The sequence below is a fragment of the Coregonus clupeaformis genome, chromosome 24 (genome assembly GCF_020615455.1).
Source record: "Coregonus clupeaformis isolate EN_2021a chromosome 24, ASM2061545v1, whole genome shotgun sequence".
Lineage (NCBI taxonomy): Eukaryota > Metazoa > Chordata > Actinopteri > Salmoniformes > Salmonidae > Coregonus > Coregonus clupeaformis.
The window spans coordinates 32,569,951-32,714,129 of NC_059215.1; the positions used below are offsets into that span (position 1 = coordinate 32,569,951).

A 144,179-nucleotide genomic window follows, 5' to 3' on the forward strand; every position below is an offset into this window, starting at 1 on the left:
TTTACTGATTATAAGGATTTCATTATTGTTTATTATTGTCAATGATTTTGTTGACAGAACCCATTGTATTATATTATTGTATTATATTATTATATCAACTATTAAAACATATAGAAATGATGTTGTTTATCTTTTTCATTCTTCAGGAATGTTTAGCATGGCTATAAATGATAGAGAAGTTGACTAAAGCACAAAAAGACCTGGCAACTAGGCATGACAAAGAAACATGCGGTGTCCATGTTTCTTGTGACATGTAGATGTTTTGTTGTTGGTGAAGTTATGGTTTTATTGTGCCTACCTAGACATTTATTCCTGTAACTACACGTGAAGCTGCAAGAAAATCATATTTAAATGTATTTCAAACCATTTTGAAATGTTTACCCTGATGTCACACACTGGCCCCCATATTTATAGAAATACCCTTATCAACTAGGTAATTATTAGAATCAGGTGCGCTTGATTAGGCTTGATTAGGGTTGGAGTGAAAACCTACAGGACGGTAGCTCTCCAGGAACAGGGTTGGAGTGAAAACCTACAGGACGGTAGCTCTCCAGGAACAGGGTTGGAGTGAAAACCTACAGGACGGTAGCTCTCCAGGAACAGGGTTGGAGTGAAAACCTACAGGACGGTAGCTCTCCAGGAACAGGGTTGGAGTGAAAACCTACAGGACGGTAGCTCTCCAGGAACAGGGTTGGAGTGAAAACCTACAGGACGGTAGCTCTCCAGGAACAGGGTTGGAGAACCCTGCTTTATATTATCTCACATTCACTCTGCTTACTATGGTATCTTGCTACTTTCTGAGCAACACAAAGGGGAAGGCTGGATCGAGGCTATGCTTTTACCTATTCCGCTACCTAGCAATCCATTTATTAATACTTTTAAAAATGCTGATTACCAAAATAAGATGCATCATATTTTTTTTTAAGACCTTGTATTTTGAAGACGAGTGGTGCTTACAAAGGTTCTCTCTTTTGAGTGAAGACATTGACAGTCCGGTTCAGATTGACATATATACAATTGGTACGAAATTCACCCCCAACCGACCACACAGTCCCCTCCCAGCCTCCCCATTCCCCCCAAGTGACACGTTATTCAAAAAAAGAAAAGGTGAAGCTGGTCACATGCACAACGTCATCTTCCCTGTACGTATTCGCCACCTTCTCAAAGGAGTCTGTTTGAAAAAACACGCACACACAGACTGAAGTACATTGCTCTTCCCTCAGCTCCATCTTAACCGACGGGCAGATAGACGGAGTCCGAGGTTCTGTCTTTAGTCTTCTTCCTCCAGTCAGCTCCCACAATGGAGAGCCTCCGGGATTCACTGCCACACACCCAAACATCACCGTCTGTCCACCTCCCTTCGACGAAGTCCAGGGGCACGCTGGAGGAATTGAGGACACCCTGCAGACAAAGGACTGCGCTCTGGAAGAATAGCCTCCGAGCTCCGGCAGTTTCTAACCGCCGCCGACGCAGCAACCGAAAGTTCTAGGCTCAGCATTATTTCTTCACAGAAGAAACTCCCCTTCGTATTCACGGCCTGTGGAACCTACAGAAGGAGAGGGAGGGGAAAGAGTGTGGGGGGGGGGGCGGGTGAGCGCAGAAGGTGCCTTTGTAATCACTCCAGTTATGATTACAGCTATTCATCAATCTCGGGCTATTTTTAGCACAGCTTTGTGTGCCAGGGGAGTGGGGCTGCTGTCTTCCTAAGTCACTCTTACAAATTGACTGGAGGACCTTCGTTTATCGCACATGCTTACTTGGGACAGACAACATGTCATTTCTCTTGCCGATATCAGGCCCCCGGGAAGGTAAGCAAGGACTCCCCTCCTCCCCCTTTTAAGCACGCACATCTATCTTTAGCTCTGGGGAGCTAAAGATAGAGGCAGCCGCAGCGGAGAATAGAAGCAAACACACCCACTTACCTCGTGAGGTGCTTGCTCGAGGTATGCACCTCCATCTCAGTGCTTTTGAATTCGTTCAACTCCTTTCGGATAGCCGCCTGTGGAGGTAGAAAACGAGCGTTAGACTACAGAGCATCCTTAAGCGGAGGCGGACATCGCACATCGACCCACGAAAATTGTCACATAGCTCGAGAGAGAGTGGTAAACAAAACAAAGACGACAAGGTCTTAGCCACAAGGACATGGTCTGAGATATGGAGTGAGAAATAAAGCAGGCTGAAGCTAGCTAGCTAGAAAACAGTGAGATATGCTGGTGCTATGGAGGTGGCAGCCAGGACAACAGTATGTTTTCACAGTTCCAGAACTCAATACTTTTAGGCCTTTAATAAATAGGCCCTATGTCACAATAACTTACATCACAACATGCTCTGATAAGGGTATGTGCCAGTCACTTTAAGTGGTGAATTTTGTGTGGACTGTGAAATAGAAGAGATGCTGCAGGAGAGATCCTTGCTTTTGACACAGATGACACTCTTCCACACACACACACACACACCTTGTCGGCTGCAGAGAGCCTGGTCCAGGGCTTGTCTGCTCTTCGGTCGTAATCCTGAGCTTTGGCCACCTCTACATAGTCGCTGAAACGGATGAGAATCTTTCGGTCCCGTAGCTCGTCAACTGTGGGCCGCTGATTGAGCTGAAATACACAATGGGAACGGAGAGGCATTGGTATGAATGAGTACAGTCATTTGACAGGCATTGTGTTTGGTTGAATAAGGATTACATTAGCTGGCCATGTTTGGCTTTTTCCTGTATTCATGCGTGGTTTTGCATTGAAATGCTGCTCCCAGAAAAGTAACGATTTTGCCATACAAGGTCTTTTAGGACAAATGTGCATATTTATATGTTCTTATCCAAATATTTATCTAGTGCACAGCATGAGACTAACAAAAAATATACAATCAGAACAAGTACTAGTCAGAAGAAATCCGATGTCAGCAGGTTACATTATGGTAATGTTGTATTATTACACTAATAATAATAATAATAATAATAATAATAAGTAATTAATGAGTAAAATAATGGTGCAACATACCTTTCTGTTGAGCCGCTGTTTGATCTCCCTCCTCTCTTCTTGTTCTGTCTGGTCATTTCTCTCTGTAAACCAAGGAGAAGAAAATAATGAGTGATATGACAAAGACACCACTTGATTATTTGGCAAACACATTTCCCAATAATGATGCCACTTGTTTCCGTCACGGTTTTCCCTCTAATCCACATAACAGTGATGTCACTGTTTGACCCTAAACCTTATCTACTGGTGAACGAGTGTCCCACTGTGTTCAACTCTGTGACTGTAGAGACACCGATTAGGCTTCAGACATTACGAATGAAGTATAATCCATGGGGATATATTTTAAAGTTTAAAACATAATTCCTTACAGGATTGTAAATCTTGTTCCACTGAGGGTCAGATCCAAATTCCCAAAGAACTCTAAATTAAATTGCTTATGTAAGAGAAACACAACGCTGTAGCCTACCCAAAATAATATGTGCTGTTGCTCAGTATTCTAAACACATTTCTCAACCCATTTGACTGAGTAGCCTAATAAAATGGCCTGACTCCTGAGAATGCCATTCCCAACATCACCAACATTTTCGCCAACATCAAGTCAGGTTATGTATGTTGAAAGACAATGTGCGCTCATCTGTTCTGCTCGTCTCCTGAATTTTACATGAGTGAATGTATTTATCATAATACATTTATGTAGGCCTTTTGTCTACCTTGGTAGATTCATTCAGAAATTGCGCATACATTTCACATAGCTTAATGAAAAAATTGATATAAAAAGAGCAGATATTAAAATAGAAATACCGTTTTACAACTCACGTTTTAGGATATTCCGACTCTCCAACTCTTCCACATTTGGTCTCTGGCTGAGTCTCCTGCGAAAAAACACCAGAACCACATTCTGAACCATGTTCGATTCAAGCTTCGTCAACATCCAAGAAGTAGACTTTTAAACCAAGTCCGCCGGATCAATTCTTCTCAATGTAGTTGTTCTATTGGGGAACTCCCCGTCTTTCCATCTCGTGTCTAAACCCCGACTATGATGCTTTGGTAGAGGCACTCCCCACATCTGGAATACCCACAGACGTGCGATTTCTTGTATTTTCCGGTATACTACTGTTGAGCTCTGGATGCCTTATCCTATTGTCTCAAATCTTGAAATAAAAGAGAGACTAGAAACAAACACTAGCTCTACGGTCATCTGCTGTTGCCTGTGCAGCTACTCGCTTCACTGTCATCCCTTGCAGTCTACGCGACACACACACGCAGCACCCCTTTTGAACTGGGTCGTGATGTGCTACTCAGGAGAGCCTGCCTCCTTTTCTGACTGCATGCATAATTTGTTGTCGGGAGGAGGTGCATACGAGATTCCCACTCACGGTATCCCCCATCGCTATTCAGACAATAAAATGTATCATGTTCACAAAGCTGCTTCTTTTGTTCAATTCAAATGTTTTTTTGTTTTTTTACCTACAGTAAAATAGGTTACAATTACCCTTTATTTACTATCTTCACTCACCTATCAAAATGTAGTTCTGATATTGGTAGCTACACATCTACATCTCAAACTGGTAATAAAACAATCAGATTTTTATTTATTTTTTTATTTAATAATGATTGCATATTAATAAGATCATACAGAGTCATACAATACAAAATAATGACTAATTCATGTTTGCTTATACCTCACTATCAAAGCTTCAAACAATCCACATAAACCAAATGGCGCTGACTTTGGAGTCACCTGTGCCTGGGAACATTTCAAAGACTTTAATATCAATAATAGATAGGGGTCAGCTCCACACAGCATGCGGCAAACCCACCGCCCAAAAGATGAAGGTATCAAGACAGAGGGCACCACACAACCTCACAGCACGCCTTGCCCCAGACCACCTTCAAACCTTCAAACCTTTAAAAGTCCAACGCTCTGAGTCAGGTCAAACCCCCTGAAGCCACAAGCGTTGACCTCGCCACTTGCTGCTCTCTCCCTCTGAAAAGATGATGAAGGTGCTGGAACACTAACATTTATAAGCAAAGTATGCTAATGGTAAATGCAAATAATGCAATGCAAATATACAGAGTAATCATACTTGTATTCAAGAAAATGACAAAACGTGTTTAATAGGATCATTACAAGACGATTAAATGTAGGTTATGAAACCTACAGGCTACATTATTGAGTTTTGGTTATGAGGTAGGCTAAGTCAGTTGTGCATGTATACATTTATAGGCCTACTGCATTAATACATTTATAAGAATCAATAGGTATATCAATAATTTCAATGACATTTAAAACAGCAGGAAATCTTAGACTTGCGACTAGTAATACTGCAGAATAATTCATTAATTAGATATTCAGAGAAAATTGTCCGATAGATTAATTTTCCACTGAAAAATAATATTAGCCCATGTTATTTGTGTATTTTCAGAGATCAAGCTCAGAATGCACAAATTACAAAGTGCCTATGTTTAACATCTAGGGCTACTATTCTTCAATAAATTGTATTGTAGCCTACATAAATTTATGTAAAGTTGTGTCACGGATACACAATCCTGTGTCATATCTGCCCACTTCATATCAAGCTTGTTTTGTCTAAGACATTTATTTGTGAACATGTCAGTCTACTTTCCAATCACCAAAAAAGGAACTTCACAACACAAGAGCCACCAACTATATCCCACATCTGCCACTCCAGTGCGAGTGAATGAGAAAGGCATTCCAACAGATGTGGTTGCATAACATCTTCAACAGATGAAATGGAGAATCACTCTCAAAGCCAGAATGGACGCTATACCACCATGATATTGACCTGGTCGATGGGTTGCTTAGCAACAAGTTTCTCGTGGAAATGTACTACAATGGATTCTTCCTGGGGAACCGTTACTACAGTACACCTCAGCAACCCACCAGTGGGTATTATGTTGCAGTGTAAGCCTGCCTAATCATAGCTGTGTGTATGTGTAGATTAAAACATGTACTTTTCTTGGCAACAAATAATATCTTAACTTGGGGGATTTGCAAAGGTAAATTCAAGAGACTGAGGGCTCATAAAAATATTAATGTTTTGATGTTTCCTACCCTATATTATATGGGCCTATATTGACCGAAGGACAGCTGTCTAAAATACAGTACAGTTTAGAAAGTCTACTTTTCTTGAACATAGAACATGGGATGAATATGCAGTATATGCTGCAGGTGTATAAGGTAGCCTACCCACTGTCCTACAATAGGCTCATTTTTGTCAGCACAAGAGTTTACAAACACTGTGGCCTGGATTCAATTGGGAGTTTTTCACAGCAGTTCGCAGAGATCGCATGGTAAATGCTGTGCATGTCGGCTTAAGCCTAAATTACCTTTAACTCGGGCCTACTACACAGCCACCAATGTGCCCTTTAAAAGGTTCCCACAAAGTCAAAATTGGGGCTATACCGTAAAAGTTCATTAAGACAAAAATGTGCTTTTCTTAATTTAAGGTTAGGGTTAGGCATAAGGTTAGCAGTGTGGTTAGGCTTAAGGTTAGTTTTAAAATCAGATTTTAAGAAGATAAATTGTAGAAATAGGTGGGGTTTATGACTTTGTGGCTGTGTTAACTAGTGACGACCCCTTTTAAAGGCATTTTTCCCCAAACACTCGCAGAGATCGCATTCATGGTAAATGCTGTGCTCAAGCGTAAATTACCATTAAAGGTCTGTAGTGCGCTGCTCTTTAACCCGCTTGGATTGAATCCCTAGTAGTATAACATACAGCCTATAAAATAATACTAGGAAAGTCAACCTTGAGTAGGCGGTTGCAGCAGGCATTAGCTCTCTTTTATCCTTCAACCACAAATTGGCGGCCAAGAGAAGGCAGCCAGACTGCAGTGAGCAGTAACAATAACCCAGCTCTCCGCAAAACACATCTCTTGCTGGCCCGGAGTCTGGTCAAGCGTGTAACGCTCTCGCTTCTGGAAATATATAGGCCTGATTCCCCTGCAGTGGGGATCCCAGTACTATCCCAGCATGAACTCTACACATTTCTGCTCCCTCTATTCTGTCTCCCTGCTTCTCTCCTATCCTGTAATGAAAATAGGAATACGTTTGGAATTCCACTCTCCTTCAAAATAAAAAACATCTCCTGCATTCTGGCCTACTGTATATCGCCCTTCCCCCACCATTTCTCTTCAACAACACACATTTTGCAGAAGAGTGGGCGAGAGAGAGGAGTGCACCCGGATGCATTATTCAATAGTCTCTGAGCTAAGAATAGCCCCGTTGTAGTGCAGCCGCAGCAGAAGTGGCTGGCAGAGAGCACTAAAGATAGAAAGGTTATTTCACACTGTGATAACGGACAGACAAAGTGTCATTATCCCAGTGATAAGCTAGGACAGCATCTTTTTTTTCTGCCCCCAACGCAACACGACTGGCAGTTTCTCTCATCTGGAGAGAGGCTCAGAAAAATAGTAAATTAAATCTAAGCTAGGAGCCGTCTAGGGAGATCTGAGCCGGGAGTGATGGACTATTTTGCCTTTCAGTAAGGGTACTCTGGGGAAATATGCTTTACTCCTCCGCTAAGATTCCCTCTTCTCCGCCATCTTCAGGGCTAAATATAGTTGGGCTTTCCCTTCTCTAAAAAAGTGCAGCGTCACAAAATATGGAGCATACACGGCAAACTGGCACATACAGTTCATTCGGAAAGTATTCAGACACCTTGACTTTTTCCACATTTTGTTACGTTACAGCCTTCTCCTAAAATTGATTAAAAAAAAATCCCTCAATCTACACACAATACCCCATAGTGACAAAGCAAAAACAGGTTTAGAAATGTTTGCAAATGTATTAAAAATACAAAAACGGAAATAACACATTTACATAAGTATTCAGACCCTTTACTCAGTACTTTGTTGAAGCACCTTTGGCAGCGATTACAGGCTCAAGTATTCTTGGGTATGACGCTACAAGCTTGGCACACATGTATTTGGGGAGTTTCTCCCATTCTTCTCTGCAGTCTCAAGCTCCGTCAGGGTGACCATTGGGTTCTTGGTCACCTCCCTGACCAAGGCCCTTCTCTACCCACTGCACTGAGGCTAGGAAACACTGTCACCACCGATAAATCTACGATAATCGAGAATTTCAATAAGCATTTTGCTACTGCTGGCCATGCTTTCCACCTGGCTACCCCTACCCCGGCCACCAGCTCTGCACCCTCCACTGCAACTTGCCCATGCCCCCCCCCCGCTTCTCCTTCACCCAAATTCAGATAGCTGATGTCCTGAAAGAGCTGCAAAATCTGGACCCATACAAATCAGCTGGCCTAGACAATCTGGACCCTTTCTTTCTAAAATTAGCCGCCGAAATTGTCGCAACCGCTATTACTAGCCTGTTCAACCTCTCTTTTGTATCGTCTGAGATCCCGAGAGATTGGAAAGCTGCCGCGGTCATCCCCCTCTTCAAAGGGGGTGACACTCTAGATCCAAACTGTTACATACCTATATCCATCCTACCCTGCCTTTCGAAAGTATTTGAAAGCCAATTTAACAAACAGATCACCGACCATTTCGAATCCCACCGTACCTTCTCCGCTATGCAATCTGGTTTCCGAGCTGGTCATGGGTGCACCGCAGCCACGCTCAAGGTCCTAAACGATATAATAACCGCGATCGATAAAAGACAGTACTGTGCAGCCGTCTTTGTTGACCTGGCCAAGGCTTTTGACTCTGTCGATCACCGCATTCTTATTGGCAGACTAAATAGCCTTGGTTTCTCAAATGACTGCCTCGCCTGGTTCACCAACTACTTCTCAGATAGAGTTCAATGTGTCAAATCGGAGGGCCTGTTGTCTGGACCTCTGGCAGTCTCTATGGGGGTGCCACAGGGTTCAATTCTCGGGCCGACTCTATTCTCTGTGTATATCAATGATGTCGCTCTTGCTGCTGGTGACTCTCAGATCCACCTCTATGCAGACGACACCATTTTGTATACATCTGGCCCTTCATTGGACACTGTGTTAACAAACCTCCAAACGAGCTTCAATGTCATACAACACTCCTTCCGTGGCCTCCAACTGCTCTTAAACGCTAGTAAAACTAAATGCATGTTCTTCAATCAAACGTTGCTTGCACCCGCCTGCCCGACTAGAATCACTACTCTCGGCGGGTCTGACTTAGAATATGTGGACAACTACAAATACCTAGGTGTCTGGTTAGACCGTAAACTCTCCTTCCAGACTCACATTAAGCATCTCCAATCCAAAGTAAAATCTAGAATTGGCTTCCTATTTCGCAACAAAGCCTCCTTCACTCATGCTGCTAAACATGCCCTCGTAAAACGGACTATCCTACCGATCCTTGACTTCGCCGATGTCATTTACAAAATAGCTTCCAACACTCTACTCAGCAAATTGGATGTAGTCTATCACAGTGCCATCCATTTTGTCACCAAAGCCCCATATACTACCCACCATTGTGACCTGTACGCTCTTGTTGGCTGGCCCTCACTATATATTCGTCGCCAAACCCACTGGCTCCAGGTCATCTATAAATCACTTCTAGGCAAATCCCTGCCTTTTCTTAGCTCATTGGTCACCATAGCAACACCCACCCGTAGTATGCGTTCCCAGCAGGTATATCTCACTGGTCATCCCCAAAGCAAACACCTCCTTTGGCCGCCATTCCTCTGCTGCAAATGACTGGAACGAACTGCAAAAATCTCTGAAGCTGGAGACACTTATCTCCCTCACTATCTTTAAGCATCAGTTGTCAGAGCAGCTTACCGATCACTGCAACTGTACACAGCCCATCTGTAATTAGCCCACCCAACTACCTCATCCCCATATTCTTATTTACATTGTTATTTATTTTGCTCATTTGCACCCCAGTGTCTCTATTTGCACATCATCTTCTGCACATCTATCACTCTAGTGTTAATACCAAATTGTAATTATGGCCTATTTATTGCCTTACCTCCATAACTTACTACATTTGCACACACTGTATATAGATTTTCTATTGTGTTATTGACTGTACGTTTTGTTTATTCCATATGTAACTCTGTGTTGTTGTTGTTTTTAATCACACTGCTTTGCTTTATCTTGGCCAGGTCGCAGTTGTAAATGAGAACTTGTTCTCAACTGGCTTACCTGGTTAAATAAAGGTGAAATTAAAAACCAATCTCCCCCGATTGCTCAGTTTGGCCGGGCGGCCAGCTCTGTGAAGAGTCTTGGTGGTTCCAAGCTTCTTCCATTTAAGAATGGAGGCCACTGTGTTCTTGGGGACCTTCAAATACTGCAGAAATGTTTTGGTACCCTTCCCCAGATCTGTGCCTCGACACACTTCTGTCTCGGAGCTCTACGGACAATTCCTTTGACCTCATGGCTTGGTTTTTGCTCTGACATGCACTGTCAACTGTGGGACCTTATATAGACTGGTGTGTGCCTTTCCAAATCATGTCCAATCAATTGATTTTACCACAGGTGGACTTCAATCAAGTTGTAAGGATGATCAATGGAAACAGGATGCACCTGAGCTCAATGTCGAGTCTCATAGCAAAGGGTCTGAATACTTACAGTGAGGGAAAAAGTATTTGATCCCCTGCTGATTTTGTACGTTTGCCCACTGACAAAGAAATTATCAGTCTATAATTTTAATGGTAGGTTTATTTGAACAGTGAGAGACAGAATAACAACAAAATAATCCAGAAAAACGCATGTCCAAAATGTTATAAATTGATTTGCATTTTAATGAGGGAAATAAGTATTTTACCCCCTCTCAGTCAGACAGATCTCTGACTCCCAAGTGTATTTTATACAGGTAACGAGCTGAGATTAGGAGCACACTCTCAGCTTGTTACCTGTATAAAAGACACCTGTCCACAGAAGCAATCAATCAATCAGATTCCAAACTCTCCACCATGGCCAAGACCAAAGAGCTCTCCAAGGATGTCAGGGACAAGATTGTAGACCTACACAAGGCTGGAATGGGCTACAAGACCATCGCCAAGCAGCTTGGTGAGAAGGTGACAACAGTTGGTGCGATTATTCGCAAATGGAAGAAACACAAAATAACTGTCAATCTCCCTCGGCCTGGGGCTCCATGCAAGATCTCACCTCGTTGAGTTGCAATGATCATGAGAACGGTGAGGAATAAGCCCAGAACTGCACGGGAGGATCTTGTCAATGATCTCAAGGCAGCTGGGACCATAGTCACCAATAAAACAATTGGTAACACACTACGCCGTGAAGGACTGAAATCCTGCAGCGCCCGAAAGGTCCCCCTGCTCAAGAAAGCACATATACAGGGCCGTCTGAAGTTTACAAATGAACATCTGAATGATTCAGAGGAGAACTGGGTGAAAGTGTTGTGGTCAGATAAGACCAAAATCGAGCTCTTTGGCATCAACTCAACTCGCCGTGTTTGGAGGAGGAGGAATGCTGCCTATGACCCCAAGAACACCATCCCCACCGTCAAACATGGAGGTGGAAACATTATGCTTTGGGGGTGTTTTTCTGCTAAGTGGACAGGACAACTTCACCGCATCAAAGGGACGATGGACGGGGCCATGTACCGTCAAATCTTGGGTGAGAACCTCCTTCCCTCAGCCAGGGCATTGAAAATGGGTCGTGGATGGGTATTCCAGCATGACAATGACCCAAAACACACGGCCAAGGCAACAAAGGAGTGGCTCAAGAAGAGGCACATTAAGGTCCTGGAGTGGCCTAGCCAGTCTCCAGACCTTAATCCCATAGAAAATCTGTGGAGGGAGCTGAAGGTTCGAGTTGCCAAACGTCAGGCTCAAAACCTTAATGGCTTGGAGAAGATCTGCAAAGAGGAGTGGGACAAAATCCCTCCTGAGATGTGTGCAAACCTGGTGGCCAACTATAAGAAACGTCTGACCTCTGTGATTGCCAACAAGGGTTTTGCCACCAAGTACTAAGTCATGTTTTGCAAAGTGGTCAAATACTTATTTCCCTCATTAAAATGCAAATCAATTTATAAAAATTTTTACATGCGTTTTTCTGGATTTTGTTGTTGTTATTCTGTCTCTCACTGTTCAAATAAACCTACCATTAAAATTATAGACTGATCATATCTTTGTCAGTGGGCAAACGTACAAAATCAGCAGGGGATCAAATACTTTTTTCCCTCACTGTATGTAAATAAGGTATTTGAGTTTTTTGTTTTCGCTTTGTAATTATGGGTTATTGTGTGTAGATAGATTTTTTATTTAATAAATGTTAGAATAAAACTGTAGTGTAACAAAATATGGCTAAAGGTATATATATATATATATATATATATATATATATATATATATATATATATAGCGGCACCATGTAAAGAAGGAATGAGCAGCTCAAATAAATGTCTACTCTAGTGTGGGAATCAAAATGTTTACAAGTCTCAATATTTACAGTGGACCTTTTCATATGTGGTCTCTGTTTTGTCTGGAGGTAACTGTGACTAGACGATGGGAGCACAAATGACAGTATACTGAGATAAGAGTCCCTACAGCCGGTCCCAAATCACTCCCTACTGCTACCCCTTGGTCCTAACCCGTCAATGTTTGCTGATCTGAAGGGTCTGGATAGGTAAGAGCAATGTAGTGGCGCTTCCATCATATCGCTTCCACTGTACAGATCTGCAAATCTCCGATCTGTAGGCCTTAGATCAGAGGGCCTAGGGGAAGATGTAGGGAACAAATTGGGACCGACTGCTTGGGTGGTGCCCTATGCTCCTGTGAGTTCTCTTCCACAGCGCTCACCCAGGTCTCTATGTCGTGGTCCTGGAGGCCCACTGTGTGTGCAGGTTTTAGTTTCAACCAGCAATCAATTCATAAACCATGCTTAATTCAACGGTCAAAACTCAGACATTTAGGGGGAGAAATGTTAGAGGTATAGTGCTCCCCTTGAAATAAACTACCGGTCAAAAGTTTTAGAACACCTAATCATTCAAGGGTTTTTCTTTATTTTTTACTATTTTCTACATTGTAGAATAATAGTGAAGACATCAAAACTATGAAATAACACATATGGAATCATGTAGTAACCAAAAAAGTGTTCAACAAATCAAAATATATTTTATATTTGAGATTCTTCAAATAGCCACCCTTGCCTTGATGACAGTTTTGCACACTCTTGGCATTCTCTCAACCAGCTCCATGAGGTAGTCACCTGGAATGCATTTCAATTAACAGGTGTGCCTTCTTAAAAGTTAATTTGTGGGATTTCTTTCCTTCTTAATGTGTTTGAGCCAATCACTTGTGTCTTGACAAGGTAGGGGGAGTATTACATTTACATTAACGTCATTTAGCAGACGCTCTTATCCAGAGCGACTTACAAATTGGTGCATTCAACTTATGATAGCCAGTGGGACAACCATAGTAAATAGGTTAGAAGGATTACCTATTTACTATTCCAGGTATACAGAAGATAGCCCTATTTGGTAAAAGACTAAGTCCATACTATGGCAAGAACAGCTCAAATAAGCAAAGAAAAACGACAGTCCATCATTACTTTGAATGTTTCTTCAAGTGGAGTCGCAAAGTCAATACTTTGTAGAGCCACCTTTTGCAGCAATTACAGCTGCAAGTCTCTTGGGGTATGTCTCTATACGCTTGGCACATCTAGCCACTGGGATTTTTGCCCATTCTTCAAGGCAAAACTGCTCCAGCTCCTTCAAGTTGGATGGGTTCCACTGGTGTACAGCAATCTTTAAGTCATACCACAGATTCTCAATTGGATTGAGGTCTGGGCTTTGACTAGGCCATTCCAAGACATTTAAATGTTTCCCCTTAAACCACTTGAGTGTTGCTTTAGCGGTATGCTTAGGGTCATTGTCCTGCTGGAAGGTGAACCTCTGTCTCAGTCTCAAATCTCTGGAAGACTGAAACAGGTTTCCCTCAAGAATTTCCCTGTATTTAGCGCCATCCATCATTCCTTCAATTCTGACCAGTTTCCCAGTCCCTGCCGATGAAAAACATCTTCACTGTGGGGACAGTGTTCTCGGGGTGATGAGAGGTGTTGGGTTTGCGCCAGACATAGCATTTTCGTTGATGGCAAAAAGCTCTATTTTAGTCTAATCTGACCAGAGTACCTTCTTCCATATGTTTGGGGAGTCTCCCATATGGCTTTTGACGAACACCAAACGTGTTTGCTTAATTTTTTCTTTAAGCAATGGCTTTTTTCTGGCCACTCTTACGTAAAGCCCAGCTCTGTGGAGTGTACGGCTTAAAGTGGTCCAATGGACAGATACTACAATCTCCGCTGTGGAGCTTTGCAGCTCCTTCAGGGTTATCTTTGGTCTCTTTGTTGCCTTTCTGATTAACGCCCTGGTCCGTGAGTTTTGGTGGGCGGCCCTCTCTTGGCAGGTTTGTTGTGGTGCCATATTCTTTCCATTTTTTAATAATGGATTTAAATGGTGCTCCGTGGGATGTTAAAAGTTTCTGATATTTTTTCTTAACCCAACCCTGATCTGTACTTCTCCACAACTTTGTCCCTGACCTGTTTGGAGAGCTCCTTGGTCTTCATGGTGCCGCTTGCTTGGTGGTGCCCCTTGCTTAGTGGTGTTGCAGACTCTGGGGCCTTTCAGAACAGGTGTATATATACTGAGATCATGTGACACTTAGTTAAATAAACTGTGTGCAATCTAATTATGTGACTTCTGAAGGTAATTGGTTGCACCAGATCTTATTTAGGGGCTTAATAGCAAAGCAGGTGAATACATATGCACGCACCACTTTTCCATTATTTATTTTTTAGAATTTTTTGAAACAAGTTATTTTTTTCATTTCACTTCACCAATTTGGACTATTTTGTGTATGTCCATTACATGAAATCCAACTAAAAATCTATTTAAATTACAGGTAATGCAACAAAATAGGAAAAACGCCAAGGGGGATGAATACTTTTGCAAGGCACTGTAAATATTTCACAGAGTTCAAGTAACAGACACATCTCAACATCAACTGTTCAGAGGAGACTGTGAATCAGGCCTTCATGGTCGAATTGCTGCAAAAAAAATGTCCACTACTAAAGGACACCAATAAGAAGAAGAGACTTGCTTGGGCCAAAAAACACGAGCAATGGACATTAGACTGGTGGAAATGTGTCCTTTGGTCTGGAGTCCAAATTTGAGATTTTTGGTTCCAACCGCAGTGTCTTTGTGAGACGCGGTGTTGGTGAACGGATGATCTCCGCATGTGTAGTAAATTATAATGTTTGTTTTTGCATCTGTGCTCTTTTGTGTGACAAGCCTACAATGGCGACCTCAATGCGACCTTCCCCAGACAGCTCCACATCTCACTCCCATGCTAGAGGAACTTTGTATTCACAGAGCACACTGCCTTACCCTGGCGCTCTTACGCAAGCCTCTTACGAGTCATGCTGCCATTGCTGCTCTGATGTGGCCTTTTACATAAGGTGTTTGTTTGCAGCTGGTGGTGAATAAATCCTCTTGTTGTCCTGTGACAATATTACACTTTGAGGATCCTGTTAGTTTGAGCGGAACTAAAAATAGCCTGAGGTCAATTGTTTTTCTGTGAGTCTCTGACTGTTAAATCGCTTTCTCGAAGGTGAGTAGCACTCGACAGTTATTACAGGGCGCATTTGTAAAATAGATCTAGGTCTCAATGTTTCCCCTGTTAAAATAAAGGTTAAAAAAAATATACATACGTGGCTGGTTACGTAACACAGTGGTGTACCCCAGCTTGACACATTGGTGTGAAGGAATAGTCCTGAAATGCCTTCACATTCTGCATTCACACCGAACTGTTATGGTTTTCCGCTAATATGAAACAGTACAGTACAAGAACATTCTCTAAATATTGGTTTAGAGAAGCGTTTTGTTCCATTACTATTCTGGAAGTCTCGTGTCCATATGCTAATTCTACAGTGCCCCCCCCCCCCTGGCCTGTACATAGCGAAGACGGTTACTGGAGGTTGTGTTCAAAATCATATTTTTTTTGTGTGTTTATTTATTTTTTGTTCTTTTTTTTGTACCCCTTTTTCTCCCCAATTTCATGGTATCCAATTGGTAGTTACAGTCTTGTCCCATCGCTGCAACTCCCGTACGGACTCGGGAGAGGCGAAGGTCGAGAGCCGTGCGTCCTCCGAAACACAACCCAACCGAGCCGCACTGCTTCTTGACACAATGCCCGCTTAACCCGGAAGCCAGCCGCACCAATGTGCCGGAGGAAACGCTGTACACCTGGCGACCGTGTCAGCGTGCACTGCGCCCGGCCCGCCACAGGAGTCGCTGGTGCGTGATGGGACAAGAACATCCCTGCCGGCCAAACCGTCCCCTAACTTGGACGACGCTGGGCCAACTGTGCGCCACCCCATGGGTCTCCCGGTTGCGGCCGGCTGTGACAGAGCCTGGACTCGAACCAGGGTTGTGTTCAAATTCTTATAACTTCCTGTGAGGGAACGTCTTTTGTGAAATGGCATGTACAGTACACCAACAAAAAGGATTCAATAGAAAAATGGAAATGCACTATTCCTGATTTCTTATCTAACCCTCCAGTAGAATTCTTGGAATAAAAAATAGTTTTTGCTCTTGAGAAGGAATCTGTCTATTTTAACATCACAGTGCACCACACTCTACTTGTATAACCCACGTCAACAATGAAGTTTAAAGTTTGCAGGATTTTACTCCAATTGGCCATGAAACCACTCAGTGTAATTACTCATCTCGCTCCCTCAACAAGGGATTGGTTTGGTCAAAACTTTTATTAGGTCAATCAGCAGGTTTAGCACTTGGCTGCTGTAAAATCCCACCAACACAATAGAGCGACTATTTAGGATTGGCCAAATCCAAACGTTGATTCCAAAGAATGTACAAAACAATGCCAGATTAACCGGGCGACGCATATCAAGTCAATGCAAGCCAAGAGGATAATCCTTTTAGATCAGATTGTCTTTCTCACCTCCACTCTAAACCCCCCACCTACTCCATTCAACATTACATTACCACTACCATTAAGCTTACAGTTTCATCCTCTCTTGTCACTGCTCAGACTCTCTTCTCTTGTGGACATTCACAGATTTCTATCAGTATTTACTGTATTTCCGTTTACATTTCATACACAATCAATATCAATAATGTGGTCTTATGTCCCAATAGAGCCTTCAGGTTCATGTCGTCCATCCAGACCCGAGTTAAAGTACTATTTGAAATCATTTCAAGTACCTTCTGTGCTTAATGGATCAGTAGAATAGTACTATTTGAAATAATTTCAAATACTTTATTTGTGCTAAATGGACCAGTAGAATAGTTCTGAAACTACAAACCCTTCCCATCTGGCAGGTATTTGAAAGATTTCAAATAGTATTTGAACCCAGGTCTGCTTCCATCCACTATAGGGTAGGAAATATGTTGAAAAGGAAGAGGTGTCCTTGCAGTAGGCCTACTGGATGTGATCTAGATGGGCTTTTTATCAATTCCCCATTTCACTATTCCTTGAATCCAATCTTCTTGCCTTATTCCCAACCATATTGGAGAAGAAGGTCCAAGGTCCCTTTCCTTGGACCTTCTTCTCCAACGCCTTTTGAGAAGGAGGCGAGGAGAGAGGATGCGAGGAATTAAGGAAAGATTAATTGAGAAAGGTGTGGGTGAAAATGACACTACTTACTTGGTGAGTTTCATCTCGATCTGCTGGCGTATTTCCTGACGTTCCTGTTCAGTCCGCGCTGGGAAGATATTCCGGTCTTCAAGCTCCTCTTTGCTGGGTCGATTCCGAAGCTTCACCACCAACAGCTCCTTCCTTAGCCTGCGAGGTAGTGTACCTGCACACACACACACACACAGGACGTCAGCGATCACTTCGAGATTGCTCTCACAGGGCAGAAACCTAACATAAAATGTCCACATTCAACTCAAACCTCGTAAATCACGTGCAGGTCTCAAGTTTAGAAGAGTCCATAATGGCCAAAAACAAAACAAACATTTTAAATGTGTAATGTCTTAAAATTGCTGTAAACGCCGTAAAACCAGCTCAACCCATCGTCTGTTTTGTTCCCCCCAATGTTGAGCCCAGGAGTTAGAATGTTTGAAAATGAATGGCTATTTTCGATTTGTTATATATCGCTTGGGAATTAGTTTAATAAGGGGGATATCATTAATATCTGTTGTTTCCTTTAAGAAAGGACCCACCAGAGATGACGGAGTCATTCCAGTCGTCCTGATCGTGGGGGAGGCCTGAGGCGTCGGAGAAGCACTGGTCCAGCCGCATGTTCTCCTTGTTCTCCTCCGCCTCCTTCTTCCTGTCCGCTTGGTGGAGCCAGTCGATAACGCCACCGCTCGCCGCCGACTGATTCTCCGAGCTGGAGGAGCGAGAGATCCGCCCATCAGAGCGCCGCCACGGGGTCGAGCCCGGCTCAGCAGGCCCATGCACTCTGAGGGAACACGGGAGGGAGGAGGGAGCATGGGGGTTAACAGGACAAGAGGGGGTTGATGGATGGGTGAGCATGGCGGTGCAGGTCCATTTGAAAGGTAACATACAGGTAGGCGTTAACATGGAGACAGTGGGTAAGCATTTAGGTGAATATACCATAGGAGTGAACACTGGATTCTTCAATGGGGGAGTGAACATGCAACATGGTGGATGTAAACTGACATCGGCTATAAAACCAATGAGGGATTAAATAATGCTTTACTTAAAAACCTGCAGGTATAATGCATTATGATCCAGTTATAATGCATTGTAAGACTTGTCATGAGCATGCATACATAGAGAGATATATAATAAGCCTTATTATAAGACATTATAAAGGCTCATACTTGCTTATAACAAGTTATAAAGCCTTATACCTACAGGATTTAAGTTACCGAACATGAGAGACAACATGAACTCCCCGTCACATAATGGTGAGATTATGTGTCTGTTTGCAGTGAATGAGCTGTGCTGCTCACCTTTCCTGCCGGTTCACCTTTGAGGCGAAGGCTCGTTGTAGCTCCTCCATGATACAGCTAGGGGGCATGGGAGGGTGCATAATATTGGCGAGGTGAGGAGACCCTGAGGGGTTGGAAAGGGGCCCTCGCAGGGCCACCATCGGGGCCAGGCTCTCGGGAGCCCTAGGCGGCTCTTTAGGCAGGAAAGAGTTGGCCAAGTGTGAGGGCACAGGGGATGGGTCTGAGAGGCAGAGAAAGACAAAGAGATATTAGTTGTCAGGTAACATAGTGGTGGGTGTGTGTGTGTGTGTGTGGTCCATATTGCAATCCTCTTTGTGTATGGATATGTGGTCCTTTAATATGTTGTGTATGTACGAGATGTGAGCTAGCTAGCTGTTTGCACTAGTAGTAATACAGTGGGGAAAAAAAGTATTTAGTCAGCCACCAATTGTGCAAGTTCTCCCACTTAAAAAGATGAGAGAGGCCTGTAATTTTCATCATAGGTACACGTCAACTAAGACAGACAAATTGAGGAAAAAAAATCCAGAAAATCACATTGTAGGATTTTTAATGAATTTATTATCAAATGATGGTGGAAAATAAGTATTTGGTCACCTACAAACAAGCAAGATTTCTGGCTCTCACAGACCTGTAACTTCTTCTTTAAGAGGCTCCTCTGTCCTCCACTCGTTACCTGTATTAATGGCACCTGTTTGAACTTGTTATCAGTATAAAAGACACCTGTCCACAACCTCAAACAGTCACACTCCAAACTCCACTATGGCCAAGACCAAAGAGCTGTCAAAGGACACCAGAAACAAAATTGTAGACCTGCACCAGGCTGGGAAGACTGAATCTGCAATAGGTAAGCAGCTTGGTTTGAAGAAATCAACTGTGGGAGCAATTATTAGGAAATGGAAGACATACAAGACCACTGATAATCTCCCTCGATCTGGGGCTCCACGCAAGATCTCACCCCGTGGGGTCAAAATGATCACAAGAACGGTGAGCAAAAATCCCAGAACCACACGGGGGGACCTAGTGAATGACCTGCAGAGAGCTGGGACCAAAGTAACAAAGCCTACCATCAGTAACACACTACGCCGCCAGGGACTCAAATCCTGCAGTGCCAGACGTGTCCCCCTGCTTAAGCCAGTACATGTCCAGGCCCGTCTGAAGTTTGCTAGAGTGCATTTGGATGATCCAGAAGAGGATTGGGAGAATGTCATATGGTCAGATGAAACCAAAATAGAACTTTTTGGTAAAAACTCAACTCGTCGTGTTTGGAGGACAAAGAATGCTGAGTTGCATCCAAATAACACCATACCTACTGTGAAGCATGGGGGTGGAAACATCATGCTTTGGGGCTGTTTTTCTGCAAAGGGACCAGGACGACTGATCCGTGTAAAGGAAAGAATGAAAAACGTTTGACCTGTGTCATTGCCAACAAAGGGTATATAACAAAGTATTGAGAAACTTTTGTTATTGACCAAATACTTATTTTCCACCATAATTTGCAAATAAATTCATTAAAAATCCTACAATGTGATTTTCTGGATATTTTTTTCTCATTTTGTCTGTCATAGTTGACGTGTACCTATGATGAAAATTACAGGCCTCTCTCATCTATTTAAGTGGGAGAACTTGCACAATTGGTGGCTGACTAAATACTTTTTTTCCCCACTGTATATGCTATTTAGCAGACTTACAGTCATGCGTGCATACATTTTACGCATGGGTGGTCCCGGGAATCAAACCCACTACCCTGGCGTTACAACCGCCATGCTCTACCAACTGAGCTACAAAGATAATAAGGTAGTAAGCTAGTAGCCATCATGTGGTGACATTGCCACCTGGCCTGAGACTTGAAGTAGTGTCGCCCTCGCCAACCAAAGTCATTGGTAAGCTAATGGTAGGAAGCATGCTAATTTTTGGAATACGAAGTGTCATTGTTAAAGTGAGATCGAACCCCGGGTTGGCCGTACAGGTATGGTACGTCAGAAAGTATTCATACCCCTTGACTTATTCCACATTTTCTCACCCATCTACACACAGCTCTGCTTTTTATATTTTAACCCATCTACCAATAGGTGCCCTTCTTTGTGAGGCATTGGGAACCCTCCCTGCTCTTTGTGGTTGAATCTGTGTTTGAAATTCACTGCTCGACTGAGGGACCTTACAGATAATTGTATGTGTGGGGTACAGAGATGAGGTAGTCATTCAAAAATCCTGTTAAACATTATTATTGCACACAGAGTGAGTCCATGCAACTTATTATGTGACTTGTTAAGCAACGTTTTACTTCTGAACGTACTTAGGCTTGCCATAACAACGGGGTTGAATACTTATTGACATTTCATATTTTCATTTTTAATCAATTTGTTTAAAAAAATAAACATAATTCCACTTTGACATTATGGGGTATTGTGTGTGTAGGCCACTGACCAAAACATCTCAATTTAATCCATTTTAAATTCAGGCTGTAACACAATAAAATGTGGAAAAAGTCAAGGGGTGTGAATAATTCCTGAAGGCACTGTATGTGTTTCTGAGTGTGTGTTTGTGTACTTGTACATGTGGGGTCCACACTACCCCTCTCTGAGTGTGCAGTGCAGTGTTTTGGCATTATGGTCCCCTCTTAGTACACTCCACTGGGTTGTGGGTCAATTCCATTTCAAATCAATTAATTCATCAAGTAAACTGAAATTCCGATTCCACATTTTCTCAATGCTTTTCATTAAGGAAAACTTTGAATCGGAATGTCTGTTCACTTCCTGAATTGACTCGTCAATTTGAATTGACCCTAACCCTGGTACATTTCACTAGCCTTCTCACCCTCGCCACTGCTCATCTGTGGCATCACCGGTTTGGCCGCTACTGGGGGAGGTGTGGTTCCCCGAGGTATTTCCTCTTCCTGCCTCTCCTCCGTATTTTCTCCTCCCTCCTGGACCTCCTCAGAGGCATCGGCACCAGGCTGCGCCTCTTCCTCTCCCTCCTCTTCCTCATCTTCCTCTTCCTCTGTATTTTGACTGCTCTTTTGCTCTGGCTCACAATCCTCTGGAGGCTCAGCCACTGAAAGATGTGTTACAATTAATTAAGTTTAATCTCGTAACATCAGGACACCATTTACAGTGACAGTTGTTGTCAGTGAATGGACGATGCATTTTCATCACCACTGGTTGTTTTCAAATGTCTCCGCTGCTCCCTAGTGGGTCGTGTGAGTATCATGTGGTTCATTTCGTGGGACTTACATACATCTAAAATAGCCTACTGTGAATCATATTTATAAGAACATTTATAAGAAACAAGTTGTCTCTCCATATCATATACATCATGTATATTGTAATAGTCTATGGTAAATACTGTCAAAACATAATTGTTTACAAAAAAGAACATTGTGTTTAGAACATTGTTTTCTAAATCCCCTTGATATGGCAAAAACAAATGTAAGATAAACACTAAGGATTTAGTCAAATTCCATGTCCCTCTAACTTTGATTACTCAAAAATTAGTCAATCTGGATTAGAGCCCGACCGATATATTGGTTCACCGATATTGTCGGCCGATATTGGCCTTTTACCCAGTGCTTGACTTGGGCAGGAGCTCACCGGAGCTGAGTACCGGCACCTTAAATGTTATACTGCTTGAGCTCCTGTTCAAAAGTATTGTGGAGCTCCTGCACCTAAATATATGCAGTACCGGCACCCAACATGAGTACCGGCACCTATTTCAGTCCAAGTCAAGCACTGCTTTTACCGCTATATCGGTAGATAATTCCACCGATAACTGATATTCAATAAATAGGACGAAAAAAGGGAATCTCATGCTTATCTGAACACTTGTTGCCATTCTCATGATATGTCTTTAATTTCACAATGTAAAAAAAAAAAATCAACATTTGAAGCATATTTCTTGGACAATTGCTGTTTTGGATGGCAATTTATGAGAATTCAGTGTGTAAAATTTAACTTTTTCATTCCCCAGCATCAAATAGTATCTCGGCAGATATATCGGTATCGCTAACTTTTGTCCCCCCAGAAATTAGAATTGGTATTGGACCCCAAAAAACATATCAGTCGGGCTCTAAACTGGATAGGCGAAAGCAATACGGATGATGGTAGACTTCATCATATTACTGTGGCTACCCTATCCTGTGTCAATATATCTTCTTTGAAAGGAGGACTTGGAAAAGGTGACATTCGGTACTTTCGCCTCATATTCAAAATTGTATCTTGAATCCAAAATGCTGGAGTATAGAGCCAAAATAAAAGATTTAGCTTCACTGTCCAAATACATGGTGAGGACTTTAGCTCCACCTTGCCCTATGATAGGCTATGAGGTAGAAGCTTCATTAAACCAATAAAATCCTGTTAGATCTCCACAAGTGCATAAAGCGTAGGGTCTAGGTGCCGATTTGGGATTAGGCCTTAGTTTTCCCTGGAGGTGGGCTGTCCTACCTGGCGGGGGGAGTTCCTCTTCGGGGCCCAAATACTCCACACTGCTGACTGTAAGAGTGGCGTTGAGCGACCCCCCAAACCCCCCCAACATGCCTGTCCCATCTGAGGAGCCCTGCAAGGGGGAACCGGGCTCTGGAGAGAGACACCCACTGGACAACGCCACATCTGCAGGGAGAACATAAAAGAGACAACATACATGGCTTAGTTTTACAACCATGTTTACCCTCTATTTGACACTCATCATCTCCATAGCATGACTACTAGTCGCGGAAATCTCAGACCTAGGGCAACAGCACTATGCTGTATGCTGTGTGTGTCAGAGGAGGCTGGTGGGAGGAGCTATAGGAGGGCGGGCTCATTGTAATGACTGGAATGTGGTTTCCATATGTTTGACGTGTTTGATACCGTTCCATTTAAGTCCATTCCAGCCATTACAATGTGCTCGTCCTCCTATAGCTCCTCCCACCAGCCCTCTCTGGCATGTGTATGCTGGAACATTGTTAATGTGGGCAGAAACCCGTCTGCTTAGGGAGACTACATGACTACATTTTAAATAGTTGGGGTATTACCCAAGTGCTTTTACTCATAATCTGCTACGCCTGGCCTAATTTTGTAGGGGAGAGGACGGGGAAAAGGTGAGTGTTTGTGTAGTTTACCGATGGATGAGTCTCTCTCTCTCTCTCTCTCACACACACACACACACACCTGTGGAGCTCTGCTTCAGCTTCTCGCTTTTCTTTTTCCTCCACTTCCAGGGTTTGAAGATGCGCCCCAGGCTGGCCAGCTTGCTGTTGCGGCGGATGGGCGGGGTGTGCACCCCCGATACCAGGCAGCCACTATGCAGCACCCTCTGCTGGTCCATCACCTCCACTGCAACCAGGGAGGGCGGTGTGGGGTAGACACGGAGGATGGAGAGACCGGAGGGGGAGGAAGAGAGAGAAAATAGGGAGCGGTAGAAAAGAGAGAGGAGGAAAGGGGGTAAAGAAGGAAGGGGTAGAGATAGGGATGTGGGGAGATGGGTGAAGAAGAGAGACATGGGTAGGGAGAGAGAAATTAGTTAACATTTAAATGTGCAAATATTCCCATTATATATGAGCATTTCATGGTTTGGCAAATCATGCCATGGTGTCATTGTTCACCCAATGCCTTAAGTAAATGAAATGTATTTTAATTCAATTGATGTGAACTAACAAAGAGAGACAGAGAGAAAATATTTTATGAACATACAGTGAGGGAAAAAAGTATTTGATCCCCTGCTGATTTTGTATGTTTGCCCACTGACAAAGAAATGATCAGTCTATAATGGTAGGTTTATTTGAACAGTGAGAGACAGAATAACAACAACAAAATCCAGAAAAACGCATGTCAAAAATGTTATAAATTGATTTGCATTTTAATGAGGGAAATAAGTATTTGACCCCCTCTCAATCAGAAGGATTTCTGGCTCCCAGGTGTCTTTTATACAGGTAACGAGCTGAGATTAGGAGCACACTCTTAAAGGGAGTGCTCCTAATCTCCGCTTGTTACCTGTATAAAATACACCTGTCCACAGAAGCAATCAATCAATCAGATGGCCAAGATCAAAGAGCTCTCCAAGGATGTCAGGGACAAGATTGTAGACCTACACAAGGCTGGAATGGGCTACAAGACCATCGCCAAGCAGCTTGGTGAGAAGGTGACAACAGTTGGTGCGATTATTCACAAATGAAAGAAACACAAAAGACCTGTCAATCTCCCTCGGCCTGGGGCTCCATGCAAGATCTTACCTTGTGGAGTTGCAATGATCATGAGAACGGTGAGGAATCAGCCCAGAACTACACGGGAGGATCTTGTCAATGATCTCAAGGCAGCTGGGACCATAGTCACCAAGAAAACAATTGGTAACACACTACGACGTGAAGGACTGAAATCCTGCAGCGCCCGCAAGGTCCCCCTGCTCAAGAAAGCACATATACATGCCCGTCTGAAGTTTGCCAATGAACATCTGAATGATTCAGAGGAGAACTGGGTGAAAGTGTTGTGGTCAGATGAGACCAGTATGGAGCTCTTTGACATCAACTCAACTCGCCGTGTTTGGAGGAGGAGGAATGCTGCCTATGACCTCAAGAACACCATCCCCACCGTCAAACATGGAGGTGGAAACATTATGCTTTGGGGGTGTTTTTCTGCTAAGGGGACAGGACAACTTCACCGCATCAAAAGGGACGATGGACGGGGCCATGTACCATCAAATCTTGGGTGAGAACCACCTTCCCTCAGCCAGGGCATTGAAAATGGGTCATGGATGGGTATTCCAGCATGGCAATGACCCAAAACACACGGCCAAGGCAACAAAGGAGTGGCTCAAGAAGAAGCACATTAAGGTCCTGGAGTGGCCTAGCCAGTCTCCAGACCTTAATCCCATAGAAAATCTGTGGAGGGAGCTGAAGGTTCGAGTTGCCAAACGTCAGCCTCAAATCCTTAATGACTTGGAGAAGATCTGCAAAGAGGAGTGGGACAAAATCCCTCCTGAGATGTGTGCAAACCTGGTGGCCAACTACTAGAAACGTCTGACCTCTGTGATTGCCAACAAGGGTTTTACCACCAACTACTAAGTCATGTTTTGCAGAGAGATTTCCCTCAATAAAATGCAAATCAATTTATAACATTTTTGACATGCGTTTTTCTGAATTTTTTTGTTGTTATTCTGTCTCTCACTGTTCAAATAAACCTACCATTACAATTATAGACTGATCATTTCTTTGTCAGTGGGCAAACGTACAAAATCAGCAGGGGATCAAATACTTTTTTCCCTCACTGTAGAGAATGTCCCATCCCTATGTCTCATATGGTTTTCCCCTTTAAGACTTGAAAGCAGAAACCCTACAGCAAGACTCTACAGCTACTAAAGATGGAGCACTGAATATACAGTGGGGAAAAAAGTATTTAGTAAGCCACCAATTGTGCAAGTTCTCCCACTTAAAAAGATGAGAGAGGCCTGTAATTGTCATCATTAGGTACACGTCAACTATGACAGACAAATCGAGAATTTTTTTTCTCCAGAAAATCACATTGTAGGATTTTTTATGAATTTATTTGCAAATTATGGTGGAAAATAAGTATTTGGTCACCTACAAACAAGCAAGATTTCTGGCTCTCACAGACCTGTAACTTCTTCTTTAAGAGGCTCCTCTGTCCTCCACTCGTTACTTGTATTAATGGCACCTGTTTGAACTTGTTATCAGTATAAAAGACACCTGTCCACAACCTCAAACAGTCACACTCCAAACTCCACTATGGCCAAGACCAAAGAGCTGTCAAAGGACACCAGAAACAAAATTGTAGACCTGCACCAGGCTGGGAAGACTGAATCTGCAATAGGTAAGCAGCTTGGTTTGAAGAAATCAACTGTGGGAGCAATTATTAGGAAATGGAAGACATACAAGACCACTGATAATCTCCCTCGATCTGGGGCTCCACGCAAGATCTCACCCCGTGGGTCAAAATGATCACAAGAACGGTGAGCAAAAATCCCAGAACCACACGGGGGACCTAGTGAATGACCTGCAGAGAGCTGGGACCAAAGTAACAAAGCCTACCATCAGTAACACACTACGCCGCCAGGGACTCAAATCCTGCAGTGCCAGACGTGTCCCCCTGCTTAAGCCAGTACATGTCCAGGCCCATCTGAAGTTTGCTAGAGTGCATTTGGATGATCCAGAAGAGGATTGGAAGAATGTCATATGGTCAGATGAAACCAAAATATAACTTTTTGGTAAAAACTCAACTCGTCGTGTTTGGAGGACAAAGAATGCTGAGTTGCATCCAAATAACACCATACCTACTGTGAAGCATGGGGGTGGAAACATCATACTTTGGGGCTGTTTTTCTGCAAAGGGACCAGGACGACTGATCCGTGTAAAGGAAAGAATGAATGGGGCCATGTATCGTGAGATTTTGAGTGAAAACCTCCTTCCATCAGCAAGGGCATTGAAGATGAAACGTGGCTGGGTCTTTCAGCATGACAATGTCCCAAACACACTGCCCGGGCAACGAAGGAGTGGCTTCGTAGGAAGCATTTCAAGGTCCTGGAGTGGCCTAGCCAGTCTCCAGATCTCAACCCCATAGAAAATCTTTGGAGGGAGTTGAAAGTCTGTGTTGCCCAGCGACAGCCCCAAAACATCACTGCTCTAGAGGAGATCTGCATGGAGGAATGGGCCAAAATACCAGCAACAGTGTGTGAAAACCTTGTGAAGACTTACAGAAAACGTTTGACCTGTGTCATTGCCAACAAAGGGTATATACAGTGAGGGAAAAAAGTATTTGATCCCCTGCTGATTTTGTACGTTTGCCCACTGACAAAGACATGATCAGTCTATAATTTTAATGGTAGGTTTATTTGAACAGTGAGAGACAGAATAACAACAAAATAATCCAGAAAAACGCATGTCAAAAATGTTATAAATTGATTTCCATTTTAATGAGGGAAATAAGTATTTGACCCGTCTGCAAAACATGACTTAGTACTTGATGGCAAAACCCTTTTTAGTATTCACAGAGGTCAGACGTTTCTTGTAGTTGGCCACCAGGTTTGCACACATCTCAGGAGGGATTTTTTGTCCCACTCCTCTTTGCAGATCTTCTCCAAGACATTAAGGTTTCGAGGCTGACGTTTGGCAACTCAAACCTTCAGCTCCCTCCACAGATTTTCTACGGGATTAAGGTCTGGAGACTGGCTAGGCCACTCCAGGACCTTAATGTGCTTCTTCTTGAGCCACTCCTTTGTTGCCTTGGCCGTGTGTTTTGGGTCATTGTCATGCTGGAATACCCATTCACAACCCATTTTCAATGCCCTGGCTGAGGGAAGGAGGTTCTCACCCAAGATTTGACGGTACATGGCCCCGTCCATCGTCCCTTTGATGCGGTGAAGTTGTCCTGTCCCCTTGCCAGAAAAACACCCCCAAAGCATAATGTTTCCACCTCCATGTTTGACGGTGGGGATGGTGTTCTTGGGGTCATAGGCAGCATTCCTCCTCCTCCAAACACGGCGAGTTGAGTTGATGCCAAAGAGCTCCATACTGGTCTCATCTGACCACAACACTTTCACCCAGTTCTCCTCTGAATCATTCAGATGTTCATTGGCAAACTTCAGACGGGCCTGTATATGTGCTTTCTTGAGCAGGGGGACCTTGCGGGCGCTGCAGGATTTCAGTCCTTCACAGCGTAGTGTGTTACCAATTGTTTTCTTGGTGACTATGGTCCCAGCTGCCTTGAGATCATTGACAAGATCCTCCCGTGTAGTTCTGGGCTGATTCCTCACCGTTCTCATGATCATTGCAACTCCAAGAGGTGAGATCTTGCATGGAGCTCCAGGCCGAGGGAGATTGACAGGTCTTTTGTGTTTCTTCCATTTGCGAATAATCACACCAACTGTTGTCACCTTCTCACCAAGCTGCTTGGCGATGGTCTTGTAGCCCATTCCAGCCTTGTGTAGGTCTACAATCTTGTCCCTGACATCCTTGGAGAGCTCTTTGGTCTTGGCCATGGTGGAGAGTTTGGAATCTGATTGATTGCTTCTGTGGACAGGTGTCTTTTATACAGGTAACAAGCTGAGATTAGGACCACTCCCTTTAAGAGTGTGCTCCTAATTTCAGCTCGTTACCTGTATAAAAGACACCTGGGAGCCAGAAATCTTTCTGATTGAGATGGGGTCAAATACTTATTTCCCTCATTAAAATGCAAATCAATTCATAACATTTTTGACATGCGTTTTTCTGGATTTTTTTGTTGTTATGCTGTCTCTTACTGTTCAAATAAACCTACCATTAAAATCATAGACGGATCATTTCTTTTTCAGTGGTCAAACGTACAAAATCAGCAGGGGATCAAATACTTTTTTCCCTCACTGTAACAAAGTATTGAGAAACTTTTGTTATTGACCAAATACTTATTTTCCACCATAATTTGCAAATACATTTATTAAAAATCCTACAATGTGATTTCCTGGAAAACATTTTCTCATTTTGTCTGTCATAGTTGACGTGTACCTATGATGAAAATTACAGGCCTCTCTCATCTTTTTAGTGGGAGAACTTGCACAATTGGTGGCTGACTAAATACTTTTTTCCCTCACTGTAAAAGCCACAGCTCCCAAGAGAAAACAGGTGCATCAACCCAAACAAGTTTCTCATGAAGGCATAAGCAGAGTATGTACAGAAAGACTGAATCTCTGATAATCTGGCTCTATCTATTAGTCTGATTTGATGAACTGACTGCGGTGACTGATTTGACATTACCACATCAAGAGCTCCTCAACATCAGAAGTGAACACGGGTGTCAATGAATTACTGCATGAGTGACACGGCCACAGGCCCACACAACAGTTACACTGACTTAGATGCGTTCGGACTGTCATGTTGTGTTAACATTCAATCTCAAACAAACAGATACAATACATAAAAATGTGCAGTAAATAGACCAGAAAAAAATCCAAGCGCCAAACATTACTCTGACTAAACCCACTACAACAGGAACAGGCAGGAGGCAGACATTTTGGTTTCTTTATTCAGCAGAGGTGGCAGTTCAATCAAAACGGGGAAATTACTAGAAAATCTCAGTTCACTGAAGCTCTGGGTGTTGTTGGAGTAAAGTGGGAGAGAGGGAGGGTGGATAGAGCCTCGATGCTGTGATAACATGCTTTTCTCTCTCTTCTTACAAACACATGGCCTGGGGATGGGATGTGGGGGAGGAGCTGGCTCTGGCGTTTGACCCCAAATAATGGGGAAACGCCAGCACACCACGGAATCCAGGTCAAGCCTGAAGACGTGCAGCGGCGAGCATTAGCACAGTGAGCTTAGAAAAGGGGGGAGGAGGATGGGGAGAGGAGGGGAGGGGGGGGTGGACCATTGCTGTTGCCATGGCGACCACATCCAGATGCTGCAGTCAGTCGGTGGCGAGGAGCCCCCTCGGAGGCAGAGCAGTCCAAGTGCATTCAGGGAAGAGGGTAAGCAGTGTGGAGGAGGTCTGTGAGTAGAAAAGGGGAGGGGGACAGGAGAAGAGAGAGGGGGGTGGGATTCCAGGCTGTTGCCATACGGAAGGAGAATCTCCAGCAGCCAATCAGAGCCCAGCAATTCATAATGTATATCAAGTATTTCAAAACATTTCAGAGGGAAAGCTGTTTAAAAACAATGTAGTCACATAACATTGAATTTGGAGAAAGCTCAGCCTTTTTTTCAACGGATGGGTATATATAAAAAAAGTATGTCAAATTTCCATCATGAAAGGTCTGTTCCACGTGGTGAACAATACTATTTAAATGAATATGCTAATTAAATCCATGTATCGCGTTTAGGCAGCACACCATTTCTTTGCAGTCCAACTAACAGTGTGTATTAGGCGAGCAGACTAATAGCCTATACAAGCCTACCTAACTGTAAAGTTTAGACGAAATACATTTTGTGGGGAAAAGGGGGGAATTCTAATTGTTTGCAGCATTAGAGTCCAATGATTTTCATAGTATATTGTGCATACAGTATTCTAGTTCTCACACTTGCTAGATGTTTTATATATATGTAGACTGTTGTCATGTTACCTAATGATACTGAGGATTCCATAAATAATCCAAGTCTACTAAACCACTGTGCTTCTGCATGTTACTGAAGAGGGACCCCACCCCATTTCACCATGCTGTCAGCAAATTTAAAACCAGAATTTTAACCAGCAAGCCTGCTCTGTATAGCTCCACAGCCAGTCACTCACCTTCTAGTCTTTTACTGATGAAGAAAGGAGAACAAAGCAATTGTCATTTTAACTGCCATTATGGTAGTCACTCATGTAAATATGAGAGGACAGATTCTAAATATTTCAACATTTAAAAGATGTTAGCTACATCTACCCCCCTAAAATACTATATTTATTGCTAGCTGCATATCTGATGATACACTCTGTTTTCCTGTGACTTAGTGTCTTTTTGATTCAAGGCCAAGTGCACAATCAACAGATAAGTGTGACACTCAGATATAGAGCAAAATAGATATTTTCATGCGTGATTGACAGTGTTGTGAGAGGTTACTGCTGTACCGTCACAATAAAACAATGAAAACTGAGCAAACAACATAGTTTGCATCTTAAATAGGCCTTTTATGTTGTAATGAATACCCTTCAGTGTGGATGCTATGGTAAGGGTTCTTCAAATTGTGGAATTATAGTTACAACAATGGTGCCCTGCTGACTGGCCGAGTTTAACTCCCTCACTTTTCACACACTTGAAGACCAGGGTTGTGTTCATTTGGCACCAAACCGAAGAAAACGGACAAAAACCGGGAGGGACTACTTGAATTTGCAAATCATTATAAAATGTTTTCAGTTGCGTGCCCCAATGAACATGACCCTGCTCTGTATTTGGTCCTACTTAACCTGCCATATCGCACTCATACATAACACTAAATCTCATTCAAATAATTGTAATGAATTTACAACTGTCTATCTAATGACAAAAGTCAGACATAAAACATGACTGACATAATGTATAACAGACACAGTTGTACCTAACGTCTGTTGTCCTAAGGTGGAGTTGAAAGGTGGGCTGTTTATAGGTGCAATTATAACAGCCTTATGACCGTGTTACAAGGGCATTGTTGAAGTGCACTTCGTGGTGCAATGTCACGGTCGGTGGAGGTCAGACTCACACGATACACACACATGGCTTGTAGAGTAACCTAACGTAGCAGGTGTAAAAGATGCCTGAAACTAGATCCCCCTACATACTGGTCTTGACGAGAAGCTTCTCTTCTGCACTGTTCAACCAATCCAGTAAATGTGGAGGAGGAGTTAAGATGCAGTGCCACCTTGTTAACATCCAAAAGCGGAAGTCGTGTCACAGGCTCTTTCCATTTCCCCTGAAAACCGGACATCTGGATGTTGGAGACTCAGAGGCTACTTGTAGAGTAACATGGCTCGAATCTCACACAGTGAAAACGAATGGATCAACCAACCTCCAGAAATCCATTCACAGCTCAGGATATGGCTGTGTCTAGATATTTATATATGTCAATGGCTTCATCATGCCCTCTGATAGGCCAGGTGGAATTGTCGCCATATCACTTTCACCTATCCAATTGTCTCAGATATATCCAAGTGTATAGGGGGTAGGGGCTAGCAGTTGATTTGGGGTTCAGGGTCTTCTCAGTTCAGTCCTGACTCCTGTTGAAAGCTACTTTCCATCGCCCTATTTTTCCTTCACCAGGGGGATTAACAATGTGTCCTTGAACAGTCCACCTCCTTACCCGCTGCCATGCCAGCTAACCTCCTCACTTACACCCCCGGCACTGCAACTTTGCTGCCATCTGTCCATGGCCTACTGCCTACGGGGCTGCCACAGTCAGAGCACACAGCTAACTACCAGAACACAAACAGACAGAGAGACAGAGAGAGAGAGTGAGAGAGTGAGAGAGAGACTGCCTGTGTCTATGCTTCCTAGTGAGCAGCCACACAGTGATTTAAGAGGGAAAGTGATCTGAGAGAGACTAGAGAGCACCTGCACCACCATAACACAAAGGAAGGTGCAGAGTTCAGAGCGAGCTGGTCTATATACAAAAGAGTGGCGTGTCCACACTAGCAACTGGTTGGTCAATGCATCACTTAGATCTTTGTTATTGCTTAAAACTGAATTGAATGATAACATCGTATAATGGCAAATATAGTTACAGGGAATAAAAATGTAAAATGACTAAACAGTTTTAAACAGCAGACCCTTCCATACAAAGCTATTTTGAGTTGCATCCTTATGCAAAGTCAATGGGTGAGTGGATGTTGTATGTGAGGTCGAGCTATATCACAAATATAACGAATATCACCTACATTTATTCTACTCCTTGGCCTGTATTCATAAAGCGTCTTAGAGTAGGAGTGCTGATCTAGGATCAGGTCCCCTGTGTCCATGTCATCGTATTAATTATGATCTAAAAAGGCCCTGATCTAAAGGCAATCCTAGTTTGAGACGCTTTATGAATACAGCCTGGACTTAGAGATTCTGCATTGAATATGCTTTTCAGTTCAGGAGTAGACTTACCTAAATCAGCTGAATAACTCAGTCTGAGAAACCGGCCTTATGTGTGGTATTCTCATATGTGTGGGCTACTGGCTTTAAGAAACAATGTCAGGAATGAGAGCAGCCAATAGTAAGTGCCCGAGGGCCTTGTTTGCTACCATATGTTTGAGTTAAGAATGAGAACTGGTGGGGGAGTACACAAATAGACTGACTACTGCAGGCAGGCAGCCTCACAAAAAACACTTAGGATCAAGTCCTGTTTTACATATTTTCAAGTAAAAACATTTAGGATCAAGTCCTGTTTGTATGTATTTTCGAGGAGGCTTATTTCTGCCCTTTGTTTTGTATCTGCATAGGATAAGAGCTACGTTGGTTTTGATTTTGACTCACACAAGGCATATGCACATACTGTACACAAACACGCATGTATACACACAAATACATGTGCACACACACACGCACCCACAATTTGTCTCATGGCCTGAACCAGGCATGCTGCTTTGAGGTTAAATACTGTAACATACAGATGTAGGATCTTAATTTGATCACTCTAATTGTTGCTGAGAATTTCACTGGATTTGAGTTAAAAGGCTTCTAAAGTTTGTAATTTCCATTTTGAAATGTCAGACTTGATTTGCCCTAACGAAAAATGTATCAACCCCTACAAACATTTTCATTAATTATAATCCACATAATAATTCACATTTCCTGTTGCTGCAGGATTGTTTTCCTGCTGTAGCAAACTGGCTCAAATTAAGATCCTACATCTGTACACTCTTAGAAAAAAAGGTGCTATCTAGAACCTGAAACGGTTCTTCGGCTGTCCCAATAGGACAACCCTTTGAAGAACACTTTTTGGTTCCAGGTAGAACCCTTTTGGGTTCCATGTAAAACCCTTTCCACAGAGGGTTCTACATGGAACCCAAAATAGTTATCCTAATAGGGACAGCTCTTTTGGAAGTGTACTGTACACACTGACCATGGCTGGTCTTTGACAAGGACATAGTATGTTCCATTCACACACGGTAAGATCAGAGCCTAACAGCCAAAACACAGGCCCACACTCCTATTTGTAGTATGTGTTTGTAACACGCTTTCTCTCTCCCACACATGCACGCACACAAACTGATCATACCACCCTAATCCAGCATCTCCCTGAAAGCAAACAGATTTAACCAGTGGGATGTAGCTAGTCGTGCTAAGAGTGTCTATCTTGCCCAACTCCTATCACTCACACAATAGGCTCAGACACTAAGAATAGATATGTTTCATGAGAGTGAGAGAGCACCCTCAGCTCTCTGGTTTCAAACAGTCAAGTGTCTGTTTGTGTCTGTGACTAAACATATAAAAAGAGGATGCACATACCGGTGCGTGTGTATGAGTATGCGTGTACTATATGTGTGCTGAATGGCTTCCATTGGGCACCCTGCAGGCAACACTGTACTGGCAGTCTACTACTACAGCATCATGGTCGCTAGGCAGGATAGGCAAAGCGAGGCGCACAGAACAGGGAAAATCCCCACTGCTGACATTTTAGTGATACATAAGTGGAATGGTTTTACTCTGATTCATACTAGTTCAACAGTCAAATACATCCATGAATAAGAATAGCTTCAGAAATAAGTCGAGCTGTGAAAAATAATATATTGACAAAGTCGCTCTACTATATGCAAGTACAGTATAATCTTATGGGCTAAAGTACGTCTGTGAATGATGTATCCTGAATAAAATGTAATGTGTAAAAAGATGTGATGCTGTATCCCAATGCTTTAACTCAACAAACACATGCACAAAAAAAGAGCATGGAAAAATCAGTGGCAAGTGTGTGCGTGCGTGTCAGAGACGTGTCTGGTTTGCCATAAGACAGATAGAAGAACTGAGTGGGTTGGGAGAACAAAACCCATGAGTTAGAATAACTAGCTATGATCCATTGTGTTTGTGCATGTAGACAGGTAACCCAGGTAACAGCTAAATTGATACTTCTCTTTCTCCCTCCCGCTCTCTCGTAACATAGTCACGACCAATAATGTACAGTGGGGAAAAAAAGTATTTAGTCAGCTACCAATTGTGCAAGTTCTCCCACTTAAAAAGATGAGAGAGGCCTGTAATTTTCATCATAGGTACACGTCAACTGTGACAGACAAATTGAGGGAAAAAAATCCAGAAAATCACATTGTAGGATTTTTAATGAATTTATTTGCAAATTATGGTGGAAAATAAGTATTTGGTCACCTACAAACAAGCAAGATTTCTGGCTCTCACAGACCTGTAACTTCTTCTTTAAGAGGCTCCTCTGTCCTCCACTCGTTACCTGTATTAATGGAACCTGTTTGAACTTGTTATCAGTATAAAAGACACCTGTCCACAACCTCAAACAGTCACACTCCAAACTCCACTATGGCCAAGACCAAAGAGCTGTCAAAGGACACCAGAAACAAAATTGTAGACCTGTACCAGGCTGGGAAGACTGAATCTGCAATAGGTAAGCAGCTTGGTTTGAAGAAATCAACTGTGGGAGCAATTATTAGGAAATGGAAGACATACAAGACCACTGATAATCTCCCTCGATCTGGGGCTCCACGCAAGATCTCACCCCGTGGGGTCAAAATGATCAGAAGAACGGTGAGCAAAAATCCCATAACCACACGGGGGGACCTGGTGAATGACCTGCAGAGAGCTGGGACCAAAGTAACAAAGCCTACCATCAGTAACACACTACGCCGCCAGGGACTCAAATCCTGCAGTGCGAGACCTGTCCCCCTGCTTAAGCCAGTACATGTCCAGGCCCGTCTGAAGTTTGCTAGAGTGCATTTGGATGATCCAGAAGAGGATTGGGAGAATGTCATATGGTCAGATGAAACCAAAATAGAACTTTTTGGTAAAAACTCAACTCGTCGTGTTTGGAGGACAAAGAATGCTGAGTTGCATCCAAAGAACACCATACCTACTGTGAAGCATGGGGGTGGAAACATCATGCTTTGGGGCTGTTTTTCTGCAAAGGGACCAGGACGACTGATCCGTGTAAAGGAAAGAATGAATGGGGCCATGTATCGTGAGATTTTGAGTGAAAACCTCCTTCCATCAGCAAGGGCATTGAAGATGAAATGTGGCTGGGTCTTTCAGCATGACAATGATCCCAAACACACCGCCCGGGCAACGAAGGAGTGGCTTCGTAAGAAGCATTTCAAGGTCCTGGAGTGGCCTAGCCAGTCTCCAGATCTCAACCCCATAGAAAATCTTTGGAGGGAGTTGAAAGTCTGTGTTGCCTAGCAACAGCCCCAAAACATCACTGCTCTAGAGGATATCTGCATGGAGGAATGGGCCAAAATACCAGCAACAGTGTGTGAAAACCTTGTGAAGACTTACAGAAAACGTTTGACCTGTGTCATTGCCAACAAAGGGTATATAACAAAGTATTGAGAAACTTTTGTTATTGACCAAATATTTATTTTCCACCATAATTTGCAAATAAATTCATTAAAAATCCTACAATGTGATTTTCAGGATTTTTTTTTCTCAATTTGTCTGTCATAGTTGACGTGTACCTATGATGAAAATTACAGGCCTCTCTCATCTTTTTAAGTGGGAGAACTTGCACAATTGGTGGCTGACTAAATACTTTTTTCCTCCACTGTATATAAACCCCGGATTGCTGATGCTATGTATTGTCCATTGAAAGCAGTGGAGGCTGCTGAGGGGAGGACGGCTCATAATAATGGCTGGAACGGAGTAAATGGAATGGCATCAAACACATGGCATCAAACACAAAATATATATTTTAAGGAAAACATTTGTATATATTTTTTCATTTGTATGTTTAGCTCACTGAACAAAAACATAAATAAAACATGCAACAATTTCAAAGACTTTACTGCGCTACATTTCATATAAGGAAATAAGTCAATTGAAATAAATTCATTAGGCCCTAAATCTATGGATTTCACATGACTGGGAATACAGATATGTTAGTCACTGAAATAAAAAATAAAAAAGGTAGGGGTGTGGATAAAAAAAACAGTCAGTATCTTGTGTGACCACCATATGCCTCATGCAGCGCAACACATCTCCTTCACATAGAGTTGATCCAGTTGTTGATTGTGGCCTGTGGAATGTTGCCCCACTCCTCTTCAATGGCTGTGTGAAGTTGCTGGATATTGTTGGGAAATGGAACACGCTGTCGTACACATCGATCCAGAGCATCCCAAACATGCTCAATGGGTGACATGTCTGGTGAGTATGCAGGCTATGGAAGAACTGGGACATTTTCAGCTTCCAGGAATTGTGTACAGATCATTTCGACATGGGGGCGTGCATTATCATGCTGAAACATGAGGTGATGGCGGCGGATGAATGGCACGACAACGGGCCTCAGGATCTCATCACGGTATCTCTGTGCATTCAAATTGCCATAGATAAAATGCAATCGTGTTCGTTGTCCGTAGCTTATGCATGCCCATACCATAACCCCACAATGGGGCTCTCTGTTCACAACGTTGACATCCGCAAACCGCTCGCCTACACGACGCCTACACGCTGTTTGCCATCTGCCCGGTACTGTTGAGACTGGGATTAATCTGTGAATAGCACACTTTTCCAGTATGCCAGGGACCATCGAAGGTGAGCATTTGCCCACTGAAGTTGGTTACAACGCCGAACTGCAGTCTAGTCAAGACCCTGGTGAGAACAACGAGCACGCAGATGAGCTTCCCTGAGACGGTTTCTGACAGTTTGTGCAGAAATTATTCGGTTGTGCAAACCAACAGTTTCATCAGCTGTCTGGGTTGATCGTCTCAGTTGATCCCACAGGCGAAGAAGGCGGATGTGGAGGTCCTGGGCTGGCGTGGTTACACGTGGTCTGTGGTTGTAAGGCTGGTTGGACATACTGCCAAATTCTATAAAATGCCGTTGGAGGCAGCTTAGGGTAGAAAAATGAACATTCAATTCTTTGGCAACAGCTCTGGTGGACATTCCTGCAGTCAAATCAAATCAAATTGTATTGGCCACATGCGCCGAATACAACAGGTGCAGACATTACAGTGAAATGCTTACTTACAGCACTTAACCAACAGTGCATTTATTTTTAATAAAAAAGTAAAATAAAACAACAACAAACAAAAGTGTTGAGAAAAAAAGAGTAGGGAGGCTATATATACAGGGGGGTACCGGTGCAAAGTCAATGTGCGGGGGCAAATAGTCCGGGTAGCCATGACTAGCTGTTCAGGAGTCTTATGGCTTGAGGGTAGAAGCTGTTGAGAAGTCTTTTGGACCTAGACTTGGCACTCCGGTACCGCTTGCCGTGCGGTATCAGAGAGAACAGTCTATGACTAGGGTGGCTGGAGTCTTTGACAATTTTAAAGGGCCTTCCTCTGACACCGCCTGGTATAGAGGTCCTGGATGGCAGGAAGCTTGGCCCCAGTGATGTACTGGGTCGTACGCACTACCCTCTGTAGGGCCTTGCGGTCGGAGGCCGAACAGTTGCCATACCAGGCGGTGATGCAACCAGTCAGGATGCTCTCGATGGTGCAGCTGTAGAATTTGAGGGTGTGAGGACCCATGCCAAATCTTTTCAGTCTCCTGAGGGGGAATAGGCTTTGTCGTGCCCTCTTCACAACTGTCTTGGTGTGTTTGGACCATGATACTTCATTGGTGATGTGGACACCAAGGAACTTGAAGCTCTCAACCTGTTCCACTACAGCACCGTCGATGAGAATGGGGGCGTGCTCAGTCCTCATTTTTTTCCTGTAGTCCACAATCATCTCCTTTGTCTTGGTCACGTTGAGGGAGAGGTTGTTATCCTGGCACCACACGGCCAGGTCTCTGACCTCCTCCCTATAGGCTGTCTCATTGTTGTCGGTGATCAGGCCTACCACTGTTGTGTCGTCGGCAAACTTAATGATGGTGTTGGAGTCGTGCCTGGCTATGCAGTCATGGGTGAACAGGGAGTACAGGAGGGGACTGAGCACGCACCCCTGAGGGGCCCCCGTGTTGAGGATCAGTGTGGCAGATGTGTTGTTACCTACCCTTACCACCTGGGGGCGGCCCGTCAGGAAGTCCACGATCCAGTTGTAGAGGGAGGTGTTTAGTCCCAGGATCCTTAGCTTAATGATGAGCTTTGAGGGCACTATGGTGTTGAATGCTGAGCTGTAGTCAATAGCATTCTCATGTAGGTGTTCCTCTTGTCCAGGTGGGAAAGGGCAGTGTGGAGCGCAATAGAGATTGCATCATCTGTGGATCTGTTGGGGTGGTATGCAAAAATGTTGTTGATGTGAGCCATGACCAGCCTTTCAAAGCACTTCATGGCTACAGACATCAGTGCTACGGGCCGGTAGTCATTTAGGCAGGTTATCTTAGTGTCCTTGGGCACGGGGACTATGGTGGTTTGCTTGAAACATGTTGGTATTACAGACTCAGTCAGGGACATGTTGAAAATGTCAGTAAAGACACTTGCCAGTTGGTCAGCACATGCTCGGAGTACACGTCCTGGTAATCCGTCTGGCCCTGCAGCCTTGTGAATGTTGACCTGCTTAAAAGTCTTACTCACATCGGCTACGGAGAGCATGATCACATAGTCATCCGGAACAGCTGGTGCTCTCATGCATGCTTCAGTGTTGCTTGCCTCGAAGCGAGCATAGAAGTGGTTTAGCTCGTCTGGAAGTCTTGTGTCACTGGGCAGCTTGTGGCTGTGCTTCCCTTTGTAGTCTGTAATAGTTTTCATGCCCTGCCACATCCGACGAGCGTCAGAGCCGGTGTAGTACGATTCAATCTTAGTCCTGTATTGACTCTTTGCCTGTTTGATGGTTCGTCGGAGGGCATAGCGGGATTTCTTATAAGCGTCCGGGTTAGAGTCCTGCTCCTTGAAAGCGGCAGCTCTACCCTTTAGCTCAGTGTGGATGTTTCCTGTAATCCATGGCTTCTGGTTGGGGTATGTACGTACGGTCACTGTGGGGACGACATCATCGATGCACTTATTGATGAAGCCAGTGACTGATGTGGTGTACTCCTCAATGCTATCTGAAGAATCCCGGAACATGTTCCAGTCTGTGCTAGCAAAACAGTCCTGTAGCTTAGCATCTGCGTCATCTGACCACTTTTTTATTAACCGAGTCACTGGTGCTTCCTGCTTTAGTTTTTGCTTATAAGCAGGAATCAGGAGGATAGAGCAGGAATCAGGAGGATAGAGTTATGGTCAGATTTGCCAAATGGAGGGCGAGGGAGAGCTTTGTATGCGTCTCTGTGTGTGGAGTAAAGGTGGTCTAGAGTTTTTTTTCCCCTCTGGTTGCACATTTAACATGCTGGTAGAAATTAGGTAGAACGGATTTAAGTTTCCCTGCATTAAAGTCCCCGGCCACTAGGAGCGCTGCCTCTTGATGAGCGTGTTTCTGTTTACTTATGGCCTTATACAGCTCATTCAGTGCAATCTTAATGCCAGCATTGGTTTGTGGTGGTAAATAGACAGCTATTAAAAATATAGATGAAAACTCTCTTGGTAAATAGTGTGGTCTACAGCTTATCATAAGGTACTCTCCCTCAGGTGAGCAAAACCTCGAGACTTCCTTAGTATTTGATTTTGTGCACCAGCTGTTGTTTACAAATATACACAGACCGCCACCCCTTGTCTTACCGGAGTCAGCCGTTCTATCCTGCCGATGTAGCGTATAGCCCGCTAGCTGTATGTTGTCCATGTTGTCGTTCAGCCACGACTCGGTGAAACATAAGATATTACAGTTTTTAATGTCCCTTTGGTAGGATAACCGTAATCTTAGGTCATCCAGTTTATTCTCAAATGATTGAAGATTGGCTAATAGGATTGATGGGAGAGGCAGTTTACTCGCTCGCCGTCGGATCCTTACAAGGCACCCCGACCTACGTCCACGATATCTCCGTCTCTTTCTCATGCGAATGACGGGGATTTGGGCCTTGTCGGGTGTCTGTAGGATATCCTTTGCAGCCGCCTCGTTGAAGAAAAAATCTTCGTCCAATACGAGGTGAGTATTCGCTGTCCTGATATCCAGAAGCTCTTTTTGGTTATAAGAGACGATGGCAGAAACATTATGTACCAAATAAATTACAAATAACGCGGAAAAACACACATAATAGTACAATTGGTTAGAGGGCTGTAAAATGGCAGCCATCTTCTCCGGCGCCATATAGGATCTTTGTCAGCATGCCAATTGCACGCTCCCTCAAAACTTGAGACATCTGTGGCATTGTGTTGTGTGACAAAACTGCACATTTTAGAGTGGCCTCTTATTGTCCCAGCACAAGGTGCACCTGTGTAATGACCATTCTGTTTAATCAGCTTCTTGATATGCCACACCTGTCAGGTGGATGGATTATCTTGGCAAAGGAGAAATGCTCACTAACAGGTATGTAAACAAATGCGTGCACAACATTTGAGAGAAATTAGCTTTTTTTGCGTCTGGAAAATGTCTGGGATCTTTTATTCCAGCTCATGAAACTTGGGACCAACATTTTACATGTTGCGTTTATATTTTTGTTCAGTATAATTTAAAAGTATGTATTAAGGTGTCTGAATAAATGCAAAATATTTTTTACGATGGTGTAGGACTGCCAAGATGGAGGCGTGATGGTCACAACCATAAAACCTCCATATAGGATCTTAGTCCTTAGACTACACCGTCATGACAAGCTATGGCAGAATAATACGTTCACCTGAGCAACATCTGTTTATCAATGTTAAGTCGGTTTTCATAACCTGTGGAAAGTTGTTATGCCTGCTTATGACATCTACTACTACAATATGTAATGCTTATGCTATTATTAGCTACTGTCTGTAGGTCATATAGAGGTGTAGGGTTAAGTTTTACTGGACACATTTCACGTCATACGTTAAATGTAGTTTAGATCGGCACTCCTACTCTGAGAAGTTTTGTGAATACAGGCCCAGGAGTTCCACTGCAATGTGAGTGTTTCGCTCTCCATGGTGCTGAAAGAATACAGAACGCCCACCATCCATAAAATACTGGTATACCTCTCGCACGCACACACACACGACTGCCCTGCATTCTTCCACGCACTCCAAGCAGTCCAGTGAGACAATGAATAGATAGATTAATTTCCCTTACAACCGAATTCTATCTATTACTGTCATCTGATACGGCTATGTATTTAATTTACCATCTCAAGAGAGGGCCTGTAAGGATCGTTGTGTTCAATACTGCTCTACTGTAAGTGCTTATCAAGCTAACAGTTACTCTGAAAGGGCTTCCTCTACTCTCCCTCTGTAGTGATTTGATGTTGGCATCCCTTGAGTGGCTGGGAAGTCTGTCTACCTATTCTACCTCATCCACCTTGGGCTCATTGTTCTTTTTCAGTCCTCCCCATCTCCTTCTCTCTATACCCTTGGTGTTCCCAGCCCAGACACTGTTTATTTGATCTCCCTTGATCATCTATCTCTGACAGAATCGCCCACATTGTCGGAGTGGGAAACTCAGACTATAAATGGGAGGGTGAATCCTAACTTCCACTTAAGGAAAATGTTCACTTAGTCATGCATTGATTTCAATGGTAGGCTAGAAGTGAAAATTTGACGTAAATGGGAGTTAGGGTTGGCCTCTGTAATACCAGCCAACAGCGAGTGTGTGGGGGGCTCCTTAGTCTACATGTTCGCTCTCCTCATCCTCATTGATTGGAAATAGTATTGCTGCCGTCCCTCTCCTCGCCCTAACCTGGGCTCTGCACACATCAACAACAGTCACCCTCGAAGCATTGTTACCTATCGCTCCACAAAAGCCGCGGGAAACAACTACTTCAAGGTCTCAAAGCGAGTGATGTCACCGATTGAAACACTACTAGTGCGTACCTCTAACTAGCTAGCCATTTCACACTGGTTCCAAAAGCAACCTCCTACCCAGCTGCCAGTTGGCTTCAATTGTACCATATGGCTTTCACCAATCCAAGGTTTTTGTTTCTGATTAGAAAATGACTCATGAAATGATACAAGGGAAAAAAAACTATTAAAAAAAACAGAGCATGGTATTGGTATGCAGCCGCCCAAAATTTGAGAAGATGATTGATGTTGATGAATACAGAAACTATCCAATAGACCTCAGGTAACTAATACGAGTGTCTATTTACAACAGATTCACAGTCTATCCCTCAATGTTGTCCAGATAGCCCAGGAGGGCAATTCTACAGTATCTCTCTGGCTTTTCACACAGGCAGAGGTTGTCTCCTCCTCTTTTGTGCAAGGGCAAAAACTATAGTTTTCCTCTTCTCTCTGCTCTACTGTAGCATGGCATCCTGACCCCACTTAACCTTCTTTAGCTCCATTACTTTCTTCCTTAAGATAGTTCACCCAAATTACTAAATGACATATTGGTTTCCTTACTCTGTAAACAGTCTATGGACAAGGTATGATAGCAATACATGCTTTGGTTTAGTTTCCCTGGCACTGTTCCCACATGCTAATATTTTTGCATTTGTTGCACAAATCCCATTCAAGTTATGGGACTGATATTAGGATTTTTGATGTTCAAATCATCTATAAAAGTGACTTGTTGAGCTTCACAATCAATTTGAGATACTTTTGGATGACTTGGACATGATGCGCAAAAAATGCTAATATCGGTCCCATAACTTGAATGGGATTTGTGCCACCAATACTAAAACATTAACATGTGGAAACAGTGCTAGGGAAACTAAACCAAAGCATGGATTGCTGTCATACCTTGTCCATAGACTGCTTACAGGGTAAGGAAACCAATGTCTAATTTTGAAAAATTGGCTGAACTATCCCTTTAACACTGAGGCCTACGACAGGTGTTTCGCTTTGCTCGGGTCCTAGTTCCACGACGGTCTCACAGGGCTGTCTGCTGAACTGCCTGACTGCTTTCCCACTCAGTCTGATTCCGGCTGTGATTTTTCAGTGTTGCACAAGCTCAGGCAGTCGTGCTAGTTCTCCCAACACATCAACAAACACACACATGCTCGCAAATACACACACACACACACACACACACACACACACACACACACACACGTTCCCAAGTACATGTATAGGTATAGACGCATGGACGCACACACACACGCTTATTCCCTGGCATTTGACACAGTTCACACTGTCAAATGCCTAATCTGCATCCACAACCTCAGGGAATAAGCATAAGGCTTGTTGTTGTCGTGTTTCATTTTCATGTGTGGAGATAAAATGACGTCAAATCACGTTATATATACACAGTAGCGTTGATTGGACTGATCATGTCAACATCATACTTTCGAAATCTTAGCTAGCAGTCATCATCATGAATCAAGTCGACAATCTACTGGCAAATGCTTTTTAATCCTTGTCATATGAAGAGACTCCCGAGTGGCGCCGTGGTCTAAGGCACTGCATCGCAGTGCTAGCTGTGCCACTAGAGATCCTGGTTCGAGTCCAGGCTCTGTCGCAGCCGGCCGCGACCGGGAGACCCATGGGCGGCGCACAAGTGGTCCAGCGTCGTCCAAGGTAGGGGAGGGTTTGGCCGGGGGGCCAGTATGAAAAAAACAAAAAAATAAAGTATGCATTCACTAACTGTAAGTCGCTCTGGATAAGAGCGTCTGCTAAATGACTAAAATGTAAGAGCAATTATAGATAAAACGTATCGGTGCTCATCGGCCATAAACATTACTCAACAAGTTGGAAATCGCAAATTCAACAATGAGTGGTTTGGAAGGAATCAGTGGCTAACTGCAAGCATTGCAAAGCAATCACTAGCCTGATATTCAGTGGAGTGGGTGTGTGGTTCCAAGTCTGGGTTTAAGGGTCTCTTTTCCAAGCTTAAAAGGAAAACATTCAACATTGGCCATGCTGTCAATCCAGCATGACTTCATCAAGACAACTGGGAACTCGGGGAAAAAATGAGCTCCGACTGGGAAAATACGTTTTGAACGGTCATCCAACTCGGAATTACAAGTCGGGAACTCGGGCCTCTTTCTAGAGCGCCGACCTGAAGATCACTGACGTCATCATGATTCGACATTGTTTTTTTCCCCCGAGTTCCCAGTTGTCTTGAAAGCACCATAAATCCAGAGAATGCCAGACTTTGATGACAAAGTTTGATGACAAAATTTGCCCACGAAGGACCGCCGTGCCACCTTCCTGTTCAAGTGAGCACAACACAAGGTGAGTCCAAAAATGTATTGTATGCTGCTGCATAAATGATGTAATATGCCAGGGAGATATGTATACTGTAGCTAAGAAAGTAATACTAAGTGTATGTTGTGTAGTAAGCTGTTAGTAGCCCATGTGCCTCACCCTAATAATTTGGTCCCTTTTCACCTCTTAAATTTCGCCTACTGTTCTGACTTGGTGGTGCACATGTAGCCTATAGCCTGTTTTAGAGAAATGTAATCATCGAATATTGTAAGAGCTTTCATTGTCTGCTTATATGGCCCCTTTATTTATCCTACGGTTCTGACTTGGTGTACAGGGAGAACACTGGAAGAACGGCCAATGTTCTGAATTCTGTCGCAGTACATTTCAAAAGTGCTGAACAAATAGTTATATTGACTACGTTCGTCCTAGCTCGCTCATTAATGTCTTAATCGAAATTACGGATTGCCTCTTATCCGCTCGTCGTCTCCTTATGCCATAGTTTGTACATCTTAATTGTCAGCTGAAACCACATTTGTTTAAGCAAGTCAGCCATATCAGCTGTTTTTTTTAAAGGCAGTAAATGAGGCTGATTGAACTGTTTCGCTGCCAGACAAGGCTCTGCTGGTAGCCAGGTGTAGCAGTGGTAAGGTGTTGGGACTGCTGTTGGGACTCTGCTGTTGGGACAGCTTTATGTAGGCCCTAACAGTTTGTGGGCACCGTTTGTCACCGTTATAGTGAAATGAATGTATTGTTTAGTGTTGTGGCTTTGCTGGCATGCACAACACCAAAGAAGAAATGTGTTTGCCCCACCAAGATTGACATGCTAAAATCGCCACTGGTGGACAGTATATGACAGTTGTGGTGATCAATGTTCCCTCTAAACTGCGCGCGTGCGTGGCCGCTCACCTCCTACACGACTGCAGCGCAGAAGAAATGCCAAGCCGCACAGAGACGCAAGAGATTGAACTTCACTGAATTTGCGCCATTAGTTTGCACTATATAAATTTAGATCAGGGTTGCCCAACCCTGTTCCTGGAGAGCTACCCTCCTGTAGGTTTTTGCTCCAACCCCAGGTGTTACTAACCTGATTAATCTTATCAACCAGCTAATTACTAGAATGAGGTCTGCTAGATTAGGGTTGGAGTGAAAACCTACAGGACGGTAGCTCTTCATGAACAGGGTTGGGCAGTCCTGATATAGATTATAGTGATCGAATTAACTAACATATCAGACCCTTTTCAATGCAACAAACCAAAACAAATCTAACTTTGCAAGATTGAGTCTGATTTTGTTGTAGGCAGAGCCAGAGTGCAACGGAGTAGAATTCTATTGGCGGTGTAGCCCACGAGCGGACTTTCAATCAAACCAAATCAAATCAAATGTTATTGGTCACATACACATTTAGCAGATGTTAATGGGGGTGTAGTGAAATGTATCTAACAATTCACAATAATACACACACATCTAAAAGTAAAAGAATGGAATTAAGAAATATATAAATATTAGGACGAGCAATGTCGGAGTGGCATTCATGAAAATACAGTAGAATACAGTATATACATATGAAATGAGTAAAGCAGTATGTAAACATTATTAAAGTGACCAGTGATTCCATGACTATGTACATAGGGCAGCAGCCTCTAAGGTGCAGGGTTGAGTAACCGGGTGGTAGCCGGCAAGTGATGGCTATTTAACAGTCTGATGGCCTTGAGATAGAAGCAGTTTTTCAGTCTCTCTGTCCCAGCTTTGATGCACCTGGACTGACCTCGCCTTCTGGATGATAGCGGGGTGAACAGGCCGTGGCTCGGGTGATTGATTTCCTTGATGATCTTTTTGGCCTTCCTGTGACATCGGGTGCTGTAAGTGTCCTGGAGGGCAGGCAGTATGCCCCTGGTGATGCGTTGGGCAGACCGCACCACCTTCTGGAGAGCCCTGCGGTTGAGGGCGGTGGAGTTGCCGTACCAGGCGGTGATGCAGCCCGACAGGATGCTCGCAATTGTGCATCTGTAAAAGTTTGTGAGGGTCTTAGGGGCCAAGCCGAATTCCTTTAGCCTCCTGAGGTTGTAAAGGCGCTGTTACGCCTTCTTCACGACACTGTCTGTGTGGATGGACCATTTCTGATTGTCAGTGATGTGTATGCCGAGGAACTTTAAGCTTTTCACCTTCTCCACTTTGGTCCCGTCAATGTGGATAGGGGCGTGCTCCATCTGCTGTCTCCAGAAGTCCACGATCAGCTCCTTCGTTTTGTTGACGTTGAGTGAGAGGTTATTTTCCTGGCACCAATCCGCCAGGGCCCTCACCTCCTCCCTGTAGGCTGTCTCGTCATTGTTGTGTCGTCTGCAAACTTGATGATGGCGTTGGAGGCGTGCGTGGCCACGCAGTCATGGGTGAACAGGGAGTACAGGAGGGGGCTGTGCATGCACCCTTGTGGGGCCCCTGTGTTGAGGATCAGCGTAGCGGAGGTGTTGTTTCCTACCTTCACCACCTGGGGGCGGCCCGTCAAGAGGTCCAGGACCCAGTTGCACAGGGCGGAGTTCAGACCCAGGGCCCGAGCTTAATGATGAGCTTGGTCGGTACTATGGTGTTGAAGGCTGAGCTATAGTCAATTAACAGCATTCTTACATAGGTATTCCTCTTGTCCAGATGGGATAGGGCAGTGCGATTGCATCGTCTGTGGATCTATTGGGGCGGTTAGCAAATTGAAGTGGGTCTAGGGTGTCAGGTAAGGTGGAGGTGATATGATCCTTAACTAGCCTCTCAATGCACTTCATGATGACCTAAGTGAGTGCTACGGGCGATACTCATTTAGTTCAGTTACCTTTGCTTTCTTGGGTACAGGAACAATGGTGGGCATCTTGAAGCAAGTGGGGACAGCAGACTGGGATAGGGAGAGATTGAATGTCCGTAAACACTCCAGCCAGCTGGTCTGCGCATGCTAGGGATGCCGTCTGGGCCAGCAGCCTTGCGAGGGTTAACACGCTTAAATGTCTTACTCACGTCAGCCACAGAGAACAAGAGCCCACAGTCCTTGGGAGCGGGCCACGTCGGTGGCACTGTGTTATCCTCAAAGCGAGCGAGAAGGTGTTTAGCTTGTCCAGGAGCAAGACGTCAGTGTCCGCGACGTGGCTGGTTTTCCCTTTGTGATCCGTGATTGTCTGTAGACCCTGCCACATACGTCTCGTGTCTGAGCCGTTGAATTACTACTCCACTTTGTCTCTGTACTGACGTTTACCTGTTGGATTGCCTTACGGAGGGAATAATTGCACTGTTTGTATTCAACCATATTCCCAGTCACCTTGCTGTGGTTAAATGCGGTGGATCGCGCTTTCAGTTTTGCGTGAATGCTGCCATCTATCCACGGTTTGGGTATGTTTTAATAGTCACGGTGGGAACAACATCCCGCGAGTGAATGCGGTTTTCAGATCAGATCAGTTGGGATCAGAGCACAGAGCCGCGTGTGTGCACATTTCTTTATATTATTTGCAAGTTAGCGAGTTATTAGCCTAGTTATAGATAAGTATAGGTCAGTAATGGGGAGTTACTGCTTCCTACAAGAGCACAAAACGTGTAGGCTACATTTCAAGCTGTCTTCGAAAAGCCAGTCATGTAAAAGGCTTTCGTCTTAATTAAAGGGGCAGTGTTGTATTTTGAGACAGGCTTGAATATGCAAATAAGCCAATAGGCAGAGGGGTAGCCTACATTGTCTAATTCTCTGTATGGTAATAATAATTAATTGTATTTTGTAAAGTGGTTTCTTGCATCATACAACACAATTCAATGTAATTCACAGCCACCTATTTGGCCCATGGTGTTACAGATCAAGTAAAAAAGTATTAATTAAATATCAAGCCCTTCATAATGTAAAAACGTTTTTAAAAGTCTCATGCAATGTAGGCCTGCATTGAACACCACATATAGGCTACTGTAGGCTATATCATAGAAATCAAAAGCTATTTCCATGTTAAAATGTTATGTGATTTTCTCCATTGGTATTGTTGGTAGGCCTACATTATGCTTAAATAGCCACAATAGCCTACTGGCTACTGTCTAAAAGGGTAAGGGTACAGCCTCGGTGTGCACTGTAAACGCGCACCGGAAGTTGCACAAAATTCTCACAACGTTCAAGTTTCCGCTCACAAGACCAGAAATTTGCTCAGTGCCCCCAAAACTTTGAGGGAACATTGGTGGTGATAATCATGTAACAGATGCTGTGGTCATGCAGACTTACTCTCATTGACCAAGCAGTGATGTGCTGCACAGATGTAGGATCTTAAATTTGAGCCAGTTTGCCACAGCAGGATTAGAATCCTGCAGCAACAGGAAATGTGAATTATTATATGGATTATAATTAAATTGACATTTTTGTAGGTGTTGATACATTTTTTACATTAAGGACAATCATGTCTGAAATCTCTAAGTGGAAATTACAAATTTCAGAAGCCTTTTTAAACCTCAACTACATGTATTGCAAATGTCCTTGCATTGTAGGTAATTAAGATCCTTCATCTGTACCACGGGCACTGTGACAAGCTGAGAAGAAACACATCACTCACTTTGAAAGTAGAAGCTACATTTACAACCAACTGATGAAATGTATGTCCATCGATGAAGTGTACAAGTCGTGGCCCAGATCACTCACCCCCAAAACATTTTTGACCTGCTTTTAACCTGCATGGGATTACTTTTAGGTATTCCTTAGGAGTTCCTCTAGTAAGTGTTTCTCCTGCCTCTGTGGAGAACATGAGTGGCTCAAGATGGAAATTAAGAGAGGTCTTGCCACAACAAATAGACTTCCTGGTCTTGGCCGGCCGAGATGAATGAGTCGTGAGCTGACAGCTTCGTGAATTACAGTTCTAGTTCCATAATAGAAATGGGATTAAAGGAATAGTTCAACCAAAGTCCATCATTGATGAATTGTTTTGTTACCTTGGAAGTAGTCTATAGGCGGCCTATGGGCTATCTATCAATCTATCGGTGTATCTATCGATGCACCTACACTGAACAAAAATATACAAGCAACATGTAAAGTGTTGGTCCCTTGTTTCATGAGCTGAAATAAAAGATCCCAGAAATGTTCCATACGCACAAAACGCTTATTTCTCTCAAATGTTATGGACAAATATGTTTACAACCCTGTTAGTGAGCATTTCTCCTCTACCAAGATAATCCATCCTCCTGACAGGTGTGGCATATCAAGAAGCTGATTAAACAGCATGATCACTACACAGGTGCACCTTGTGCTGGGGACAATAAGAGGCCACTCTAAAATGTGCAGTTTTGGTCCCATAACATAATAGCGTGCAATTGTTATGCTGACTGCAGGAATGTCCACCAGAGCTGTTGCCAGATAATTTAATGTTCATTTCTCTACCATAAGCAGCCTCCAACGTCATTTTAGAGAATTTGGCAGTACGCCCACCAGCCTCACAACCGCAGACCACGTGTATGGCGTCGTGTGGGCGAGCGGTTTGCTGATGTCAATGTTGTGAACAGAGTGCCCCATGGTGGCGGTGGGGTTATGGTACAGGCAGGCATAAGCTACAGACAACGAACACAATTGCATTTTTATCGATGACAATTTGAATGCACAGAGATACCGTGACGAGATCCTGAGGCCCATTGTCATGCCATTCATCCGCCGCCATCACCTCGTGTTTCAGCATGCTAATGCACGGCCCCATGTCGCAAGGATCAGTACACAATTCCTGGAAGCTAAAAATGTCCCAGTTCTTCCATGGTTCATATACTCACCAGACATGTCACCCATTGAGCATGTTTGGGATGCTCTGGATCGACGTGTACGACAGCGTGTTCCAGTTCCCGCCAATATCCAGCAACTTCGCACAGTCATTGAAGAGGAGTGGGACAACATTCCACCGGCCACAATCAACAGCCTGATCAACTCTATGCGAAGGAGATATGTCGCGTTGCATTAGGCAAATGGTGGTCACACCAGATACTGACTGGTTTTCTGATCCAAGCCCCTACCTTTTTTTAAGGTATATGTGACCAACAAATGCATATCTGTATTCCCAGTCATGTAAAATCCATAGATTAGTGCCTAATTTATTTATTTCAATTGACTGATTTCCTTATATGAACTGTAACTCAGTAAAATCTTTGAAATTGTTGCATGCTGTGTTTATACTTTTGGTCTGTATATCTATCTGTCCATCTGCATGCATGCCTGTCTGTCAGTCTGCCTATCTGTCCATTTGTCTGTCTGCTCACCTATCTGTCTGTCTCTCACCTATCGGTCTGTCCGTCCATCTGCCCGCCCATCTGTCTGTTTGTCAACCCACAGAGTCCTCCAGTTAAATGAGTCCCAGGATACAGCCGCTATATCTAAATGAGGTGGGGAGAGACAGTCAGAGAGTGGCCTCCCTCCCACCCTTTAGTGGCCGTGCTCTTTCAGCAGCCACTTAGCAACACAAGGGATGAGTCATTTCCTGCTTCTGGCTTGTCAATTACCCTGACATGGCATGTAGCGAGAGGGTGGGTCACCCAACAGAGCTAGGTGCAGAGGGGGTGGCACGACCAGGGTTACTGAGACACACTGAAGCAGCAGGAGAGATAGAGAGCCAAAGAGAGAGATGGAATGAGTAAGAAAAATGGAGACGTGGGGAGGTGGTCAATAGAGAGAGTGTGGTGTAATGAAAAGTCAATGTGAAATTGAGGGACTCAAATCAAAATCAAACCAAAGTTTATTAGTTGCGTACACAGATTTGCAGATGAGTTTTGCAGGTGCAGCGAAATACTTGTGTTTGTAGCTCCCACAGTGCAGCAATAATAATAATAATAATAATAATAATAAAAAATTAATTTAAAAAACACATAATCCAGAAAAAAGCTGACTGAGGTGTGAATATCTGCTTAAATGCATGTTGCGTTTATATTTTTGTTCAGTAGCATGAAGGTGTAGCAAGTCTCGTTCACAAAAATTGCCCAATTGAGAGAGTAGCGAAGCAAAACAAAACATTTGGTTTCATTCAACTTACGGTTATAATAGGCTACCACACTTCCACCATATTTTGAACACAAAATGTGCTAAACATGCTGTGGAAAAGTGAACTTGAGCTGAATGAAGCTACAATCTGACAGTATTTCAAGTGTCACAGATAACTGGAGTTATCGACAAATGCCTATTAGTCTTATGCTGGTTTCTCTTTACAATAGCACTTGAAAACAACTTCAAGAACAGATGAAAAGACAGAAGTGCTAGGCTACTAGCGTTGCTGTAACTGTAACTTCCAGTCCGCATGACTTGACTGACAGCCCTGAGGACAGCAGGACTACTTCTAGTTCAGTGCTCCTGACTACAGGGCCAGGCTGGTGTCAGGATTCCTTTCCGACTGCAATACATTTTCTCACTGCTGCTGTCCTGTCTTTTCCAGTAAGGTCTTCACCATGGGCCTCAGATCTGAGGTATTTTCCTATTGCCTCTTCCTACTGGCATTTGCTTTTCCACTAATAGGTCTCGGACCATATGTATCAAGCATCTCAGAGTAGGAGTGCTGATTTAGGATCAGATTTGCCTTTTAGATCACAAAAAATAAGATTACATGGACAGGGGGGACCTGACCTTAGATCAGCAGTGCTACTCTGAGACTTTTTATACATACGGCCCCTTATCTCTTTATTTGGTGCCCTGGTTCTTAGGAGCAGGAGGCAGAGAAAATGTGCATGAAGTGTGACCTCAGTCAGGTGGGGGAAGAGGAGGCAGACAGGCAGCTCTATGAACAGTATACCTGGGTCGTATACATTAGGGCACACTGTACCAAAATGTTATGCAACGGATACCGAAAATTAGTGTTTCTTATTGGACAACTTAAGACAGTACCTTCCCGTTTTGGACTGTTTTCTTCCTTTTAGTGAATACGACCCTGTTCTGTCCATCTCATGGAATAAAGCCTGAGAGCCTTCTAAGATTAAGTAAATCTCTCATTGTGTTATTTTGAGGGCTTCAACATATTTTATCATGAATTAGTCCACTATTGGTTCTTCCTGTACGGGTAGTCCTTTTTTGGATATCTTTCTTTATTGTTGAGCACCGCTCTTACCTTCCTTTGTTGGCTGAAGTGCTGTGGCCTACCTGAACTTGCTGATCAATGAGCATTTGTGCAGATTCTGTAGGGTTTGAGTGGTGAGGTGTGTGTGTGCATGCATGAGTGTGTGAAAGGTTTTATGGTATCACTTTATTTGGATAGTCCACAGTAGAGGGTTTATAGATAGTTTTTAGATGTTCAACTAACTCTACTAGCCTGTAGAGTCTTGCATACTGTCAAATGAATATAGTGTGGGGGGCACATTATTTTAGGCTTCTTATAAACTTCCCTTGTCTACATTCAGAGAGTGAAGGGGAGGGTAATGATGAGTGAGCGTGACTCAAACCTTTTACATCAGTAATCAAATTGTTCTTCTTCATAATAAAAGCACGCTTGGCTAATTGAGCAAGTACACAAAATAATCTGAGTCTGAACATCACAGTTTAAAATATCATACCATAATATATTCCATTTAGCAGATGCTTTTATCCAAAGCAACTTACAGTCATGCATACATTCATTTTAAGTATGGGTGGTCCCAGGAATCAAACCCAAAGCGCCATGCTCTACCAACTGAGCTACTGAGGATCTACATGGCGGAAGAGTATAAGAGAAATTATCCAGAATGCTTTGCACCACTGCTACTCCACCTTGTCTCAAGCACCTTCTTAGAGTAACTGCCCCTCTTGAATCTGGGAGAATTGGTGAGGTATCAGCTGTACTTACACTACATGACCAAAAGTATGTGCTCGTCGAAGATCTCATTTCAGAATCATGGGCATTTATATGGAGTTGGTCCCGCCTTGGCTGTCCACTCTTCTGGGAAGGCTTTCCACTAGATGTTGGAACATTGCTGCAGGGACTTGCTTCCATTCAGCCACAAGAGCATTAGTGAGGTCGTGCACTGATGTTGGGCGATTAGGTCTGGCTCGCAGTCTGCGTTCCAATTCATCCCAAAGGTGTTCGATGGGGTTTAGGCCAGGGCTCTGTACAGGCCAGTCAAGTTTTTTCACACCGTTCTCGACAAACCATTTCTGTATGGACCTCGCTTTGTGCACAGGGGCATTGTCATGCTGAAACAGGAAAGGGCCTTCCCCAAACTGTTGCCACAAAGTTGGAAGCACAGAATCGTCTAGAATGTCATTGTATGCTGTAGCGTTAAGATTTCCTTTCACTGGAACTAAGGGGCCTAGCCCGAACCATGACAAACAGCCGCAGACCATTATTCCTCCTCCACCAAACTTTACAGTTGGCATTATGCATTCAGGCAGGTAGCGTTCTCCTGGCATCCGCCAAACCCAGATTGGTCCGTCGGACTGCCAGATGGTGAAGCGTGATTCATCACTCCAGAGAACACGTTTCTAATGCTCCAGAGTCCAATGGCGGCAAGCTTTACACCACTCCAGCCGACACTTGGCATTGCGCATGGTGATCTTAGGCTTGTGTGCGGCTGCTCGGCCATGGAAACCCATTTCATGAAGCTCCTGACGAACAGTTATTGTGCAGACGTTGCTTCCAGAGGCAGTTTGGAACTCGGTAGTAAGTTTTGCAACCGAGGACAGACATTTTTTACGCGCTACGCGCTTCAGCACTTGGCGGTCACGTTCTGTGAGCTTGTGTGGCCTACCACTTCGCGGCTGAGCCGTTGCTGCTATTAGACGTTTCCACTTCACAGTAACAGCACTTTACAGTTGACTGGGGCAGCTCTAGCAGGGCAGAAATTTGACATACTGACTTGTTGGAAAGGTGGCATCCTATAACGGTGCCATGTTGAAAGTCACTGAGCTCTTCAGTAAGGCCATTCTACTGCCAATGTTTGTCTATGGAGATTGCATGGCTGTGTGCTCGATTTTATACAAATGTCAGCAACAGGTGTGGCTGAAATTGCGAATCCACTAATTTGAAGGGGTGACCACATACCTTTGTATATACAGTGCATTCGGAAAGTATTCAGACCCCTTGACTTTTTCCACATTTTGTTATGTTATTCTAAAATTGATTAAATTGTTTGTTTTCTTCTCATCAATCTATACACAATACCCCATAATGACAAAGCAAAAACAGGCTTTCAGACATTTTTGCAAATTCATAAAATAACAATAACTGAAATATCACATTTACATAAGTATTCAGACCCTTTACTCAGTACTTTGTTGAAGCACCTTTGGCAGCGATTACAGCCTTGAGTCTTCTTGGGTATGACGCTACAAGCTTGGCACACCTGTATTTGGGGAGTTTCTCCCATTCTTCTCTGCAGATCCTCTCAAGCTGTGTCAGGTTGGATGGGGAGTGTCGCTGCACAGCTATTTTCAGGTCTCTCCAGAGATGTTCGATTGGGTTCAAGTCCTGGCTCTGGTTGGGCCACTCAAGGACATTCAGAGACTCCTGCATTGTATTGGCTGTGTGCTTAAGGTCGTTGTCCTGTTGGAAGTTGAACCTTCACCCCAGTCCGAGGTCATGAGTGCTCTTGACAAGTTTTCATCAAGGATCTCCCTGTACTTTTCTCTGTTCATCTTTCCCTCGATCCTGACTAGTCTCCCAGTCCCTGCCGCTGAAAAATGGTGCCAGGTTTCCTCCAGACATGACGCTTGGCATTCAGGCCAAAGAGTTCAATCTTGGTTTCATCAGACCAGAGAATCTTGTTTCTCATGGTCTGAGAGTCTTTAGGTGCCTTTTGGCAAACTCCAAGTGGGCTGTCATGTGCCTTTTACTGAGGAGTGGCTTCCGTCTAGCCACTCCACCATAAAGGCCTGATTGGTGGAGTGCTGCAGAGATGGTTGTGCTTCTGGAAGGTTCTCCCATCTCCACAGAGGAACTCTGGAGCTCTGTAATAGTGACCATCGGGTTCATGGTCACCTCCCTGACAAAGGCCCTTCTCCCTCGATTGCCCAGTTTGGCTGGGCAGCCAGCTCTATTAAGAGGCTTGGTGGTTCCAAACTTCTTCCATTTAAGAATGATGGAGGCCACTGTGTTCTTGGGGACCTTCAATGCTGCAGAAATGTTTTGGTACCCTTCCCTAGATCTGTGCCTTGACACAATTCTGTCTCGGAGCTCTACGGACAATTCCTTCGACCTCATGGCTTGGTTTTTGCTCTGACATGCACTGTCAACTGTGGGACCTTATATAGACAGGTGTGTGCCTTTCCAAATCATGTCCAATCAATTTAATTTACCACAGATGGACGCCAATCAAGTTATAGAAACATCGCAAGGATGATCAATGGAAACAGGATGCACCTGAGCTCAATTTCGAGTCTCATAGCAAAAAGTCTGAATCCGTTTGTAAATAAGGTATCAGGTTTTTTTTATATATATACATTTGCAAACATTTCTAAAAACCTGTTTTCGCTTTGTCAATATGGGGTATTGTGTATAGATTGATGAGGAAAAAATGTTATTTAATCAATTTTGGAATAAGACTGTAACGTAACAAAATGTGGAAAAAGTAAAGGGGTCTGAATACTTTCCGAATCCACTAGTGTAGCTAGCTGAGGAAGGCCCAGAAGATCGTGAAGGACTCCAGTCACCCGCACCATGGACTGTTCACTCCGTTACCATTTGGCAAATGGTATCGGAGCATCAGGTCTTTGACCAACAGGCTCCGAGACAGCTTCTACCTTCAGGCCATCAGACTGTTGAACAGCTAACCCTAGCTGTCTACCTGCTCAGATCTGCATCTAAGAGACTATTAGACAAATACACTATCCACTATATATTGTAAATACAGTAATACTTGACCGCACATTCATAATTTATACTGTATATCCTATTGTGTACATATTTGTTTTAGTATGCATACAACTTTCTTCTAATTGTTATTTTTGATTGATATTGATATTTGTACTACATTGTTGAGGGAGCTCGCAAGTAAGCATTTCACTGCACCTTTTATACCTGCAGTATACAGTATTCTCCTAGGGTGCAAAGCATCCCATTGCTTCGTTGCCTCAATGGTCAGATGCTGCTAAGAGACTACAGTAAGTGAGACAGAGCTAAAGTGACTTGGTATTAGCAGGAGTGTGTAAAGGATTTGTGCCTGAACAAACTGATTGAACGGTTGGGGCTTTAGGGAACCATTACTGTGTCAACCATGCCTGGTATTACGTATACATTCTAAGTGGCGTATATAAGACCCTGTAGTGTTTTCCCTAAATGTCTTCAGACTGGGTGCAAAACCCCTCAAAGTAAAATCCTGGCCTGGCAACAACATCTCAGACTGTAAGTATTTGTTTAATCCTGTTCATATTACCCATTGTGCTTCAAATAAAAAATAGCCCTTAAAATAATGCAAACGAAGGGTCAAATTGCCTTGAATGTTCTACAGCTAATGCTGTGTCTTTGTCCTCTTGTTTTGTCTTCTCTCTATGGCGTTAACGAAGTGGATGAATACAGTGTCAGTCTCTGCAGCTGCAAAGGCCACTGCGTAAAAGGCTTAGTAATCCTTTGGCAAAGACTGCAGGCCGAGAGTTCCGCGACGCTCACACAGTGACGATAAACTGAGGACAGACAATGTGTACTTTGGGTCACCAGACACTGCTACTGTTCTCTTGAATGAACTGTATTTACAGTATACTCCATTAGCTGTGCCGTGTGAATGGGCGTAGGTCACATGTGTAGGCACATTAAAGTATAAGACCTGGTTCTCATAGTACTGCTTCAATGCTTCAATCACTGTTAATGTGTGATGTTGTTTACTAAGATGTAACTAGAGGGCATATTGTTACATTATCACATACAGGTATGTGACAATTAGATTAGCCATAAGTGGAGCAGTTTCATTAAACATTTGCTGTAAAATATTGATGAATGAAGAGGGTAGAGACAATTGTAAAAGTGCAAAAAAAGGATCTAAACAGATAGCTGGTTGAAATATGAATAGACAACAGTGGTTTTGTGAATCATGCTCATGCATACTTTACCAACATGCTTCTGGTGTGTGTGTGTGTGTGTGTGTGTGTGTGTGTGTGTGTGTGTGTGTGTGTGTGTGTGTGTGTGAACAGTAAATGGTGAAGAAGAACCCACTCAATTTAACCATAAATATGCCATAAACATACAGTCTTCTTCAACAGACACGGGCTGGCACCAACACTAAACAACTGTCCAATAAAATATTTTATGCAACTGTGTTAAAAATATCAGCTGTTGATAACAAAATGCCATTAGGCCTGCCGCCTATGTCTAAAAGCACTTGAGAATAAAAACGCCTGGCTGATAAACAGTCTAGGGAAGGAGGGCCTGTTCGTTTATGAAGGAAAAGTGATTAATCACCCATATAGGTGAAAATAGCTGAGAATTAGGTTAAGAGGTAGGTTAACTGAAATGGGAATAGCCTGCATGGTCCACGCCACAGTAAATCAATGTTCTATAGGCCTATGTAGGGCTGCACAGATGTGGAAGTCTTTGATCCTATCCATCATGTGGAACACAGGGTTATTGATCATAGGACAGTTTGATCTGCTCAGCATGGGAACCAATTGATGCTGTGAAACACAATGGCTGAGTTGGGATGGCCAAGGGTCCATGGAATGAGTGTCCAATATAGGCTACTATCCGAAACCCAGTCTTATGCTGAAGGCAATTGCTCAAATAATCATAATACATACACTATATATACACAAAAGTATGTGGACACCCCTTCAAATTAATGGATTTGGCTATTTCTGCCACACCTGTTGCTGACAGGTGTATAAAATCGATCACACAGCCACGCAATCGCCATAGACAAACATCGACAGTAGAATGGCCTTACTGAAGAGCTCAGTGACTTTCAATGTGGCACCGTCATAGGATGCCACCTTTCCAACAAGTCAGGTCGTCAAATTCCTGCCCTGCTAGAGCTGCCCTGGTCAACTGTAAGTGCTGTTATTGTGAAGTGGAAACTTAAAATATCAACGACAGCTCAACCTCGAAGTGGTAGGCCACACAAGCTCACAGAACGGGACTGCCAAGTACTGAAGCGTGTAAAGATCGTCTGTCCTCGGTTGCAACACTCCCTACCGAGTTCCAAACTGCCTCTGGAAGCAACGTCAGCACAAGAACGGTTTGTCAGGAGCTTCATGAAATGGGTTTCAATGGCCGAGCAGCTGCACACAAGCCTAAGATCACCATGCGCAATGCCAAGCGTTGGCTGGAGTGGTGTAAAGCTCGAAGCCATTGGAAAGGTGTTTTCTGGAGTGATGAATCACGCTTCACCATCTGGCAGTCCGACGTACTAATCTGGGTTTGGCGGATGCCAGAAGAACGCTACCTGCCCCAATGCATAGCGCCAACTGTAAAGTTTGGTGGAGGAGGAATAATGGTCTGGGGCTGTTTTTCATGGTTTGGGCTAGGCCCCTTAGTTCCAGTGAAGGGAAATATTAACGCAACAGCATACAATGACATTCTAGACTATTCCGTGCTTCCAACTTTGTGGCAACAGTTTGGGGAAGGCCCTTTCCTGTTTCAGCATGACAATGCCCCTGTGCACAAAGCGAGGTCCATACATAAATGGTTTGTCGAGATCGGTGTGGAAGAACATGACTGGCCTGCACAGAGCCCTGACCTCAACCCCATCGAACACCTTTGGGATTAATTGGAACGCTGACTGCGAGCCAGACCTAATCCCCCAACATCAGTGCACGGCCTCACTAATGCTCTTGTGGCTGAATGGAAGCAAGTCCCTGCAGCAATGTTCCAACATCTAGTGGAAAGCCTTCCCAGAAGAGTGGAGGCTGTTATAGCAGCAAGGGGGGGACCAACTCCATATTAATGCCCATGATTTTGGAATGAGATGTTCGACAAACCGGTGTCCACATACTTTTGGTCATGTAGTGTAGGCTATGTCTGCCCACTGGGTAAAAACTGGTTTAATCAATGTTGGTTTCACCATTTCAAACAAACATGGAAAACGGATTGGATCAATATAATGGAATGTCGTATTTTTTCCCCTAACTTCTAACCTAAATCCAATGACAGAGTTACATTTTTGGTTGATTTCACGTTGAATTCATGTCAGTTGACAACTCAACCAAATGTAAATAAAAACTAGACGTTGAACTAACGTCTGTGCACAGTGGGAGTGTCTGTGCGCTCAATGTAACGAATCACAATATAACCTAGCGACGAAAAAAGCGTCTAGACATTTCGCCTAAAATGATTGACCACACCACATGCGGTTTCTTCACTGTAGGCTGTCATCTTCACGTCCAATCTTATTAGGCCAATAGATACATGTAGCAATGGTGCAATGATGATCTAAATAGTATGGGTTTGTGTAAAATAGGCTTTGCTGTATAGGCTAGCCTACAGTTCATTTCTAATCAGCACATTTACTGCAAAACCAGATGGGCTACGCGCGCATACGGCTCCAAATATCACGCACAAATAGCGTTTTTGGGAGAGCATCCATTCATTTTAAATAGAACTGGATGAAAATGGCAAACGCGTCATGATTTTTTCCTCTCTCAATTGTCTGAGAATCACTTTTATTGTATTTTTTGCTGTCAAATGAAGCATGGAGTGCTTATTATTTCCGATGTGGTCCTCAAATCCCATTTAACAATACGGGATGGCTTTAGGAGACGACTGTATCGCCAAAGCGATTAGACTATGTTAAAACGCCAATATCATAACCTATAGAATATCCTGACAATAAAATATGTAGGCCTATCTTACCTGTATTGTGCACTAGATCGATGCCGGATTCGGTGAGTAGGTTTGGGTCACTTTGAGATCTGCCTCGTTGCAAAAGACAGCCTTCTATTCCATTTCCATCGGATGTAGCCATGGGGATAGAGCACAGGAATTCTGAATAAAATATTGAAAACCCTACCAGAGGCAGGCAAGGTCAGAAGTAAACAGCAGTAGTGCAGATATAATTCGTTCTGACAACAGCCGCTTTGAGCATCTAATGGGGGGCCATGGGTGCTGAGCAGAAATTCCTAGTATGTTGGAGCGCGTGTGTACGTGGGAGCGGTGATACGGATGTGCCCGTCTATATTCATGCGTTCATAACTAAGTGGGAATGTGGTAATTATCAGTTGTGAAGTCGTAAATACCAGTTGGATGGATTCATGTGCTTTGAACTCGTTGGGAAACGCCGATTGGCTACTGGCCAACAAGCTGTGACAACCTAAACTAAAAGTACAGCTATCACGCTTGTAAACAAATTATAGTGTTCAAAAACGCTTTTATCGCGGTAGGTGACGTCAGAGGTCAGCATGTAGAAGTCAGGAGCTCAGGGATGATAGACGAGTTTCCCACTAGTAATTACGAGTTGGAAGGGCGTTAAAGTGGATTTTTCCCAGTGGTATGTTGTAAATACCACCTTCAGACTTGGTTATGAACGCAGCATTAGTCACTGCCGCCTGACTGTTGCTCGCGACATTGGCAGCGTTTATACGCTGATTTATACAGACTGCCCAATTCTGTTATTTTTCCCACTAATTGGTCTTTTGACCAATCACATCAGATCTTTTTCAGATCTGATTGGTCCAAAGACCAATTAGTGAGAAAAACAAATATCAGAATTGGTCTTCCTGTGTGAACGCAGCAATTGTAGCCAGCAACACACATTTAGGCCAGGCCTACATACACATCTGAATGTATTAATGTACTGTCTGTCACCACATCAATGTCAACAAAGCATTTATGATTTCTGATGCTGTTTTGGCCAATTCGAATTATTCTAATATCCACAATAATAAAATAAAAAAACTTTGGATAAAAGCGTCTACTAAATGACATATTATTATTATTTATAATATGAGCATGGATGGTGATGAGGTTGAGTAGAGCAAAACATCAAGATGTGGTTAAATTGGTTCATTGAATAAATCTCAGCACAACAATGATTTTGAATTTTTTATATATTTTTTTATACTGCAACTTATCCCAATATCCTAATATTTCAATGTAATGTAATTATGAATGGCATTGAAGGGATTAACGATGCACCATGTAAAAATCGCTCCACCATTTCCTGGTTGCTAAAATTCTAATAGTTACCCTACTTTCAGTTTATGTGACAAAACAAGCAATTATAGTGTAGAGAATCATTGTACCATCTAAACCGCTGTGAAATATATTTTCCATAACCAAATATATTGTATTTTCAGCTGTTTGAAGCTGTTGTACCAAACCGAAAGTAAAATACATAAAAACGAATCTTAAGAACGAGAAGTATAGAAATAACTTACATACCTACCGCTTCTTAAACTTGCTTTCAATGAGAATGACAGATCTATAACTACAGTTCTATGTGAATTTGGTTGGTTTGCACAAAAAAATCCATATTGCAGATTTAAGAAAAAAACAGCTGGATAGGCCTAGTGTTATTGGCTGAAGGGAGATCAGTAGCCAAGGCATATTATCCATAAGTAGAGAGAGTAATAACAGAAATTAAGGGACAATTTGGTATATCCATCAGTAGTCTAATAGGCTACTGGTTTAAAGGCCTGAGAAGCAACAATATAAAGCCTTCTCCTCGGCTTGACTGTGTAGCTATGAAAAACACAGATACATTAATTTTTTATATTCTGTTACATCAAAATGTAAATATGATATGCTCAATTGATCAAACAATTAATCAGATTTAAATGTTGCAGGTAACAAAGCAAGTTTAGATCAGTCCCTATGCCCATCTTTTGCGCAGTGATGATTGTCCATAATAAACTAAAATCCTTACATCCTATTGGTCAACATGACGCGCTGCCATTAAGCAGTCGGGAAAATGGCACCGCACTGGTGCAATATTTATATGCTGGCGTTCGTTCTTTGTGGATGAACATACGTGTTTGTTACAGCAGACATACAAGAAACAAATCAGGTGAAAGATGCTGAGAGCGTCTACGTTGATAGTGCACAGACGACGAATACACGAGTAACCGAGGGCCAAACCCATGCCGCGGAAGAGGAGAGGCAATTGGAGGCTACCAAGTTCGAAACGAATCTATCGTTAACAGATTCTCCAAGCGACAACGAAGCTGACCATGTGCAAACCCATGACATCCCTCCAACACCTCCCGCAAAAGACCAAACCCAAGAGGCCGCGAAAGAGGAGTGGCGGGACGCTATCGAAACGAATCTAGTTGATGCTCCAAGCCACAAAGAAGCTGACCATGTCTCTGACACTTTGCAAACCCTAGACGTCCCTCCACCACTGCCTGCAAAATACCAGTTTCAGGAAGAGTTGGTGATCACACCATTGCATTCTGGGGATACTTACGCCAGTTTCCAGTTCCGTACCCTGTGGGATACAATCTTCTTGCGAGGAAGTAAAGAGTTTGATTTGAAATAATATTTGGGTCAATCACATTATGTTCTAGTCATCTATCTAGTAGCCACACAGGGACACTAGTCATCAGTGCATCTTCAGTCAAGATCCTGTAGTGTAGACCCACAGTGCGGGTTTTGTTCCAGCCCAGCACTGTGGTTCACGTTTGATTCAACTAACCAATCCAGGGCTTGATGAGTTGAATAGTTGAACAAGGTGTTGTTAGCCTTACAAGCCAGAATGTTGAATAAAATTACATTTAAACTTACTCTACCGGTTGTCTGCGGCTTGACCTTAAGCTGCTCGAATTTTGAGACAAAATGGCCACAGGAAAGTATTCTTTACCTGTTTAGTTTTATATTGGATATTGGGTTTTCCCTCGTCAATAGCGATTGAACCAAGCATGAAAATTGTATATTCTGAATCAGGGGAGGATGGAGAACAATCAACACTTTTTTGTGCATTTTTTATTTTTGAAATGTTTTTATCCGATTTCAATTTTCACAAAAATATTTTAAAAAATGTGTGGATTGTTTTCCGTCCTCCCCTGATTCAGAATATACCAATACTTTCCTGTGGATATTTTGTATGAATTTTCAAGCAGCTGAAGGACAAATAGCACAGACAACCGGTCGAGTAAGTTTTAAATGTAATTTTATTAAACATTCTGGCTTGTAAGGAATATTTACACGATTTTGCAGGCATTAGTTCCATGGAATGAGCATCCAATATAGGCTACTATCCGCAACCCAGTCTTATGCTGAAGGAAATTGCTCAAATAATCATAATACATACACTATACAGTGGGGGAAAAAAGTATTTAGTCAGCCACCAATTGTGCAAGTTCTCCCACTTAAAAAGATGAGAGAGGCCTGTAATTTTCATCATAGGTACATGTCAACTATGACAGACAAAATGAGAAAAATTTTTTCCAGAAAATCACATTGTAGGATTTTTTATGAATTTATTTGCAAATTATGGTGGAAAATAAGTATTTGGTCAATAACAAAAGTTTCTCAATACTTTGTTATATACCCTTTGTTGGCAATGACACAGGTCAAACGTTTTCTGTAAGTCTTCACAAGGTTTTCACACACTGTTGCTGGCCCAATTTTGGCCCATTCCTCCATGCAGATCTCCTCTAGAGCAGTGATGTTTTGGGGCTGTCGCTGGGCAACACGGACTTTCAACTCCCTCCAAAGATTTTCTATGGGGTTGAGATCTGGAGACTGGCTAGGCCACTCCAGGACCTTGAAATGCTTCTTACGAAGCCACTCCTTCGTTGCCCGGGCGGTGTGTTTGGGATCATTGTCATGCTGAAAGACCCAGCCACGTTTCATCTTCAATGCCCTTGCTGATGGAAGGAGGTTTTCACTTAAAATTCACGATACATGGCCCCATTCATTCTTTCCTTTACACGGATCAGTCGTCCTGGTCCCTTTGCAGAAAAACAGCCCCAAAGCATGATGTTTCCACCCCCATGCTTCACAGTAGGTATGGTGTTCTTTGGATGCAACTGAGCATTCTTTGTCCTCCAAACACGACGAGTTGAGTTTTTACCAAAAAGTTATATTTTGGTTTCATCTGACCATATGACATTCTCCCAATCCTCTTCTGGATCATCCAAATGCACTCTAGCACACTTCAGATGGGCCTGGACATGTACTGGCTTAAGCAGGGGGACACGTCTGGCGCAGCAGGATTTGAGTCCCTGGCGGCGTAGTGTGTTACTGATGGTAGGCTTTGTTACTTTGGTCCCAGCTCTCTGCAGGTCATTCACTAGGTCCCCCGTGTGGTTCTGGGATTTTTGCTCACCGTTCTTGTGATCATTTTGACCCACGGGGTGAGATCTTGCGTGGAGCCTCAGATCGAGGGAGATTATCAGTGGTCTTGTATGTCTTCCTTTTCCTAATAATTGCTCCCACAGTTGATTTCTTCAAACCAAGCTGCTTACCTATTGCAGATTCAGTCTTCCCAGCCTGTTGCAGGTCTACAATTTTGTTTCTGGTGTCCTTTGACAGCTCTTTGGTCTTGGCCATAGTGGAGTTTGGAGTGTGACTGTTTGAGGTTGTGGACAGGTGTCTTTTATACTGATAACAAGTTCAAACAGGTGCCATTAATACAGGTAACAAGTGGAGGACAGAGGAGCCTCTTAAAGAAGAAGTTACAGGTCTGTGAGAGGCAGAAATCTTGCTTGTTTGTAGGTGACCAAATACTTATTTTCCACCATAATTTGCAAATAAATTCATAAAAAATCCTACAATGTGATTTTCTGGATTTTGTTTTCTAAATTTGTCTGTCATAGTTGACGTGTACCTATGATGAAAATTACAGGCCTCTCTCATATTTTTAAGTGGGAGAACTTGCACAATTGGTGGCTGACTAAATACTTTTTTTCCCCACTGTATATAAAAACGTATGTGAACACCCCTTCAAATTAGTGGACAGGTGTATAAAATCGAGCACACAGCCATGCAATCTCCATAGCCAAACATCGGCAGTAGAATGGCCTTACTGAAGAGCTCAGTGACTTTCAACGTGGCACCGTCATAGGATACCACCTTTCCAACAAGTCAGTTCCTCAAATTTCTACCCTGCTAGAGCTGCCCCGGTCAACTGTAAGTGCTGTTATTGTGAAGTGGAAACGTCTAATAGTCCTGAACAATCAACACTTTTGTGTGAATTTTTCAAATTTCCAAAAATATATAAATAAGTGTGGATTGTTTTCCGTCCTCCCCAGATTCAGAATATACCATTTTCATTTTCATTTCATGGCATATTTGTTTCAATAGCTATTAACGAGAGAACCTAACTAAAAAGTTGGGTAAACAATACTTTCATGTGGATATTTTGTATCAATTTTTGAGTAGCTGAAGGAGAAATAGCACAGACAACCAGTAGAGTAAGTTTTACATGTAACTTTATTAAACATTCTGTCTTGTAAGGAATATTTACACGATTTTGCAGGCATTAGTTCCAGGCTGTATATACCAATTAATTGTCTATTGCAACCTGATTAATCAGACTAACTTGCTGTGCATTCACTGTCATCCGTACATAGGCCCCATGCCTAATTTGTATGACAGTTATGTCCAAGTCAACATACTAGTGTTATATGCAACTCACTGTTTTCCCACAAAATGTATATTTTCAGTCTCCCACTACCGACTCTTCCCGACGTCTCTGGGCCAGGTGATTTCGAAGTTCTCTGTGCGTGAGCTCCACATCTCCTTCACTCAGGGCTACAGGAGGACCATGCAGTGGGGCCAGACCTTCCTACCGTCGCCCCCTGGTGCCGAACTGTGGGTATGGTTTCAGGACACTGTCACGGAGTAATAATAATATAAAATAATATGCCATTTAGCAGACGCTTTTATCCAAAGCGACTTACAGTCATGCGTGCATACATTTTTGTGTATGGGTGGTCCCGGGGATCGAACCCACTACCTTGGCGTTACAAGCGCCGTGCTCTACCAGCTGAGCTACAGAGGACCACTGAGTATATACTCTATATTTATCCACACAGGTTCACTTTCCTTACTGTTGAAGATAGCAGCTTTATATCTGTCATCATGGTTAGTAGACGTATATATCGATACATATGTGTGATGCTAGTCTCACCCATTTTGTAAACTATGACAGCCTGCACGAGGGACCAGTATGAAAATGTATGCACTCACTGACTGTAAGTCGCTCTGGATAAGAGCGTCTGCTAAATGACTAAAATGTAAATGTAATACACCACTATCATTTGGCCCATTGATTCTTTGACCAAGAACGTGTCACAACATTTGACAGGGATGTCTTTCTCATTACTGGTGGCAGATACTGCCATTTTACCCACCACCATTTCTCCCAAACTATGTCAGCATTGAAATTCTATTGAAGTGAATGATAACCCATCGTTTCGTCCTTTGTCTTGTAGTGTGGATGTTACCTGGAAGGAGGTGACCAACGTCCTCTCTGGGATCTTCTGTGCCTCGCTGAATTTCATTGACTCCACCAACACGGTGCAGCCCAGTGCCTCCTTCAAGCCTCTAGGCGTGGGCAACGGTAAGGCTCCTCACACTCAGCACCCAAGTCTCTACAGTAGCTAGCCTACCTCTGAACAGAGAGCAGGCTCGTATTCATAAGGGATCAAATGGAAGAAAACGATCTGAAACAGCATGAAACGGGGAGGTACCATCTGTAATTGTCCGATCAGAAACACTTTTCTACGGTGTGCCCTAATGAACAAGGCCACGTGCCAACCAATGCTTTGCATATGCACTCAAAGGAATCATGACGCATTTACGGAATTAGATAGTACAGTATTATTAAAGATGTGAAACAATACCGTATTGATGTGTGTCCTGTATACGTCCTCTGCTGTACAGTAACTCACAGCTATGCTGTGTTGCCGCGGGAGGTCGTTTGTACTGAGAATCTGACGCCGTGGAAGAAGGCTGGTCTGGCAGTCCTAATGAAGTCTGAGAAACTCTTCCACAGCAGCTTCCACTCCCAGGCTACACATCAGACCTGTGTCAGGTAAGGTGTATGTATATACAGTCTGTAGCTATATGTATTACAACACTATGGGCGACATTTTCATAGTGCAAAAGAATTGGGCAAATTGCAAAAATTACTGTAATCCTCATTATCTGGCATTATTACAACTACCTTTTATCATGTTGTCAGCCATATCAAAGAAAAAGAACCAGACATTTTTGTTGTTGACTTTTTAAAGTAATGATGTAGAAAATACCAAGCCACTGATTTCACCTTCCATCCTACTTGTAATCCCGTTCGAGAACCTGTCACTGTTGATGAGTCCCAGCCTTGACATGACACTCGGCTACTGTTGTTTCAGGACTGGCAGTGCAAGTCCACAGCGTGGGAGCTGAGACAGACACTGAACGTGGTGTTCGACCTGCACTCCTCTGGCCAGAGCAAACGAGGTGAGAGAGGCCTCTCCTCATTCAGTATTATACCCCTTTCGCAATACTGAGCTGAGCCGAGCTGTTCCTCGCTGGACTGGTTACGCATCGACCATATATTTGCTGGAAACGTGGACAATGTGAAAGGAAAATAACTGTGCCAGTACAGTTTAGGTCGACTTGATAGTGTGAAAAGGGTATAACTATACTGAACAAAATTATAAATGCAACATGTAAAGTGTTGCTTTCATGAGCTGAAATAAAAGATCCCAGTAATGTTCCATATGCAGAAAAAGCTTATTTCTCTAAAATGTTGTACACAAATTGGTTTACATTCCTGTTAGTGAGCATGTTTCCTTGACACAAACCGGTTCTGGGGACAATAAAAGGTCACTCTAAAATGTGCCGTTTTGTCACAAAACACAATGCCACAGATGTCTGAAGTTTTGAGGGAGCGTGCAATTGGCATGCTGACTGTAGGAATGTCCACCAGAGCTGTTGCCAGATAATTTAATGTTCATTTCTCTACCATAAGCCACCTTCAATGTTGTTTTAGAGAATTTGGCAGTACGTCCAACCGGCCTTACAACTGCAGACCACATGTAACCACACCAGCCCAGGACCTCCACATCTGGCTTCTTCACCTGCGGAATCGTCTGAGACCAACCACCCTGACAGCTGTTGAAACTGGGTTTGCACAAGTGAAGGATTTCTGCACAAACTGTCAGAAGCCATCTCAGGGAAGCTCATCTGCTTGCTCATCGTCCTCACCAGGGTCTTGACCTGACTGCAGTTTGTCATCGTAACTGACTTCAGTGGGCAAATGCTCACCTTCGATGGCCACTGGCACGCTGGAGAAGTGTGCTCTTTACGGATGAATCCCAGTTTCAACTACCGGGCAGATAGCAGACATTAGTATGGCGTCATGTGGGCGAGCGGTTTGCTGATGTCAACGTTGTGAACAGAGTGCCCCATGGTGGCGGTGGGGTTATGGTATGGGCAGGCATAAGCTATGGACAACGAACACAATTGCATTTTATCAATGGCAATTTGAATGCACAGAGATACTGTGACGAGATCCTGAGGCCCATTGTCGTGCCATTCATCCGCTGCCATCACCTCATGTTTCAGCATGATAATGCACAGCCCAATGTCGCAAGGATCTGTACACAATTCCTGAAAGCTGAAAATTCCCAGTTCTTCCATGGCCTGCATACTCACCAGACATGTCACCCATTGAGCATGTTTGGGATGCTCTGGATCGACATGTACGACAGTGTGTTCCAGTTCCCGTCAATATCCAGCAACTTTGCACAGCCATTGAAGAGGAGTGGGACAACATTCCACGGGCCACAATCAACAGCCTGATCAACTCTATGCGAAGGAGATGTCTGGCGCTGCATGTGGCAAATGGTGGTCACACCAGATACTGACTGGTTTTCAGATCCACGCCCCTACCTTTTTAAAAAAAGGTATCTGTGACCAACAGATGCATATCTGTATTCCCAGTCATGTGAAATCCATAGATTAGGGCCTAATTAATTTATGTCTATTGACTGATTTCCTTACATGAACTGTAAAATATTTGAAATTGTTCCATGTGGGTTTATATTTTTGTTCAGTTTAATATCACCTCACTATTGCTAAAACATGCTGGTATTACCAAAATGTACAGTCTCCTCTTGCGCTCTGACACTGCTTCATATACAGTGTGGAGAACAAGTATTTGAAACACTGCCGATTTTGCAGGTTTTCCTACTTACAAAGCATGTAGAGGTCTGTAATTTTTATCCAGAAAATCACATTGTATGATTTTAAAGTAATTAATTTGCATTTTATTGCATTACATAAGTACACTGCTCAAAAAAATAAAGGGAACACTAAAATAACACATCCTAGATCTGAATGAATGAAATAATCTTATTAAATACTTTTTTCTTTACATAGTTGAATGTGCTGACAACAAAATCACACAAAAATAATCAATGGAAATCAAATGTATCAACCCATGGAGGTCTGGATTTGGAGTCACCCTCAAAATTAAAGTGGAAAACCACACTACAGGCTGATCCAACCTTTATGTAATGTCCTTAAAACAAGTCAAAATGAGGCTCAGTAGTGTGTGTGGCCTCCACGTGCCTGTATGACCTCCCTACAACGCTTGGGCATGCTCCTGATGAGGTGGCGGATGGTCTCCTGAGGGATCTCCTCCCAGACCTGGACTAAAGCATCCGCCAACTCCTGGACAGTCTGTGGTGCAACGTGGCGTTGGTGGATGGAGCGAGACATGATGTCCCAGATGTGCTCAATTGGATTCAGGTCTGGGGAACGGGCGGGCCAGTCCATAGCATCAATGCCTTCCTCTTGCAGGAACTGCTGACACACTCCAGCCACATGAGGTCTAGCATTGTCTTGCATTAGGAGGAACCCAGGGCCAACCGCACCAGCATATGGTCTCACAAGGGGTCTGAGGATCTCATCTCGGTACCTAATGGCAGTCAGGCTACCTCTGGCGAGCACATGGAGGGCTGTGCGGCCCCCCAAAGAAATGCCACCCCACACCATGACTGACCCACTGCCAAACTGGTCATGCTGGAGGATGTTGCAGGCAGCAGAATGTTCTCCACGGCGTCTCCAGACTCTGTCACGTGCTCAGTGTGAACCTGCTTTCATCTGTGAAGAGCACAGGGCGTCAGTGGCGAATTTGCCAATCTTGGTGTTCTCTGGCAAATGCCAAACGTCCTGCACGGTGTTGGGCTGTAAGCACAACCCCCACCTGTGGACGTCGGGCCCTCATACCACCCTCATGGAGTCTGTTTCTGCACATTTGCACATGCACATTTGTGGCCTGCTGGAGGTCATTTTGCAGGGCTCTGCCAGTTCTCCTCCTGCTCGCCCTTGCACAAAGGCGGAGGTAGCGGTTCTGCTGCTGGGTTGTTGCCCTCCTACGGCCTCCTCCACGTCTCCTGATGTGCTGGCCTGTCTCCTGGTATGCTCTGGACACTACGCTGACAGACACAGCAAACCTTCTTGCCACAGCTCGCATTGATGTGCCATCCTGGATGAGCTGCACTACCTGCGCCACTTGTGTGGGTTGTAGACTCCGTCTTATGCTACCACTAGAGTGAAAGCACCGCCAGCATTCAAAAGTGACCAAAACATCAGCCAGGAAGCATAGGAACTGAGAAGTGGTCTGTGGTCACCACCTGCACCTACTAACCAGTAAGAATTCCGGCTCTCACAGACCTGTTAGTTTTTCTTTAAGAAGCCCTCCTGTTCTCCACTCATTACCTGTATTAACTGCACCTGTTTGAACTCGTTACCTGCATAAAAGACACCTGTCCACACACTCAATCAAACGGACTCTAACCTCTCCACAATGGCCAAGACCAGAGAGCTGTGTAAGGACATCAGGGATAAAATTGTAGACCTGCACAAGGCTGGGATGGGCTACAGGACAATAGGCAAGCAGCTTGGTGAGAAGGCAACAACTGTTGGCGCAATTATTAGAAAATTGAAGAAGTTCAAGATGACGGTCAATCACCCTCGGTCTGGGGCTCCATGCAAGATCTCACCTTGTGGGGCATCAATGATCATGAGGAAGGTGAGGGATCAGCCCAGAACTACACGGCAGGACCTGGTCAATGACCTGAAGAGAGCTGGGACCACAGTCTCAAAGAAAACCATTAGTAACACACTATGCCGTCATGGATTAAAATCCTGCAGCGCACGCAAGGTCCCCCTGCTCAAGCCAGCGCATGTCCAGGCCCATCTGAAGTTTGCCAATGACCATCTGGATGATCCAGAGGAGGAATTGGAGGTCATGTGGTCTGATGAGACAAAAATAGAGCTTTTTGGTCTAAACTCCACTCGCCTTGTTTGGAGGAACAAGAAGGATGAGTACAACCCCAAGAACACCATCCCAACCGTGAAGCATGGAGGTGGAAACATCATTCTTTGGGGATCCTTTTCTGCAAAGGGGACAGGACGACTGCACCGTATTGAGGGGAGGATGGATGGGGCCATGTATCGCGAGATCTTGGCCAACAACCTCCTTCCCTCAGTAAGAGCATTGAAGATGAGTCATGGCTGGGTCTTCCAGCATGACAACGACCCGAAACACACAGCCAGGGCAACTAAGGAGTGGCTCCGTAAGAAGCATCTCAAGGTCCTGGAGTGGCCTAGCCAGTCTCCAGACCTGAACCCAATAGAACATCTTTGGAGGGAGCTGAAAAGCGACAGCCCCGAAACCTGAAGGATCTGGAGAAGGTCTGTATGGAGGAGTGGGCCAAAATCCCTGCTGCAGTGTGTGCAAACCTGGTCAAGACCTGCAGGAAACGTATGATCTCTGTAATTGCAAACAAAGGTTTCTGTACCAAATATTAAGTTCTGCTTTTCTGATGTATCAAATACTTATGTCATGCAATAAAATGCAAATTAATTACTTAAAAATCATACAATGTGATTTTCTGGATTTTTGTTTTAGATTCCGTCTCTCACAGTTAGTGTATCTATGACACAAATTACAGACCTCTACATGCTTTGTAAGTAGGAAAACTTGCAAAATCAGCAGTGTATCAAATACTTGTTCTCCCCACTGTAGGTGCATTTGCCTGCTAGCTATACTTTGCAAAGCAAAAATGGCACATTTTTCTAATCAAATTTCTTTAAAGTGAATTTACAATAGCAACCCACTTTACAGTAAAACAATCAAATGAAGGAGATGAAGAACAAATAACTTTTCATGGAAAAGTCACTTCTTTCTGCTGTGGTGTACAGACATTGGTCTTCTGAGCTCCATGAAAAAGACTGGTCACTGCATTTAGAAACATACAAAATGGAGGCCATGAACATGATGGTGATGTGTTGGGTTACTGGTTGTTTCCACAGAGTGGTCCCTGTTCAAGATGTTCTCTCGTACCCTGACTGAAGCCTGCCCCCTGGCCTCCTCCAGTAAAGTGGACGTCACAGACAACCCTCAGGTCAGCAACTTTACATGACCGCTAGCTTTACATTTCTAACTTTACATAATCGCATACTTTACACAACTAACTTTACATGACCTCTAACTTTACATTAATCCAAATTCTATTTAGTTAGCAGACGCTCTTACTCAGACTGACTTAGTTACTTCGTACAGTCAAGGAACAGGGCTTCAGCATCAGTTTGAGTTTCAAAAGCAAATTCTCTTTAAGTAAGAAGAAAAGTCAGCAGTCAGCACCAATAATACGTACAGAAATGAGAACAACTCAACACTCCACGGTCTTCCTATTGAAATGAGCCTTTCTCAGGCTGTTATTGGGACTGACGTCTTTGTGTATGCCAAGCTTTAGTCCAATCACTAACATACCTGCTACATTGGTGCATCGCAAAAGTAGTTGGCTGAGCTACTAAAACACCAGTCAACACTACTTGTATGGAGAAGTGCAATGGGGACTTGCTCTCAAGCTGTAGAGTTCAAACAAATTCTCCAGCTGGTTGTCACCTACAAATGATCAGAGATCCGGAGTAAGGTTCATGGCAGGGCAGGCAACTATGGGAGATCAGATGTAACACTGAACACTCATTAGTTAGTCTTGTAAACGGACCCTAGATAGGGTAGTTGTTCAAATTGAAACGTTAGTCTCATTAGTTAGGCTTTTAAACAGACACTAGATGGGGTAGTTGTTTAAATTAAAATGTTAATGAGTTTCTATTTTAATCATGTTCATGTTCTTATGTAAGCTGGACTACAATTCAGTTTTCTTTATTGTAAACTGCCAATGTGTGCCATTGTGGCACATGTATTTGTGTAAATAAAACCTATTTATCTCTATCAATCCTATGGTAGTTGTGCAGGATGAGATTGTTGTTGTGTTTCCCTTATAGGGGGAGCTGTTTGAGTTGAGCCCAGCCACTCCCATGCTGAGCCAGGCTGTGGTGCTGGGGAATCGGAGAACCTACTCGGTCTAGGACCTCATCAACCAGGCCACGTTCGGACAGACGCGCTCCCTCAACATCCTGCTGCGATGGAGATCAGCAGAGAGTGGTGAATGAGTGACACAGGACAAGGACACGACTCCATATGTGGGCTGTGTTTCATTCCAGGAAAGATGTTCCCTCGACAGTCTGTTCACTTCTCTTACACAAGTGGAATAAGAAACAGTCCCTATCCCTCTTGTGTATTTTATTTGTAAAAAACTACTCAATCCAATTACAATGCAGTTACTAAAGTACTAAGAAACAGCATGTTAATACAATGTTGTTAATAGTATAATTTTCAGTTACTGCACAGTAAGATAATGTCGTGTTACAGAAAAGGGAAGATTTTGTGATATTAATGAATTTTCATGTAGGGTGTTTTTATAGAATTGACCATATAGAAGTTATATTTCTGTTCTAGTATTTATATTGACCATATGAATGCTCACTCCTTTCCTCCCACCAGGAGACATGCTGCGCCCTCTACTTCACGGAGAGCGCTATGTGTCAGGCTACGGGCTGCAGACGGGGGAGATCCACACCCTGGTGTACAACCACCACCCGTACCGGGCCTTCCCCGTCCTCCTGCTGGACACCGTGCCCTGGTACCTGCGTCTCTACATCCCACACACTCACTGTCACCAGCAAGGGCCGCGACAACAAACCCAGTGAGTACTGCTGCTGCTCACCTGTTGACATTGTTCCACCTAGGCCTGGGTCGTGTTCATTAGGCAACAAACCAAAAAAATCAGACTAAAACAGGGAGGGTCTTCCTGGCCTTGTCTAATATACAACTGTTTTTCCGTTGCAAAACATTTTCTGTTGGGTCCCCTACTGAATATGACCCTGGTTCCTTTTTGATCAACTAACGTTTAGATTTGTGCACTTTGAAGAAGTAGGGCCTAGCGTTGATATGAATGTCAGCTACATATTAATAGCTCTTGAGGGAAAGGCTGTGCATCTATCAGTTACATATTTATGACACTGAAGCACATAAATATGTAACTGATAGAGACACGCACACTACATGTTAATGTTTTAAAATGTATATTTTGTGTGTAATGCCTTTTCCGTTATGTGTTGTACCCCAGTAAGACTAGCTGTCGCCATTGGCGTTGGATAATGGGGATCCTAATAAAATAAATGAATGTGCCTGACCTACAATGTCACATTTAAAGAGAACTTGAAAGAGGTTTTTATATGCCTATTGGCTTGTTAGGAAATAGGAAAGGACGTGTCTTTTCAATATTAAGACATCCCTTTTCTTTTCCTATAGAAGTTGTTAATTTCAACAAACAATAAATAAGACAAAAAAACAGAACTGAGTGTGCATAACTATTCACCCCCCCAAAGACAATACTTTGTAGAGTCACCTTTTGCAGCAATTACAGCTGCAAGTCTCTTGGGGTATGTCTCTATAAGCTTGGCACATCTAGCCACTGGGATTTTTGCCCATTCTTCAAGGCAAAACTGCTCCAGCTCCTTCAAGTTGGATGGACTCCGCTGGTGTACAGCAATCTTTAAGTCATACCACAGATTCTCAATTGGATTGAGGTCTGGGCTTTGACTAGGCCATTCCAAGACATTTAAATGTTTCCCTTAAACCACTTGAGTGTTGCTTTTGCAGCATGCTTAGGGTCATTGTCCTGCTGGAAGGTGACCCTCCGTCCCAGTCTCAAATCTCTGGAAGACTGAAACAGGTTTCCCCTCAAGGATGTCCCTGTATTTAGTGCCATCCATCATTCCTTCAATTCTGACCAGTTTCCCAGTCCCTGCCGATGGAAAAACATCCCCACAGCATGATGCTGCCACCACCATGCTTCACTGTGGGGATGGTGTTCTCGGGATGATGAGAGGTGTTGGGTTTGCGCCAGACATAGTGTTTTCCTTGATGGCCAAAAATATCACTTTTAGTCTCATCTGACCAGACTACCTTCTTCCATATGTTTGGGGAGTCTCCCATATGCCTTTTGGCGAACACCAAACGTGTTTGCTTATTTTTTTCTTTAAGCAATGGCTTTTTTCTGGCCACTCTTCCGTAAATCCCAGCACTGTGGAGTGTACGGCTTAAAGTGGTCTCAACATCAACAGTGAAGAGGCGACTCCGGGATGCTGACCTTCTAGGCAGAGTTGCAAAGAAAAAGCCATATCTCAGACTGGCCAATAAAAAGAAAAGATTAAGATGGGCAGTCTGAGATATGGCTAGATATTCCTAGAAGGTCAGCAACCCGGAGTCACCTCTTCACTGTTGACGTTGAGACTGGTGTTTTGCGGGTACTATTTAATTAAGCTGCCAGTTGAGGAACTGTGAGGCGTCTGTTTCTCAAACTAGACACTCTAATGTATTTGTCCTCTTGCTCAGTTGTGCACCGGGGCCTCCCACTCCTCTTTCTATTCTGGTTAGAGACAGTTTGTGCTGTTCTGTGAAGGGAGTACAGTGTCTACACTGTATTTCTGATCAATTTGATGTTATTTTAAAGGACAAAAAAATATGCTTTTCTTTCGAAAACAAGGACATTTCTAAGTGAGCCCAAACTTTTGAACGTTAGTGGATGGATGGATGGATGGATGGATGGATGGCACCAATTGTGCAAGTTCTCCCACTTAAAAAGATGAGAGAGGCCTGTAATTTTCATCATAGGTACACGTCAACCATGACAGACAAAATGAGAGAAAAAAATCCAGAAAATCACATTGTAGGATTTTTTATGAATTTATTTGCAAATTATGGTGGAAAATAAGTATTTGGTCAATAACAAAAGTTTCTCAATATTTGTTATATACCCTTTGTTGGCAATGACACAGGTCAAATGTTTTCTGTAAGTCTTCACAAGGTTTTCACACACTGTTGCTGGTATTTTGGCCCATTCCTCCATGCAGATCTCCTGTAGAGCAGTGATGTTTTGGGGCTGTCGCTGGGCAACACAGACTTTCAACTCCCTCCAAAGATTTTCTATGGGGTTGAGATCTGGAGACTGGCTAGGCCACTCCAGGACCTTGAAATGCTTCTTACGAAGCCACTCCTTCGTTGCCCGGGCGGTGTGTTTGGGATCATTGTCATGCTGAAAGACCCAGCCACGTTTCATCTTCCATGCCCTTGCTGATGGAAGGAGGTTTTCACTCAAAATCTCACGATACATGGCCCTATTCATTCTTTCCTTTACACGGATCAGTCGTCCTGGTCCCTTTGCAGAAAAACAGCCCCAAAGCATGATGTTTCCACCCACATGCTTCACAGTAGGTATGGTGTTCTTTGGATGCAACTCAGCATTCTTTGTCCTCCAAACACGACGAGTTGAGTTTTTACCAAAAAGTTCTATTTTGGTTTCATCTGACCATATGACATTCTCCCAATCCTCTTCTGGATCATCCAAATGCACTCTAGCAAACTTCAGACGGGCCTGGACATGTACTGGCTTAAGCAGGGGGACACGTCTGGCACTGCAGGATTTGAGTCCCTGGCGGCGTAGTGTGTTACTGATGGTAGGCTTTGTTACTTTGGTCCCAGCTCTCTGCAGGTCATTCACTAGGTCCCCCCCGTGTGGTTCTGGGATTTTTGCTCACCGTTCTTGTGATCATTTTGACCCCACGGGGTGAGATCTTGCGTGGAGCCCCAGATCGAGGGAGAATATCAGTGGTCTTGTATGTCTTCCATTTCCTAATAATTGCTCCCACAGTTGATTTCTTCAAACCAAGCTGCTTACCTATTGCAGATTCAGTCTTCCCAGCCTGGTGCAGGTCTACAATTTTGTTTCTGGTGTCCTTTGACAGCTCTTTGGTCTTGGCCATAGTGGAGTTTGGAGTGTGACTGTTTGAGGTTGTGGACAGGTGTCTTTTATACTGATAACAAGTTCAAACAGGTGCCATTAATACAGGTAAAGAGTGGAGGACAGAGGAGCCTGTTAAAGAAGAAGTTACAGGTCTGTGAGAGCCAGAAATCTTGCTTGTTTGTAGGTGACCAAATACTTATTTTCCACCATAATTTGCAAATAAATTCATAAAAATTCCTACAATGCGATTTTCTGGATTTTTTTTTCTCAATTTGTCATAATTGACGTGTACCTATGATGAAAATTACAGGCCTCTCTCATCTTTTTAAGTGGGAGAACTTGCACAATTGGTGGCTGACTAAATACTTTTTTTCCCCACTGTATGTATACTTTTTTTAAAATATGGCTTTCCTGCTTCTGCAAATAAATACGAATTCTCTCTCCTCTACCTAGGTTACATCCACTACCAGCCGTCCAAAGACCGCCTTCGGCCCCACCTGCTGGAAATGTTGGTCCAGCTGCCCCCTAACTCTGTGATCGAGGTCACCGTACAGTTTGAGAGGGCACTCCTGAAGTGGACGGAGTACACCCCCGACCCCAACCACGGCTTCTACGTCGGGTATGACTTTGAAGTCTACAGAAACATAATAAATACCTATTTGTCTATGCTATGGGTCAAGTTCTGTACTCAATCTGTCTTTGTCTAAAGAAATGCTAACTGCAATAGAAACTATGACAGTTAATGCGCCCTTTTGTCATAACGTTGTGAGGTGTTGTTTGCCTATAATTGCTGTCATAGCTTTTAGATTTGTGCTTCAGAACTGGGTCCAAATACAATTAGGAATCTTTCAAATTCCTTTAGAAATTCCTTTAGCCTGCCTGGAGTGCCAGATGGGTGGAGTTTGCAGTTTTACCACTATTGGTTCCATTGTGCCAAGCAAGGTCAATCAATTATGAAATAATTTAAATATTTGTCTTGACTTTGATTTTGAATGAAGATGGGGCCATGGCTAAAATTGAGATATACCACTTGTTTGTAGTCTGCAGATATTCAGGTTTCCAGTAGCAGATATTTGATTAAATGTTGTCCCTCGCTTCAGGTCTTCTGTTATCAGTGCTCTCGTGCCCAGTGTTGTCGCCATGGATACCAACAGCACCCAGGAACGTCCGCTTTTCAGCAGCTTGTGAGTCATAAGGCTGTTTATTTTCTTTAAGTACTGGTTGAGCACTTACGTAGCAGTTGTCTTAAGTGTGTTAGTTTCTCACCTGAGGTAATGCAATTTAAATGAATCTCTGGAAATTACACCAAATAAAATCCTCTTTGAAAGTAGTGTACCATACCTCAATTCATTGATTTGGAATGGAATTGACCCCCAACCTTTATAGGTTATTGTAATAATGCATTTCTGTATTCCCAGTTTCCCATGTAAAGAGGAGTCCAGTTACTTCATGCAGGTCTACACGGAGCCTCTGCTAGTGAACCTGCCAACCCCTGATTTCAGCATGCCCTACAACGTCATCTGCCTCACCTGCACCGTGGTGGCTGTGGGTTACGGCTTCCTCTACAACTTCCTGACCAGCACCTTCCAGGTGGAGGAGCCCAGCCCGGGCCTGGCCAAACGGCTAGCCAACATCATCTGCAGGCTCAGGGGTGTGCCGCTGCTGTGATGGGCCAGAATGCTATCATGCTAACGCTAACAACATTATCTAGCACATTTTTGCAGTGGGGCAATGAGGTCAGGTATTACACCACTTGGGAAATGTGAAGATAAGTTTCAGGGAGATGCCACTTTAAGCATGTGAAGCTTCTGCAATAAAAACAAAACTCTCAGTTCTGTTTCGTGGATGAAAAAGGAGTTAAACAATGAAGTATTTGATGAAGTGTCATGGATTCGATGAACGTTCAAGGCATTTTCTCGCCGTGAGGAGCAAAAAGGGTGGTATTTCTTCAGTGCACTACTACTGTTGGTGTAGTTGAACAGAGAATAAGGCCTTTTTAGTGTTTGTAACGAAGGAACCAAAGTGTTTGCTCCAGGTTTCAGTGGGGACAGTTGGCTGCCAGATGCGGCAGCAGATCACAGCAAGCTCTGATATATCTGTAACTGGAAAAAGTCATTGCACTGTTTGAAGCCATTGTTCTAGAGAGATCTGATACACCTCTTCAATCTAAACATAAATAATATGTGTACTTTTAGTTGATGTTGAGTGCATGTTGAAAAGTTAAATGCACTGACTTACAGATCTTTCATAACCAGTTAGTTGGATTTCTATAAACATTTGTTCATTGCTCACAGAACCAGTCAACATGGTTGTACTTGTAGAAAACCCAACCATCTCTACTAGAAACGGCCATTGATTTGACCAGATTTTCCTTAGCCAGCCATTGTCTGTGTTTCTCATTGACGTTTGTGTTCTCTAAATGGCAGTAACTTTGGTAAGCCTTTCTAGCACAGATGCCCACCACTCAACTTTAAGGATATGAGTTTGCCATGCATTATTTAAGACCTGATTTACCAAGACAAATACACCCTTAATACATTTACTTTTTAAGACTGCTCATTCTTTGTATACTAAAACTGCTATTAATGCTTTACATTTTACTGAACAGCATGATAATGTTTGAAGATATGGGGTAACCTGGGCTGTTTATTGTATTTTCAATTAAATTGTCAACTGACCAAACATTTGTCATTTTTGTTTAATACATGGAGGCTTGTGAAGAACATAGAAAAAAGGATTGCACACTTGAACGACGTGGACTCTCATCCCAGTCCAAAACAGTACTTTTGGACTGATAGAGAACTCCTGAGAATAAATGATGAAGGAACACTTGGCCGCTGAGCATGGATTGGATCAACTGTATCATAATCCAGTTTAGGAGTCTTCACGACATAACATGTCATAAGCAGTCATAACAGCTGATGTAATTCTATGACAAGCCATACAGTATGGACCTATTCAGGCAGATGTAACGTTACAGAACATTCCGATAGAAATGTATCATGAACAGATATCATTGTCTACTTTATCAGATAGACTAGGGAAATTGTCTGTGCCATTCTATTTCTATCTGCAACATTCAGATTGTTTCAAATCACTTAATACACCCCAGGACCAGGAGTTCACTTTCTGTATCCCATTTCACTTGCCTCAGCTGTGGAAGTGTGTGTATGTGAAGGGGAGGGAGCGGCTGATTATTTTCTCGATAAACAAGCTTGGCCTCACTCCTGCCAAGTTCCAACAGAACACAGACAGACACAGAGGTCTCTTTCTTTGCAAGTCAGCAATTTCCTCTCTCGCATGTGTTTGGCAATCTAGAGTGGGGGGAAAAAAGCCCTCTGCATTCCAAATCAAAAGCCTTGTTTATACCTGGCGCTAACAGACGTACTGTGTCCTGATCTTGTCCACATTCAGATTGTGCCCACATTTTCCAGACATCTGTCTACACGTGGTATTGAAATGTGTCTCTTGTCCGTACACGGTGTACGCATTGTGACCAGATTTCCCGGTCCCTCCCTGTTCATTGTTTATTTTAATGTGCATATTGATGCCATAAGTCAAATGTGCCACCTGTAAATGATTTAGGGGGCGGGATAATTACGATTTAAATGGTTTCACTGTCCAGATCCGTCTACAAATGCGTGCCTGACTACCTCCGGCGGTGGGCAGGAATATCTGATCGTGGACAGGATCAGGACAAAGGATGCATGTTAGAACCAGGTATAAACAGGGCTAATGATGGTCATGTCTGGTTTAATAGCTCTGCTAAACTCAGTCCATTTAGACAGGGAAGTGGGTATACTTTGGCCCGGGAACACAGAAGCTTTGTGCGGAGTTGAAGATTGGGGGAGGTGTAGTAACACTAGAAACCTGAGTACTCCAGACAAATCACTGGCCAAATAGAAGAATAAGCACTGAATCTGGTGGACAGCCAGAAAACGTGTACATACTTGAGCAATTTCCATTCTTGGTGTGTTCCATCATTTGTCATTGCAGCTCAGTGCCAGCATAAAAACTACATAAAAAGGCACCCTGGAAACTTATGATTTCCACCAACAAGGTAATACATGTTCAGGAATGTATATAAAGGCTACACAGACCGCTTTATTGATTGGAATACAAACAAGTACAACCCCCTCTCCCCCCTCTAAAAAAAACAACAACAAGCATTCCTCTTCTTGAAGGAGAACTCTTCTTTTTTGTTGAAATTATTTGAGAAGGAGTCTATGAGTGTTGTCACTCATCTCCAGACCCAAACCTTGCTGTCCTATGAGCATGGCTCACTGCAGGAGTGGCCGCAGGTTGTCCGGCAACACTTCTGTTCCTCGGGGCACTGGCCGTCATGGTAACAGTACTCAGCACACATGGGGGTCCCCTTAGGCAGGGCACAGCGACCAGGTTTCACTAAGGTAACAGAAAAAAGGCGTTCAGTTATAAAGTAGCAACATTATGTAGGTTTATGGTAGCAACTATACTGACTATTCCCATTAAAGTTGTACTATTACAATGACATGGAATCTTTCTAATTCTATGGCTGGAATGCTCAGGGTCATTAATATAGACTCAATATGCCTGCACGGCTTGTGGAAATCTTCTTAATTTAGTGTCTCAGCTCTAGAGAGAGTGTACAGTGGGGAAAAAAAGTATTTAGTCAGCCACCAATTGTGCAAGTTCTCCCACTTAAAAAGATGAGAGAGGCCTGTAATTTTCATCATAGGTACACGTCAACTATGACAGACAAAATGAGAAAAATAAATCCAGAAAATCACATTGTAGGATTTTTATGAATTTATTTGCAAATTATGGTGGAAAATAAGTATTTGGTCAATAACAAAAGTTTCTCAATACTTTGTTATATACCCTTTGTTGGCAATGACACAGGTCAAACGTTTTCTGTAAGTCTTCACAAGGTTTTCACACACTGTTGCTGGTATTTTGGCCCATTCCTCCATGCAGATCTCCTCTAGAGCAGTGATGTTTTGGGGCTGTCGCTGGGCAACACAGACTTTCAACTCCCTCCAAAGATTTTCTATGGGGTTGAGATCTGGAGACTGGCTAGGCCACTCCAGGACCTTGAAATGCTTCTTACGAAGCCACTCCTTCGTTGCCCGGGCGGTGTGTTTGGGATCATTGTCATGCTGAAAGACCCAGCCACGTTTCATCTTCAATGCCCTTGCTGATGGAAGGAGGTTTTCACTCAAAATCTCACGATACATGGCCCCATTCATTCTTTCCTTTACACGGATCAGTCGTCCTGGTCCCTTTGCAGAAAAACAGCCCCAAAGCATGATGTTTCCACCCCCATGCTTCACAGTAGGTATGGTGTTCTTTGGATGCAACTCAGAATTCTTTGTCCTCCAAACACGACGAGTTGAGTTTTTACCAAAAAGTTATATTTTGGTTTCATCTGACCATTTGATATTCTCCCAATCCTCTTCTGGATCATCCAAATGCACTCTAGCAAACTTCAGACGGGCCTGGACATGTACTGGTTTAAGCAGGGGGACACGTCTGTCACTGCAGGATTTGAGTCCATGGCGGCGTAGTGTGTTACTGATGGTAGGCTTTGTTACTTTGGTCCCAGCTCTCTGCAGGTCATTCACTAGGTCCCCCCGTGTGGTTCTGGGATTTTTGCTCACCGTTCTTGTGATCATTTTGACCCCACGGGGTGAGATCTTAATAAATAATAATAATAATATGCCATTTAGCAGACGCTTTTATCCAAAGCGACTTACAGTCATGCGTGCATACATTTTTGTGTATGGGTGGTCCCGGGGATCGAACCCACTACCCTGGCGTTACAAGCGCCGTGCTCTACCAATTGAGCTACAGAGGACCACACTTGAGCTACAAGAGACCGATCTGGGGCTCTTGCGTGGAGCCCCAGATCGAGGGAGATTATCAGTGGTCTTGTATGTCTTCCATTTCCTAATAATTGCTCCCACATGTGATTTCTTCAAACCAAGCTGCTTACCTATTGCAGATTCAGTCTTCCCAGCCTGGTGCAGGTCTACTATTTTGTTTCTGGTGTCCTTTGACAGCTCTTTGGTCTTGGCCATAGTGGAGTTTGGAGTGTGACTGTTTGAGGTTGTGGACAGGTGTCTTTTATACTGATAACAAGTTCAAACAGGTGCCATTAATACAGGTAACGAGTGGAGGACAGAGGAGCCTCTTAAAGAAGAAGTTACAGGTCTGTGAGAGCCAGAAATCTTGCTTGTTTGTAGGTGACCAAATACTTATTTTCCACCATAATTTGCAAATAAATTCATAATAAATCCTACAATGTGATTTTCTGGATTTTTTTTTCTCAATTTGTCTGTCATAGTTGACGTGAACCTATGATGAAAATTACAGGCCTCTCTCATCTTTTTAAGTGGGAGAACTTGCACAATTGGTGGCTGACTAAATACCTTTTTTCCCCACTGTATGTGAAATATATCTATATATGTGTATGAAATGTACTTTACAAGGTCCAGCTTTCTTGTTTCCAGAGTAAAGCAGCAATAATTAATGCAATGGATGGGTGTATCTGTCACTTTGGGACCATAACCTACCTGTGTAAGGTGCAATGCACTCATGCCCACATCCGTTGTGGCAGCATTTTTCATCATTGGGGCAGTCACTGTCATTGGAACAGAACTCGGCACACATCCCTGAGCCCCATCGTCTACGAGGACACACTCCTGGCTTTGCTTTGGGAACACAATTTGCAGAGCAGACATGTTAGGGAACCCAACTTACCACAAAGCGACATGAACCATTTTCTGAAAATCTGTCATATTTGTGACTAGATATTTGGGCCCCATCATCAATGTTTCCTTCAGGCCTATGTTCCCTCAGCCCTATATGTTCCATTTACATTTTAGTCATTTAGCAGACGCTCTTATCCAGAGCAACTTACAGTTAGTGAGTGCATACATTATTTTTTTATTTTTCATACTGGCCCCCCGTGGGAATCGAACCCACAACCCTAGCTCTACCAACTGAGCTACATCCCTGCCGGCCATTCCCTCCCCTACCCTGGAGGACGCTGGGCCAATTGTGCACCGCCCCATGGGTCTCCTGGTTGCGGCCGGCTACGACAGAGCCTGGATTCGAACCAGGATCTCTAGTGGCACAGCTAGCACTGCGATGCAGTGCCTTAGACCACTGCGCCACTCAGTGTTCCCTTAGCCTATATGTTCCCTCAGTAATCACTGAAATAATTTCAATAAAAATTGGCACAAATGCTTATTGTTATAAGGTAAAACATTATTTCAGCATCTACATAAGTAGTTAAGTAATAATAGTTAAGCATATATGGGACCTACTGAACATGTTCAGTCACTGTGACCTTGACCTTTTGTCAATATTACAGCCGAATTGCATTTTCTAAGATAGATTATTATTTGTATTTGTTTTGCATCTACTCAAGTAAAAATAAATGTAACGCCTTATCGGAGCAGTTCTATGCAAGGTACAAAAACATCAATCAATCAATCAATTTTATTTTATATAGCCCTTCTTACATCAGCTAATATCTCGAAGTGCTGTACAGAAACCCAGCCTAAAACCCCAAACAGCTAGTAATGCAGGTGTAGAAGCACGGTGGCTAGGAAAAACTCCCTAGAAAGGCGAAAGCCTAGGAAGAAACCTAGAGAGGAACCAGGCTATGAGGGGTGGCCAGTCCTCTTCTGGCTGTGCCGGGTGGAGATTATAACAGAACCATGCCAAGATGTTCAAAAATGTTCATAAGTGACAAGCATGGTCAAATAATAATCAGGAATAAATCTCAGTTGGCTTTTCATAGCCGATCATTAAGAGTTGAAAACAGCAGGTCTGGGACAGGTAGGGGTTCCATAACCGCAGGCAGAACAGTTGAAACTGGAATAGCAGCAAGGCCAGGCGGACTGGGGACAGCAAGGAGTCACCACGGACGGTAGTCCCGACGTATGGTCCTAGGGCTCAGGTCTCTCAGTTGGCTTTTCATAGCCGATCATTAAAGAGTTGAAAACAGCAGGTCTGGGACAGGTAGGGGTTTCGTAGCCGCAGGCAGAACAGTTGAAACTGGAATAGCAGCAAGGCCAGGCGGACTGGGGACAGCAAGGTGTCATCATGCCCGGTAGTCCTGACGTATGGTCCTAGGGCTCAGGTTCTCAGAGAGAAAGAGAGAACGAGAGAATTAGAGAGAGCATACTTAAATTCACACAGGACACTGGATAAGACAGGAGAAGTACTCCAGGTATAACCAACTAACCCCAGCCCCCCGACACATAAACTACTGCAGCATAAATACTGGAGGCTGAGACAGGAGCGGTCCGGAGACACTGTGGCCCCATCCGAAGAAACCCCGGACAGGGCCAAACAGGAAGGATATAACCCCACCCACTCCGCCAAAGCACAGCCCCCGCACCACTAGAGGGATATCCCCAACCACCAACTTACAATCCTGAGACAAGGCCGAGTATAGCCCACAGAGGTCTCCACCACAGCACAAACCAAGGGGGGGCGCCAACCCAGACAGGAAGATCACGTCAGTAACTCAACCCACTCAAGTGACGCACCCCTCCCAGGGACGGCATGAAAGAGCACCAGCAAGCCAGTGACTCAGCCCCTGCAACAGGGTTAGAGGCAGAGAACCCCAGTGGAGAGGGGAACCGGCCCGGCAGAGACAGCAAGGGCTGTTCGTTGCTCCAGCCTTTCCGTTCACCTTCACACTCCTGGGCCAGACTACACTCAATCATATGACCTACTGAAGAGATAAGTCTTCAGTAAAGACTTAAAGGTTGAGACCGAGTCTGCGTCTCTCACATGGGTAGGCAGACTGTTCCATAAAAATGGAGATCTATAGGAGAAAGCCCTGCCTCCCGCTGTTTGCTTAGAAATTCTAGGGACAATTAGGAGGCCTGCGTCTTGTGACCGTAGCGTACGTATTGGTATGTACGGCAGGACCAACTCGGAAAGATAGGTAGGAGCAAGCCCATGTAACGCTTTATAGGTTAACAGTAAAACCTTGAAATCAGCCCTTGCCTTAACAGGAAGCCAGTGTAGGGAAGCTAGCACTGGAGTAATATGATCAAATTTCTTGGTTCTAGTCAGGATTCTAGCAGCCGTATTTAGCACTAACTGAAGTTTATTTAGTGCTTTATCCGGGTAGCCGGAAAATAGAGCATTGCAGTAGTCTAACCTAGAAGTAACAAATGCATGGATTAATTTTTCTGCATCATTTTTGGACAGAAAATTTCTGATTTTTGCAATGTTACGTAGATGGAAAAAAGCTGTCCTTGAAACAGTCTTGATATGTTCGTCAAAAGAGAGATCAGGGTCAAGAGTAACACCGAGGTCCTTCACAGTTTTATTTGAGACGACTTTACAACCATCTAGATGAATTGTCAGATTTAACAGAAGATCTCTTTGTTTCTTGGGACCTAGAACAAGCATCTCTGTTTTGTCCGAGTTTAAAAGTAAAAAGTTTTCAGCCATCCACTTCCTTATGTCTGAAACACAGGCTTCTAGCGAGGGCAATTTTGGGGCTTCACCATGTTTCATTGAAATGTACAGCTGTGTGTCATCCGCATAGCAGTGAAAGTTAACATTATGTTTTCGAATAACATCCCCAAGAGGTAAAATATATAGTGAAAACAATAGTGGTCCTAAAACGGAACCTTGAGGAACACCGAAATGTACAGTTGATTTGTCGGAGGACAGACCATTCACAGAGACAAACTGATATCTTTCCGACAGGTAGGATCTAAACCAGGCCAGAACTTGTCCGTGTAGACCAATTTGGGTTTCCAGTCTCTCCAAAAGAATGTGGTGATCGATGGTGTCAAAGGCAGCACTAAGGTCTAGTAGCACGAGGACAGATGCAGAGCCTCGGTCTGACGCCATTAAAAGGTCATTTACCACCTTCACAAGTGCAGTCTCAGTGCTATGATGGGGTCTAAAACCAGACTGAAGCATTTCGTATACATTGTTTGTCTTCAGAAAGGCAGTGAGTTGCTGCGCAACAGCTTTTTCTAAAATTTTTGAGAGGAATGGAAGATTCGATATAGGCCGATAGTTTTTTATATTTTCCGGGTCAAGGTTTGGCTTTTTCAAGAGAGGCTTTATCACTGCCACTTTTAGTGAGTTTGGTACACATCCGGTGGATAGAGAGCTGTTTAAAAAAACATGCATCTAATCTGTTATTGACGGTTCTTATTTATTCATTCATGCAACAGCGGATCAACTCACCAAAAGACCTGTGTACATCAAGGATGTGAAAAATATACACGATGTAAAATATTAGTTTTCACATAAAGTTTTGGTCTATAATGTCCCTCTTTCCAGTTTTTCCTCCTCTTAAACAGGGGTACATTCCGTGCAGCTCCAACAAATACTAGATATTGAGAGATTTTGAAAAAAAAAACTATTCCTCTCATTTGGGTTGCCGAACCCTGGTTTAGAATATAGAAAGAACTGAAAGAACTTATGGCTGAGGGAACATAGGCCTGAGGGAACATAGGGCTGAAGGAACATACATGGTCCCATACCAACCATTAGCTGTGCGATTAACGGGGTTTGTGAGACAAGGGCGGATCCTGAAAACGGTTCTTCTCACAAAGACGTCGGAAAACTCCAAACGGTTTGAGGTACAAGCTATTATGAACCCTACTATGAAAAGCTGAGACTCTCACGAACACGCACTGATTTGCTCTATGAAGCTCACATGCCACACAAGAGTCGTTAGAAAGCAAGAGTTCTTCTACATACAAGATCATAGGACACGCCAGAACATGTCTATAATGCTGTAATAAGCTCACATTGTTGCTGTCACAAACTCCAAACTCCACACAGTTGTCACTGACTAGTTGGATATTCATTTCTTACTAAGCAAACCATTTCTGTAAATTATTTTTTATCAGTTATTGTTTGGCGGACCTCATTTGTTTCTTGACATTAGTCAATAATACTCATGAAGGCAACTAATTTGTCTAATTCTTTTTCATTACATTTCTACTTCTACTTTCATGGTACTGAAAATAAAATCGTCAAACACTTAATTGTGAGGCTAAATATGAAGGCTGTACATATAGATAAATGAAAGTAGTGAAAAAACACAGATTTTTGCTGGGTATCGCTGGGCCTGATGAGGTTCATAAACCAGTCAGGTTCTTCTTACTGAAGGCAGTTGGGACACACACTGCGCCGCAGTCAAATACGCAGCATTTGTCATATCCAGGACAGTCCTCATCACAAAAGCATCCCTTGAGTGATGGCACCACGTTCAGAAGCCGCGGGCACTGACCTGGCTTCGGGAGGATTGGCACTGTGAGAGAGCAGGAGGAATCTTTGGAGTGAACTGGGGCGACCTCAAATCAACTTAATAACGGTGTAATTACTAAGTAGGCTTCCATAGAAACATTGCGGCAATGGATTACAAAAACAATTTGGTCTCGCGTTTTTTCTTTTAAAATAACCTTTTCCTTCATTTACGGTATATAAACATTCAGTGTAGGCTATGCGTAAAATATGCGTAAAATGGCCAAGGGAAAGGCTGGATTGTTTCAACCAATACATTTAAGTCATAATGGCTGGCTTGTATTTTTTTAAACAACACAATAGGATGCAAAATAGCCTATACACAATTAGGCCTATATAAGCTAGTCACTAGTGTCTCACATCACATAGGCAGGCCTACATGTCAAAAGGCTACTTAAAATAACTCATCAAATTGTCTTACTTTGTTTCATGACAAATAGTGACAAATAATGCAAAGTAATTTGAACAACTCACCTGTAGAATTTCCTCTAGTTTCTGCAGCAGAGATTATTTTCAAATCAAATGCCAACAGAACAATAACCAAAGCACAAAGCGCTGACGAATTCATTTCCATGCTGACTTCAAGACTATACTAGCTGGAGCAAATAGTCCAAATAGATTTCATAGAAGCGAGAGATCTGGGCTGCGTTCAGCATGAAAAAACGGTGTGCATCGTTCAATTAAACGGAAACGGGGCTGTTCTGAACGACAAGTTGAAAAACGTGGAGGGGTTGGGTTGTGGGTTCAGGCCAGGGTTGGGGAACGCTGTCAGCATCACTGATATATATGAACGGCCAGCATGGCCGCTGCCCTTTAAAAACGTCACTCATTGCTTCAAGCCACCACACCTTATTATACCACAGTAAGCCACACCCACCAAACGGAGCAAACATACGTCAAAGTCTGTTCAAGAACGTTGACGAACGTTTTGGGGAAACGTGTCGTTCAGTACAAACCGTCACGCAACGTAGCAAACGTTTAATCGAACTGAATGCACCCTAAAGGAGAGCCCAACGCATGGGGAACAATATGCCTGCAGGGTCCCTATGTCCCTGAAATTACATTCCGAGTTCGGATCCGAACACTTGTTTAGGTCACATCTAATAACAATTATTAAAGAGGCAATATGGAACTTTTTATGTGGGTTGCTCTTGATCCAAAAAGGGTGCCCCAAATGGACAGAAACATTTTCCAGAAATTAGAACACAAATTCGTAATTGGACAAAAAGGGGAACACCTCCCCAAACCAATCAGCAAAGCAAATATTGTTAGCCTACAACTAAGGATTTGTATGGTTTTGGATAATAAATTGATTAATAATACATGAACCATACAGCCAACATTTACATACAGTGGGGAAAAAAAGTATTTAGTCAGTCACCAATTGTGCAAGTTCTCCCACTTAAAAAGATGAGAGAGGCCTGTAATTTTCATCATAGGTACACGTCAACTATGACAGACAAAATGAGGAAGAAAATCCAGAAAATCACATTGTAGGATTTTTAATGAATTTATTTGCAAATTATGGTGGAAAATAAGTATTTGGTCAATAATAAAAGTTTCTCAATACTTTGTTATATACCCTTTGTTGGCAATGACACAGGTCAAACGTTTTCTGTAAGTCTTCACAAGGTTTTCACACACTGTTGCTGGTATTTTGGCCCATTCCTCCATGCAGATCTCCTCTAGAGCAGTGATGTTTTAGGGCTGTCGCTGGGCAACACGGACTTTCAACTCCCTCCAAAGATTTTCTATGTGGTTGAGATCTGGAGACTGGCTAGGCCACTCCAGGACCTTGAAATGCTTCTTACGAAGCCACTCCTTCGTTGCCCGGGCGGTGTGTTTGGGATCATTGTCATGCTGAAAGACCCAGCCACGTTTCATCTTCAATGCCCTTGCTGATGGAAGGAGGTTTTCACTCAAAATCTCACGATACATGGCCCCATTCATTATTTCCTTTACACGGATCAGTTGTCCTGGTCCCTTTGCAGAAAAACAGCCCCAAAGCATGATGTTTCCACCCCCATGCTTCACAGTAGGTATGGTGTTCTTTGGATGCAACTCAGCATTCTTTGTCCTCCAAACACGACGAGTTGAGTTTTTACCAAAAAGTTATATTTTGGTTTCATCTGACCATATGACATTCTCCCAATCCTCTTCTGGATCATCCAAATGCACTCTAGCAAACTTCAGACGGGCCTGGACATGTACTGGCTTAAGCAGGGGGACACGTCTTGCACTGCAGGATTTGAGTCCCTGGCGGCGTAGTGTGTTACTGATGGTAGGCTTTATAACTTTGGTCCCAGCTCTCTGCAGGTCATTCACTAGGTCCCCCCGTGTTGTTCTGGGATTTTTGCTCACCGTTCCTGTGATCATTTTGACCCCACGGGGTGAGATCTTGCATGGAGCCCCAGATCGAGGGAGATTATCAGTGGTCTTGTATGTCTTCCATTTCCTAATAATTGCTCCCACAGTTGATTTCTTCAAACCAAGCTGCTTACCTATTGCAGATTCAGTCTTCCCAGCCTGGTGCAGGTCTACAATTTTGTTTCTGATGTCCTTTGACAGCTCTTTGGTCTTGGCCATAGTGGAGTTTGGAGTGTGACTGTTTGAGGTTGTGGACAGGTGTCTTTTATACTGATAACAAGTTCAAACAGGTGCCATTAATACAGGTAACGAGTGGAGGACAGAGGAGCCTCTTAAAGAAGAAGTTACAGGTCTGTGAGAGACAGAAATCTTGCTTGTTTGTAGGTGACCAAATACTTATTTTCCACCATAATTTGCAAATAAATTCATTAAAAATCCTATTTTCTGGATTTTTTTTTCTCAATTTGTCTGTCATAGTTGACGTGTACCTATGATGAAAATGACAGGCCTCTCTCATCTTTTTAAGTGGGAGAACTTGCTCAATTGGTGGCTGGCTAAATACTTTTTTTCCCCACTGTAGGTGTCATGTAGCCTAAGGGTAAGAGTGGTCCTCTGTAGCTCAGCTGGTAGAGCACGGCGCTTGTAACGCCAAGGTAGTGGGTTCGATCCCCGGGACCACCCATACACAAAAATGTATGCACGCATGACTGTAAGTCGCTTTGGATATTATTGCATATTATTATTATTATTATAAGAGCGTTGGGCTAGTAACCGAAAAGTCGCTAGATCGAATTCACAAGCCTACAAGGTTAAAATCTGTCGATGTGCCCTTGAGCAAGGCCCTTAACCTTAATTGCTCAATTGCCGTTGATAATAGCAGACCCTGTCGGTGACCCCACTCTCCGAAGGTATATCAAGGAGAGTTGTGATATGCAAAAAAACATATTTTCCGTTCACACATGCGTATTAATACACACTTGTACATGTGTGAAATTGGACAAATATAAGCACCCACCAAATTATTATGATTAACATTCAAGCCAAAATTTGCCATATACAATGAAACTGTTTTAAAATATACACTAACTGAACTTCAAATGAGATGGTAATTCAATGACTGAAAGGATTTCTGTTGAACTGCTGGTGACATTCCATAATGCATAATGATTCATAAACTAAATGTTTCAAAGTATGTAAAGAGATAGCACACTGCTGATTGGCTGATTTTGGGAAATGGTTTTAGTCCGTTGCCTATATATTGTATAATATATTTTTTTTTGTTGAAAACGTATAATTAATCTTTAGGATGGTCTTTAGGCCTACACATGACCCATAATTGACTCACCTGTCATTGTTATGTTGGGCAGACGAATAAGCGTTTTTCCTTTGACTACCCTGACATCTAGTGGCTTAGACCGGATAACTATTTGGCGGACTAGATAAACGCTCAACATTGGATTTTCTTACATTGTCACTTTTATAATGTAAACCTCTATGAACAAAGTAATTGCTGTATTTCAACTTCCCTCCAAATTACGCTGTAGGACTATACACATCACATTCTATATGACTGACAGAGACAACTTAGGTTAGCTAAAGAGGAGATAGCCTATTGATTAATAAGAAAATATATAACATGTTGTGGTTCATATAGTGATAAAATGCATATGTCAGAAGAGGAGAATTTGGGAATATCGGACTGAGACTTCAGAGGGTAGCAACATACACTACTTACTATACAGCAATTCACAGAACATTAAGCTGACAATTTGTCAAGGGCCACCAACACTTCTGAGATCAGCCAGGAACCAATTCATAGCATGGCCCAATTATCCAGTGTACAGCTCATCACCTTGCCAGCATGACATTGAGATCGGCCCACAACGGAAATGATCTATTTCACAGAATGTTATGCATGTAGAATTAAATACTGTATTCGGTAGCACTTTATAATATATCCACGTAATAAAGCATATATAATGGCTTGGTAAATATGTTATGAATAATTTATTAAATCATTACTCCCACATTTGTAAATGTTAGTTACCTAGTTATTCACACATTTATAAACAACTTGTAAAGTATTTAATAATATTCATAAGGCGATTACATAAGATGTTTAATATAGGTCTTTATAAACTACTTTACTAATCATTAGTTAAGTCTTTTTGCGTGGCCTCATCTAAAGTGTGGGCTATTTATACTTTATAAATACTTTCTAAATGTTTTGAGTGACCAGTGCAATTTCTCACAAAACGATGGACATGCCATTGGTAGACATTCCAGCAGTACCTGATGCTCCTTAAGGTCTCAAAATGGCCCCTAGAACATATCAAAGGTTAAACAATAAGCACACAATATTCCAAAACGGTCACACTGTTGTGATACTGTGATCTGTAAATTCAGAAACACTATGCTGAGTAATATAACGTTTTTAGTCCAAAAATGCTTTTCTTGGCAGGGACTTTTCTACCACAGCCAAAGTGTGGATTGCAGCAGTCACTCCTTAGAGCAGTCTAATCTTGGTTAACCCAGAACTAAAATCTTGCGTAATTTGGTCAGCTGTGTGATTAAATTCTGCGTCTATAGAGCTCGCCAGCTTGTAGTCCTAAAAAACGGAAGTGATTTACCTCTGGTTCATTCAGCCATTCCTATTGGCAAAATTAATGGGGAAAGAATAGAGTCTGAAGTTAACACAGGTTCATGAGATCTTATACGTTTTGTTCTATGAGATAATATCAGTCAGTTATCATGACAATTATTAATTATGAAGACTTTATGTGCGTTATGTTTTTTAAATTACATAAATGCTTAAACATTTACAAAAACGGACATAAGCTGATGAAAATGATCTCATAGAACAAAACGTATAAGATCTCCTAAACCTGTCTTTACCACAAACCTTATTTTCAGCGTTTATCCAAAAGCCCTATAGAAACTCCATTCATTTTCCCATAGACTTTGTTCAACGAACCATGGCGGAGTTAGTGCCTACAAAAATACATTATTACTATTGCTCTCTATACATGTTATAAATTGGGAGTTTTGTGAAGTCTCGGTTTGTGAAGTCTCCACACTTGCAAACGGAAACTCAATCAAAACCACCCACCCCCCTTTCGCTAATTTCACCACCAGCAAAGCATTTAACGTATTTTCTCACCCAACTACACACAATACCCCATAATGACAGTGAAAACATGTTTTTAGAAATGTTTGCTAATTTATTGAAAATTAAATACAGAAATGTAAGGGTTGGGGTGAGGTGTGACCCAGGTGCGGTGCAGGATACACAGTAGGCAGTAGGTATAGATGGTGAAACAAGGATCTTTACTGGTGGTCCCGAAGCCAAAATACAAAATAACGGACTTATCACGATAAAAGAAAGGCGGAGCAAATAAGTCTCCAAAAACCGGGTGACAGCCAAAATATGAAATACAACCTAAGACTGAAACAGGGAGAACACTTCTCAAGGACCTGTACATGGATCTCCGATCAGACACTGAGTTGTACTGCTGGACACAGAGAAACTAGCAGAGAAAACTGAGCAAGGGAACACAGGGACGTGAGGGCATAAATACACAGGTGAACCGATAGACACAGGTGACACCAATAGGATGATGATTAGTCCCGACTGTGAGTGAGGAGGTGCCTAAGATTGTCGGAGGATGACACCTAGTGGGTCGCTCCAGAACTGCGACCCCCTCCTGTAACACAGAAATATCTAATTTACATACAGTACCAATCAAAAGTGTGGACACACCTACTCATTCCAGGGTTTTTCTTTATTTTTCCTATTTTCTACATTGTAGAATAATAGTGAATATGTCAAAACTATGAAATAACACATATGGAATCATGTAGTAACCAAAAAATGCTAAACAAATCAATTTTTTTTTTTTTTTTTGAGATTCTTCAAAGTAGTCACCCTTTGCCTTGATGACAGCTTTGCACACTCTTGGCATTCTCTCAACCAGCTTCATGAGGCAGTCACCTGGAATGCATTTCAATTAACAGGTGTGCCTTGTTAAAAGTTAATTTGTGGAATTTCTTTCCTTCTTAATGCGTTTGAGCCAATCAGTTGTGTTGTGACAAGGTAGGGGTGATATACAGAAGATAGCCCTATTTGGTAAAAGTCAAAGTCCATATTATGGCAAGAACAGCTCAAATAAGTAAATAGAAACGACAGTCCATCAATACTTTGAGACATGAAGGTCAGTCAATACGGAAAATCTCAAGAACTTTGAAAGTTTCTTCAAGTGCAGTTGCAAAAACCATCAAGCGCTATGATGAAACTGGCTCTCATGTGTACCACCACAGTAAAGGAAGACCCAGAGTTACCTCTGCTGCAGAGGATAAGTTCAATAGAGTTAACTGCACCTCAGATTGCAGCCCAAATAAATGCTTCACAGAGTTCAAGTAACAGACACTTCTCAACATCACCTGTTCAGAGGAGACTGCGTGAATCAGGCCTTCACGGTTGAATTGCTGCAAAGAAACCACTACTAAAGGACACCAATAAGAAGAAGAGACTTGCTTGGGCCAAGAAACACAAAATATTTTACATGACGCTCTTATCCAGAGCTACTTACAGTTAGTGAGTGCATACATTTTCATACTGGCCCCCCGTGGGAAACGAACCCACAACCCTGGCGTTGCAAGCACCATGCTCTACCAACTGAGCTACAGGGGACAACAATGGACATTAGACCGGTGGAAATCTGTCCTTTGGACTGATGATTCCAAATGAGAGATTTTTGGTTCCAACCGCCGTGTCTTTGTGAGGCGCAGAGTAGGTGAATGGATGATCCGTGTGGTTCCCACCGTGACGCGTGGAGGAGGAGGTGTGATGGTGTGGGGGTGCTTTGCTGGTGACACTGTCGGTGATTTATTTAAAATTCAATGCACACTTAGCCAGCATTGCTACCACAGCATTCTGCGTGATACGCCATTCCATCTGGTTTGCGCTTAGTGGGACTATCATTTGTTTTTCAACAGGACAATGACCCAAAACACAACTCCAGGTTGTGTAAGGGCTATTTTACCAAGAAGGAGAGTGATGGAGTGCTGCATCAGATGACCTGGCCTCCACAATCACCCGACCTCAACCCAATTGAGATGGTTTGGGATGAGTTGGACCACAGAGTGAAGGAAAAGCAGCCAACAAGTGCTCAGCATATGTGGGAACTCCTTCAAGACTGTTGGAAAAGCATTCCTCATGAAGCTGGTTGAGAGAATGCCAAGCTGTAATCAAGGCAAAGGGTGGCTACTTTGAAGAATCTCAAATATAAAATATATTTTGATTACTACATGATTCCATATGTGTTATTTCATAGTTTTGATGTCTTCACTATTATTCTACAATGTAGAAAATAGTAAAAATAACGAAAAACCCTTGATTGAGTATGTGTGTCCAAACGTTTGACTGGTACTGTAAGTATTTACACCCCTGAGTCAATACATGTTAGAATCACCTTTGGTGATTACAGCTGTGAGTCTTTCTGAGTAAGTCTCTAAAAGCTTTGCACACCTGGATTGTACAATATTTGCACATTATTACTTAGAAAATTCTTCAAGCTCTGTTCAAGTTGGTTGTTGATCATTGCTAGACAGCCATTTTCAAGTCTTGCCATAATGCAGAGGCATTACAAGGAATCCTGTCGATGAATGCTCCGTCCTCACAGGCACCTGAGCCTGTGTAGGGATGTGATTTGAATGTGACTGAAGGAGTGGAATGGTTGTTGGATTGAATTTTGTATTTTGTATTATGTCTCAAGAGACTTTGTATGACAGATGGGGCACTGGACTATTGAAGTGTTTAGACTACTGAAATGAGGTGAATGATGGACTATTACACCCCACCACATCAAAGACAAAAGAGAAAGGTATATGTTGTTAATGCCTTCATTCACATGCCTACTGAAAATACAATCACAGCACCACTCAGGCAGTCTAAATGAATAACACCTTCATGCGGCGTTTCCCAAACTCGGTTCTGGGGTCCCCAAAGGGTGCACGTTTTGGTTTTTGTACATCGAATGTATGCTCAATACAAAATTATAACTAGTTAATCGCAGCTCTGCCACAAAAATGGAAGAGGCAATTACTTAAAAGAGAAAGGAATGAATTAATGGTAAAATACTTAAAATGACCAATATACTGTAAATTGTAAAATGTATCAGTTTCACTTATTGTCAAGAGGTTTGACAACTATGCCTCATAAAATTCAAGATAGTTGGGAACAGATTTTCGATATCCTAATACCATAGCATCAGATTTATGAACTGATATACAGTACAAGTAACAATTGACTCATTGTCACAGATTCTGCCGAGGCTGCTCCTCCTCCTTGCTCGGGCAGGCTTCGGCGTTCGTCGTCCTTGGAGTACTAGCTACTGCCGTTCGATGTTATCGGTGTTTGTTTAGTTTTGTCTGTATTGTTTACACCTGTTCGTCATTATGTTTGATTGTTTCCCTTATATTACCCCTGTGTGTCATCAGGTCATTGTGTGTGATTGTTTTCCCTTCACGTATGTCAGTTTAGTGAGCGGGTTATTTCCTCCCTGCGTGGAGTTATTTCTGTGTTCTTTTGTTCCTTATCGGATTAAAGTACGTGTCCGAGAGTTCTGTGTCCTGCGCCTGACTTCTTCACCGCATCTCACCGACAGTCGTGACAGAATCACACACCAACATGGAGTCAGCAGGAGCGACGGCACCGACCGAATCACTCGAGGAGCGCGTCCTACAACAGGCAGCGATGCTCCAAAATCTTGATGCCGCTATGGAGAACATGATGAACACTTTGGGACGATGGGAGAGAGGAGGTTTGCCCACACCTCCTCCAACGATACCACCACCATCGGCTACGCCTATCGTCTCACATCCGGAGTCCAGTGGGAATCGGCTCTCGCTCCCGAGGGCTTATGATGGCACCGCAGCCGGGTGTCAGGGTTTCCTGCTCCAGGTGGAACTTTACCTGGCAACCATTCACCCGGCACCCTCGGGATACGAGAGCGTGTCCGCCCTCATCTCCTGTCTGTCTGGCAAGGCACTGGAGTGGGCCAACGCCGAGTGGGGAGGGATAGACGCCGCTACTGTGAACTATGCGGAGTTCACCCGCCGCTTCAGGGCAGTGTTCGATCATCCCCCGGAGGAGAAGGCGGCGAGTGAGCGTCTATTCCACCTCAGACAGGGGAGGAGGAGCGCGCAGGAATTCGCACTGGACTTCCGGACTCTGGCTGCCAATTCGGGATGGAATGAGAGGGCCCTCATCGACCACTACAGGTGTAGCTTAAGAGAGGACGTTCGTCGAGAGTTGGCCTGCAGGGACACCAACCTCAGCCTCGATCAGCTGGTGGACATGTCGATTCGCCTGGATACCCTGTTGGCTACCCGCGGACGTCCGGCGCTGGGGCCGTCCATTCCATCCCCCAGCACCTCCGAGCCGAGCCCTATGGAGCTCGGTGGTGCTGGTAGTAGGGAGGCCAGGAAGGAGGCTGTCCCCTGCACCAACTGTGGCCGCCGAGGACACACGTTGGTTCGGTGCTGGGGAGGGTTTCCTCGGATTCGAGGCAGCAGGCAGCGCACGGATGAGTCATTCCCGGTGAGTAAGGCCCCAACTCACCCAGAGCTCTCTGTTGGTCATAAGTGTATCCAAGTTGTGTTTCCAGAAGTTTCTGCTTACTCCCAGCATAAGGCGCTAGTCGATTCAGGCGCAGCTGGGAATGTTATCGATCGCCATTTCTCATATAAGTTAGGGATCCCTATATTAGCAGTCGATGTGCCCTTCCCTATCCATGCCCTAGATAGCCGGCCTTTGGGGTCGGGGTTAATTAGGGAGGTCACAGCGCCACTGAAGATGAAAACGCAGAAGGGTCATGAGGAGACTATACAGTTGTATTTAATTGACTCTCCTGCGTATCCAGAGGTGTTGGGACTTCCCTGGTTAATATCTCATGACCCCAACATTTCATGGCAACATATTCATGTCCATGCTGACTTCAAGACTGTTAGAGCAAATACAGTGCAAATCGATTTCATAGAAGAGGAAGGAGACCATGATGTGTAATACACTTAGATGACTCAAATGGGGCACTGTTTTGAAGCCACGGCACAGCCATTTTGGTACTCCTTATTCATTGTAAAAAATATTTTGGAAGCTATAGAAATGCATTTATTCATGTCTACATTCGTTTATTGACAAACATGTTCTATTACAGACACCATAATGCATACTTTAAAATTATATTAAGTGAACCGAACATGAAAATTAAATATTAAGAGAGAGTTAATGTTACTGTCCCCACCACAACAAATAAATACTTAAACACATGATATTATGTCCTTGAAACATTTTATTGAAATACTGTAGAATTCTGGGGAGGCTGCTGCTAAGGGTTGTAACCTGACAATCACACGTGACCCCTGGAAGACTAGGAGTCGCTAAGCCAAGGAGTCATCTACACAGTACTTTAATTTCCGTTGCTTTCTCCCTTCTTTTTTCTAATTGTATTTACTTTTGCCCTATTAAGGCATGATAATGGAGAAATTGATATATTAATTGAAAAATATGTGTTGTCAATGTGGGCAACAATATCAACACGTGTCAATTATCCTTTTGTTTTTATTCTCCCATAGAAAGTATAATGAATAATGTTAATGAATTGGTTGAATGAATGTTGAAGAAACATGGGCAACTGCCGAGTTTATAAAAGAGAAGACAAACAAGCATTAAAGAAAGAGAGAGACAAACAAGCATTAAAGAGAGAGAGAGACAAACCAGCATTAAAGAGAGAGAGACAAACAAGCATTAAAGAGAGAGAGACAAACAAGCATTAAAGAGAGAGAGACAAACAAGCATTAAGGAGAGAGAGACAAACAAGCATTAAAGAGAGAAAGACAAACAAACATTAAAGAGAGAGAGACAAACCAGCATTAAAGAGAGAGAGACAAACAAGCATTAAAGAGAGAGAGAGACAAACAAGCATTAAAGAGAGATAGACAAACAAGCATTAAAGAGAGAGAGAGACAAACAAGCATTAAAGAGAGAGAGACAAACCAGTATTAAAGAGAGAGACAAACAAACATTACAGAGAAAGACAAACAAGCATTAAAGAGAGAGAGAGAAACCAGCATTAAAGAGAGAGAGACAAACAAGCATTAAAGAGAGAGAGAGACAAACATGTATTTAATTTTTTTTTCCAGAAAATCACATTGTAGGATTTCTAATGAATTTATTTGCAAATTATGGTGGAAAATAGGTATTTGGTCAATAACAAAAGTTTCTCAATACTTTGTTATATACCCTTTGTTGGCAATGACACCGGTCAAACGTTTTCTGTAAGTCTTCACAAGGTTTTCACACACTGTTGCTGGTATTTTGGCCCATTCCTCCATGCAGATCTCCTCTAGAGCAGTGATGTTTTGGGGCTGTCGCTGGGCAACACGGACTTTCAACTCCCTCCAAAGATTTTCTATGGGGTTGAGATCTGGAGACTGGCTAGGCCACTCCAGGACCTTGAAATGCTTCTTCACGAAGCCACTCCTTCGTTGCCCGGGCGGTGTGTTTGGGATCATTGTCATGCTGAAAGACCCAGCCACGTTTCATCTTCAATGCCCTTGCTGATGGAAGGAGGTTTTCACTCAAAATCTCACGATACATGGCCCCATTCATTATTTCCTTTACACGGATCAGTCGTCCTGGTCCCTTTGCAGAAAAACAGCCCCAAAGCATGATGTTTCCACCCCCATGCTTCACAGTAGGTATGGTGTTCTTTGGATGCAACTGAGCATTCTTTGTCCTCCAAACACGACGAGTTTAGTTTTGACCAAAAAGTTCTATTTTTGTTTCATCTGACCATATGACATTCTCCCAATCCTCTTCTGGATCATCCAAATGCACTCTAGCAAACTTCAGACGGGCCTGGACATGTACTGGCTTAAGCAGGGGGACACATCTGGCACTGCAGGATTTGAGTCCCTGGCGGCGTAGTGTGTTGCTGATGGTAGGCTTTGTTACTTTGGTCCCAGCTCTCTGCAGGTCATTCACTAGGTCCCCCTGTGTGGTTCTGGGATTTTTGCTCACCGTTCTTGTGATCATTTTGACCCCACGGGGTGAGATCTTGCGTGGAGCTCCAGATCGAGGGAGATTATCAGTGGTCTTGTATGTCTTCCATTTCCTAATAATTGCTCCCACAGTTGATTTCTTCAAACCAAGCTGCTTACCTATTGCAGATTCAGTCTTCCTAGCCTGGTGCAGGTCTACAATTTTGTTTCTGGTGTCCTTTGACAGCTCTTTGGTCTTGGCCATAGTGGAGTTTGGAGTGTGACTGTTTGAGGTTGTAGACAGGTGTCTTTTATACTGATAACAAGTTCAAACAGGTGCCATTAATACAGGTAACGAGTGGAGGACAGAGGAGCCTCTTAAAGAAGAAGTTACAGGTCTGTGGGAGCCAGAAATGTTGCTTGTTTGTAGGTGACCAAATACTTATTTTCCACCATAATTTGCAAATAAATTCATTAAAAATCCCACAATGTGATTTTCTGGATTTTTTTTCCTAATTTTGTCTGTCATAGTTGACGTGTACCTATGATGAATTACAGGCCTCTCTCATCTTTTTAAGTGGGAGAACTTGCACAATTGGTGGCTGACTAAATACTTTTTTCCCCCACTGTATTTGGAAAGAAAGCTGCCAGACAGGTTTTTCGCTCTCACACTCCATAAAGATTTGTTCATATTTCTTAGAAATGTATTTACACTACATAGAAAAATGTGTTTACTCTCCATAAAATTTGGTTTATTGCTAAAGTTACTCAATAAGAGAAATTGTTATTTGTCATAATCCTATTCTTTTTGTTTTCGAGACTTAGTTAGTCTCGAAGGGGGGGAAATATGTAGTATCTAGACAATTTATGACTTTGCTGACGTTTGCAGATGGGGTCTTAGAGGATGTTGACTCAGCTTGAGGAAGCATCTGGAGAGCATTTCTATAGGGGCAACCTAAAACAGAGGAAGTCTGTTATGTGGCGTCCTGGGATTGGTCTGTGGGGGAAAACACCCATATCAGGTTACATAGGATATATATACCTTGGTTGGGACAAAGGAGGGGAGAATAAAATATTAAGAGATTGGGCCGGTTGTTCTCCAGATGTCTGCAGAAGTCTGTAAATTGGCGCTGAAATCTTCAATGTAATAAATAATTATAATCGAGGACAGTGTCAGCGGATTTCTTGTCATCACAGCGTCTCAGCATTGTTTTCTCGACACTATATTAATGGCGACGAGGTATTTGGGCCGTGTTGCGTCTTTTCTCAGCGTTCCATTCATGGGCGCCGAGCTGACTCTCGCTCCAGAGTCCGGCAGATAAGGGTGAGTTTTCTCACCACTTTGGGCACTGGTCAGTTCGTGTGTCCATGTGTGTGCGTTGAATGAATGCACCGTTAAGAACTTGCGTGTGCGCTTTGCTGTTATTTGCTGTGTGATGAGAATCCGTTCAAAATTTCTACATTTGTTTGCGTTGAAATTAACGGGGGTCCGTAGGAACGGATACAAGCCTCTTGAATTGTGTGTGTGTGTGTGGAAGAGAGCCTGAGTGTGTGTGAAAAAAATAAAAACGTCTCTGTTGTGTTTAAGAAAATAACTATAAATCTGCAGATTAGGATAAGTAAAGATAAGAAACTTCGAAGTAGGATTTGTGTTCTATGTTTTGTGTTGATTTGTGAGTTCTGTTAAGTGTTACTGTTTGTCTGTGTTGGGGGAAATAACGGAGGGACAGCTGGTCTGTCTACTTTCTGTTGTTTAGCTTGGAGAGAGCTGCTTGGGAACTCTTCTCACTCTGAAATCGCACTGGTGAATGAACTACGCATGTGTGGGATTTTATGAGTTTAGAGTTACGTAGAGCAAATATGCCACTCCCCTGCCTGCACTGAGCTGCTGTGACATGCAGGCAGAGAAGAAGGGGGAGACTTACACACAAATAAAGTATTCTGTTTGTTAAATCGGCTGTTGCTTAACGATGAAACTATTTGATTGAGATCTATTGAATTGATAAATGAGAGATATGTTGATGGATTAAAAATAAATAAAATAAAATGTTATTGAGCTATTTATAATATTCCTGAGTTAAGCTGTTTGCTTATTTCTTAGCGCGAGTGTGAAAATAAGTATGACTAGAGGAGTATTGCATGGTTGAAATAACCCAGTGAGTGCATAAAAGACTAAATTCTTGTCTGTTCTTTGTTCTTCTGTGATATGAGAGACGATAAGGAGGAGACAGAGAGAAAGAGGAGGTGCTGACGAGTGCGTCACGCGACAGGGTGTGCTGCAACGGATCAAGTCAAATCAAGGCTAGTACTGTTCTGTTTACAAAACGTACCTTCCCATAGAGGATATTTTGTGTGCCTAGCATATTTCATGTTGTGACAATTTGACAAGGACTTGGCAACAGACTGATCAATTGATGTAATTAAAGAATTGCACATTTGAGTTTTTGTGAATGAGTTGGTTTGATTAGAGTTGTGTTGGAAATCCAGCACTGACATTATTCTGTAAAATTAAGGTAATTGGGTGCTTATTAGGCAATTGGTTTGTGAGTGCTGTAGTGTTGCTGGATTAGAGGTCTTTCTTTTTTGGATTGCTCTGAAGTTGACTACTTTCATTTACTTTCCCTGATCGGATGTGGTAAGATTGCCACTAATCAATCATTTGGTAAAATAAAATAAAAATGAATAAATAAATAAATGGATGAATAAATAAATTAATTAATAAATTAATTTTGGGGGAAAAAAAAAAAAAGGGAGGGAACCATAAGCTACATAGTCTAAAATAATAAAATAATTCACAATAAAGGAATATAAAAGAGTTGTTACAATGGGGAAAAAGGACATCAAAACTATGAAAGTAATTACTCCTATTGATGTAGTAGAAAATAGTAATCCTCTAGTTAATGGTATTGCAAGGTTATCTGGAAAATGGAATAAACGTTGGCCTGACATTGAACAACCATGGCCAGTGGAAGGGACTCTTAACCCTGACATCATCAACATAATGAAAGTCCTTGTGTCAATTTATAAGGCAGAGCAAAAGAAGGGAAGAAAAAGGGAACAACGTAAAGAAAAGAGACAAAGAGAGCTGGGAGTTCTTAAGCTGTTTGAAAATGAAGGACAAAAACTGATAAAAGATACCAACGATAAAAGAAACAGAGGTATAGAGAAAATGGCAAAAGAGGTGAAGGTGACAGAAAAACTAATGGCAGAAGTCAATACACCTTTCTCACATATGTATTCAGCAAAAAGACCCCCACCTTATGAGAAAGAAGTAGAGTTTAAGGACGTCTATCCTCAGCTTCCAATGATCATTCAGGAGGGTGATTATTGCATCAGAGATGAAGATGAACGAATAATAGAGAGAGGACAAGCAGAAACGACCATAAAGATTAATCCAAACTCCAAAAGTAAGTAGAATACGAGATGTCTGGAAACTAAGGGTGGAGTGAGGTTCAGGAGGATGGAACTTGAAGATGATGATGATGATGATGATCAGAGTGATTCAGAAGAGATCATGGGTGGATATGACCCTGTGATCAGACGGAAGTTGGCCAGAGTGGAAAGAAGGGGAGATGGATGTTTGAAGGAGGAGGATACAAGATATTCGAGTTCTGATGAAAGTGAAGATGAAGACAGCGATAAAGATTTGGAGATTAAAGGTGCTTCATATTCAAGAGGATTTTATCCTACAATGATTAGCACAAAATAAATAGAAAGAGATATAGACCGATGCGTATCATGCCTGGATAAAGCGAATAATTTAGAAGACGTAAGAGAACTGGAAGAACAACTCAAGAAGCTGAAGATACAGAAGAAAAATCTGCTGAGAAAAGGATCCCAAGAATTGGAGAAGAAGTATACATTGAGGCCAAGGAAAGAGAGCACAAGTAAGAAGATGATGCCAGTGATAATTCGAGGACAGAACCTAGAGTATAAGCCTTTGCAGAATACCGATATGTCAGATATATTTGAGAAGCTGCCTACTCTTCAAGATGAAGCATATCCTTGGATATCAAAATTGGAAGAAATTACGGTGGGAACACAGTCTGCTATAGGAGATATTAAGAGACTTTTGGCTAATCTCCTTGGGATTCCAGATATGGAAGAAATTTTTCAGAGAGCTTGACTTGATAGATATGTGGGGACTGCGGTGAATGACCCTGAATTGTTGGCTGCAAGTAGAAATCGGCTGTGGAGGGCACTGAAAGATACGTTTCCAACAAATGTGCATCCTGACAACATTCTGATTGACCCACTAGGACAACAAGAAAATCTGAGAGCCTATGTGTCAAGAGTTCATCAAGTGTGGAGAAATATTACCGGAAATGATCCAGATGTGAGTCAAATTGAGCAGTCAATTTTGAGAGCTAAACTGCAGATGGGACTGCCCTCACCAGTAAGGAGCAAACTGGCAGAGGTGGTTGGACTTGGAAGCATGACAAAAGGTGTCTATACAGATCATATAGCCCATCAAGTGGATATGTACAGGAAAAAGGAACACAACTAGAAAGAATAGGACCAAGAAATTCTCAGAAAACTCAATCAAATACAACTGGTGGAGAATAAGAAGGAGAAGAAACAAGCTTTGGTTATGCAGAATCAGTGTGCACCAAATCAACAATCACTGCCACAGCTTCAACTGGACCAGTTCCAACCACAATTGTACCAGCCACCAATGGCGGTACCAGTTGTTTCATATTCATAGACAGTTTCTGGACAGACACAGAATTGGAGAGGAAGAGAACGAGAAGGCTTAGGAAGAGGAAGAGGAGGAAGATTTAATCCATACTTCCAGCAATCTTCAGAAGTGTGTTATTATTGTGGACAGGTTGGTGACTTTGCTGTGAGTGTAATGGGCCAGAAGGAAACACAAGAGGGCATTTCAGAGGAAGATACAGGGGCAAGTCAAGATCATCTGGAGGACAGGTGAACCCTTATAGGGACCAGGAGGAAGGATTCTAGGGGTGCTGAGAAGATCCGAAAGGGGGGTGTCAGCTGGTAGCATCAGGACCGGGAAAAATATCCAACAATTGAGGTGAAAATAAACAACTGACCATTGGAAGTGATGGTGGATAGCGGAACTGCTTTTATCTGTGTTCGGCCTGAAGATGTTACACATCTCACTATGTCCAATCAACTAATTAGGACAGGGATTTGAGGGAGTGAAACAGCTGATTCCTCTTACGGAACCAATTGAGCTCTGCTATGAAAATTAGAAAATTACAATACCCATACTGGTATCAGAACATACACCTATTGCATTGTTGGGAAGAGATGCATTGTGTAAGTTGAACTGTAAAATAAGATGTACACCAGACGGCTGTCTGGTAGAAGTGCCAAAGGAAAAGGTTTACCAATTGTTGATGATGACAGAGATGGATTCGTCTTTAGTATTCTGGATTGGAAATCTCAGTGAAGATCTTTTGAAGCAGGCTAAGATATGGGAGAAATTCATTGGGGAAAATATGCCAGATGCGAGGCTTCTGGAATATCCATTTCAACTCAGCTCAAGTTTTTCAAGAATGCTGCCCAATCGAACTCAGAGGAATGGTTGAATAATCAACCAAAGAAAGTTCAACTCAGCTTATGTTAAATAATTTTAGGACCACAAGGAGCAGCTATGAAGATAAACATAGACGATTATCTGGATAAAGAATTGGAGATTGAGAAGAGTGTGCCACATGTGACCTTGTTGGTTTCTGAAGGCTATGAGTAGAAGCAAATAGCAGAAATTATGACAGAAGCAGAGAAAGCTGTTTTCGTACTGATGAAAGAGAATTTGGGGATTTGGAGGAGTGAAGATCAGCGATTTCTCAAAATAATGATTTTGGCTCAAGGACAAGGAGAGTCATAAGCTGTACGGATGACACATTAATCTATTTGCAGTGTGAAGATGGATTAAGACCCTATGAAAGATGTTGCAAAAAGTTCAAGAATGTTTGTGGTCTCAAAATAGTACCGATATTGGACTTGTGAAATCAGCCCAATTGAGGTGAAAGTTGAACTTCGACGAGGAGCAAGACCTCCTTGGAAGAATCAGTATCCATTGAAAGATGAAGCAATCCAAGGGATTTAACCATAAATTGAAGGACTTTCGAAAGCAGGTGTTTTGAAGACAATAAAAAATCCTTAGAGTAGCAGTCCATTGTTGTCTTTGGAGAAACCATGAGGGGTTGATAGTAGCGCCTCTAGACCTATTAGGTCTGATGATTTAGGAAGCTATGGGTTAGCTAATGTTGAAAGGGGGGAGGTTAGGAGAAAGATCACAAAGGAGTATGGTTTTTGGGAACCATATTTGCTTGAACAGGTTGACTATGTCATAGGCAGGTGCACAATCTGTCTGACAAATAATGTTCGCAGGGGTGTGACTGTTATTCTTGGTTACATTCCTACACCAAGAGGTGCATAGGATGTCCAACTAAGCTAAAATATGCTCAATCGTTTGCCAAGTTTTTGTGTAAAGAAGTCATAAGCAGGTGGGGACTTCCCGATCGAATATCCTCAAATTAGTGGGAAAGGAATTTGTGGATGAATCAGTGAAATGTTTTTTGAAAAAATAGGAGAAAAGTCAGAAAAAAAAAGTTTGGAAAACTAGGGTTGAAGTAACTCTAGGACAGTCAGCTCAGCTTCAATGTAAGTGTAAGAGAGAGAACAGTGGTGAAGGGAAATGTAGAGTTCAGTGGGAAGATAGATATGGTAGGAGTTTAGATCTGTTAGGAGCAGTTGCATTGAGAAGAATGAAGATTGAGGGATTAGAGTTGTGTACAATTCCCAGCAGGAGGATCAAGGTGATTATAAATGTATTTTTTTTATAATCCACAGTTTGAAAGTGAGGGATTAGAGTTGGGAGTGAGAGTTAATGTAGTGAGACTAGTGGTGATAAATGGAAATATAAGTGCGAAGAAGTGTTGTTATCAGGACCAGAAGTAGAAGCTGTTTCATCTAGACAAAGGAAGTATATTTTGTACAACGATATGAAGTGGAAGAGGGTTATGAGTGATTGCTCACTTATTTTGCGTAATGTTGAGTGGGGTTGAATCTTAGAGAAGGTGGCTCAACCTCTATCAAGTACGTGTCAATCTTATGCTTTATCATGGCTGTTGTATCAGCAACAATCATTAACAGATACAATAATGTCGTTGTCGAAGCATTTGTTAATGCCTAGATTTAAGTGTTCTTGGTTAAATGAATTACCCTATGTGAATTTGTTAGATCGGAAGGAAAATCAGTTAACAGCGCTTCATGAAGCATTGGAGGTGAAACCCGTGAGGGCTAAAAGCTGTTTTTGTTCAAATAAAACATATGATGGAAAGGGGATGTTTAGGGGAATATCAGATTGTGAGGATTATATGATGACTTTGGGTAAGCATGAACATAAGGTTAGTAATGAGAAATATAATGTAACTTTTTATGTTCCAGTTAGTAAGAAGAGCATGACTTTGATGGTGAAAGATCAGATTTTGCATGGTAATGTACTATTGGGAATTTTGGAGAAACATCTGGGGGTTTGTGGTGAGAGAATATATATATTATTACCCTATGGATGGAAAGGATATTGTTACATGTCGATGTTGAAGCTTCCATATGAGGTTTTTACCATTAAAAGAGGGGAAGCACCGGACATAGATAAATCTGATTCTGAAAAGGGTAATGAAGAAATGTCATAGTCTGGAAGCCTACCATTGGAGGATAAGTCTAGGAGAGAAGTGGGGACTTTGACTTTTTCCATGGTATGTGTCACGATCGTCGAACAGAGATGAGGACCAAGGCGCAGCGTTGCAGGCAAACATACTCTTTATTAGAGACACGACCAAAAACAACAAAACGAAAACGTGACAGTTCACGCTCTATCACAACAGACTAGAAACAAGATCCCACAAACTCTGTGGGGAAACAGGCTGCTAAAGTATGGTTCTAAATCAGAGACAACAAGCAACAGCTGAATCACGTTGCCTCTGATTGAGAACCACACTGGCCAACATAGAACAACAATACTAGAATGTGAAACCTAGAACAAAACACATAGACTTTACACACCCTGGCTCAACATATTAGAGTCCCCAGAGCCAGGGCGTGACAGTACCACAGGGGAGGGACCGGGTGGGCACTCCGCTTAGGCGGCGGTACCGGCTCCGGGCCTGATCCCCGCTCCCTCTCCAACCCCCCAAAGTACCCCTGGTCCGGTCTGGCCCCGCTGGCCGGAGCTGGACTGCACACTGGTGGAGCGGATTGCTCTAGCTCCGGCGTGAAGCATCTGACCGGTGCCGGACCAGCCACCGGTGGAACAGGCACGGGCCGTGCCGGACTGACGACGCACACCACTGGCTTGGTGTGGGGAGCAGGAGCGGGCCGAGCCGGGCTGACGAAACGCACCACTGGCTTGGCGCGGGGAGCAGGAGCGGGCCGGACCGGGCTGACGGGCGCACCACTGACTTGGTGCGGGGAGCAGGAACGGCGCCGTGCCGGGCTGACGAGCGCACCACTGGCTTGGCGCGGGGAGCAGGAACGGGCCGAGCTGGGCTGACGAAACGCACCACTGACTTGGTGCGGGGAGCAGGAATGGGCCGGACCGGGCTGACGACGCGCACCACTGACTTGGTGCGGGGAGCAGGAACGGGCCGGACAGGGCTGACGAAACGCACCACTGACTTGGTGCGGGGAGCAGGAATGGGCCGGACTGGGCTGGCGACGCGCACCACAGACTTGGTGCGGGGAGCAGGAACAGGCCGGGCCGAGCTGGCGATGCGCACCGTAGACTTAGTGCGAGTGGCAGGAACAGGCCGGACTGTACTGGGAACACACACCACTGGCCCTACGTGGGGATCAGGAACAGGCCGGACCGGACTGGCAACACACGCCAGTACCTCTCGCCGTGCCTCTACAACCTCCTTCCCCCTGGTGACCAGTGACTCCCGTAACCTGGCGGCCTCCTGCTGCCCCGTCGTCCACGGCGTTAGCCCCCCCTAAAAAATGTATGGGCTTCACTCGTACCCGTGGACCAGGTCTCCATGCTTCTCGCCAGCCTTTCGCCCTTCTGCCTCCACGTCAAGCCCCTCTCTTCCTCACCCGGCTTGACCCAGTCGAGGAGGCGCTGGATATCCGCTAGGGATTTCCCTGGCGATGGCTCCTCGACCCGCTGCTTTGTCCAGTTCTGGTGGGATCTTCTGTCACGATCGTCGAACAGAGATGAGGACCAAGGCGCAGCGTTGCAGGCAAACATACTCTTTATTAGAGACACGACCAAAAACAACAAAACGAAAACGTGACAGTTCACGCTTTAACACAACAGACTAGAAACAAGATCCCACAAACTCTGTGGGGAAACAGGCTGCTAAAGTATGGTTCTCAATCAGAGACAACAAGCAACAGCTGAATCACGTTGCCTCTGATTGAGAACCACACTGGCCAACATAGAACAACAATACAGTGTCCAAGATGGCGAAGTAGTGCAGTTGTGTTTTTATCGTATGTCTGTAAATAGCCTGTAAATAGCCTGTAAATACCCTATTTTTCTGTATTTTTCGTACATATTTCCCTATCAGACTTTTCATCCTTCTACAAAATATACTTTCCTGCAACCCGCCTCACTCAATGTGGAACGGATTCTATTATTGACTTACCTTTATCTAGAATCTCCAGTTGAAACTAGCTAGCCAGCTAACTAGCTACTTGCTATTAGCCACAGCTAGCGGTGTTTCACCCAGAACATTGGATTTTTTTTCCGCGGGATTAATTTTAATCACTGGACATTGATCACCGGATATTCGGCCAGTCTGCACAGCGCGTTATCGACCCAGAACATATCAGTTTTTCCGCCGGAATCACTGAATCACTGGACCTTTAACTCCGGATTCATCGCTACCAGCTGGCTACAACAAAACGGACGCTGTGGTCTGGCTAATCATCCTGAGCTAGGCCCATCTTCCGGCTATCTACCTCTCTGTCAACCGGACGGGACCACCTAGTGTTGACACGGAGCCCCGCCGATCCTACACGACTGGTCTGCCGACGAAATCGTCTGATGTGGTTACGACGTTAACCACGAAGATTCCATCCATCTGCTAGCCCTGGCCCGCTAGCTCACGCTAGCCGTGGCCTCTTACTCACTAGTGCTTCACCACCGGACCTTATGATAACTCATCTATACAGCTGATATCTGCTGGACTGTTCCTTTTTACGGTACTACATCCTGTTTATGTTTAGCCTCAGCCCAAACATGGTTAGTTTATTGTTGTTTCGGTTATTTCTAATTGTACTATATCACTGTAGACCCCCAGCCTAGCTAAACCTGCCTTAGATAGCTCCTTTGCCCCTCCCCCTATACACGCGGAGACCGACTCAATTGATGCCTCCAGCGATGCTATCTCTTTCATTGTTACCCAACGCTTAGGTTTACCTCCACTTTACTCATATCCTTCCATATCCTTGTCTGTACATAATGCCCTGAATCTTTTCTATAACACCCGGAAATCTGCCCCCTTTATTCTATGTACCCAACGCACTAGAAGACCAGTTCTTAAAGCCTTTAGCCGTATCCTTATTCTAGTCCTCCTCTGTTCCTCTGGTGATGTAGAGGCTAACCCAGGCCCTGCAGCCCTCAGTATCACTCCTACTCCCCAGGCGCTATCATTTGATGACTTCTGTAATCGCAAAAGTCTTGGTTTCTTGCACATAAACATCAGAAGTCTACTTCCTAAGTTTGAGTTATTCACTGCGTTAGCACACTCTGCCAACCCTGATGTTCTAGCAGTGTCTGAATCCTGGCTCAGGAAGGCCACCAAAAATTCTGAAATTTCCATCCCCAACTATAACATTTTCCGTCTAGATAGAACTGCCAAAGGGGTTGGAGTTGCAATCTACTGTAGAGATAGCCTGCAGAGCTCTATCATACTATCCAGGTCTGTGCCCAAACAGTTTGAGCTTCTACTTCTAAAAATCCACCTTTCCAGAAATAAGTCTCTCACTGTTGCCGCTTGCTACAGACCCCGTCAGCCCCCAGCTGTGCCCTGGACACCATATGTGAATTGATTGCCCCCATTTATCCTCAGAGTTTGTACTGCTTGGTGACCTAAATTGGGATATGCTTAATACCCCAGCCATCCTACAATCCAAGCTAGATGCCCTCAACCTCACGCAAATTATCAACAAACCTACCAGGTACAACCCTAAATCCGTAAACATGGGTACCCTCATAGATATCATCCTGACTAACATACCCTCTAAATACACCTCAGCTGTCTTCAACCAGGATCTCAGCGATCACTGCCTTATTGCCTGCGTCCGTAACGGGTCCGCGGTCAAACGACCACCCCTCATCACTGTCAAACGCTCCCTAAAAACACTTTAGCGAGGAGGCCTTCCTAATTGACCTGGCCCAGGTATCCTGGATGGATATAGATCTCATTCCGTCAGTAGAGGATGCCTGGTTGTTCCTTAAAAGTAATTTCCTCTCAATCTTAAATAAACATGCCCCATTCAAAAAATACAGAACTAAGAACCGATATAGCCCCTGGTTCTCCTCAGACTTGACTGCCCTTGATCAGCACAAAAACATCCTGTGGCGTACAGCATTAGCATCAAATAGCCCCGCGATATGCAACTTTTCAGGGAAGTTAGGAACCAATATACACAAGCAGTCAGGAAAGCAAAGGCTAACTTTTTCAAACAGAAATTTGCATCCTGTAGCACTAACTCCAAAAAGTTTTGGGACACTGTAAAGTCCATGGAGAATAAGAGCACTTCCTCCCAGCTGCCCACTGCACTGAGGCTAGGAAACACTATCACCACCGATAAATCTACAATAATCGAGAATTTCAACAAGTAGTTTGCTACAGCGCGTCATGCTTTCCATCTGGATACCACTAACCCGGCCACCAACTCTGCACCCTCTGCTGCAACTTGCCCATGCCCCCCGCTTCTCCTTCACTCAAATTCAGACAGCTGATGTTTTGAAAGCGCTGCAAAATCTGGACCCCTACAAATCAGCTGGGCTAGACAATCTGGACCCTTTCTTTCTAAAACTAGCCGCCGAAATTGTCGCAACCCCTATTACTAGTCTGTTCAACCTCTCTTTCATAACGTCTGAGATCCCCAGAGATTGGAAAGCTGCCGCGGTCATCCCCCTCTTCAAAGGGGGTGACACTCTAGATCCAAACTGCTACAGACCAATATCCATCCTGCCCTGCCTTTCGAAAGTATTCGAAAGCCAAGTTAACAAACAGATCATCGACCATTTCGAATACCACCGTACCTTCTCCGCTATGCAATCCGGTTTCCGAGCTGGTCACGGGTGCACTTCAGCCACGCTCAAGGTCCTAAACGATATTATAACCGCGATTGATAACAGACAGTACTGTGCAGCCGTCTTCATCGACCTGGCCAAGGCTTTCGACTCTGTCAACCACCGCATTCTTATTGGCAGACTAAATAGCCTTGGTTTCTCAAATGACTGCCTCGCCTGGTTCACCAACTACTTCTCAGATAGAGTTCAGTGTGTCAAATCGGAGGGCCTGTTGTCTGGACCTATGGCAGTCTCTATGGGGGGTGCCACAGGGTTCAATTCTTGGGCCGACACTTTTCTCCGTGTATATCAATGATGTCGCTCTTGCTGCTGGTGACTCTCAGATCCACCTCTACGCAGACGACACCATTTTGTATACATCTGGCCCTTCATTGGACACTGTGTTAACAAACCTCCAAACGAGCTTCAATGCCATACAACAATCCTTCAGTAGCCTTCAACTGCTCTTAAACACTAGTAAAACTAAATGCATGCTTTTCAATCGAACGCTGCTGGCACCCGCCCACCCGACTAGAATCACCACTCTCGACGGGTCTGACCTAGAGTATGTGGACAACTACAAATACCTAGGTGTCTGGTTAGACTGTAAACTCAACTTCCAGACTCACATAAAGAATCTCCAATCCAAAGTTAAATCTAGAATCTGCTTCCTATTTCGCAACAAAGCCTCCTTCACTCATGCTGCCAAACATGCCCTCGTAAAACTGACTATCCTACTGATCCTTGACTTCGGCGATGTCATTTACAAAATAGCCTCCAACACTCTACTCAGCAAATTGGATGTAGTCTATCACAGTGCCATCCGTTTTGTCTCCAAAGCCCCATACACTACCCACCACTGTGACCTGTACGCTCTTGTTGGCTGGTCCTCACTACATGTTCGTCGTCAAACCCACTGGCTCCAGGCCATCTATAAATCACTGCTAGGCAAATCCCCGCCTTATCTTAGCTCATTGGTCACCATAGCAGCACCCACCCGTAGTCTGCGCTCCAGCAGGTATATCTCACTGGTCATTCCCAAAGCCAACACCTCCTTTGGCCGCCATTCCTTCCAGTTCTCTGCTGCCAATGACTGGAACGAATTGCAAAAATCTCTGAAGCTGGAGACTCTTATCTCCCTCAATAACTTTAAGCATCAGTTGTCAGAGCACCTTACCGATCACTGCACCTGTACACAGCCCATCTGAAATTAGCCCATCCAACTACCTCATCCCTATATTGTTATTTATTTTGCTCTTTTGCACCCCAGTATCTCTATTTGCACATAATCTCTTGCACATCTAGCATTCCAGTGTTAATACTATTGTAATTATTCTGCACTATAGCCTATTTATTGCCTTACCTCCATAACTTGCTACATTTGCACACACTGTATATATATTTTCTGTTGTATTTCTGACTTTATGTTTTTTACCCCATATGTAACTCTGTGTTGTTTTTATTGCACTACTTTGCTTTATCTTGGCCAGGTCGCAGTTGTAAATGAGAACCTGTTCTCAACTGGCTTACCTGGTTAAATAAAGGTGAAATAAAAAAAATAAAAATAAAATAAAAATAAAAAAATACTACAATGTGAAACCTAGAACAAAACACATAGACTTTACACACCCTGGCTCAACATATTAGAGTCCCCAGAGCCAGGGCGTGACAGTATGGTGTAACATTTTTGGCAGATCACATTGATAATATTACCTATACTTTGCAGGGTTTTGCAAATGAAACGATAAGAGGGTTTAACCTTCTGTCAAATACTCAAAGAAGTCACAGACTGATGCTGTTGAAACATGACATGGCTCTTGAGTATATTTTAGCAAAACAAGGTGGCTTATGTTTGGCTATGAACTTGACGGGGGATGATTGTTATACTTTGATTCCCGATAGTTCCGATAATATCACTAGTGTTATAGATGCATTGAAGAATATAAGGGATGCGTTTGGTAGATCTGAAGGAGCTGGATGGTCAGCGAAGGCTTGGTTGCAAGATCAGTTAGGCCCAGTGGGAGCAGTGACAGTTCAGATTTTAGTAGCAGCTCTTATAGCGCTGTATGTGATGTTTTGCTTTTGTACTTTGTTATTGACTTTTGCAAAGGCTATGATATTGAGATGGGTTGGAGTTGTGATGCCTGGAAAAAACACTCAGATGCAGTTGTTAACTGTTACTGATCTAGATGGAGATGCACAAGTGGGACTGGATGGAGTGTTGATGGATAGATATCCATTTTGAATATCCGATCATTTTTCACATATTTTTACATATTATTGTGATAGTTAGTATTTTGTGATGAATCAAAGGGGGGAAATGGAATGTGATTCATTTTATATATCATTTTTATATTATTGTTAATATTGATGTTTTAATTTGCATGTGTTGTTTTGCAAAAGATACTGTTTGGTGTTTTCTTTTCTTCCAGAAGCATATGGGGGTATGTGTAGAGGGGATTCAAATACTCAAACATGGACAATATGAATGGACTGGAGGAAGTGGAACAAGGAAGGTGTGGAAATGTTCAGATTCCATCATCGACGTTTCATTGAAAGTCGACACTGCTGAGGAGATAAGTGTAGTGGACTACATTCCAGTGTCTGCAATGATATATAGACATATTTGCATGTGTAATACATAATCTGTGTCATATTCTTTCTGTATTAATTTTTGAAGAATGATATTTTCTGTAGTTGGATGCATGTGGGGATCTCAGATGTTTTTGTTTATTTCGTTGATGCTTAGGGATATTGGGTCTAGGCAGGGACAGAGAGAATCCACAGGAGGGTCCGATGGGTCGACTAGCCTGAATGTGGACAAATTTGATTGTATTTTGTTTTCTGAGGCTTTCATGTGTATTCAATTGCATCATAATTTAAAATGCATTGATAAAGATTTATGAATTGATCTGGAGTACTTAAGTGGTTGCCTGGGGCCGAGGGGCCGTGAGAGAATTTTACTGTCTTGATTGATTGATTGATACAGTGGGGGAAAAAATTATTTAGTCAGCCACCAATTGTGCAAGTTCTCCCACTTAAAAAGATGAGAGAGGCCTGTAATTTTCATCATAGGTACACGTCAACTATGACAGACAAATTGAGAATGTTTTTTCCAGAAAATCACATTGTAGGATTTTTAATGAATTTATTTGCAAATTATTGTGGAAAATAAGTATTTGGTCACCTACAAACAAGCAAGATTTCTGGCTCTCACAGACCTGTAACTTCTTCTTTAAGAGGCTCCTCTGTCCTCCACTCGTTACCTGTATTAATGGCACCTGTTTGAACTTGTTATCAGTATAAAAGACACCTGTCCACAACCTCAAACAGTCACACTCCAAACTCCACTATGGCCAAGACAAAAGAGCTGTCAAAGGACACCAGAAACAAAATTGTAGACCTGCACCAGGCTGGGAAGACTGAATCTGCAATAGGTAAGCAGCTTGGTTTGAAGAAATCAACTGTGGGAGCAATTATTAGGAAATGGAAGACATACAAGACCACTGATAATCTCCCTCGATCTGGGGCTCCACGCAAGATCTCACCCCGTGGGGTCAAAATTATCACAAGAACGGTGAGCAAAAATCCCAGAACCACACGGGGGACCTAGTGAATGACCTGCAGAGAGCTGGGACCAAAGTAACAAAGCCTACCATCAGTAACACACTACGCCGCCAGGGACTCAAATCCTGCAGTGCCAGACGTGTCCCCCTGCTTAAGCCAGTACATGTCCAGGCCCGTCTGAAGTTTGCTAGAGTGCATTTGGATGATCCAGAAGAGGATTGGGAGAATGTCATATGGTCAGATGAAACCAAAATAGAACTTTATGGTAAAAACTCAACTCGTCGTGTTTGGAGGACAAAGAATGCTGAGTTGCATCCAAAGAACACCATACCTACTGTGAAGCATGGGTGTGGAAACATCATGCTTTGGGGCTGTTTTTCTGCAAAGGGACCAGGACGAATGATCCGTGTAAAGGAAAGAATGAATGGGGCCATGTATCGTGAGATTTTGAGTGAAAACCTCCTTCCATCAGCAAGGGCATTGAAGATGAAACGTGTCTGGGTCTTTTAGCATGACAATGATCCCAAACACACCGCCCGGGCAACGAAGGAGTGGCTTCGTAAGAAGCATTTCAAGGTCCTGGAGTGGCCTAGCCAGTCTCCAGATCTCAACCCCATAGAAAATCTTTGGAGGGAGTTGAAAGTCTGTGTTGCCCAGCGACAGCCCCAAAACATCACTGCTCTAGAGGAGATCTGCATGGAGGAATGGGCCAAAATACCAGCAACAGTGTGTGAAAACCTTGTGAAGACTTACAGAAAACGTTTGACCTGTGTCATTGCCAACAAAGGGTATATAACAAAGTATTGAGAAACTTTTGTTATTGACCAAATACTTATTTTCCACCATAATTTGCAAATAAATTCATTAAAAATCCTACAATGTGATTTTCTGGATTTTTTTTCCTAATTTTGTCTGTCATAATTGACGTGTACCTATGATGAAAATTACAGGCCTCTCTCATCTTTTTAAGTGGGAGAACTTGCACAATTTGTGGCTGACTAAATACTTTTTTCCCCCACTGTATTTGGAAAGAAAGCTGCCAGACAGGTTTTTCGCTCTCACACTCCATAAAGATTTGTTCATATTTCATAGAAATGTATTTACACTCCATAGAAAAATGTGTTTACTCTCCATAAAATTTGGTTTATTGCTAAAGTTACTCAATAAGAGAAATTGTTATTTGTCATAATCCTATTATTTTTGTTTTCGAGACTTAGTTAGTCTCGAAGGGGGGAAATATGTAGTATCTAGACAATTTATGACTTTGCTGACGTTTGCAGATGGGGTCTTAGAGGATGTTGACTCAGCTTGAGGAAGCATCTGGAGAGCATTTCTATAGGGGCACCCTAAAACAGAGGAAGTCTGTTATGTGGCGTCCTGGGATTGGTCTGTGGGGGAAAACACCCATATCAGGTTACATAGGATATATATACATTGGTTGGGACAAAGGAGGGGAGAATAACATATTAAGAGATTGGGCCAGTTGTTCTCCAGATGTCTGCAGAAGTCTGTAAATTGGCGCTGAAATCTTCAATGTAATAAATAATTATAATCGAGGACAGTGTCAGCGGATTTCTTGTCATCACAGCATCTCAGCATAGTTTTCTCGACACTACACATATCTATTCCTACCAGCTCTCACAGTCTCACATCAGAATTAGACTTTCATCCACGTTTCTCAAACTTCAAATTTCGAAGTTGTTCCAAATGTCACATTTGGAAGTGTTTAAGGTTAAGTTTAGGCATTAACTCCAAAGGTAAGGGTTAAAGTTTGGGATAGGCTTAAAACAAAAATATCAAGAACAACTTTCTATCGCTGGATTCGAACATGCAACCTTTAGAATCAGAGGCAGATGCTTACACAACACCCTAGCAAAACCCAAACCTACTTAAAGGTAACAGCATTCACTGTTGCCCCTAGTGGCCTATTTCCACTTCATGTCCCGACCGACGTCGTCAGAGATGGATGGACATCGAGTACTGGCTTGTATCACGGGGTGATAACAACTCCAGGATAATATTTGTTCAATTCATGTGAGCAAAATATATTTCATTTTATTTGGAATGGCAAACCAAATTAAGTTATATGAGTTTGGAGGGCTAAAACTATTAAATATAAAGTCATTAAACCTCTCTCTCTTAAAGCTTTATACCTAAAATGTAGCTAAATCCAAACTGTGTTTCCAGTAGGCTACTAAGAAAGGCACATCCGATGTTTGAAAGGGGTCTCCTTGCTTTTATATAGATTAAAACCATTCATTTCCGGTGGATTGACAATGGAACCCTGTTGTATCCTTTATAAATGAAGCCATACAGAGTTGGCTACTATTTAAATGTTATCCTCCAGAGGAGGCAGAATGTAGGCTATATTACAGCAAATAATATGGCTAATCTCCAAAGTACTGATGGAGGAAAAAGCGATTTTCTTGTAGAGAATGTATAAGGAAGGTATCATGTTTATGAATTACATTGTAAACAACAAAGGTCAAATTATGTCACACAAGTAATTAATCATGGTGTAAGGAAATGAATGCTCAATGCAAAATTATAACCAGTTCATCGCAGCTCTGCCACAAAAATGGAAGAGGCAATTACTTAAAAGAGAAAGGAATGAATTAATCGTAAATGTCTTAAAATGACCAATATAAATCGTAAAATGTATCAGTTTCACTTATGGTCAAGAGGGTTGACAACTATGCCGCATAAAATTCAAGATAGTTGGGAACAGATTTTCGATATCCCAATACCATGGCATCAGATTTATGAAGTGATATACAAAGTAACAATTGAAGCATCAATCCGTTCTTTTCAATTTAAGCTATTATATAACATTCTCGCTACAAAAAGAATGCTCAGTATATGGGGCATTGAACAGTCAGCCCTGTGCAGACTGCCACAAGGAAACAGAATCAATAGAGCATCTCTTTTGGTACATCAGTGGCTTGTTTTTGGAGTCAGGTCCAGGAATGGTTGTTACCATGGGTAACACTGGGTGCACATTTTGGGTTTTTTCACTAGTACTACACATCTCATTCAAATAACAAACTCATCATCGAGCTTTGATTATTTGCATCAGCTGTGTAGTGCTAGGGCAAAAACCAAAATGTGCACCCAGGAGGGGCCCCAGGACAAAGTTTGGGAAACCCTGCCTTACGGTATTGCCCAGGGACACAGTGATTTATGGCAAAGTGGTGGATTGGGGACATGCACCTGTCATGGAGGAACAGCCAACTCCTCCACTGCCTGATGTCAGAGTAGCCCACCATTGTCCCGGGGAACATTCGGACTACCTCCAAATCAGCTCGCAACTGACGCACCAGGGTTGTCCCCTTTGTGTGTCCCAAGTCGTTTCCAACGAGGTGGATGACTATGATATATTAATGATCACACCTTGACGAGAGAGAATATTTCAGAACCCTTCCATTGAGAACAGCTCAGCCATATTTTGCGCTCCTGTAGTCATCTAGCCAGCTACATTGTGTAATCGCATAGTAAATATTTGCTTCGGTCTTTGTTTCCTTGCTCTCACCAATTTGCTTTGAGCAATGATCAGTCGGATTATGAGCTGGGATCTTATCAATAAATAAAACGCACAACATTGTGAAGGTTCATAAGGAGAGCATGTGTTCAACTGTATTATAATGTTCTATTATAATGTTGCATAATCACCTTCCGGTGTAAAAATAGGAATTGGTCTGAAGACGAAAAATTAAGGATATTCACAAGGATATTCACATGAGCACATGAGCATTTCTTTCTCAAAGAAACCCCTAAAAAAACAAGCACTGGTGTTCAAAATCTTGTTTTATTCAAATTCAGCAGTCCACGTGTTTGTCAATTCACAAACTGTCCACGAAATTTGTCTGGTTTCCATAAAGCTCTGATCATTTTTCGTATTTATTATTGCATAAAATCATTCGTTTTCCTAGACATAATTTTACATGTAATAATTTGTATTTTCTTATAAATTAATAAGAATTTTCAATAAAGCTCCAATGGCTCACTGCAGGCGTAGCATCAGAATATCCGGCAACACTTCTGTTCCCCGGGGCAATGGCCATCTTGGTAACAGTACTCGGCACACATCTAGGTCCCCTTGGGCAGGGCACAGCGACCGGGCTTCACTATGGTAACAGAGAAAAAGCGGTCAGTTACACCGTAGAAACATAGGTGTAATAGGAATTTCTAGGTAAACAAACGAGAAAAGCAGTAGCAGATTAAGTCAATCAAATCTATCCATAATAAATCTATCCATATAAAAGTAAAATGTATGTAAAATGTATATGTAAAATGTATGTATATGTAGCAGAAAAGCTGTAAAAACCAAAAAAGATATGTGTCCTTCGAAGACGTGGATGGGTTAATAATAATAATTTTTCATTAATGTTTATTACAAGTTGCAACAGGGAGACACTTCCAGGACAAAAACAGAGAAAATGTCTAACTGGCTTCTTGGAGACAGGCCCTTTATATTCTAATCAGACAGCACCAAATGTTCTGTAAACTCCAGCTCTAGAGGCTTGTAGGAAGTCAAAACAAACATGCAGTGACTTTGTCAGCTGCTACAGAGTCACACAGTGTTCACAGAATGTCATCAATACAATACAACAGTGAATAATCAGTGTGTCCTCGGCCCTTGTACCTCCAGTCTGGCGTCAATCACTATCAACAGATATGAGAACAATCCATGACATTCAGCATCAAGTCTAGTGACCATCAACCCACACCTTGAGTGTCACAAGTAGAACTCTGGAAATAATCCGTACACTGACTCTTTCCATTGAAGTCTTACTATTACAATGAGTTGGAATCTTGTTGGTGGCCCTTGACAAATTGTCATCTTAATGTTCTGTGAATTGCTGTATAGTAAGTAGCATTTGTTGCTATCCCTCTGTAGCTCAATTGGTAGAGCATGGCACTTGTAACGCCAGGGTAGTGGGTTCGATCCCCGGGACCACCCATACGTAAAAATGTATGCACACATGACAGGAAGTCGCTTTGGATAAAAGTGTCTGCTAAATGGCATATTATATTATTATTATATATTCCCAAATTCCCTTTCCCTGAAATATGCATTTGCATCACCTTATCAACCACAATGTGTTATACACTGAGTGTACAAAACATTATGAACACCTGCTCATTCCATGACATAGACTGACCAGGTGAATCCAGGTGAAAGCTATGATCCCTTATTGATGTAACTGGTTAAATCCACTTCAATCAGTGTAGATGAAGGGGAGGAGACAGGTTAAAGAAGGATTTTTAAGTGTTGAGACAATTGAGACATGGATTGTGTATGTGTGCCATTCAGAGCGTGAATGGGCAAGACAAAAGATTGAAGTGCCTTTGAACGGGATATGATTTAGTGTCACAGCGCTAAAGAGAGTGTATGTGAAATATATCCATCTATATGCATGAAATGTACATTACTAGCTCCAGCTTTCTTGTTTCCAGAGTAATGCAGAAATAATGGATGCAATGGATGTCTGTATTTGTCACTTTGTGTCCATATCCTACCTGTGTAGATGCAATGCAGACATGCCCACATCCGTTGAAGCAGCATTTTTCATCATTGGGGCAGTCACTGTCATTGGAACATAACTCTACACATATCCCTATGCCCCAACGTCTACGAGGGCACACTCCAGGCTTTGCTTTGGGAATACAATTTGAGCAGACATGTCAAGGAATCCAACTTTCCACAAAGAGACATGAACATGGACATAATTAGACTGAACCATTTTCTGAAAATCTGTCATATTTGTATGTAGATGGTTACGATAAATAGGCATTTGCATTTGTAGGAAGTCAAAACAAAAAAGCAGTTACTTTGTCAGCTGCTACAGAATCACACAGTGTTCACAGAATGTCATCAATACAATACAACAGTGAATAATCAGTGTGTCCTCGGTCCTTATACTTGGACCTCCAGTCTGGCGTCAATCACTATCAACAGATATGAGAACAATCCATAACATTCAGCATCAAGTCTAGTGACCATCAACCCACACCTTGAGTTTCATAAGTAGAACACTGGAAATTATGTGTGGTACAGAAACAGTATACGTTAAACATTGTGTTGATCTCTCTACACTAAATATGAACTTTAGCGATCTTACATTTCCCCATCATTACAAATAGGTTTATGGTAGCAACTTGTCAGCCTATACTGACTCTTCCCATTGAAGTCTTACTATTACAAAGACTTGGAATCTTTCTAATTCTATGGCTGGAATGCTCAGGGTCATATACAGTATATAGACTCAATAAGCCTGCATGGCTCTTGGAAATCTTCTAAATTTAGTGTCTCAGCTCTAGAGAGAGTGTATGTGAAATATACTGATCTATGTGTATGAAATGTACTTTACAAGCTCCAGCTTTCTTGTTTCCAGAGTAATGCAGCAATAATGAATGCAATGGATGAGTGTATCTGTCACTTTGGGACAATAAACTACCTGTGTAAGGTGCAATGCAGTCATGCCCACATCCATTGTGGCAGCATTTTTCATCATTGGGGCAGTCACTGTCAGTGGAACATAACTCTGCACACATCCCTACGCCCCATCGTCTACGAGGGCACACTCCAGGCTTTGCTTTGGGAACACAATTTGAACAGACATGTCAAGGAATCCAACTTTCCACAAAGAGACATGAACATGGACATAATTAGACTGAACCATTTTCTGAAAATCTGTCATATTTGTATGGAGATGGTTACGATAAATAGACATTTGCATTTGTAGGAAGTCAAAACAAAAAAGCAGTTACTTTGTCAGCTGCTACAGAATCACACAGTGTTCACAGAATGTCATCAATACAATACAACAGTGAATAATCAGTGTGTCCTCGGTCCTTATACTTGGACCTCCAGTCTAGCGTCAATCACTATCAACAGATATGAGAACAATCCATAACATTCAGCATCAAGTCTAGTGACCATCAACCCACACCTTGAGTTTCATAAGTAGAACACTGGAAATTATGTGTGGTACAGAAACAGTATACGTTAAACATTGTGTTGATCACTCTAAACTAAATATGAACTTTAGCGATCTTACATTTCCCCATCATTACAAATAGGTTTATGGTAGCAACTTGTCAGCCTATACTGACTCTTCCCATTGAAGTCTTACTATTACAATGACATGGAATCTTTCTAATTCTATGGCTGGAATGCTCAGGGTCATTAATATAGACTCAATAAGCCTGCATGGCTCTTGGAAATCTTCTTAATTGAGTGTCTCAGCTCTAAAGAGAGTGGATGTGAAATATACTGATCAATGTGTATGAAATGTACTTTACAAGCTCCAGCTTTCTTGTTTCCAGAGTAAAGCAGCAATAATTAATGCAATGGACGGGTGTATCTGTCACTTTGGGACCATAACCTACCTGTGTAAGGTGCAATGCAGTCACATCCATTGTGGCAGCATTTTTCATCATTGGGGCAGTCACTGTCAGTGGAACATATATGTACACATAGCCCCATGCCCCATCGTGTACGAGGGCACACTCCAGGCTTTGCTTTGGGAACACAATTTGAACAGACATGTCAAGGAACCCAACTTTCCACAAAGAGACATGAACATGGACATAATTAGACTGAACCATTTTCTGAAAATCTGTCATGTTTGTGTGGAGATGGTTACGATAAGTCGGCATTTGCATCTCGGGAAAGATTGTAGACTATACCCTAAATCATTTAGTGTCAAATTAATCATTTTGGAGACATTTGGCCCCCATCATCAATGTTTCCCCCATACCAGTGTGAAAAAAATAAAATAATGTATGCACTCACTAACTGTAAGTCGCTCTGGATAAGAGCGTCTGCTAAATGACTAAAATGTAAATGTAAATACCACCCTTGAAAATGCATGACAGCCTTCTGAACACTCACAATCAAACATTGTATGTTAACTAAAAAGGTCTGTGCAACTGGTTATACACAGACACACAAACAGTGCTTTAAGATGCCCAAATAATAACTTCTAGTTTACAGAACATATGAGACAAGTTGAACAAACACATCATTTTATGTTGACTGAATTTTTGCATAAGTTTTCTCAAGTTGGAGCTAAGTTTGGACAATTAAAAATGTTATATGTTCAGGTAACACTTTGATCGAAAAGTTGAGTAAACTTAAAATGGCTGTGGAACCAGTTACTGAATAATAATTAGTTGAAACAACTATTTTAAAAATTACATTGTATGCGTAAAATGGCCGTACAATTGCCAAGTGTAGGCTGGATTGTTTTAAGTCATAATGGCTGGCTTGTATTTTTAGTAAGGTAGCAACAAAATAGGTTGCAAAAGGGCCTATGCACTATTATAGGCTAGTGTTTCTAACCACATAGGTAGGCTATAACACCTAAGTCAAGTGTAGTAGGCTTCTTAAAAAAACTCAGCAAATTGTCACAACTCACCTGTAGATGTTCCTCCCGTTTCTGCAGCAGAGACTATTTTCAAATCTACAAATGCCAACAGAAATAAAAACAAAGCACAACGCGCTGACACATTCATGTCCATGATGACTTCAAGACTGTTAGAGCAAATACAGTGCAAATCGATTTCATAGAAGAGGAAGGAGACCATGATGTGTAATAAACTTAGATGACTCAAATGGGGCACTGTTTTGAAGCCACCGCACAGCCATTTTGGTACTCCTTATTCATTGTAAAAAAGATTTTGGAAGCTATAGAAATGCATTTATTCATGTCTACATTCGTTTATTGACAAACATGTTCTATTACAGACACCTTAATGCATACTTTAAAATTATATTAAGTTAACCGAACATGAAAATAAAATATTAAGAGAGAGTTAATGTTACTGTCCACACCACAACAAATAACTACTTAAATACATGAAATTGTGTCCTTGAAATATTTTATTGAAATACTGTAGAATTCTGGGGAGGCAAAACCCCCCCCCCACCCGGCTTTCGCTAATTTCACCATGGGCAAAGCATTTAAAGTTTTGATTCACTCATCTACACACAATACCCCTTAATGACAGCGAAAACATGTTTTTAGAAGTGTTTGCTAATTTACATAAGTATTCACACCCATGAGTCAATACATGTTATAATCAACGATTACAGCTGTGAGTCTTTCTGGGTAAGTCTCTAAGAGCTTTGCACACCTGGATTGTACAATATTTGCACAGAATTCTTCAAGCTCTGTCAAGTTGATTGTTGATTATTGCTAGACAGCAGTGGAGGCTGCTGAGGGGAGGACGGCTCATAATAATGGCTGACACGGAGCGAATGGAATGGCATCCAACAAATGTAAACCATGTGTTTGCAGTGGAGACCCGTCATTCAGGGCAAGTGGGGCAGAGACCCACCTGTTTTGAGCCCCACCTTTTAGGGTTTCCTGTTTTGCATGTTATTTTAATATTAATATGTGTCACATATCAGTTTGCAAACAATGTTATTTTGACATTAATATGTGTCACATATCAGTTTGCAAACAATGTAAAAAAATATAAAAATAATCATTCAGTTAATAAAGCAGCATACAAACTTGGTCTCTTTTTTGCTTTCTGCAGCTGTTTCAGCCTAGCTCAGTGCTTTGTGTGGTGGTGGGGCAGCCAGCGGAAAATATGGAGCGTAGGGGTTGGTAATGTTCTCTAGTTGCGCTGTGATTGGGTTATGTTCTCTAGTTGCACCGTGATTGGCTCAGTGTTCTGTCACTCATGGGGACACTACGTCACCACCAAATCTAAGGGTAGAGCTCGAAAATTCAAGCCCCTTGGGTGCTGCCATAGAGTTACATTAGAAGTGCCCATCCAAGAAGGCTCAAGGTCATTGGTCACAGATAAAATTATGTCAAATCACGTTATATCTACAGTACCTTTGATTGGACTGATCATGTCAACATCATACTTTCAAAATCTTAGCTAGCAGTCATCATCATGAATCAAGTCGACAATCTACTGGCAAATGCTTTTTAATACTTGTCATATGAAGAGAAATAATGAAGAGAAATTATAGATAAAACGTATCGGTGCTCATCGGCCATTGAACATAAACATTACACAACAAGTTGGACATCGCAAATTCAACAATGAGTGGTTTGGAAGGAATTAATGGCTAACTGCAAGCATTGCAAAGCAATCACTAGCCTGCTATTCAGTTGAGTGGGTTTGTGGTTCCAAGTCTGGGTTTAAGGGTCTCTTTTCCAAGCTTAAAAGCATAAACATTCAACATTGGCACTGCTGTCAATCCAGCATGACTTCTGCTGCGCTCAAAAGAACTGTAAACTCAGAACTGGGAAATCTGACTTCAGAGAGTTCAGGACAACTGGGAACTCAGAACAAAAAGAGCTCTGACTGGGAAAATATGTTTTTAACGGTCACCCAACTCGGAATTGCAAGTCGGGAACTCGGGCCTCTTTCTAGAGCTCCAACCTGAAGAGCACTGAAGTCATCATGATTCGTGTTTTTCAGAGTTCCCAATTGTCTTGAAAGCACCATAAATCCAGAGAATGCCAGACTTTGATGAAGGACCGCCGCGCCACCTTCCTGTTCAAGTAAGCACAGCACAACAAGGTGAGTCCAAAAATGTATTGTATGCTGCTGCATAAATGATGTAATATGCCAGGGAGATATGTATACTGTAGCTAAGAAAGTAATACTAAGTGTATGTTGTGTAGTAAGCTGTTAGTAGCCCATGTGCCTCACCCAAATACATTTGGTCCCTTTTCCCCCCTCTTAATTTCGCCTACTGTTCTGACTTGGTGGTGCATATGTAGCCTATAGCCTGTTTTAGAGAAATTTAATCATCGAATATTGTAAGTGCTTTCATTGTTTGCTTATATGCCCCCTTTATTTATCCTACGGTTCTGACTTGGTGTACAGGGATAATACTGTAAGAACGGCCCATTTTCTGAATTCTGTCGCTGAACATTTCAAAAGTGCTGAACAAATAGTTGTATTGACTACGTCCGTCCTAGCTCACTCATTAATGGCTTAATCAAAACTACGGATTGCCTCTTATCCGCTCGTCGTCCCCTTACGCCATAGTTTGTACATCTCAGTTGTCAGTAGAAACCATGTTTGTTTAAGCCATATCAGCTATGTTTTTTTTTAAGGCAGTAAATGAGGCTGAATGAACTGTTTCGCTGCCAGACAAGGCTCTGCTGATAGCCAGGTGTAGCAGTGGTAAGGTGTTGGGACTGCTGTTGGGACTCTGCTGTTGGGACAGCTTTATGTAGGCCCTAACAGTTTGTGGGTACCGTTTGTCACCGTTATAGTGCAATTAATTTATTGTTTAGTGTTGTGTTGTGTAGTGTCTTTGCTGGCATGCATCTAAAATAATTTTTTTGTTTGCCACAAAAAGATTTACATGCAAAATTTGCCACTGTGTGTTTCATGTATTTGATACCATTTCACTTATTCCGCTCCAGCCATTACCACGAGCCCGTCCTCCCCAATTAAGGTGCCTCCCCACCCCCTCTTCCCGCAATGGAATATGTTTTGTTTCAATACACCGTTTAGTAGGTGGCGGCAATACATCAATAGATGTGATCTGCCATGAAACTTTAACGAAGAAGAAGAAGAAGAAGAAGAAGAAGAAGAAGAAGAAGAAGAAGAAGAAGAAGAAGAAGAAGAAGAAGAAGAAGAAGAAGAAGAAGAAGAAGAAGAAGAAGAAGAAGAAGAAGAAGAAGAAGAAGAAGAAGAAGAAGAAGAAGAAGAAGAAGAAATGGTTACCCAGGCCTAATGACGCCACTGTGTAGGAGGCCTGACACCGGGTTAACCCTGGAGAAAATCACTCAAGAAAAACTCCAGAAAACCATGGCTGAACAAAAATACATAATTATGGGGCGGGATGGAGGACTTCAATCGCCGTTCAAATCTTTGTTTCATACATTTTCTCGAAAGCTGTTGAACAAACGTGTTACAAATACACGGAGGCTTGTTGTGCAATTAAACTGAACGTCTTTACTTCATATCAACATGTTAACAACTCGTAGAAAACTCACTCATACAATCCTCACGCCTCTGTAAGTGCACAACGTGCCTGATACATTCTTAAGGCAACAGTATTCAATACTCAACTGAGCAACGACATCATATTACTGAGCACAACAAACCGGAATTGAAGAATTCCTGGAAAAGATAATACCACAACTAGGAAAACTGGGCTAAGAGATCTTCACATGGGCTCACACAATCGAACGAGCATATCGAAAAGGCGGCCCGAGAGGGGACACCAGCAGCAAACCAAGGGGCATCATTGCAAAGTTCCTTAAATATAGGGACAAAGAAAAAAGTTATAAGACTGGCTATCCAAGCACAAAAGTCAAGAGTAGGACCTTTGATGTATGAGGGCCATCAGATCTACATCAACACCGTCATGAGCAGAGACTACATGAAACACAGAGAATTCGACCCCATTAAGAAAAAGCTAATGGAAAAATGAATCTAGTTCACTCTGGTGTACCCAACACAACTACAGGTCAAATGAAAGAAAAGAGAGACATCACACTGAAATCAGCAAAAGAAGCTACCCGATTCCTGGATAAGCTGGACAAGGCGAACGGTGGAAATGGCAATGAAGGACCTGTATAGACTACAGGACAGCATCTCAAGAGACTATGTATGACAGATGGGGCACTGGACTATTGAAGTGTTTAGACTACTGAAATGAGGTGAATGATGGACTATTACACCCCACCACATCAAAGACAAAAGAGAAAGGTATATGTTGTTAATGCCTTATTTCACACGCCTATTGGAAAGACAATCACAGCACCACTCAGGCAGTCTAAATGAATAATACTTTAATACAGCGTTTCCCAAACTCAGTCCACATTTTGGTTTTTGCCCTAGCACTACACAGCTGATTCAAATAACGAACTCATCATCAAGCTTTTACTATTCTAATGTGTAGTGCTAGGGCAACAACCAAAAATGAGTTTGGAAAATGCTGCTTTAATGACTATAGCCTATGCAGCCTAAATTACAATAATATATATTGTAGGCTATAGCCATGACACCTTTTTTAAGTAACAAACTGACAGGTGAACCGGACAACATGAGGATTGCTATGATCTGGACAATTCTCTTTGAATGCTCCCCAGCCGATAGGCTAAAATGGCTGAGTGGGTGGGAAGAATATAAATAGGCCATATTTGAAAAATGACTGTGAGAGAACAAATGTCATACAGTCTATTACGCTGAAATTGTAAGCACACAGTACTTTAATTTCCGTTGCTCTCTCCATTCTTTTTCTAATTTTATTTACTTTTGCCCTATTAAGGCATGATAATGGAGAAATTGATATATGAATTGAAAAATATGTGTTGTCAATGTGGGCAACAATATCATCACGTGTCAATTATCCTTTTGTTTTTATTCTGAGTCCCAAAGAAAGTATAATGAATAATGTTAATGAATTCGTTGAATGAATGTTGAAGAAACATGGGCAACTGCCGAGTTTATAATAATAATAATAATATGCCATTTAGCAGACACTTTTATCCAAAGCGACTTACAGTCATGCGTGCATACATATTATTATTATTATTTAAATGTTTTTGTTTTGTGTATGGGTGGTCCCGGGGATTGAACCCACTACCTTGGCGTTACAAGCGCCATGCTCTACCAGCTGAGCTACAGAGGACCAAACCAGCATTAAAGAGAGAGAGACAAACCAGCATTAAAGAGAGAGAGACAAACAAGCATTAAAGAGAGAGAGACAAACAAACATTAAAGAGAGAGAGATAAACAAGCATTAAAGAGAGAGAGACAAACAAGCATAAAAGAGAGAGAGACAAATAAGCATTAAAGAGAGAGAGACAAACAAGCAGGCTATGTGCGCAAAGCCCACAATTATGCTCCTTTCAATGATTATTTCCAGCTCTATGTTGGACAATTATATCGAAATTAATTCACTAACTGAATCCCAAGGTGGAATGTACAAGAAATTGATCAACTCTGAAAAATCAAGTGAATAAATGGAAGCATTCGCTTTGGCTCTACTGGTGCCCAGAGCGGATGGATGTTGCATTGATGTTACAAGTCATTATGCACTTAGCGATCTGCCCTCTCTGTCCGCCCATGGGTCAAAGTGAGCTGCCCCACATGAGATTGCGTGCAGTACAACAAAACTGTAGACTATTTAAATCAAATCAAATCAAATCTTATTTGCCACATGCGCCGAATACAACAGGCATTACAGTGAAATGCTTACTTACAAGCCTTTAACCAACAATGCATTTTTGAAAGTTTTGTTGTTGTTGGAGTGTTAAGTAAAAAAAATAAAAGCAAATAACTAAAGTGCAGCAATAAAATAAAATAACAGTAGTTAGGCTATATACAGGGGGGTACCGGTGCAGAGTCAATGTGCGGGGGCACCGGCTAGTCGAGGTAATTGAGGTAATATGTACATGTGGGTAGAGTTAAAGTGACTATGCATAAATAATAAACAGAGTAGCAGCAGCGTAAAAGAGGGGGGTGGGGGGCAGTGCAAATAGTCTGGGTAGCCATGATTAGCTGTTCAGTAGTCTTATGGCTTGGGGGTAGAAGCTGTTGAGAAGCCTTTTGGTCCTAGACTTGGCGCTCCGGTACCGCTTGCCGTGTGGTAGCAGAGAGAACAGTCTATGACTAGGGTGGCTGGAGTCTGACAATTTTGAGGGCCTTCCTCTGACACCGCCTGGTATAGAGGTCCTGGATGGCAGGAAGCTTGGCCCCAGTGATGTACTGGGCCGTACACATTACCCTCTGTAGTGCCTTGGGGTCGGAGGCCGAGCAATTGCCATACCAGGTGGTGATGTAACCAGTCAGGATGCTCTCGATGGTGCAGCTGTAGAACTTTTTGAGGATCTGAGGACCCATGCCAAATCTTTTCAGTCTCCTGAGGGAGAATAGGCTTTGTCGTGCCCTCTTCACGACTGTCTTGGTGTGTTTGGACCATGATAGTTATTTGGTGATGTGGACACCAAGGAACTTGAAGCTCTCAACCTGTTCCACTACAGCCCTGTCGAATGGAATGGGGGCGTGCTCAGTCCTCTTTTTTTTCCTGTAGTCCACAATCATCTCCTTTATCTTGATCACGTTGAGGGAGAGGTTGTTATCCTGGCACCACACGGCCAGGTCTCTGACCTCCTCCCTATAGGCTGTCTCATCGCTGTCGGTGATCAGGCCTACCACTGTTGTGTCGTCAGCAAACTTAATGATGGTGTTGGAGTCGTGCCTGGCCATGCAGTCATGGGTGAACAGGGAGTACAGGAGGGGACTGAGCACGCACCCCTGAGGGGCCCCCGTGTTGAGGATCAGCATGGCAGATGTGTTGTTACGTACCCTTACCACCTGTAGGCAGCCCGTCAGGAAGTCTAGGATCCAGTTGCAGAGGGAGGTTTTTAGTCCCAGGATCCTTAGCTTAGTGATGAGCCTTGAGGGCACTATGGTGTTGAACGCTGAGCTGTAGTCAATGAACAGCATTCTCACGTAGGTGTTCCTCTTGTCCAGGTGGGAAAGGGCAGTGTGGAGTGCAATTGAGATTGCATCATCTGTGGATCTGTTGGGGCGGTATGCAAATTGGAGTGGGTCTAGGGTTTCTGGGATAATGGTGTTGATGTGAGCCATGACCAGCCTTTCAAAGCACTTCATGGCTACAGACGTGAGTGCTACGGGTCGGTAGTCATTTAGGCAGGTTATCTTAGTGTCCTTGGGCACAGGGACTATGGTGGTCTGCTTGAAACATGTTGGTATTACAGACTCAGTCAGGGACATGTTGAAAATGTTAATGAAGACACTTGCCAGTTGGTTAGCACATGCTCAGATTACACGTCCTAGTAATCCGTCTGGCCCTGCGGCCTTGTGAATGTTGACCTGCTTAAAAGTCTTACTCACATCGGTTACAGAGAGCGTGATCACATAGTCATCCGGAACAGCTGGTGCTCTCATGCATGCTTCAGTGTTGCTTGCCTCGAAGCGAATATAGAAGTGATTTAGCTCATCTGGTAGGCTTGTGTCACTGGGAAGCTCGTGGTTGTGCTTCCCTTTGTAGTCTGTAATAGTTTTCAAGCCCTGCCACATCTGACGAGTGTCAGAGCCGGTGTAGTACGATTCAATCTTAGTCCGGTATTGACTCTTTGCCTGTTTGATGGTTCGTCGGAGGGCATAGCGGGATTTCTTATAAGTGTCTGGGTTAGAGTCCCGCTCCTTGAAAGCGGCAGCTCTACCCTTTATCTCAGTGCGGATGTTGCCTGTAATCCATCGCTTCTGGTTGGGGTATATACGTACGGTCACTGTGGGGACGAATCAGGAGGATAGAGTTATGGTCAGATTTGCCAAATGGAGGGCGAGAGAGAGCTTTGTATGCATCTCTGTGTGTGGAGTCAAGGTGGTCTAGAGTTTTTTTTCCTCTGGTTGCACATTTAACATGCTGGTAGAAATGAGGTAGAACGGATGTAAGTTTCCCTGCATTAAAGTCCCCGGCCACTAGGAGCGCTGCCTCTGGATGAGGGTTTTCCTGTTTACTTATGGCCTCATACAGCTCATTGAGTGCAATCTTAATGCCAGCATTGGTTTGTGGTGGTAAATAGAAAGCTATGAAAAATATCAATTTAAACTCTCTTGGTAAATAGTGTGGTCTACAGCTTATCATGAGACACTCTACCTCAGGCGAGCAAAACCTCAATACTTCCTTAGTATTAGATTTTGTGCACCAGCTGTTGTTTACAAGTCAGCCGTTCTATCCTGCCAATGTAGCGTATATCCCGTCAGCTGTATGTTGTCCCTGTCGTCGTTCAGCCACGACTCGGTGATACATAAGATATTACATTTTTGTATGTCCCGTTGGTAGGATAACCGTAATCTTAGGTCGTCCAATTTCTTCTCAAATGATTGAACATTGGCTAATAGGATTGATGGAAGAGGCAGTTTACTCACTCGCCATCAGATCCTTACAAGGCACCCAGACCTACGTCCACGATATCTACGTCTCTTTCTCATGCGAATGATGGGGATTTGGGCCTTGTCGGGTGTCTGTAGGATATCCTTCGTGTCTGGCTCGTTGTAGAAAAAATCTTCGTCCAATACGAGGTGAGTAATCACTGTCCAGATATCCAGAAGCTCTTTTTGGTCATAAGAGACGGTGGCAGAAACATGAGTACAGAATAAATTACAAATAATGCGAAAAAACACACATAATAGTACAATTGGTTAGAGGGCTGTAAAACGGCAGCCATCTTCTCCGGCGCCAAATCTCTTCCAGTGGTTATAGGCTTGCATCTGTTTACATTTATTTCATTTGAGAATTATATGGAGAGTTGAACAAATTTCTCTCTTTAATATACTATAATGATGCCTAATGACTAAATAATAAAATTAGTTTTATTCTTAATTAACAAAGTGATGACAGTGCTTTTTATGATGTTTTTCTCTTGTTATTGACCCTGAGAGGGATAACCAATATCTTTCCTTTGGCTTAAAAAAACAAGACAAATGATCAATGTATACTTTAAGTGTCTCATCTGTCTCAGAAGGCAGAACCAGCCCTAGACAGGACTGCTTAATGATCATTACTTTATATAATTATAATAGTTGACTGCACATAGCATGGACACATACTGACACTAACTCCACAGCAACTGGGAATGGGTATGGAAGCTGAAAACGCAGCAACCCAGACCCATATAATGTTGGAGAATACAAATACTGACAATAAAATAAATAAAATAAAGAAGTGATATCGCAGTTGTTTAGCATACCTATTCCTACCAGCTCTCACAGTCTCACATCATAATTAGACTTTCATCCACGTTTCTCAAACGTCAAATTTCGAAGTTGTTCCAAATGTCACATTTGGAAGTGTTTAAGGTTAAGTTTAGGCATTAACTCCAAAGGTAAGGGTTAAAGTTTGGGATAGGCTTAAAACAAAAATATCAAGAACAACTTTCTATCGCTGGATTTGAACATGCAACCTTTAAAATCAGAGGCAGATGCTTACACAACACCCTAGCAAAACCCAAACCTACTTAAAGGTAACAGCACTCACTGTTGCCCCTAGTGGCCTATTTCCACTTCATGTCCCGACCGACGTCGTCAGAGATGGATGGACATCGAGTACTGACTTGTATCACGGTGTGATAGCAACTCCGGGATAATCTTTTTTCAATTCATGTGAGCAAAATATATTTCATTTTATTTGGAATGGCAAACCAAATTAAGTTACATGAGTTTGGAGGGCTAAAACTATTAAATATAAAGTCATTAAACCTCTCTCTCTTAAAGCTTTATACCTAAAATGTAGCTAAATCCAAACTGGGTTTCCAGTAGGCTACTAAGAAAGGCACATCCGATGTTTAAAAGGGGTCTCCTTGCTGTTATATAGATTAAAACCATCCATTTCCGGTGGATTGACAATGGAACTGTCACGCCCTGGCTCTGGGGACACTGTTATGTTGAGCCAGGGTGTGTAGTTCTATGTTTGTATTTCTATGTTGGCCTGAGTGACTCCCAATCAGAGGCAACGAGTGTCAGCTGGTGCTGGGTGTCTCTGATTGGGAGCCATATTTAAACTGTGTCTTTCCCTTTGTGGTTGTGGGTTTTTGTTCGTATTTGGTTGTATAAACCGTAGACATCACGTTTTCGTCTGTTGTTTTGATCGTGTGATCATTCATTAAATAAATATGTTCACCCTCAACGCTGCGCCTTGGTCCTCCTTAGACGACCGTGACAGAAAAACCCACCAGAACTGGACCAAGCAGCCTAGTGAGGAGCAGAAAGGGTGGACTTGGGAGCAATGGAGGAAGAGCTTCGACTGGGTCAAGCCTATTGAGGAGCTGAATAGCGGGAGTTGGAGGCAGAAGAGCGAGAGTTGGGCGAGGACTATAGAGGCCTGGCCCACGAGGAGGAGAGACCCCCAGAAAATTTTTAGGGGGGGGGGCTCACGACGTCGGGGCAGCAGGAGGCCGCGATAGAGCGGTCCAGCGGGTTGGCAGAGGAGGCCGCCAGGTTACGGGAGTCACTGGTCACCAGGGGGAAGGAGGATGTAGAGGCACGGCGAGAGGTACTGGCGTGTGTTGCCAGTCCGGTCCGGCCTGTTCCTGATCCCCACGTAGGGCCAGTGGTGTGTGTTCCCAGTACGGTCCGGCCTGTTCCTGCCACTAGCACCAAGTCAGTGGTGCGTTTCGTCAGCCCGGCGCGGCCCGTTCCTGCTCCCCGCACCAAGTCAGTGGTGCGTTTCGTCAGCCCGGCGCGGCCCGCGCCTGTTCTCCACACCAAGCCAGTGGTGGGCGTCGTCAGTCCGGCACGGCCCGTGCCTGTTCCACTGGTGCCTGGTTCGGCACTGGTCAGATGTTTTACGCCGGAGCTAGAGCAATCCGCTCCATCAGTGTGCAGTCCAGCTCCGGCCAGTGGGGCCAGACCGGACCAGGGGTACTTTGGGGGGTTGGAGAGGGAGTGGGGATCAGGCCCGGAGCCGGATCCGCCGCCAAGGCGGAGTGCCCACCCGGTCCCTCCCCTGTGGTATTTAGTTGGCGTGGTCGGAGTCCGCGCCTTTAGGGGGGGGGTACTGTCACGCCCTGGCTCTGGGGACACTGTTATGTTGAGCCAGGGTGTGTAGTTCTATGTTTGTATTTCTATGTTGGCCTGAGTGACTCCCAATCAGAGGCAACGAGTGTCAGCTGGTGCTGGGTGTCTCTGATTGGGAGCCATATTTAAACTGTGTCTTTCCCTTTGTGGTTGTGGGTTTTTGTTCGTATTTGGTTGTATAAACCGTAGACATCACGTTTTCGTCTGTTGTTTTGATCGTGTGATCATTCATTAAATAAATATGTTCACCCTCAACGCTGCGCCTTGGTCCTCCTTAGACGACCGTGACAGGAACCCTGTTGTATCCTTTTTAAATGAAGCCATACAGAGTTGGCTACTATTTAAATGTTATCCTCCAGAGGAGGCAGAATGTAGGCTATATTACAGCAAATAATATGGCTAATCTCCAAAGTACTGATGGAGGAAAAAGCGATTTTCTTGTAGAGAATGTATAAGGAAGGTATCATGTTTATGAATGACATTGTAAACAACAAAGGTAAAATTATGTCACACAAGCAATTAATCACGGTGTAAGGAAATGAATGCTCAATACAAAATTATAACCAGTTCATCGCAGCTCTGCCACAAAAATGGAAGAGGCAATTACTTAAAAGAGAAAGGAATGAATTAATCGTAAATGTCTTAAAATGAGCAATATAAATCGTAAAATGTATCAGTTTCACTTATGGTCAAGAGGGTTGACAACTATGCCGCATAAAATTCAAGATAGTTGGGAACAGATTTTCCATATCCCAATACCATGGCATCAGATTTATGAAGTGATATACAAAGTAACAATTGAAGCATCAATCCGTTCTTTTCAATTTAAGCTATTATATAACATTCTCGCTACAAAAAGAATGCTCAGTATATGGGGCATTGAACAGTCAGCCCTGTGCAGACTGCCACAAGGAAACAGAATCAATAGAGCATCTCTTTTGGTACATCAGTGGCTTGTTTTTGGAGTCAGGTCCAGGAATGGTTGTTACCATGGGTAACACTGGGTGCACATTTTGGGTTTTTTCACTAGTACTACACATCTCATTCAGATAACAAACTCATCATCGAGCTTTGATTATTTGCATCAGCTGTGTAGTGCTAGGGCAAAAACCAAAATGTGCACCCAGGAGGGGCCCCAGGACAAAGTTTGGGAAACCCTGCCTTACGGTATTGCCCAGGGACACAGTGATTTATGGCAAAGTGGTGGATTGTGGACATGCACCTGTCATGGAGGAACAGCCAACTCCTCCACTGTGTGATGTCAGAGTAGCCCACCATTGTCCCGGGGAACATTCGGACTACCTCCAAATCAGCTCGCATCTGACGCACCAGGGCTGTCCCCTTTGTGTGTCCCAAGTCGTTTCCAACGAGGTGGATGACTATGATATATTAATGATCACACCTTGACGAGAGAGAATATTTCAGAACCCTTCCATTGAGAACAGCTCAGCCATATTTTGCGCTCCTGTAGTCATCTAGCCAGCTACATTGTGTAATCGCATAGTAAATATTTGCTTCGGTCTTTGTTTCCTTGCTCTCACCAATTTGCTTTGAGCAATGATCAGTCGGATTATGAGCTGGGATCTTATCAATAAATAAAACGCACAACATTGTGAAGGTTCATAAGGAGAGCATGTGTTCAACTGTATTATAATGTTCTATTATAATGTTGCATAATCACCTTCCGGTGTAAAAATAGGAATTGGTCTGAAGACGAAAAATTAAGGATATTCACATGAGCACCACATGAGTCTCAAAGAAACCCCTAAAAAAACAAGCACTGATGTTCAAAATCTTGTTTTATTCAAATTCAGCAGTCCACGTGTTTGTCAATTCACAAACTGTCCACGAAATTTGTCTGGTTTCCATAAAGCTCTGATCATTTTTCGTATTTATTATTGCATAAAATCATTAGTTTTCCTAGACATAATTTTACATGTAATAATTTGTATTTTCTTATAAATTAATAAGAATTTCCAATAAAGCTCCAATGGCTCACTGCAGGCGTAGCATCAGAATATCCGGCAACACTTCTGTTCCTCGGGGCAATGGCCATCTTGGTAACAGTACTCGGCACACATCTAGGTCCCCTTGGGCAGGGCACAGCGACCGGGCTTCACTATGGTAACAGAGAAAAAGCGGTCAGTTACACCGTAGAAACATAGGTGTAATAGGAATTTCTAGGTAAACAAACGAGAAAGTAGCAGATTAAGTCAATCAAATCTATCCATAATAAATCTATCCATATAAAAGTAAAATGTATGTAAAATGTATGTGTAAAATGTATGTATGAAAAGCTGTAAAAACCAAAAAAGATATGTGTCCTTCGAAGACGTGGATGGGTTAATAATAATAATTTTTCATTAATGTTTATTACAAGTTGCAACAGGGAGACACTTCCAGGACAAAAACAGAGAAAATGTCTAACTGGCTTCTTGGAGACAGGCCCTTTATATTCTAATCAGACAGCACCAAATGTTCTGTAAACTCCAGCTCTAGAGGCTTGTAGGAAGTCAAAACAAACATGCAGTGACTTTGTCAGCTGCTACAGAGTCACACAGTGTTCACAGAATGTCATCAATACAATACAACAGTGAATAATCAGGGTGTCCTCTGCCATTGTACCTCCAGTCTGGCGTCAATCACTATCAACAGATATGAGAACAATCCATGACATTCAGCATCAAGTCTAGTGACCATCAACCCACACCTTGAGTGTCACAAGTAGAACTCTGGAAATAATCCGTACACTGACTCTTTCCATTGAAGTCTTACTATTACAATGAGTTGGAATCTTGTTGGTGGCCCTTGACAAATTGTCATCTTAATGTTCTGTGAATTGCTGTATAGTAAGTAGCATATGTTGCTATCCCTCTGTAGCTCAATTGGTAGAGCATGGCACTTGTAACGCCAGGGTAGTGGGTTCGATCCCCGGGACCACCCATACGTAAAAATGTATGCACACATGACAGGAAGTCGCTTTGGCTAAAAGTGTCTGCTAAATGGCATATTATATTATTATTATATATTCCCAAATTCCCTTTCCCTGAAATATGCATTTGCATCACCTTATCAACCACAATGTGTTATACACTGAGTGTACAAAACATTATGAACACCTGCTCATTCCATGACATAGACTGACCAGGTGAATCCAGGTGAAAGCTATGATCCCTTATTGATGTAACTGGTTAAATCCACTTCAATCAGTGTAGATGAAGGGGAGGAGACAGGTTAAAGAAGGATTTTTAAGTGTTGAGACAATTGAGACATGGATTGTGTATGTGTGCCATTCAGAGCGTGAATGGGCAAGACAAAAGATTGAAGTGCCTTTGAACGGGATATGATTTAGTGTCACAGCGCTAAAGAGAGTGTATGTGAAATATATCCATCTATATGCATGAAATGTACATTACTAGCTCCAGCTTTCTTGTTTCCAGAGTAATGCAGAAATAATGGATGCAATGGATGTCTGTATTTGTCACTTTGTGTCCATATCCTACCTGTGTAGATGCAATGCAGACATGCCCACATCCGTTGAAGCAGCATTTTTCATCATTGGGGCAGTCACTGTCATTGGAACATAACTCTATACATATCCCTCTGCCCGAATGTCTACGAGGGCACACTCCAGGCTTTGCTTTGGGAATACAATTTGAGCAGACATGTCAAGGAATCCAACTTTCCACAAAGAGACATGAACATGGACATAATTAGACTGAACCATTTTCTGAAAATCTGTCATATTTGTATGGAGATGGTTACGATAAATAGGCGTTTGCATTTGTAGGAGCTACAGAATCACACAGTGTTCACAGAATGTCATCAATACAATACAACAGTGAATAATCAGTGTGTCCTCGGTCCTTATACTTGGACCTCCAGTCTGGCGTCAATCACTATCAACAGATATGAGAACAATCCATAACATTCAGCATCAAGTCTAGTGACCATCAACCCACACCTTGAGTTTCATAAGTAGAACACTGGAAATTATGTGTGGTACAGAAACAGTATATGTTAAACATTGTGTTGATCACTCTAAACTAAATATGAACTTTAGCGATCTTACATTTCCCCATCATTACAAATAGGTTTATGGTAGCAACTTGTCAGCCTATACTGACTCTTCCCATTGAAGTCTTACTATTACAATGACATGGAATTTTTCTAATTCTATGGCTGGAATGCTCAGGGTCATATACAGTATATAGACTCAATAAGCCTGCACGGCTCTTGGAAATCTTCTAAATTTAGTGTCTCAGCTCTAGAGAGAGTGGATGTGAAATATACTGATCTATGTGTATGAAATGTACTTTACAAGCTCCAGCTTTCTTGTTTCCAGAGTAAAGCAGCAATAATGAATGCAATGGATGAGTGTATCTGTCACTTTGGGACCATAACCTACCTGTGTAAGGTGCAATGCAGTCATGCCCACATCCATTGTGGCAGCATTTTTCATCATTGGGGCAGTCACTGTCAGTGGAACATAACTCTACACATATCCCTGAGCCCCAACGTCTACGAGGGCACACTCCAGGCTTTGCTTTGGGAACACAATTTGAACAGACATGTCAAGGAAAACCCAACTTTCCACAAAGAGACATGAACATGGACATAATTAGACTGAACCATTTTCTGAAAATCTGTCATATTTGTATGGAGATGGTTACGATAAATAGACATTTGCATTTGTAGGAAGTCAAAACAAAAAAGCAGTTACTTTGTCAGCTGCTACAGAATCACACAGTGTTCACAGAATGTCATCAATACAATACAACAGTGAATAATCAGTGTGTCCTCGGTCCTTATACTTGGACCTCCAGTCTGGCGTCAATCACTATCAACAGATATGAGAACAATCCATAACATTCAGCATCAAGTCTAGTGACCATCAACCCACACCTTGAGTTTCATAAGTAGAACACTGGAAATTATGTGTGGTACAGAAACAGTATACGTTAAACATTGTGTTGATCACTCTAAACTAAATATGAACTTTAGCGATCTTACATTTCCCCATCATTACAAATAGGTTTATGGTAGCAACTTGTCAGCCTATACTGACTCTTCCCATTGAAGTCTTACTATTACAATGACATGGAATCTTTCTAATTCTATGGCTGGAATGCTCAGGGTCATTAATATAGACTCAATAAGCCTGCATGGCTCTTGGAAATCTTCTTAATTGAGTGTCTCAGCTCTAAAGAGAGTGGATGTGAAATATACTGATCTATGTGTATGAAATGTACTTTACAAGCTCCAGCTTTCTTGTTTCCAGAGTAAAGCAGCAATAATTAATGCAATGGACGGGTGTATCTGTCACTTTGGGACCATAACCTACCTGTGTAAGGTGCAATGCAGTCACATCCATTGTGGCAGCATTTTTCATCATTGGGGCAGTCACTGTCAGTGGAACATATATTTACACATAGCCCTATGCCCCATCGTGTACGAGGGCACACTCCAGGCTTTGCTTTGGGAACACAATTTGAACAGACATGTCAAGGAACCCAACTTTCCACAAAGAGACATGAACATGGACATAATTAGACTGAACCATTTTCTGAAAATCTGTCATGTTTGTGTGGAGATGGTTACGATAAGTCGGCATTTGCATCTCTGGAAAGATTGTAGACTATACCCTAAATAATTTAGTGTCAAATTAATCATTTTGGAGACATTTGGCCCCCATCATCAATGTTTCCCCCATACCAGTATGAAAAAAATAAAATAATGTATGCACTCACTAACTGTAAGTCGCTCTGGATAAGAGCGTCTGCTAAATGACTAAAATGTAAATGTAAATACCACCCTTGAAAATGCATGACAGCCTTCTGAACACTCACAATCAAACATTGTATGTTAACTAAAAAGGTCTGTGCAACTGGTTATACACAGACACACAAACAGTGCTTTAAGATGCCCAAATAATAACTTCTAGTTTACAGAACATATGAGACAAGTTGAACAAACACATCATTTTATGTTGACTGAATTTTTGCATAAGTTTTCTCAAGTTGGAGCTAAGTTTGGACAATTAAAAATGTTATGTTCAGGTAACACTTTGATCGAAAAGTTGAGTAAACTTAAAATGGCTGTGGAACCAGTTACTGAATAATAATTAGTTGAAATAACTATTTTAAAAATTACATTGTATGCATAAAATGGCCGTAAAATTGCCAAGTGTAGGCTGGATTGTTTTAAGTCATAATGGCTGGCTTGAATTTTTAGTAAGATAGCAACAAAATAGGTTGCAAAAGGGCCTATGCACTATTATAGGCTAGTGTTTCTAACCACATAGGTAGGCTATAACACCTAAGTCAAGTGTAGTAGGCTTCTTAAAAAAACTCAGCAAATTGTCACAACTCACCTGTAGATGTTCCTCCCGTTTCTGCCGCAGAGACTATTTTCAAATCTACAAATGCCAACAGAAATAAAAACAAAGCACAACGCGCTGACACATTCATGTCCATGCTGACTTCAAGACTGTTAGAGCAAATACAGTGCAAATCGACTTCATAGAAGAGGAAGGAGACTATGATGTGTAATAAACTTAGATGACTCAAATGGGGCACTGTTTTGAAGCCACCGCACAGCCATTTTGGTACTCCTTATTCATTGTAAAAAAGATTTTGGAAGCTATAGAAATGCATTTATTCATGTCTACATTCGTTTATTGACAAACATGTTCTATTACAGACACCTTAATGCATACTTTAAATTTATATTAAGTGAA

General features: G+C 42.9%; 4 protein-coding genes and 1 pseudogene across 4 annotated transcripts; 1 reads left to right on the top strand and 4 right to left on the bottom strand.

Moving 5' to 3' along the window:
* Positions 1-675: 675 nt before the first annotated feature.
* On the bottom strand, positions 676-61,406 carry LOC121538286 (phosphatase and actin regulator 3). The gene is made up of 12 exons (XM_041846154.1): positions 61,112-61,406; positions 23,995-24,159; positions 23,290-23,454; positions 21,668-21,904; positions 18,854-19,073; positions 18,095-18,336; positions 17,574-17,727; positions 3,792-3,847; positions 2,997-3,058; positions 2,457-2,597; positions 1,923-1,999; positions 676-1,546 (listed from the first exon to the last, which is right to left on the bottom strand). The coding sequence occupies exons 1-12, from the start codon at positions 61,221-61,223 to the stop codon at positions 1,531-1,533; spliced, it is 1,647 nt and encodes a 548-aa protein (XP_041702088.1). The 5' UTR covers positions 61,224-61,406; the 3' UTR covers positions 676-1,530.
* A 4,928-nt stretch (positions 61,407-66,334) lies between these two features.
* On the top strand, positions 66,335-82,333 carry LOC121538285 (annotated as a pseudogene).
* Positions 82,334-82,421: 88 nt separating this feature from the next.
* Positions 82,422-90,404, bottom strand: LOC121538283 (whey acidic protein). Its single transcript, XM_041846151.2, has 4 exons — positions 90,115-90,404; positions 89,501-89,647; positions 84,912-85,049; positions 82,422-82,761 (listed from the first exon to the last, which is right to left on the bottom strand). Exons 1-4 carry the CDS (start codon positions 90,212-90,214, stop codon positions 82,625-82,627), a joined length of 522 nt encoding a protein of 173 aa, XP_041702085.1. The 5' UTR covers positions 90,215-90,404; the 3' UTR covers positions 82,422-82,624.
* A 31,502-nt stretch (positions 90,405-121,906) lies between these two features.
* Positions 121,907-126,421, bottom strand: LOC121538284 (WAP four-disulfide core domain protein 2-like). Its single transcript, XM_041846153.1, has 5 exons — positions 126,319-126,421; positions 125,288-125,419; positions 124,354-124,491; positions 123,416-123,552; positions 121,907-122,019 (listed from the first exon to the last, which is right to left on the bottom strand). Exons 1-5 carry the CDS (start codon positions 126,419-126,421, stop codon positions 122,017-122,019), a joined length of 513 nt encoding a protein of 170 aa, XP_041702087.1. The 3' UTR covers positions 121,907-122,016.
* Positions 126,422-139,295: 12,874 nt separating this feature from the next.
* LOC121537480 (WAP four-disulfide core domain protein 2-like) lies at positions 139,296-143,916 on the bottom strand. Its single transcript, XM_041845102.1, has 5 exons — positions 143,814-143,916; positions 142,785-142,916; positions 141,849-141,986; positions 140,944-141,080; positions 139,296-139,559 (listed from the first exon to the last, which is right to left on the bottom strand). Exons 1-5 carry the CDS (start codon positions 143,914-143,916, stop codon positions 139,557-139,559), a joined length of 513 nt encoding a protein of 170 aa, XP_041701036.1. The 3' UTR covers positions 139,296-139,556.
* Between the last annotated feature and the right edge of the window lie 263 nt (positions 143,917-144,179).

Excerpts from the sequence above, each read along its gene's own strand:
- LOC121538286 (XM_041846154.1), bottom strand. The coding sequence starts at position 61,223 with ATGGCTACATCCGATGGAAATGGAATAGAAGGCTGTCTTTTGCAACGA. Across the intron at positions 3,059-3,791 it reads GAGTCGGAATATCCTAAAAC|AGAGAAATGACCAGACAGAA; the intron begins GTGAGTTGTAAA and ends CTTGGTTTACAG. Across the intron at positions 2,598-2,996 it reads AACAGCGGCTCAACAGAAAG|CTCAATCAGCGGCCCACAGT; the intron begins GTATGTTGCACC and ends TGTGTATTTCAG.
- LOC121538283 (XM_041846151.2), bottom strand. The coding sequence starts at position 90,214 with ATGGAAATGAATTCGTCAGCGCTTTGTGCTTTGGTTATTGTTCTGTTG. Across the intron at positions 85,050-89,500 it reads GTGTGTCCCAACTGCCTTCA|CAAAGCCAGGAGTGTGTCCT; the intron begins GTAAGAAGAACC and ends GTGTTCCCAAAG. Across the intron at positions 82,762-84,911 it reads GTGCATTGCACCTTACACAG|TGAAACCTGGTCGCTGTGCC; the intron begins GTAGGTTATGGT and ends CTGTTACCTTAG.
- LOC121538284 (XM_041846153.1), bottom strand. The coding sequence starts at position 126,421 with ATGGACATGAATGTGTCAGCGCGTTGTGCTTTGTTTTTATTTCTGTTG. Across the intron at positions 125,420-126,318 it reads AACGGGAGGAACATCTACAG|CAAAGCCTGGAGTGTGCCCT; the intron begins GTGAGTTGTGAC and ends GTGTTCCCAAAG. Across the intron at positions 123,553-124,353 it reads CTGCATTGCACCTTACACAG|CAAAGCCTGGAGTGTGCCCT; the intron begins GTAGTTTATTGT and ends GTATTCCCAAAG.
- LOC121537480 (XM_041845102.1), bottom strand. The coding sequence starts at position 143,916 with ATGGACATGAATGTGTCAGCGCGTTGTGCTTTGTTTTTATTTCTGTTG. Across the intron at positions 142,917-143,813 it reads AACGGGAGGAACATCTACAG|CAAAGCCTGGAGTGTGCCCT; the intron begins GTGAGTTGTGAC and ends GTGTTCCCAAAG. Across the intron at positions 141,081-141,848 it reads CTGCATTGCACCTTACACAG|CAAAGCCTGGAGTGTGCCCT; the intron begins GTAGGTTATGGT and ends GTATTCCCAAAG.